The 101,711-nt window shown below is 42.3% G+C and overlaps 2 protein-coding genes across 7 annotated transcripts; both read left to right on the forward strand.

The window, feature by feature from the left end:
• The first annotated feature begins 1,244 nt into the window (after nucleotides 1-1,244).
• Nucleotides 1,245-72,351, forward strand: SLC16A10 (solute carrier family 16 member 10). The gene is made up of 6 exons (XM_084827305.1): nucleotides 1,245-1,981; nucleotides 38,875-39,019; nucleotides 40,906-41,338; nucleotides 52,954-53,097; nucleotides 68,964-69,192; nucleotides 70,646-72,351. The coding sequence occupies exons 1-6, from the start codon at nucleotides 1,537-1,539 to the stop codon at nucleotides 70,873-70,875; spliced, it is 1,626 nt and encodes a 541-aa protein (XP_084683431.1). The 5' UTR covers nucleotides 1,245-1,536; the 3' UTR covers nucleotides 70,876-72,351.
• Nucleotides 72,352-85,470: 13,119 nt separating this feature from the next.
• Nucleotides 85,471-99,158, forward strand: SLC60A2 (solute carrier family 60 member 2). 6 transcript variants are annotated; one of them, XM_084827310.1, is made up of 5 exons: nucleotides 85,893-85,985; nucleotides 86,954-87,242; nucleotides 89,755-89,923; nucleotides 92,231-92,347; nucleotides 97,596-99,158. In XM_084827310.1, the coding sequence occupies exons 2-5, from the start codon at nucleotides 87,207-87,209 to the stop codon at nucleotides 98,762-98,764; spliced, it is 1,491 nt and encodes a 496-aa protein (XP_084683436.1). In that variant the 5' UTR covers nucleotides 85,893-85,985; nucleotides 86,954-87,206; the 3' UTR covers nucleotides 98,765-99,158. The 6 variants fall into 6 exon arrangements, with proteins under 6 accessions (XP_084683437.1, XP_084683434.1, XP_084683436.1 ...); XM_084827309.1 differs by lacking the exon at nucleotides 85,893-85,985 and adding an exon at nucleotides 86,293-86,419; XM_084827311.1 differs by lacking the exon at nucleotides 86,954-87,242 and having other exon boundaries at nucleotides 85,471-85,985.
• Nucleotides 99,159-101,711: the final 2,553 nt, after the last annotated feature.

Raw genomic sequence — 101,711 nt, forward strand, 5'->3', positions numbered from 1 at the left:
TGGGGTTTTCTAGGGCCTGCTGACAAAACAGCAAATGGTGCTGTTTGTTACTTAAGCAATGGCCCTCACCTGTGTATATTGGAAATAGATGTGGCGCTACTGATGCTGATTATAAGCTTTTGTAGACTTATTATGGGAACTTGTCTAGGGAAGCTTATACTATAGTAACAGCACAACCCTGTACATGTCTATTCAGAAGTAAGTCTCAGTGAAGTCAATGGGGCTTACTCCCAAGTAAGTGGGTACAGGATCAAATCTGTGACTAGAGCACTGCCAGGCACTTGTATGTTTGCTGTAATGCACAAACACAGCTCCCTTGTGGACTTTGTTACTTCAAGGTTGCTTGGAGGGCGAAATCTATTCCTATCTTTATCCGGTTTCCCTCAAACGATGGGCTGTTTGGTCTTGGTAAGTTCGCAGTGCCCGAACAGAGATAGTTTACCTGTGTATGGAGTGAACTCTGGAAAACGGTCTGCCCTTTTGCCCCGTACCTTGGCAAATCCTTTTTCTTTCCCTCCAGCCCTGCCAGTAAATGATGTCACGGACTTTGGGGAGGTAACTGACATCACAGGCAGACACGCACACCCCCTGCCCAGTCTATTCTGTTGGCAGCATTTTGGGCCCTAGCGTTGTGTGCGTGTGTGTGGGATATCAGAGAGGAGGAGAAGCCCATGCACTCTGTGCAACTGAGTCTCGTATATTTATATGAGAGTCAGTTGTGCGCGCACACACATCTATCTGAGCCTCAGTTGCGCGCGCGCGCACAACTGAAGCTCTGTGCAACGGAGTGTTATATATATATATATATATATATATATATGAATGACTCAGTTGCATAGAGCGCATGGGGAACACGGCCTTCTCCTCCTCCCTGAAGGGAGGAGGGAAGTCGCTCTATTTGCTGCTGCTGCCGCCCCCTCTTCCAACCGCCTGCCTTGGGTGGTCGTTAACTTTTGACTTATGGGCGCGCGCGCGCGCATACACGAGAACATGCTCCCCCCTCCCTCCTCCTCTCCAGAAAGCCGTTGCTCTCCCGGGTTCAGTTTCCTCATCCACAGGCACGGCGTGCCCCATCCCCATTCCCCCCCTCCTCTGGGGCAGGGGGCGGGGCTTCACCGTCCCCTCAACCAATGGGAGCCTCAGGAATGGGGGGACACAAAGAGGGTGGGGCAGAGAGCCTGTCGTTCTGATGGCCACGCCCCCCGGGGGGTGATCCTTTAAATGGCCCTGGAGGCGCCTTGGACGGATTTACTCGCCTCAGAGGCCGGTAAACGCGCGTGTGTGGCAGTGCAGGGGCAGGGTGGAGGCTGTTTTAAACAAATGTAAATATCCTTCTATAAATATCTATAACGAGGTTACGTGGTCACAAGATCGCGAGGGGAACCGTTTCCCCCGGAGAAACGAGACACATTACCGCCACCCCCTCTTCTGCTCTGCCGGGGATGGTGGCGGTGCGAAGGAGGCAGTGAGTCCAGGCGAGGTCGCTTCTCCTCAGGCCGCCTCGGTCGTCTTCTTGGCGTCGCTGCCGCCGCGGGCATGTCTCCCGTCAGCGAGGAGCTGGGAGCGGGGGACGTCTCCGCCGCCTCGTCCGCTGCCGCCCCGGCGCCCCTCCTCGGAGGAAGCGAGGCGGTGGGCGAAGCGAAGCGGGAGGACGGGGAATGGTGCCCGCGCGAGGCGTCCCTTGCCCCGGCAGGAGGAGCCGGCGGAGCTCCCGTCGTGACGGCGGTCGTGACGGCGGGGAGCCCTCTTGAGGAGAAGGGCGAACTGCTGCAGCCGCCGCCGCCGCCGCCGCCGCCGCCGCGCCAGCAGGAAGACGCGGCGTTCGAGCCCCCTGAGGGCGGCTGGGGGTGGCTGGTCATGCTGGCCTCCATGTGGTGCAACGGGGCCGTCTTCGGCATCCAGAACTCGTGCGGGCTCCTCTTCAACTCCATGCTCAAGGAATTCGGAGACCCCAAGGACAAGCAGCTAATGTTCAGAACAGGTGGGTGAGAGAGGGAGAGAAGAAAAAAGGTGGAAGGCACGGGAAGGACTAGTACCTCCCTAACTGCCCCTAAAGCAGGGGTTCTGTTTTGACACCGAGAGAGAGGGAGAGAGAGAGATGCAAGAGGGATCGTGAGACTTGCTATCAAGCCTTGGAAGGGGTGGGGATGGGCTAAAGCGGATGACCAGGATGGCCATTGGGAATAATGGGAGCTCTTGGAAGGTCCAGTTGGCGCTCTCAGCTTCCGTGATTTCCTGTGGAACTTCGAGAGCTCCCCTTCTTCCCTAAAGGCGTCCTTGTCTTTCGTCTGCAGCAGAGATTGAATTGAGCAACTTTCCCCGGCCCGATACCATTAGGCGTTGTCCTCCAAAACATCTGGAGGGCGCCAGGTTAGGAAAGTGTATAATTAATTAATTATTTTTTTGAAGTGGAAGTTCTGCATGCCCTACCACCCATGTGCCCCGAAGCCGTGCCTTTGTGACTTTTACTGTACAATCAACGGGCACAGACGTGATCTGTGGTTTGATGGTGAATTTGATGGCATCCTCTGTAAAAATCCAGAGGATCCATAGTTTTGTGTCACAGCAGAGCTGTTAGGTACAGGAACCATGCTTTTTTTCAGTGTAGTCCTCTACACTGTATGTGCATTGGAGCCTTGTTTTTGCACCATGACAGTGCTGTGAAGCCCTGGATCTGTGGTTCTATGGTGCAATCTGTTGGCACAGATGCGATTTGGTGGTAGCTTTGTGGTAGCAACCCATATAAAACCCAGAAAATCCATGCTTGAGAATCATGTTTTTGTGTGATAACTGCACCTTGAAGCCTTGAATCTGTGACTTTTATGGTGCAGTACACTGATGTGAGCTGTGTTTTGACAGTTTTGAGAATCCTGTATAAAAATCTAGACAGTCCATGCTTTGGATCCGTGTTTTTGCACTACGGTAGCACCATAAAGCAGCAGTTTTGTGAATCACAGATCCGTGCCTGGGATTCATGTGCAATGGCAGCAAGCATGAATCCCGAGATCCATAGTTACAGTGCAGTCTATAGGTACAAATGTGAACTGTGATTTTATAGTGGCTTTGTTGGCATCACATATAAAATCCAAAGGATCCATGCCTCAGATTCCTGTTTTTACACCATGGTGGTGCTGTAAAGTATGGGCCCCATGATTTTGACTGTGTTTAGTCCATAGAGCAGGTGCCTCCTAAGCAGCGTTCCTGTTTTTGCACCCAGAGAAAAAGAGATTTAATGAGGGAATGACGTAGACTTATAAAACCTTGAAAGGCATACAGAGAGTGGGTAGACTACAGTAGTCTCAAAAAGTGGGAGTGCTACATGTTCTAGCAGTCCTGATACATCACTTCCACCAGATCTTCCTTTGGCTCCACCCACTCAAAGTTCCTATTATGGGTTCAACCAATGGAAGTCCTTTTTATCTGCCTAGACAGATAAATGGTGCTTCCGTGCACAGAGACTGTATGGGGTTGTTCACACAATACAACAACCCACTGGTTATGGTGAAGCTGCGGTGCATGCGGCCACCATTTTGAATATGCATCCCCTACTCAGGGGTTGTCACATTGTGCAGACCTGGTGAGCATATGTTTTGTGACAGTTAAACAACCCTTACATAACTCATGGTCTGTTGTAGGGTTATGTGACGGTTGTTTAACCCACGCTTGCTGGGTTTGCACAACACAACAACCCCTGAGTGGGCATTGGATATGCAACCTGGTGCCTGCAGCTCATTGTGGGTAAATAACCTACAGTGAGCCATGGTGTGTTGTCCTAACCCAGTCCCTGAAACTAGAGGCTGGGGCTCAGCAACAGAGGAAATCTGTTATCCTCATGCCCTGTCATGGTGTTGTAAGAGGTATCTGGCCTTCCTACTGTTAACCTTACTAATTTGAACAAGGATATTTCCCCCCCTGAAAAAGTTTTTCATACTGATGCACATTTCATGTTGCACTGGATGTAGATGGGAATGAGAATGTGTGTCTCACTGAGAATAATGCAGTGTTAACAGATGTCTGAATTCGGATGTAAGTTTAGCGTAGTTTCCGTTCCTTCCCTTTTCTGACTAGTTTGTGCTAATATTTGTAAATGCAGCCAGCATTTTCTTCCTGAAAGAAAATCCAACAAATTTGGACTTAAAATATAATGGTGAGCACCAGTGGGACAACAATATCTATGTTGAATATGAAATCTGGTATTTAAAATTTATGTAGCACTCTTAAGTTCCTGAGGCTGCAATTCTATGCATGCTTGTTTTGGAATAAGCCCCAGTTAACTCAGTGGGATTTATTTCTAAGAAAGATTCATAGTACTTATTAATAAAGTTATCAAATGTATTAGAAGGACAAGACTTGCTGAAGGTGAAGCAGTATGGCTTCTGCAAAGATAAATCCTGCTTCACTAACCTTTTAGAGTTCTTGGAGGGGACAATGTGTACTTAGATTTTCAAAGGGCTTTTGACAAAGTCCCTCCTGAGCAAACTTAGTAATCATGGAATAAGAGGAGGAGTCCTCTTATGGATTGGTAAGTGGTTAAAAAAACAGGAAACCAAGAGTAGGAATAAATGGACATTTTTGCAATTTTGTTTATTTTATGTATTTATTTAAAACATTTGTATCCCACCCTATATCATTAAGATCTCAGGGAAGCGTACGGATAAAATAAATTTAAGCAGTATAAAACAATAAATAATTTAAACAGCTAAAAACATATTAAATCATTAAACAAGTTAATACCAATTAAAATCTAAAACGATAAAATAGTTAAAACAGTGTGCTACTTTAGGGCATGCATTTTGGCCCTCAAAGGCTTTGGTAAAAAGCCATGTTTTCCTTGGCGCCGAAATGAGACCAATGTCTGCACTAATCAGGCCTCCAAAGGGAGGGCATTCCACAACTGGGGTGTCACAGCAGAGAAGGCTCTCTCCCACGTCCCACCATAGTGTATGTCTCGCACTGGTGGAACCAGAGGAGGACCCCTCCAACAGATCTCAGTCCTCAGGCAAGCATATATACAGGGAGGCACTCCCTGAAATATCGAGGTCCCAAGCCGCAATGGAGAGAGGCAGACAGTGGGGTCCCCCAACTATCTATATTGGGACCAGTGCTTTTTAACTTGTTTATAAATGGCCTTGGATTGTGGTTGAGCTAAGTTTGTGGATGTCATCAACTAATTTAGGGTGGTTAAAAAAAGGGACCGCAAAGAGCTCCAAAAAGATCTCTACAAACTGGGGACATTGGCATTATTATGGCAAATGCAGTTTAAGATGATGTGGAGAAAGTGGATAGGGAGACATTTTTCTCCCTCTCTCATAATACCAGGACCCAGAATCATCAAATGAAACTAAATGGTGAAAGATTCAGAACACACAAAAGGAAGAACTGCACAGAGCACATAGTCAAACAGTGGAATGGCTTTAAAGGGGATTAGATAATTTAATGGAGGATAAGGCTATCAATGGCTACTAGTGAAGTGGGCTATATGCCACCTCCAGTATTAGAGGCAGTATGCCTCATGAGTATCAGTACCGGGAATATGAGTAGGATGGTGCTATTGTGCTCATGTCCTGCTTGTAGACTTCTCATAGGCATCTGGGAAGCCCATTGGCCACTGTGGGAACAAAATGCTGGAATAGATAGGCTTTTGGTATGATCTATTAGGGCTCTTATGTTCTTATGATGGGCTAAAAGTATTATTCACTCACCCTTGCCACAATTCTGTAAGGTAGCTTTCTGCTAATTCCTGTTTCACAGATGTGGGAACTTGTGTTCAAGAGTAGCCATTGAATTTATAGCTGAAATCCTTCTCAGTAGTCCAGCTTCATATAATATGTACACAACGTTGTGTGGATTATGAAACTATATTAAAGCAGCATTTCATATGAAAATGTCAGTGACAAATTAGATGAATACCACTTTTTGTGGGTTTAAGCTGTAATTTAAAAAAAGCTGATCAAGAACACACTATGGATCAGTATTGAAGAGAAGTCATGGCTGATAAGTTTCTGTGTATACTTCCATTCTTGTATACTGAACACCAATTTCAAAACTTGAATTTTTTGGATAGGATTTATTGTGATATGCTAGCTATTGTAAAACAGTAGCACAGATTTTTAGTATCATTTAATTTAAATAAATGTGAATTATTTAACATGTACACACAATGTACACACAAACGTACACACAAATACTTACTCATCCAAAATTAACTAATGTACGAAGTTGTCATTATTTGGGAACAGCTGTTTTGAATTAACATTGTAATCTTGAAGAAATCCTGGTGTTGTTAACATCACAGTCTGACATATGCAGCCTTTCAAATTTGACCCTTTTGTAAAAAACAGTGTGTTTCTTTTGGATAGTAACTGAAAAAGAATAGTTGGTTATAACAAGTCTTGTTTAAATGAATAGTAGCATTGGGAGGTGGTTCTCTGTTGTATCAAAACAAATTTTAGCAACTGTAGAAACTGTCCAGCTGCTGACAAAGGCTTTCAGGAAACGCAGAAGGGAAATGAATCAGATAGATTTTGTGGTTATTTTGCTTGAAAAATGTTGTTAATCCCATTCCTGTTTGGATTATTCAGTTCAACTTTAACATGTTTAAGGATAATAGTGATGTAGGTGTAAATGGTTATATCTACATTTTAAGGATAGCTAATGGTCAGTGTTTATAAGAATGTGTATGTTTGATCCTGATAGAAACAACTCAAACTGTGTTGTCCATCAGTCAATCTTATTTTTTCGGCTGCACTCCTATACCCCCTTGGGAATAAGCCCGATTGAACTTATTGACAGGATTACACTGTCAATTAATTGCCACATAATACCTTTTTGAAGTTTGCGCCTCAGTTTTAGGCTGTAAAAAAATGGCTCCTCCCCCCAGCTGAATGGTTGGCAATAGTCTTTACTTTGATACTTGAGTACGTTGTGCCTAGAGAGAAGTGAAGGAACACATTTATTTCTGGTACTACTTTTATTTGACTACTCTAAAAATCTGCTTTGAGAGAAACACCTACTTCCAACTGGAAAGAAAATGGGTACATGTATCATTTAATCCAATTAGTATGTCTTCCTATTATAATTAATTATGATGACTGCGAGCGTCTGGTTGAAACTGAGCATGAACTTCACAAAAGGTGAAGGCAACCTAATCCCCATTATTTTTGCTCACTGAAGAGGATAAGTGAATTAATAAGCAGTAATCTTTGGATAATTGCTCTGACTTGTGCTGGAGGCGTACTTCATTCTTATAAAAGTTCTGAAGGTGTACAGAACTGTCAAAACTTGCTGAGTATTCTGAAAAGTCTAATAATTAGAGTACTATGAGCCTCACATGCTTGTTCTTTTATAATATAGCTATTGAGAAAATGTAAGAGCAAAAATGCTAGATGTGGTGGTTGTCTATGCATTCATGGGAACTTCCAACTACAGTCCCTGTGTCCCTCAAAGGCTGGAGTTCTCCAGAGTGGCCCCAATGAGGCCTGATTCAAGGAAGTAGAAATAGGCCAATTTCTGTGTGTGGACAGGCCTCTCCAGATCTCAACCCATGTATTATTAAAAGTTCGTAGTGCCAAAATTTTTAAAGTTTGAGTTTTAAAAAACCTCTATTAGATGTGGTAAACCTGACATAGTTGCTTCAACCTAACATAGAATGCTAATAGGAAACAAGAGGACAAGAATTTGTTATTTGATTATAGCCCTGATTTGAAAATATTGACAATTATTTTTCAAAAGCAATTGTACAAGTTTATCTGACATTCTGTGATGGTGTGTAACTTGTGTTAAATTGCTGATAAAATAATTAGAAATTTATTAAACCAAATTTTAACGTTGGGCTAGCAAAGCACCTGTCAATATGATAACAGGACCAGTTTCAGTCTAGTTGTGGCCAGCACACACTGCACTGTTGGACTGATACTGCCACAGCATTAGTGGAGTGACTGTAAAATGTGTGAAGGAAGAACAATACAGAGCTGAGTCTCTTAGTAGAAAATCTGGACTTGCCAGTGGCTTGACAGTCATCAGGTTTGGATGAGTGGGCACCAAATCGAATATCCAACCTCTGTTTGACGGGTTGTCATGTTGTGTGAACCTGGTGGGTGTGGGTTATTTGATGGATAAACGACCTTCATATAACCCATGCTAGGCAGGTTCGCATGATACGACAGCCCCCGAGTGCGGGTTGTGTATTCAAAATGGTAGCCAGACCCGCTGCAGCCTCACCATGGGTTAAATAACTCACTGTGGGCTGTCGTGCAAACAGCCCCAGTGTGTGCATTTTCCTCCTCCATTGTTGCTCAGTTGCTTTCATAGCAGGAGAGAAATGGGGTGGACTTGGGTCAGAGTTGCCAAAGAGCATTCACACTGAGCTTCTATTCTATTCCTTCCTTTTCCGTGGCAATTAAGCACTGAATGCTTGATTTGAACATCCTTTGCATCCCTTGTTTATTCTTTTCTTCTCTGTTTTGCCTTGTGTTTCCCTATGAAACTTTCTCCCAGAAAGATAGTGCAATTGAGTATCTCTGCTGTTGGGAACTGCACATAGTTTTTGTATTTCCAGAGTGCCTGCAGTAACTATGTTCAATGAGTAACTCTGTGAGTCTGTTGCAGCAAACAGTTTTACAATATCTTAAAGCCTGTTTTACATCATGAGAAACGCCGGGTTGGATGAATCACAGGTCGGAATTAAGATTGCCGGGAGGATTATCAACAACCTCAGAAACGCAGATGATACCACCCTAATGGCAGAAAGCGAAGAGGATCTAAAGAGCCTCTTGGTGAGGGTGAAAGAGGAGAGTGCAAAAGCTGGTTTGAAACTCAACATTAAAAAAAACTAAGATCATGGCATCTGGCCCCATCACTTCCTGGCATATAGAAGGGGAAGAAATGGAAGCCGTGACAAATTTTATTTTCTTGGGCTCCAAGATCACTGCAGACGGTGACTGTAGCCATGAAATTAAAAGACGCTTGCTCCTTGAGAGAAAAGCTATGGCAAACCTAGACAGCATAGTAAGAAGCAGAGACATCACCTTGCTGACAAAGGTCTGACTAATCAAAGCTATGGTTTTCCCAGTAGTAACGTATGGCTGTGAGAGCTGGACTATAAGGAAGGCTGAGTGCCGAAGAATTGATGCTTTCGAACTGTGGTGCTGGAGAAGACTCTTACGAGTCCCCTGGACTGCAAGGAGGTCAAATCAGTCAATCCTACAGGAAATCAACCCTGAGTGCTCATTGGAAGGACAGATACTGAAGCTGAAGCTCAAATATTTTGGCCACCTAATGCGAAGAGAAAACTCTCTGGAAAACACCCTGATGCTGGGAAAGGCTGAAGGCAAAAGGAGAAGGGGATGGCAGAGGATGAGATGGCTATATAGCATCACTGATGCAATGAATATGGACTTGAGCACACTCCAGGAGAGAGCACAGGACAGGAAGGCCTGGCGTGCTATGGTCCATGGGGTCATGAAGAGTCGGACACGACTGAACAACAACAACAACAACAACAAAGCCTGTTTATTGTAGCACCAGCTTTTGTGAACTTCATGGATCTCAAGTGGAATCAAGAAGAGCTTATGTTAAAATAAATCTGTTTATATTACAATAACTCTGTTAGTCTTTCAGTTGCCATAAGACTTCTTGTTACCACAATTACACGTTATAGAGAAAAATAAAAGACATAGGCCCTGCCCTCAAGTTTACAGTCTGAGGTCCAAACTGCATGTTATATTAAATACGTAGTTTGGTGTTGTGCAATTTATTTATTCAACTTTAAATAGCTGCCATGATGAGGGGGAATCAAGATTGGGACCATGGCAAAGAGGAAGGCTTTTTTTAAACCTTTATTAGAAAACCCCCCCCCCAACTTGCTATGTGGCAAGGGAAGGAAATTGCTACTGCAGTTAAAAAACCAACAAACCTCCCCCTTGACTGTAGTCCCTGACCTGATTACCCACTTCTCCTGGTGCTAGCTATTTAAAGTTAAAAACACACACACACGTGCAAAGAGCAAGCCATGTATTTAATGTATTAAAGGTGTCCCCAACCAGTCGTGTCCGACTCTAGGGTGCGGTGCTCATCCCCGTTTCTAAGCTGAAGAGCCAGCGCTGTCCAAAGACGCTTCTGCGGTCGTGTGGCCGGCATGACTGAACACCGAGGTGCACGGAACGCTGTTACCTTTCCCGCCGAGGCGGTACCTATTTATCTACTTGCAATTTCTTGCTTTCAAACTGCTAGGTTGGCAGGAGCTGGGACTGAAGACGGGAGCTCACTCCGTCACGCGGCACTCGGGTCTCGAACTGCTGACCTGCCGACCTTCCAGTCTGCAGTTCAATTGGCTCTAAAAGACGAGACACTCTAGGTACACAAGGGAGTGGAGTGAAAAGGCCAAGGGAGAAGATCAGTTTGAGAATCCAAAATACAGTGGTGAAACTGAAGTCATTTATAGTGCAATCCAAGGTAAGTGTGTATAGGATTTCAGTTTTAAACATAAAACAGAGTTAGTTCTGGGAAGAAGAGGGCAAGGTGAGCTCCCTGTGTTGATCCTCTGGCTAATGGCTAGGTTACAGAAAAAGCAGGATGGAGTACTGCTCAGGGAACAAAGAATAACCAGTGGGTGAAGTGGAATTTTATACTTCTAATATATAATATTGTTATATATAGCTGGGTACGAGCTTTAGAGCTAGAAATCTTGATTTTAAAAATAAATCAGGCCCTCTGAGAAATGCATATTGATTTTAGTCTGTAAAAAACATTACTCTTACACTTTGACTTGCTGTTTCTACTGCAGTTACTATAAAGTGTGATAAGCTGTATCTGTGACCTTTGATTAAACCTTATTATATGATTATTCATGTTGCAAAGACCACAAAATCTCTCTTCATTAGTTTTGATAGATAGTGGCGACAGGGAAAAGCAAGTTCTCAGCAAGAGCGTTTTTCATAGTTTTGTTGGCTTATAGGCTAAATTTTAACCGGAAAACTTTATTGGATTTTAATTCTTTTTGTTAGTGTTAATACCATTTTTTGTAGGTTAAATAACTTAAAATTCCATTTGTGCATTTAAGTAAGAGATTAATTTGAGCCACTTCAGACATTACGTTTCCTAACAACTATATTAACTATGTTGGATAAAACATAATGTGAGAATTTCTGAAGTATCTCCCATTGCACATGCGAGGACGCTGGTAGCATTGTATGTTTACTGTATTTTATGCATCATGGATTTTTGATGTATACGTTTTTAAAAGTATTGTCTGAAGTGGTAGTTGGAGAATAACTAAATGAGTGTGTGTGTGTGTGTGTGTGTCTGTGTGTGTGTATTATACTGAAATGAAGGGGGTGCATCCTTAAAGCTCCATTTATTCTTTTCTTACAGTTGTAAGAAGCACAAATAATATTCTTGTTAACTATATAAAGTGTAATAAGTAAATACATTAAATTTAATCTTAAATAGCTAAGAATTAACAATTTTGAGTCTTTTAAACAGTTCCAGTTGAACCCTATTGTTGGTATCCACTTGAGTGGATTTCAGGTCTTTTAGAAATACAGTTCTTGTATTTGTAAAAGTTCTTGTATTTGTAAAAGACACACTAAATTTGAAGTTGTGTCTCCTCCCTTGTTTAGTTTCTGATCTTTCACTGTAGTTCTGAATCATATCATTTGATGAAGATCTGCTCAAGGGAAGTTGTACAATTCATGCCCAAAGCATTTGAGATTTCTCATTACATGTTTAGCACTTATTCGTATGGATATTGTTTCATAATAGAAAAGCCTGACACTGCTGAGTGAAGACTGGCAAAATTTCATCTATATGCATTCAAAAATAAAGTTTCCTGAGTTGAAACTATCAGGGATGGGGAACTACTATGTAGTACAATACTATGTATTGTATTAACGCCTCATTTGTACTGGTTTTCAACTCGGATAACATATTTTCCCCATTTATTTGTGATCCAGGGGTGAAAAGCCCCTTTAGTTTTACTATGGCATAAATAATAACATATTTAGGGTTTTACAGCTGGCACATTCTTACAGCTATTGTAAGAATTGCTTCATAGGGTCGGTATCTTGTCTCCTGTATTGGACAATATCATATGCTTTTAGGGGGAAAGGTCTGCAAAGGAATTTAGGCATACACCTTGAATAATGTTGCATCCTTTGACTAGTGTGACTAACTGTCATTGATAGATATATCTATTAATATGTCAGATTTTCTTTTTGAATCCTGTTATGCTATTGAGTATTGACAGTTGTGGTGGCATATTCCCTCCTTTCCCCAAAATACTCCAGCTCGACTCAGCCCTGTTCAGGTGTTAAGCCATGCCCCCACTCACACATTAGGGTACAGGGCCATGCACAGGGCCCCCATCCCTTACAACTCAGCGTGTGTAGCCCACACCTCCTGAGTTCCAGCCTTGCCATGTTGAGTGGTAAGGTCTGAAAAGGAGTACTTGCATTCACTTGAATACAATAAGAACCTTTTATGGGATCAGGGACCCTGATAAAATTCTACTCATGGAGCATTCAAGTGAATGTGAATAGATCTCCTTTTCAGATTTTGCCTCATCAAAACTCAGGGGGCAGGGCTGGTGTGCACTGGGATGTAGGGAGTGGGGCCAGCATGTGTGGTTGCATACCTTGCTCATGTGTCAGTGTGCCCTGTTTGGGCTTAACATCTGAGCAGGACTTCTGCAGTCGATATTCTGGACTGTTTCCCAGAGGGAATACCTTGGGCTGATTGCAACTCTGCATGTTGCTCATGATGTACAGGCTTAGCATCAAGCTACTCAGCAGGGAGTAGCCTGCTTTGGTTAGCTGACATAACACCCAGTTTGATATTAGGGACAACTTAACAATTTTAAAAAGTTGAAGATATTGACTGGGTTCAGACAACATGATAACCCACACTCAAGGATTGAGTATGGGTTGAGTGTGGGTTTTCATTGAACTGTGGGTTGTTGAAACGTGGGTCATTGCATTGTCTGAACCCAGCTGCACTAACAAACTCAAAGGGTTTTTGGGTTTGTGAACAGTGGTTTGTTCGTGGTTAACAAACCATGGTTTGTTATTGTGGTTGAGTTCAGACATCATGATAACCCACATAACAACCCATGGTTCAGCAACAACCCACACTCAACACTTGAGTGTGGGTTATCATGTTGTCTGAACCCAGCCAATATGTGTTCTTTGATAAATATGCCAGTGTTGTTGGATATGAGCCCTATCATCACACTCCATGCTTATTGGAGCTTCTGGACCTGTGTAGGCATCTGGGGTTCAACTACAGTCTTGGGGACCATAGAAAGTAAACTATGACAGGAGGTTCAGGGACTGTAGGGGCATTGCAACCTAATGGGAAGAGTGTCTGTGTAATATTATTTATTTATTTATGACATTTGTTACTTTTTATTATAAAATAACACCAAAGCAGGGTACAAGCAATAACATTAACAGAAGAAAAGATAATTAAATAGGGAAGAACAGTCAGAATCTTGCTTGCTGAAAATTGCCCTTGGCTGCCCCCTGCAAAATATTGGAGAGAAGAGAGGACAAGTGAACTCTGAAGTTCAGACACAACTGGAATAATAGGGGAGAGGAGGAACAGATAGCTGGTCAGGAGCAAGGCCTAGGGTGGTGAGAGCCAGAAGAGGATGTCACCATGCACCTCTCCATTGAGGACACTTCCTGCTTGACCCTGGGGCCAGCCAAGTAACTGTGGGGTGGTGCAAAAGTGAGGGAGGGCAGGAATGGACTGACAGGATTTCCTGTGTATTTATGACTTCCAGTAAAACTTACCTGAACTCACCAAGTCTCTCTCTGTTTGTGGGCTCCTCTCTCAGGAGCAACAGACTCTGCACTGTATCCTCCTTATAAGTTAAAAAGTTATTCACTGGGCATATAAGGAACCATGTCTAAGACTAGGACAGTATGGGAAAATCTATCAGAAAATAACTGATTGAGATAATGAGGATATCTAACAATGGTTACAATGCTGAGTGTGAGGGCAGTAGAGGTCTTAGTAAAAATACAGAAAAGAAAATTGGCGATTGTGATTACCTCAAAGCATGTTTGGAAGATGAATTAGCTCAACTTCAAAACCTTCCTGCACTTATCTCAATAAGTTAGTACCTCTGTATTAATTCTGTATCTAAGGCAGCATGTATACATTTTGTGAAAAGAACTACTGGATGTAGTATTGTATACATTTGGTGACAGAAACACTGAATGCAATATTGTTTCTCTAAGGACAGCAGCAGTGGGCTGGTTCACATGGCCCACCCTAAAAATAAGTGATGGTGGATTGGTTGTTCTCTTGCTTTACTCCGTACAGATGATCAGGTGCTCCACAGCTTGCTATAGCTTTTTTCCCCCTTTGTCTCCCACCCACTCCCGGCATGTATCCATGAGCCTTTGTGGCACAACCTCTGCAACCTTCTCCACTACTCTGCTAATGAGTGCAAATGCGCTCATTAGAGGAGCAGGGTTTATTTTGTAGATTTTTTTTTTTCACCTTTGGGGATATTTGCACAAATTTAATTTAAAAAAAAACTTTGGGGGAAATTTGTTCAAGTTTGCTAAAACCAGTGTTGCAGTTACCGCGCTTTAGCGAATTTGTGCAAATATCCCTAAGAAAATTAAAAACATTAAAAAACAAAATTAAATGTGCAAATCTACCAAAAGTGGAAAAAAGATAACGTTGAATTTGTGCAAATCTCCCCAAAGGTGGAAAAAAATGTGTCACTGTCTAGGGAAGTGACAAAGTATAGGAGTAAATTGACTAGCGTCATTTCAAGATGTAATAGAAAGGAGATGTCATTAGAGAGATTGCAAGGAGCAAATGGGGTTGGGTTTTTTTGCTGCTGTAATCAAGCTGCTCTGTACCTCTTTCCGACAAGCAACACACAAGCTATCTTGCTGTGTTTGCACATCACAACAAGCCACTGAAAAAAATACAACAACAAACCATGGGTTTTCAGGGAGGCTTGTTTGTGGAAAACAACCTACGATGGATCAGCTGCACTGGGTTCAGAAATCATGCTAAGCCACCATGCAGCCACCCATGGTGACAACCCACCATGGCTTAGCATGAAGTGTGAACCAGGTCTTACTTACCTTCTTGTTGCTTCCTTAGCTCTTCCCATAACCATGACTACATATACACATAAATCCCTCCTTTTTGCAAAGATCATGGATGCAAAAGGATTTGCTGCTACTGATTTTTCAAAAGGAGGGATAAGTTATCTGGATTTAACAGCCTTCTTACATTACTGGTAAATTAGTAATATCCATAAGTCTTTGGACACAGCTGTTGGGGCAAGATTAAATTTAAAGAGTGTTTGCTGCTTTGGCCCTGCAATGTTTTTACTCAAATCGGAGGGTGCAATCCTATGGGGATAGTCAGCTGCCTCTGAACTTGGAGGCAACTGACTATCCAATGCGGGGCAGGCGGAGCTCGAAGGGGATCTTCTCCGCACTCCTGCCACCCTGCATTTGTAGCTAGATGGCGGAGTTCGGCTGTCTAGCCAGAGTGGCTCAAGAGTGTGCGGGGGGCAGGGAGGCCAGATGGTGCGCAGGAAGCGTTGTACCGGTGCTTCTGCGGTCCGTACTCCTCCCTGCCCCCAGGAACGCCCCCTTTTTGGACACTCCACGCTGCTGTTGCGAGTGCAGAGCCAGGGATGAACTGCGCTGCCTATGAGGTGGCGGGGAAGGGGGCGGGGAGACAGTTTTCTGGGAACCGACCTTGAAGCGTTGGCTCTGAAGTCGGCTCCCAGGAAATGAAAAATCCTAGCAACCTGTCTAAATCCTGTCTAGCAACCATAGCATTGCACCCTAAGTTAGATAACAGGAGAGTAAAATGTCACATGTAATAAATGCTTCTGTTACAGAACAGATACAAATTAAGTTTGCCCTCAGATTTGTGTGACATTAATACTTTTGAAAGGGTTACCGTGGTAAAGCAAGTTTTGTTGCTATTTGCTATCTTGTTTTGCCAAGGGACCTTTGACCTGACACGCCTCTGAAGCAAGCCATTAATGTCAACCACTCTGAAGTCTATCAAACTGTTCAAGGAAAAAGATAGCACTTTAATAGGCTTAACAATATCATTGTCAGTACTAGGCAAAATGAATAGTAAACTCACTGCTTGAGTTTTTAGATGCTTTGGATAGATACTATAACAGATAATGGTTACATTGGAGTTATATTAGGTTACAATGGGCATGCTGCATTCCAGTTTTTAAATAATTGTTGGGATAATATTAGAACATAAAAATGTTTGTGTTTTAATAACATAAGTGGGAGGGTGATTTAGAACACATGTTCATAGTTAGGGATGCTATGGTAATCTGCCAGATTTGTTTTTCAGCATGGACAGATATCCCAGACAGCTCCCCCACACCACCTTATGTTTGATTCATTCCAGTTTAACTTCTTTTGGTGAAGGGAAGTATTGATAGCTGGATGCACAAACAGTTGCAATGCGCTCTATGTGGGGCTGTCTTTTAAGACTGTTCAGAAGCTGCAACTGGTGCAGAACACAACAGCCTGGGCAGTAGGACCCTTATCATGCCAGTCTTGAAGGATCTACACTGGTTTCCAGTTTGCTTCCAAGACCCATTGAAGGTGCTGATGTTTGCATAAGGGAGCTCCGTAGCCTGTCTCCTTCCACAAATGAGCATTTCTGTTCATTTTGGGGCTTACCCTAGGAAGTGCTAAATCTTCCTTGTGTAAGCAGTGGGTCCCACTTGTGCAATGGAATTGGTGCGACCCATCCATGCAGAGGAGAATCAGCAGGGTGGAAAGGAATCGGCAGGCGCACAAGCACCCCATTGGATTCTGCCCACTGTGATGCATTAGGTATTGATGGACACCATCTTCATATTGGCCCCTGGCACTGGCAATTCTGAATATAGTGTAAAAATTCAAGTTTTAAAAATAAGATTAAATTGTTAAAGGTGTCTGGAGAAAAAAGCTCATAAGCCTGGAGTGTAAATATAACTTTAACTATGCTATTTGATTTACGTGTTCCTAAAAGCAAATTTAAAAGGGCATACATTTGGCATTTGCCTAAGTCCCTAAGACATTCCTTTTGGTGTGAAACAAAATGAACTGTTCTGTTCTACCAGAATTTACCTGTCCTTACAAAACAGTAATCAGCTTTGTGAATGGATATCACTGGCCCGGTTTGCACGTAAAGTGAAACCACTGTGGGTGAATTTCCTCATGGGGCTTATTGTTGTGGCTGCCATTTTGAATATTAACTTGTTAATTGAGCCATGGGAGGGGCACACCATAGCTTGTCATTACATGCAAATCTGGTGAGGGTGGGTAGTTGGGGTGGTTAACAAGCCACTTGCAGCCCTAAATCACCCCTTGGGTTCTGGGTAGGTTGTTAACCACCCCAACAACCCGCTCTTGCCAGGTTCTCATGCAATAACAAGTTATGGCATGTCTCCCTCCCCCCCCCCCCACGCGGTTCGAATATTCAAAATGGTAGCTACCACTACAACAAGAAATCCCACAGGGAAATTCACCCACGGTGGCTAATCGTTATGTGTGAACTACAGGGCTGCCTTAACGAGTGATTTAGTGTGAAGTTAGAGCAGTTTGAGTTCCCTTGTGACAGATGGTATTGTTGCCAATCCACTGCCAAAAAGCCACTTCCCTCTTGAAAAGCCACATTTTCTGAAACTCTTTTTACTCTGACTTTTTTTTACTGAAAGCGACTCCCTGGTGGCTTCACCGCAGTGTGCCATGTCCCCCCGCATTAAATCCTGGGCATGCCTCTGTGACCTGGTGTCATGCCCCAACTGGAGGAGTGTTCCTCTGAGGAGGAGCTGGAGGTCCCAGAAGCCCAGGATACCCCAGAGCAGGGGTTGTCACCAGCCTCACAGGAGCCTGAACCCTTGGGGAAAATGGCTGCTGGGCCATCCATGTCAGGAGAGAGGGACTGCCTCTGAGGCAGAGACTGAGCCACCCCCTGATCCCTGGGAGTGTCACCGCCTCAAGAGGCAGGCTAGCAGGGCTCCTGTGCAAAGGAGTGCTTGCCTGCAGAAGAGGTCTCCTCAGGAGAAAGGGACTCAAGAGTAGGCTCTGGGAAGGGAGCTCTGATTGCTACAGCTGAGCCCTGGGTGGGGTCTGGCTGTCTTGGATCTTAAAGGCCTACACCAGAAACCCAGCCAGCATTGGAACAATTTGGTCCTTCCAGCCTCTACCGTGTGCCTTGCCTCCTGAATTGTGCCCTGTGTCTGATACTATGTTTCCTGACCTTTTAGACTGCTCAATGACCCTGCTTCTGGACTGCATAACATACCTGACTGCTTTACTGTGTTTGACCTCTTGCTTGTTATCTTGACTACTGCTGCTGCTGCTGCTGCCTGCTCCTTGTTGCCTGCCTGACTGCTGGTATTCTGACCTCTGCCTGGATTTTGACCACTCCCATCTTAGCTTAAAACTCCTTGGACTGAAACCTGCGTGCTTGACGATTTGCTTGTCAACTTGACTACTCTATTGCTTTGCTCCCTGTACTCACTTGCAAACAGCCAAGACTTGTTCTAGAGCAGGGCACCTGGCAGTGACTTGTTGAAGGGGCTGGGATGCCCCATTTCCCATTTTTCCCATTGAGAAAATCCCCAGGAGTGCAGCAGCGACCCCTTACATTACCTCAGTAGTGGGGACACTCATTCACCTTAGCTTGCCTGTTTTTAAGCTTTAACAGATCCCTCCTTCTGTGCCTGTTTACTCAGAAGTAAAAAATCTCGCTCCCCTGCTGTGGAAGGGTTAAGGGCTAAAGCTGTTTCACTTCTCCCTTGCTCTCTTAAATTGCTGTTGTGATGCTGTGCTTCTTTGATGTTCTGTACATTGTTATGTAAAGTCCCTTCTCCACTTTATGGCAGTAAGGATCTTTCTCTGGGGAGGGGGGTGTTAAGGTTTACAGGAGCTTCTCATTGCGAGCAGGGAGAAGGAGAAAGGGAGGGTTAGAAAGGGGAGGGGGGTTGGAAGCAATAGGCAAAAGTGCACACATGGGGAAAAATGGGGTGGGAGCAATAATTCTGCAACAGATTGCTGGGATGTGGCAAAATTGGGGAGGGGAGCTTTCAGATGCTGCACTGGAGAACTGGGGATTTTGGTTTCTTCAGGGAAATCTGCACACATGGGGAAAATTTGTTGGTCTCCATTCATAATAATGTAGTAGCAGCAGCAGGGAGCCTGGACAGGGGTGGGAAACAAGCCTCTCTCATTGGTTGAGCAGCCCCTGCCAGTTTGATGACGTTCAGTTCTACTCCCCCAACCCCACCTGGAAGTATGTTCCTTTCAAGCGATGAAAACCATGTTTTAAAGGTACGCTACACTCGGCTTATCTTGCTTTGTGTGTCCCTGATGGATCAAAGACGATTCTATGAAAATGCGGGAAATACTCCAAAGTGCTTCTCATTCCATTGTCATGAAGATCCCACCCAGGAGACTGTCTTCTGTTACATCTACTAGGCTCTATTCTTATAGCTGTTCATCAATATTTCATTGACAATTACAAAGTAGAAAAACAATTAAATGCCTAGTCTTACAAACAGCAGCCACATAAGATTAAAAAAATAGCTATGAAGAAATAAAACAGAATTCTTATAGTACCTTGACAAGAACATAGAACAAGCTCTGTATACTATTCTGTATATAACGAGCTGAGGTTAGCGAGGGATGCTAAAAGCAACAAAAAGGCTTTCTTCAGCTACATGCATAGTGAAAGGCAGAGGAAAGAAATGGTTGTTCAGCTGTTAAATAAGGATGGCAAAATGATAACAGATGGCAAAGAAAAGGCAGAGGTGCTCAATTCCTACTTTAGCTCAGTCTTCTCCCAAAAGAGGGTCTATGACCACCCAGCAAAGGAGAAGTACATCCTGAAGGCGCAAGATTGCAGCTTGAGATTGATAGGAATATGGTCAAGGAACACCTAATTACTTTGAATTAGTTCAAATCTCCAGGGCCAGATGAACTGCATCCTAGAGTAATAAAGGAACTGGCAGAAGAACTCTCAGAACCGCTGCCTATTCTCTTTGAGAAATCATGGAGGACGGGGGAAGTGCCAGATGACTGGAGGAGGGCTAATGTTGTCCCTATCTTCAAAAAGGGTAACAAGGAGGAACCTGGGAACTACAGACCAGTCAGTATGACATCAATCCCTGGGAAAATTCTGGAGCAGATTATAAAGCAATCCATCTGTAAGCACCTTGAAAACAATGCAGTGATTACTCAAAGCCAACATGGATTTGTCAAGAACAAATCCTGCCAGATGAACCTGATCTCATTTTTTGATCAAGTCACCTCCCTTGTGGACCGTGGGAATGCTGTAGACATAATATACCTCTACTTCAGCAAAGCTTTCGACAAAGTGCCCCATGATATCCTGATGAGCAAACTAGCTCAAAGTGGGCTAGATGAAACAATGATCCGGTGGATCCACAGTGGGATACAGAATCGGACTCAAAGAGTGCTTATCAATGGGACCTTCTCAAACTGGGGAGAGGTAATGAGCGGGGTACTGCAGGGCTTAGTCTTGGGCCCAGTGCTCTTCAACTTTTGTATTAATGACTTGGAGGAGGAGGTGCAGGGAATGCTGATCAGATTTGCAGATGACACAAAATTGGGCGGGATAGCTAATACCCTGGAAGACAGAAACAAAATTCAAAGTGATCTGGATAGACTGGAGCGCTGGGCAGAAAACAACAGAATGACATTTAATAGGGATAAATGCCAAGTTCTGCACCTAGGAAAAAGAAACCAAATGCACAGTTACAAGATGGGGGATACGTGGCTCAACAACACTACAAGCGAGAAGGATCTTGAAATCGTCGATCACAAGCTGAATATGAGCCAACAATATGATGTGGCTGCAAAAAAGGCAAATGCTCTTTTGGGCAGCATTAATAGAAGCATGGCTTCAAAATCCTGGGAAGTACTAGTTCCCCTCTACTCAGCACTGGTTAGGCCTCATCTGGAGTACTGTGTCCAGTTCTGGGCACCGCACTTCAAGAAGGATGCAGACAAACTGGAGAGGTTTCAGAGGAGGGCAACAAAGATGATCAGGGCACTGGAAACAAAGCCCTATGAAGAGAGACTGAAAGAATTGGGCATGTTTAGCCTTGAGAAGAGAAGACTGAGGGGAGATATGATAGTGCTCTTCAAGTACTTGAAAGGTTGTCACAGAGAGAAAGGCCAGGATCTCTTCTCGATCATCCCAGAGTGCAGGACACGGAATAATGGGCTTAAGTTACAGGAAGCCAGATTCCAGCTGAACATCAGGAGAAACGTCCTGTTAGAGCAATACGACAATGGAACCAATTCCCTAGGGAGGTGGTGGCCTGTCCCACACTGGAGGCATCCAGGACGAGGCTGAGCAGCCATCTGTCAGGGATGCTCTGACTTGTTCCTGCATTGAGCAGGGGGTTGGATTTGATGGCCTTGTAGGCCCCTTCCAACCCTACTATTCTATGATTCTACGATTCTATGATATACTGTACCAATGGAATCCTCCATTATAGGCCAGTTTTATATAAAAATACTAATGAAACTTACTAAAGAGTAGGTAGACTTAGAATTAACAAAACCTAGTGCTGCTACAATGTTTTAGAAACTAAGTAATGGATCTGTTAAAATTCATACTTGTCCAACATCAATTGCTTATTAAACTGAATGTGTTTTCTAGGGCAATGGGTGATACAAATGTATGTAACGGGAAAAGTAGCATATTGACATAGTTTAACAGTGTGTGTGTGTGTGCATGTGTTTCATACAGGAAGTCTGAAACATTTTCAGAGTTAAAAATTGAATGATACTGCCTAAAGAGCTAGAGTATGTGGGGCAACAGATAAGCTATTTGCCACCTGTTCAGTTACTCCCAAGAGGTCACAATCATAGGGGAGGAAGTCAAAGGACGGTGTTGACCCTGAGGTTGTTTGCCTTTCCTTGTGACTTGCTTGAATTGAGAATGGTTTGCTCTATGAGGAACTCTCTGTGATGCTCTTTTTGTCTGATTTGTACAGTATATCAGTACAAGAATTGTGTAGTCTGGATGGTATATTTAAAAGTAAATGGGTGCACTATTCTGCCATGTAGCAGAGGACTGAAGTAGGGTTTTTCTGTGTGTTTTTTGGCAAACTGTTTCTTATAAGGACTACCTTAAGTGTGCTGCCTGTACCAGCTTAGCTTTATGCTGACATCACTTTCTTGGTTCCAAACTTGTATGGACTGATCAGCTCATGCACTATTCTGCATTTTAGTTTTTTCAAAACATCACAAGCTCTTTCTCTACAGAAGGCAGCTGGTGTAGCATATAAAGCACATCCCAATAATTATGTAGCCAGATTGAACAGAATACTAATTTTACTGAGTTGGTTTACACTGTATGTCTTCAAACTCATTCAGTCAAATAATAAAATGCCCACAATTAGTAACTGGATGCATGATTAGCTTCCCTCTCTATCTGACTGAGATCCTTGATTCTCCTTGCTATCTCATGCTGCCTTACTCTTCCTATGCTAAAGACAGCTTCCTGCATCCAATGCTCCATACTGCACTTGGTTGAGAAAAGGAGGGAATAAGGTAGGCTGGATAAATATATTTATAACTCAATCCTAAACATGTTTACTAAGAAAAAATATTTATTTATTTATTTATTACATTTCTGTACTGACCAATAGCCAAAGCTTCCTGGGGTGTTCACAAAAATTAACACCGTAAAATATAACATGATAAAACATAATGTAAACCTTAAAAGATTAAAATGTAACAAACCAGAGTCAAAACCACCAGCAGGGAAAGATCTAAAAACAATAATATATTTAAAAAGAACTAAAAAAACCCTGAAGAACTAAAAAAACAAATGTGCCTGAAGAACTAAAAAACAAAATGTGGTTAGGACGGTAGCCTTTGTCTGCAGTTCCTGCAGTATTCCTTCCATTCTTTCTACCTATTTCCAGAGCTGTGACCCGGTGATGTGTATGGCTGTCTGCCACGTCACTGACAGTTAATGGACGGGGCTCTATGCTGAGGTGATCCATACTCCTTCTAGATAGCAATGCAGATGGCCCAATTTTAGGGCTGTTACTTAATTCAAATCTTCATTAATTGATCTTAAGAAATCTAGTCAATTAACTAAATCTCTTGATTTTAAATTTGCATATGGATAAAAACAGTTCTGAAACAAGACGCATACTTGTTTTTAGTCAAACACAGATGAAATGGAGCAAGCATTGGCCCAGTTCGCGTGATCACTGCAGCTTAAACCAGACACAATGGCTTGTTTAAACTGCAGCATGTGCCAACGCACGCTGGGCACCATTTGCCTAATTACCTGCCTGGGCATGGCTTGTCATGTCATCTGAACCTGGGTGGCATGGCTTGTTTAAGAGGGAAACAATCCTCAAATAACACATGGCCTGTTGAGTTATTTGAGGGTTACTTCCCCCTCAAACAAGCCATGCAGCCTGGGTTCAGATGACACAATAAGCCATGCCCTGGCAGGTAATTAGGCAAATGGCCACCAACATGCACAGTGGCTTAAACAGTGTGGCTTGTTTAAGCTGCGGTGATTGTGTGAACTGGTCATTATCTTAAGAATCATGTCCTTCTCTGTGGTGATGATCCCACCCATCTATAAGTGTATTAAAAACCTGCTGCCTGACTAATCAGGGGCACAGTTTTAGTCAATTTTAATTTACCAACTAGAAATGCAGTACTGATGTGTACTTCATGGTCTTGTTCTTTGTGTCTTGGCTAATGTGAGGGAAGATGCATAGCAGGACTCTGTATAATGACTAAAAATAGTGCTAATAAATTAAAGCAATAAGAATACAAGTCACGCTGCTATTTACTCAATTCTGATGGCTGTTTTCTCTTTAAAGTACTAAAAATCTCCTAGTTCTTTATTACCAATTTAAATGTGAAAATACGTTCAGCTGGCATTTTACAAATAACCCATGTTCAGTTTTAGAGATCTGTCATAAAAAGTAACCTAGAAAGAATGGATTGAACCAGTATTGTTAGTGTCAGTTCTTCTGCAGACAAATACACCATTGTGCTTAACCACAATGGAGTAAATAGAGATGACTGTAGGGGAAATGAAATCCCTGACAATACACCAGACTTCTGTTTGTCTTTCCTGCAATCCTTAATTAATTAGCCATCTTACAATAGCTTTATATCAGATTTCTAAACACCATGTATGGGCCTCTATTAAATTACACTCTCTTCCCACCAGCAGTCATTCAGCTACCTTTCCTTGATTCAGGTTGGCATCTGTGGTTACCCTAAAAAACTGGATTTTGCAGTTATATGTCTCATTTGCAAGTCTTGCTAAGAATCTGCAATTTGGCCACAAGTTGTCCCCAAATGCCAAACTGTATGTTGCTTTGAATACATTGTAGAAGAGCAACTCCATAATACACCAGGAAAGCACAGTGTTTGAGCCTCTTTCAAAAATGGGTGTAGGGGTTACACAGGTATTTGTGCCTCTAATGGAGAACTCTGTCAAATAAGCATGCCAGATTTCACTCTTAGCTCCCTAGCTCAAAAAAGAGGCTTCTACATCTTTCCTGCCCGAAAACAGATGTGAGGGCTGAACAGGGGTTCATGCAAAACTTTGCCCTGATCTTGCACACTCACTTTCTTTGTGATGTCTCAAGTGTTCAAAGAAGAGATTGCATTACATTATTTTGTTGTTATCTCCTAAAAACAGCTATGGAAGGGTAGCTGTTTTTATACAACCAACATGTCACATGCTAATTGTGGGGAAGTTTGCCTACTTCTTAAATGGCTGTTGAAGTGCAACAATATGGATGACTCTGGCTGGTCTTGAAGCATCCCATGGCTGTTGTTGATGTATCCCCCTTTCAGTGGTTATGTGGCTGTGAAGATATTAGTTTCTTTCTATCCCTCAATGCAATGCTGCAGTGTATTATCACTGCTTCCTGTTTTTTTGTATGGGAAAGTAGATGGTTGATCTTTTCTAATTTTCTGACTTTTTAAGCCTGCAAAGCCTTTCAAGGTGAACAGTGAACATGTTAGGTTTTTCCATTTAAATCTTTTTTTTTAATAGCCATGAATACACAAGAACAAAAAGTACGACAGTGTTCACTTTTAAGGTGTAAAGTCAAGATTAATCATATATACATACAACCACCTCATCATATACGACACATAGTGCCATAATGTCAGAGCTCTAACTATAGTTTCTCACTAACAGCAGCAAACAACACCCACAAGCACATTCAAAATTAACTGAATTCTATTTAAAAAACTTACAGTTGAAAATATTTAAATATTTTATAATACAATATATCCATGGAATAGAAATCTGAACTTAAGATCTGAAAACGATGAAAAAAAAAGCAAGTAAGACAAGCTGATCCTGATAAGAATATTCTAGCCATGAAACTATTGCTCAGGGGAGAATTTTCACTGCTCAGTGTCACTTGCCACAGTTTACTAATACAGATAACCAACTTAGTAAATGGTAAATATGTAGAAGTCTTTACCACACATTAGAATGTGTGGCAGAAAATAAATCATACCAGGTTACACATCACAAAGTAAAAACATGGTAGAAAACCTTATTATGTGGTCATCTGATCATCTGTATTCCTACGAATTCAAGCATTTTAAGTTGGAATATAGAGTTCAACCCAGATTGGTATGAAATTTATGTTCTGGTATTTCCGTGTTGTTCAATAGAGTTATCACATTCCAAACAAGCTGACAAACTAACAAATTGAATACTGAAAGGTAGTTCTGCCAGTAACTGATTGTCAATATATAGATCTTTTATCATTCAGAGTGAATACATTGGCAGTATGAGCTAATTTTTTAAACTATTTAAATCCTATAAGATGCTGTTTATATTATGTCTCAACAAAAGTATTCCATCTTCAAACTTGTCTACCTGGTCAGGAGTTAACTCTGAGGGTTAGTTTAGGTATACCTGTTCATCACTGCAGAAATTTGCAGTCCAGAGATTGGTGTATTTTTAAATGCCCCAGTGATGTTGGAGACTTGGCAGCTATGCTTTTCCTGCCCAGATTCTTTGGTCCACCTCTCTGCAATGTTCTGTGCAGTACATCTAATCTGAATGTTAAGGCAGATGGGAGAGAGGACCGGACAGAAGGATTCAGGAGTGGGAAGAGCAAAAAAAGGCAACAATACCTATGGCTCTGGAGTCCTTTGCTTAATGTGAGGATTAAACAGTACACTTGCAAGCTGTAAGTCATATCTCTCCAATGGCTTTTTAGGGGCAGCTTTTTAGGGGGTGGGAGGGCTTGAGTGGATAAGGATGACTGGCAAAAAACAGGTGCCTTGATGTTAGCAAAAGTGTGTACCACTAAGCCAAAGCCACCATTGGATGCAACCCAGTGTGTTAAGTTTTTGACTTTATAGTGAGTCACTATAGAAAATAAGTATAAACTCTAGTTCCTGTTTTAGGTAACAAAGGATCTAATGTTTCTTTAAATAACTTTGTAGAATGTTTTTTAAAAAGGGAAGGCTAAAAGTAATTTTTTTACTCAACATGTACAAAGAGTCAAAACTAAAGAAGACATGCTCAATAAGCTCTTTAAAGGATAAGAGCTACCACATAAGAAAAACAAATAATTGAGAGCAAGTGGCAAAAATGGTTACAGTCTATGAAATGACTGTGGAAAGTGAATCAAAGCTGACAACTATGGCCTGTAAGACTAACATGAGTGTACTCTACAAAAAGAGAATTATGCTGGCTCTTGTTGGAAGAATTTACTCCTGAATTGATATGGCAGAAATTAAGCATATTCTTTTCTGACTTCAAGTGAACTTTGAAAGAAGGCCAAGTTTTGAAGGAATGCAATCAAAATGGTTGCAGTACTTCCAAACTGGCCGGTTCATTACTTCACATAGTAAGACAATATGGTAGATATGTGAGGAAATATTGAACACTCATTATAATGCAAAGTACTTATCTAAATTTGTAAGTGAAACGTTGGATTCAAAACCTGCTGCCAAGCCAATACCAATGGCATACTATGAAATCTAACTTGGTGTACTGAAGTATTTACTATCTCCTCTTCCCCATGCAGCACAGCATACTGAACTGTGCTGGGAACTCAGAGTTTGCAGTCAAGTTTGGGCCTACTTTACAAAGGGGAACATTGAACTGGGCATTTTATTTATATATTTATAAACCACTTATCTGGTACTTAAAGTAGTGAATACACCAAACTATTTTGAAATTAAATTAAGTGGTATAAAACAATGTAACACACCAGCCAAAGGAACAAACCAAACTTAACCAAAAGCTGGCTGAAAAAAAGTTTTAGTGCTTTTAAAATCTCAGCAAGTATGTTAATTTTCATATTACTTCAGGTAGAAGTTTCTAAAGCTTTGGAAGCACTGCTGTAAAGGCCCTAGTTTTAGTTGCATCATACTTATTTTCCTTAAGGACAGAGCAATGCCAGTTGGCCAGATTACAAGTGGTGCTTGTGCTCATGTAGGGTAGTTTAGGTATGTCATTCCCAGGTTGTGAAGAGCTTTATAGATTGAGGCTACAATCCTTTGCCCACTTACTTGGGAGTAAGCCCCATTGAACTCAGTGGAACCTTTGAGTAGAAATGTATTGGATTGTGTTGTAAAACCAGCATCTTCAATTAAAACCATTAGCAAACTGGTAACCAATTTAATTGTAGCAGAACAGGCTGAATATGGGCCTCATGGCTTCCCACTTCTGATGGAAGGCATGCAGCTGCAATTGGCATCCTTGAAGCTTCCAAGTAGTCTTCAAGGATGACTCCACACAGAGTGCAATCTCATAGCCAAGCCTGGACATTACAGAAAGGTGAATCAGTGTAGCAAGTTCAGAATGGGAGAGAGCTTCTGTACCAAGTGCAGATCAAAAAGACACTTCTTGCCCCAGCTCCCATCAATGTGACAAGAAATAGGCCTGGATCCAGGAGTACCTCCAACTCTTCACCTGCTCATGGTAACAACACCCTATCTTCAAAGGCAAGCTACTCCTCTTCTGAGTAGAAATGTCTTCCACTAACACAACCTTTGGCTTTGACTGGATTTAGCTTCAGACTGCTCCTTCTCATCTACCTGACCACTGCTTTCAAGCACTGGTTCAGGTTAGACAGCTCTTCTGAGGAAATACAGAGTTGGGTGTCATTAGCATACTGATGACAATGAACTCCAAAGCTATGGATCTTGCTTGGCAGCTTCACACAGATGTCAGCATCCTGTGGCACCCCACATAACAAATCGCAGGGTGCTGACAGTGTCCCTAGTTGTCACCCTCTGTCCTACTGGACAAAAAATAACAGAACCATTGGGACATAATCCCTGAGCTACTGGGCAAATGTTGTAAGGAAACATTATGATCTACTATACCAAAAGCTGCTGAGAGATCCCTATATGATCAACCACCAAAGGCACCAAAGCAGTCTCTGACCTGCTGAAAAGGGTAAAGGAACAATGCATCATCCATTCAGGAATGCCTGGAGTTGCTATATGTTATCGTGTGCTCAATCACCTTGAGAAAGGGAGGTTGAAAACAGGTCTAAAATTGGCCAGATTGTCTTTATCTAACTCTGATTTCATTAAGAGTGGATGAACTACTTCCACCTTCAACACCTGGGAAACCCTACCCCCTTTCAAGGGGATATTGACAATTATAGTCAAAACCCCACAAAACTTGTGGGCAAGGAACCTAATTGCTTCAAAGCCACAAGTACCACATCCATATCTCCAAGGAGGAGGAGTCAAAGCATTTGCAGCAAGCAGATGTTTCCAGTGCTGCCATTATATGGACTACATCAACTGTGGTGCTCAAACTAGATCAAATGTGAGTGACTTCTGCCAGTTGAGAATCAAGCAAAAAACCGCACTGTGACCTAGAGAGGACCCAGCTTCTAAAGATTCCTGCCTAACAAAAACCCTGTACCACTTGGAAAATCTCAAGCAGGACAAGATTGAACTAACACAACAGTAGCGGAGAAAAGATATTTCTTTGCTGCTATCATTGCCATCTCATGGGCTTGCAAATAGGCTCTATGCAGTGTGATCTGTCAGATTCAGCATGCCTGTGTCTGAACACTGGTTCTTCTTGGATGGTGTTTTAGATTACCTTCTGGGTTGCCATCCCAAAATGTTTACAGTAAGAAAGTTATGGCATTTAAATACCCTGGTAACTTACTCTTATAAATTGGCTTTAATTTTAGTGGTTCAAGCTATGATTTGTATCATTACAATTAAAGTCAAATCTTGTGTAGTTCTCTGTGGGACTCTGTTCATTCCATGCTGGAACAGGGTTAAGCTTTAGCAAAGCAATACAGATGATGGCAGTGGCTGCTGCTGCTGCACAGCTGTTGTAGTATAGCTCACACAATGACAGCCCAAGGGAAACAGTAGTGCCTCTGCACTAGTCCTGGATTCTTAGGGTTCATCCTTCTGAACCACTGTACTAGTACACTGTTCAAAATGTTAGCCCATTTGGTGCTGTGCATTTCATCTCCTTTTTATATAATTCTATGTCTCTTTAGTACCATGTCCCTTTTCAGCTGCTTACCCCCTTCCTCATCCTATTTTCTTATAATACATATTGTCCACTGGGAACTGGTCCTATATTTCTGTTTCTGCTTTCTGTTTTCCATCAATACCAACAGCTACTGGCAGCTTTAATAATATGGGTATGAATAATCTGAAATTCAGGCCCCAAAGGATTCAGAAAATGATTGCTCAGGGCACCCTCTGGTGGACATGATTGGGAAAAATATGCAGCGCTTGCTGCAATAGTTTTTCAAGATACTTCCATCATGAGTCCTAGAAATGGTTTTTGGATGGAAATTAACCAATTTATGATTTTTCATTCAGACAGGCAATTTCCCATTCTCCCAGCTAGGAGCACTAGAATAATCCCATGGAAAGGAAGGGATATTTTCCCTCCAGTGATATAAATGTCTGCCTTACCCAGGTAGTCGGCTCTGCAAACTACACATACTGTATCTATCAGACACATCAGCCACTGAGGGACCAGTGAGGGCTGAAGTGCCCATGAGTCTCTGGACTGCAGGAATCTGGAGTTCTCAAAGAACATTTACAATCTTTATAGTTAAAGCTGTGATTGGGAGTGTCTTATTAACCCAGGAATACTCTGATGGTCTGGCATCCAAGTTAGTGGACTTCTTATATAGCTGTTATAGCACTAAAGCAGATCTTTAATATTGCATCATTCTCTCTCTGACTTTACTACCTAATTTTAAGTCAAGAAAAAAATATTCGGTTGGATTCTAACTTCTGCAAATGGAAGGCCACTTTCTGTCTGCTTAAGACTTGATCCAGCAGAGGAGTATTCACTAAATCAGGGGTGAGCAACCTGCAGCCCCCAAAATGTTGTTGGACTCCAATTCCCATCAGCTCCAGCCAGCATGGCCAAAGGTCAGGGATGATGGGAGCTGGAATCCAACAACATCTGAAGGCCCACAGCCCACCCTTACTCTAAGGGTGCAATCCTATGCATGTTTAGGCAGAAAAAAGTCCTACATCTCCTAGCATTCTCTATCCAGCTATGCTAGCTAAGGCATGCTGGGAGTTGTAGGCCCTTTTTTTCTGTCAAACAGGCATAGACATGTGCTATAAATTGTATAGATGACATAAATACTACTACATATAGGGTAGTATCCAGTATTAGTGCTACTGAGAGTAGACCCATTGAAATGAATTAGACTTAAATTAGTCACAGCTATTAATTTCAATGGGTCAATTCTGCATAGGACTATAATTGGTTACTATCTATAGCATTCCATTTCTTTTATTTGCCATGTAGAACAAAATGTACACATTGTAAAGCTTGTTGTTGTTGTTGTTCAATTGTTAAGTTGTGTCCGACTCTTCGTGACCCCATGGACCATAGCACGCCAGGCCTTCCTGTCCTTCTCTCTCTCCCGGAGCGTGCTCAAGTTCATATTCATTGCATCGGTGATGCTATCTAGCCATCTCATCCTCTGCCGTCCCCTTCTCCTTTTGCCTTCAATCTTTCCCAGCATCAGGGTTTTTTCCAGTGACTTTTCTCTTCGCATTAGGTGGCCAAAATATTTGAGCTTCAGCTTCAGTATTTGTCCTTCCACTGAGCACTCAGGGTTGATTTCCTGTAGGATGGACTGATTTGACCTCCTTGCAGTCCAGGGGACTCGTAAGAGTCTTCTCCAGCACCACAGTTCGAAAGCATCAATTCTTCGGCACTCAGCCTTCCTTATAGTCCAGCTCTCACAGCCATACATTACTACTGGGAAAACCATAGCTTTGATTAGACGGACCTTTGTCGGCAAGGTGATGTCTCTGCTTCTTACTATGCTGTCTAGGTTTGCCATAGCTTTTCTCCCATGGAGCAAGCGTCTTTTAATTTCATGGCTACAGTCACCGTCTGCGGTGACCTTGGAGCCCAAGAAAGTAAAATCTGTCACTGCTTCCATTTCTTCCCCTTCTATATGCCAGGAAGTGATGGGGCCAGATGCCATGATCTTAGTTTTTTTTAATGTTGAGTTTCAAACCAGCTTTTGCACTCTCCTCTTTCACCCTCACCAAGAGGCTCTTTAGATCCTCTTCGCTTTCTGCCATTAGGGTGGTATCGTTTGCATATCTGAGGTGGTTGATAATTTTCCCGGCAATCTTAATTCCGTCCTGTGATTCATCCAACCCGGTCTTTCTCATGATGTGCTCTGCATATAAGTTAAATAAGCAGGGTGACAATATGCAGCCTTGTCGTACTCCTTTCCCAATTTTGAACCACTCGGTTGTTCCGTGTCTGGTTCTTACTGTTGCTTCTTGACCCTCGTACAGGTTTCTCAGGAGACAGGTAAGGTGGTCTGGTACTCCCATCTCTTTAAGAATTGGCCACAGTTTGTTGTGATCCACACAATCAAAGGCTTTAGCATAGTCAATGAAGCAGAAATAGACGTTTTTCTGGAATTCTCTTGCTTTCTCCATGATCCAGCAAATGTTGGCGATTTGATCTCTAGTTCCTCTGCCTCTTTGAAACCCCGCTTGTACTTCCGGTATTTCTCGGTTCACATACTGCTGAAGCCTAGCTTGTAGGATTTTGAGCATCACCTTGCTGGCATGTGAAATGAGCACAATTGTACGGTAGTTTGAACACTCTTTGGCATTGCCCTTCTTTGGAATTGGAATGTAAACTGACCTTTTCCAGTCTTGTGGCCACTGTTGAGTGTTCCAAATTTGTTGGCATATTGAGTGCAGCACTTTAACAGCATCATCTTTTAGGATTTTAAATAGCTCAGCTGGAATACTGTCTTCTCCGCTAGCTTTGTTGTTAGTAATGCTTCCTAAGGCCCACTTGACTTCACTCTCGAGGATGCCTGGCTCAAGTTCAGTGACTGCACTATCATGGCTATCAGGGACATTCAGATCCTTCCTGTATAGTTCTTCTGTGTATTCTTGCCACCTCTTCTTAATCTCATCTGCTTCTGTTAGGTCCCTGCCTTCTTTGTCCTTTATCATGCCCATCTTTGCACAAAATGTTCCCTTGATATCTCCGATTTTCTTGAAAAGATCTCTAGTCTTTCCCATTCTATTGTTTTCCTCGATTTCCTTGCATTGTTCATTTAAGAAGGCCTTCTTGTCTCTCCTTGCTATTCTCTGGAACTCTGCATTCAGTTGGATGTATCTTCCCCTTTCTCCCTTGCTTTTCGCTTCCCTTCTTTCCTCAGCTACTTGTAAAGCCTCATCAGACAGCCACTTTGCTTTCTTGCATTTCTTTTTCTTTGGGATGGATTGAGTTGCTGCCTCCTGAACAACGTTACGGACCGCCGTCCATAGTTCCTCAGGCACTCTGTCTATCAAGTCTAATCCCTTAAATCTATTCATCACCTCCCCCGTATATTCATAAGGGATATGATTTAGGTCATACCTGATGTCAAGGGCTCCTTGGCGGCCTCTTTCAGTCTAATCCAGCAGCCAAGTCCAGACACAGACAAAGGGATTCTTTTCAAAGCTTTATTCCTCGTTTACAACTTAACAACCCTACTGTTAGCAACTAGCTATGAGCAGCAGAGTACCTATGCGCTAAGTTGGAACATTTGTCCCCATTTGAAGGAGAATCACTGGCAGACCCTGAACTTATGGGCTAGGGAGAGTCCCTCCCCTTTTCCCTTGGATCCTCTGGGCGCAACCGTTGTTTGCGCGCCAACTGGGCACTACGCCTCCTTTCCGTGCCCTCCATTTGGCGCCGCTCCCTGTGTCGGCGTCGCACGTCCAGCTAGTCTTCTTCCTGCGCGCTCTCACTTCCGGGACTGCTATCTATGCCAGGAATGCCGGTGGGAGGAATCTCTGCCAGCTGTTGGTTCTGGGAAGGATGAGCATGCTCCTCTCCCAGGAGCGACTGCTCTTCCTCAGAATCAGAACTACTCTAGGATTCTATGGGCTCAGTGTTCACCCTGACATCTGAATGGTTTAGTGGTTTTCCCTATGTTCTTCAATTTAGGCCGAAATTTTGCAACAAGAAGCTCATGATCTGAACCACAGTCAGCTCCAGGTCTTGTTTTTACTGACTGTATAGAGCTTCTCCATCTTTGGCTGCAAAGGACATAATCAATCTGATTTCGATATTGACCATCTGGTGATGTCCATGTGTAGAGTCGCCTCTTGTGCTGTTGGAAAAGAGTGTTTGCTATGATCAGCGTGTTCTCTTGGCAAAACTCTATTAGCCTTTGTCCTGCTTCATTGTGTACACCAAGGCCGTGCTTGCTTGTTATCCCGGTTATTTCTTGACTTCCTACTTTGGCATTCCAATCCCCTATGATGAAAAGGACATCTTTTTTTGGTGTTAGTTCTAGAAGGTGTTGTAGGTCTTCATAGAACCGATCAACCTCAGCTTCTTCGGCCTCAGTGGTTGGGGCATAGACTTGAATTACTGTGATGTTGAATGGTTTGCCTTGGATTCGTACTGAGATCATTCTATCATTTCTGAGATTGTACCCCAGTACTGCTTTTCCCACCCTTTTGTTGCCTATGAGTGCTACTCCATTTCTTCTAAGGGATTCTTGCCCACAGTAGTAGATATAATGGTCACCTGAATTAAATTCGCCCATGCTGGTCCATTTTAGTCCATTTTAGGGCAATACTGGAGTTTAGATGTTTGCTGTATGTAAACTCATTCTTATCCATTATTGAGCAAAGGCTGCCCATGTATTTCTATTTCTTTGACTTGAGATTCCCGCTTTCTCTCTCTTGGATCTGGTTTGCACATAACAACCCAGGGTATGAGTTGAGTAAGGCTTGTTGTTGAACAATGGGTTGTTGTTACGTGCAAACCCTACACTATGGATTAACTATGGGTTGTTAACCACAAGCAACCCAGAGTTCACAACCCAAAAAACAAACCATGAGTTCTCTTCTTGTTTGCCTGCTTGAGAAAAGGCACAGATACCAGCAGATGTGGGGACTTCACAGCCATTCAGCTTAATACACCCCAGCAACCAGCAACTAGCAGCAGGTGGGAGGGCAGCAGGTGGGAGAACAGATGAGCAAGTGTAGACATTCACCTGCCCCTTGTTAGCTATTGCACTGAGGGCAATACTGTTACTTTAACATGTTTATACTGTTACTTTAACATGTGCCTGGGGAATTCATTGGATAATCTAGGGGGGAAGGGGGTGCCCCTATTAGTGCGGCCTTGGGTAGGGGGAGATATGGCATTGGGGGATTAACAGGCCAGTTGAGAAGAAGAGGGGCTAGATAATGTATGCCTATTCCCTCTTCTGGTTCTTTCCCTGACTATTAATCGGGGTTCCTGACTCCCTTACCAGTTTTGCCCTTGGGTCTGGTGGTGCTGCTGCTGCTGAATCTCCCTCATCCTAGGGATGGCGGAGATTTCTGCCGCGGATTCAAATGAGAATCCAAAGAATTCTCATTCTTTGGATTCCAAAGAATCCAGCCTCCGGAATCTGTGGCGGAACGGCACCACTCACCTCTGCCTCCCGAGGATCCCCCGCAGACCGGCACTCCTGCTCCAGATCCTCAGCAATACGGCAATGGCAGCCACCGTTACCGTTTCACTTGGAGAAAGACAGCCACAAATGGTGTAATAGCATCCATTCAGGGCTTTACGGCCATAAGTGGCATCCACTACGCCATTTGCAGCTGTCTTTCTCCAAGCGAAACAGTAATGGCGGCCGCCATTGCTGTATCGACTGCAGTACGGAGCTGGAGTGCGGCTCCATGGAATCTAGTGGACGTGGAGCCTCTCCGGAGGATTCCGGGGGGAGGAATGGATTGCCTTCCCCCCGCGGAACCCCCACGGAACGAAAGGTAGGGGTTCCGTACATCCCTACCTTATCCATGATTTAACCGTGGATGAGAGGGCCGACCTGGTATGTATTACTGAGACCTGGGTGGGGGAACTGAGATGGGTTAGTCTCTCCCAGCTGTGCTCCCCTGGGTACTCAGTGCTTTACCATCACTGACTTGAACATCAGGAAAGCGGGTTGCTGTGGTCTACAGAGATTCTGTCTCCCTTTATAAGCTGGCTTCCTGTTCATTTGAGTTCTGATCTTGGGTGCTTGTGTCTTGTGTTGGGTACCTGAGACAGATTAGGGATTCTGCTTGCATACCCTGCTATCAATCAGTCTCCTTGCTGGAGCTGATGGAGGTGGTCTCAGATTTGGTGTTGAGGACCCCTAGAATGATGGTTCTGGTGGGATTCTGAACATCTATGCTAAGGCTGCTGGATCTGGGGCAGCTCAGGACTTCATGACTTCCATGACAACCAGGGGGCTATTTCAACATGGCATCAGCCCAAGACATATAAGAGGACACACACTTTGGTTCTCTTGATTGGGCAGGAGGATGGTGATCTGAAAGTCAGAGAATTAACATCTATCCCATTGTCATGGTTGGATCACTTCCTAATGAGGTTTAGACCCTCAGCAGCCTTTCCCCTTTGCAAGCGTGGGGGGCCTACTAAAATGGTCCGCCCACAGAGGCTAATGGATTCCAATGGATTCCAGAGGGCTCTGGGGGATTTTCCCATTGATATGGCTGATGCACCTGGTAAAGCCTAGGTCACTGTGCAGAATGCAGAGATGACTTGGGCAGCTGACATGATAGTGCTCAAGTGCCCTCTCCCTCTGAGCAGAGCCTGGCCAGCTTCTTGGTATACACCTGAGCTGACGGCAATGAAACATTAGTAGAGGTGCCCAGAGCAGTCCAGTTTTATTGGATGAGTTTCAGTTGTTGAGGCCTGAGGATGCAGACCAGGTTCTTAGCCAAGGCTGGTTGGCCACCTGTGTGCTTGACCCTTGCCCTTCCTGGCTTATTACATCTAATAGGGAGGGGATATCAGGCTGGGTCCAGGAGGTTGTAAACTCCTCCTTGAGAGAGGGAGTGGTGCCAGCCTTCTGAAAAAACCTAACCTGAACCTGGATGATGTTACCAGCTATAGGCCAGTAGCCATCATCCCTTTCCTGGGCAAGGTGCTTGAGCCGGTCATTGCCTATCAGCTCCAGGCACGCTTGAATGAAACTGATTATCTCAACCCATTTCAATTGGGCTTCAGGACTGGTTTTGGAACAGAAACAGCCTTGGTCACCCTGTGGAATGACCTTTGCCAAGAAAGGGAGAGGGAGAGTGTAACCCTGTTGATTCTCTTGGACCTCTCAGTGGCTTTCAGTACCATCAACCATGATATCCTTCTGGATAGAATGTCTGGGTTGGGAGTTGGAGATGTTGCACTGCAGTGGTTCCAGCCCTACTTAGATGGCTGATTCTAGGAGGTAGTGCTGGGCTATTATTGCTCTTTGCCTTGCCAGCTATGCTATGGGGTTCAACAAGGCTCTATTCTATCCCCCATGCTGTTCAACATCTACATGAAACCACTGGGAGACATTATTTGGAGGTGTGGGCTGAGGTGTCATCAATGTGCAGATGACACCCAATTCTGTCTCTCCTTTTCATCAAATCCAAGTGAGGCAGTGGCTGTTCTGAATCAATGCCTAGGCATGGTAATGGACTGGATGACGGTCAATAAACTGAGACTCAATCTAGACAAGATAGAGGTACTGTTAGTAGATGGTTTGTCTTCCCAGCTACATGATGTTTGACCTGTTCTGGAGGGGGTTGCACTCCCCCTAAAGGATCAGGTTCATAGTTTGGGGGTGCTCTTGGATCCAGCATTGTCACTAGAGGCACAGGTGTACTCAGTGGCACAGAGCACCTTTTATCATCTAAGGTTAATATACCAACTGTGTCTTTATCTGGACTGAGATAGCCTAGCCACAGTTATCCATGCTCTGATAACCTCTCATCTGGATTACTGCAATGTGTTATACATGGGGCTGCCCTTGAAAACAGTCAAGAAACTTCAGCTGGTCCAAAATAGTTCAGGGAGATTATTAACAAGGTCTGGCCAATGTGATCATGTTATACCAGTACTTTTCCATCTGTGCTGAATGCCAGTCCTTGTCTGGGCCCGATTCAAAGTGCTGGAATTAACATTCAAAGCCCTAAATGGCTTGGGGCCAAGTTACCTGAAGGATCGTCTTCTCCCATATATGCCTGTCCAGACCCTAAGATTGTCCTCAGCAGACCTTCTCCGGGAGCCCCTTCCAAAGGAATTGAGGTGGGTGGCTACCAGAAGAGGGCCTTTGTGCTGTGGCACCCTGTTTGTGGAATGAGCTTCCCGGAGAGGCTCACTTGGTATCTACATGGTGCTCTTTCCGGAACCAGGTGAAGGCCTTTTTGTTTTCCTGGGTATTTTAGTCTTGCAGTTTCTGTTTTAAATGTGTTGCTGTATTTTATATCTTTGCACAGCTGCTAGGTGGTGTTCTTTTGTTTTTTGTTTTATTTTATACTGTAGTTTTAAACTTTTAAACTTTTATGTTGTATCTTATGTTGTATTTTATGGTTTTAATTGTTGTGAACCTCCCAGAGAGCTTTGGCTATTGGGCAGTATAGAAAAGTAGTAAATAAATTAACACTAACAAATCCCAAGTTCACAACCCAACAACAAACCATGGGTTCTCTTCTTAGGGTGTTTGTGGTTAACAAGCCATAGTTAAACCATAGTGCAGGGTTCTCATGTAATGACAACCCATGATTCAATGATATCTCATACTCTGGGTTGTTGTTATATGTGAACCAGGGCTTACCGTAGCATTTTACTTTTGCCTTCCTTTGATCTAGTAGCTATTTTTGTTCGCTTGCTTACCACATCTGGATTTTCTTGGAAAATTGATAATAGTTTTCTTGTTGTGCCCACAATCACTTCCTTTGCCTTTACAATTATGCCAGATATGTTGGTTTAATTTTATAACATTTGAATTTTAAAGAAGCTACCCTGAAGGGCTTTGATTAATATATATATGAAAATTGGAATTATAAATAAAAAATACTACTTTCAGTATTTTTTTACATCTTCAGCTTTTGTATAATATTTTGGGCTTGATTGTGGGTTTTATGTCTCTAGGTCAGATTCACAGATTTTAAAGTAGCACTGGTCTTTGAAATACATGACTGCATGATTTCCATACAATTTCCATGTAGTCATATAACTCCTGTGTTTCATATAATTCAGCAGAATTTAATAAGTCTTCCCATTTAGTTTGCACAACAAAGAAAATAGAATTCTGTGACAGTCTTATGCAGTGTTTAATTTGAACCTGATTTGAGGTTTTTCAAACTGATGGTACAACACATAGCTGGTTAGCAGTTTAAATACCTTGACAGATTTTTCTGTGTTCCCTTAAAACTACAGTAACAATTCCACGATATGTTCTTCTGTCATGAAACAAAATATGTCATATTAAACAAGTTTACTCTTTAAATGCTTAAACTTTTCTATACTTACTTTTTTCTACAGCATTGGTGAATTCCCTGTCCATGGGAATGATCTTCTTCTGTTCTCCCATAGTCAGTGTATTTACCAACATGTTTGGCTGCCGAATAGTAGCTGTTGTTGGAGCAGCAGTGGCTTTTGTTGGACTCCTTTCAAGCTCATTTGTAAGGTAAGAATACCATTTTTCACTGAACTCATTGAATGCAGGTGGCCTTTGGCAGTGTATCACTATCTAGGCCATTTTGGCTGACAAACCTGATGATGTCTTCTGGGACCCTGATCATGTATTCTCAAAGTATTGAGGGTGCTGTGAATTATTACATGGCTTCAAGTGTAACAAGTAATTTGCAATCCTTATCTTCTTACATTTTGTTACATTTCTTTCCTGACATGGGCAGATCGTTATGGAATTAATTGCTTCTCTGAATCATGATACATTTGAAAGACAGCCTTCAAGTATTAAGTTGTGGTCTGTTTTCAATATGTATAGGAAAATATGTATAATATTTTCAAGTCAGCATTTAAATGTATAAATTATACTTTAAATACCCTTTAAATAAATCTGTCTCCTATAACTGTCTAAATGGAGCAGAAATAATTAACATAGATGATGATTTTGATAATGCTTAATATTTATACAGCACCTCAAGGGTGTTAAAAGCACTTCACGGACATAATCTCAGTAGTCCTTGCAAGAAACGCGTAAGGCAGGCTGGGGAATCCCTGGCCTGTGAGTCACATGCAGACCTCCAGGCCTCTCACTATGGATCTCTGAGTTCTTCCCCAAGCCATGTCCCATTTCCCAGGCCATGCACCCTCGCTGGTCCCACTCCGGATTATTGATAGTATTTACTTCATCCAAAAATCCAGTATAGTTGGCCTGGAATGTGTTTTTAAGCTTTCAGTAGAATTAATTCTCATGGATATGTCTCTCCTGGCAATTTAATTATTTTTGCATGTGTAGCAGCTATTATTTATTATTACTTTTAGACAACACTGATTTGTCCTGATTTGATAGTTCTCCATTCTTACTACCTCCCTAATTAGTTATACACCTATCTTAGTTAATTAAAGATAAAATGATTTGTTTTCTGTTGATATTCTAGAAACACTGTCAGATCTGTAGAGTGTATAGCAGTAAATTAGTCCTGAGAGCAATCAGAGTTCCTAGGCTCCAGAGTATTGTGCAACTAGTTCTGTGCACCTAAGGGAGCTTCAGGGTTGTGGTTGTTTTGGAACAGCAGTCCCCCTTCTCATGCCACACAGCAAACACCCTTTGAAACTGAGGGGGATGTTCAAAGCAGTTTGTGGAATGGCTTGAGAACTGTGGGTGGTGGAGGTGTCAAAAACTCCTACTCTGCATGCCCATCCATGTCCTTGGATGCACCTAAAGTAACTATTTGGATCCCAGTCACATCTGAATTTTTTGGCTTAGATAATGTTTTCCACTTCCAGGTAATTAGTTAAGCAAATAGAGAGCTTGGAAGTACAACAGCTGCAAATGAAATGTTTCATAAATTTCTCTGATAACCTGTAACAAGGGTAGTTTGCTCTTTAAAGATAAGATATAATATGGTAGCTCTTCCGGAAAAAAAACTCAGCTGTTGTGGAATCAATATATTATTAGGAGGGAACTCTTTAAATTTTTGTTGTAATTATAATTATGATTGATACTAGTAGACATTAAATATACGTTTACACCTTTAAAACTCAAATTATTTAGAGGAGTATTAAGGCCCGTTTATGCAAATTCCTACAAGTGAATCTGGTAACTTGTATTTAACACACTGTCAGATGGCAGAACACAGTGGGGATTACAACAATCTTCAGTCCTGTACTACACCATGCAGGTTTGCTGAGAGAATACATGAGTCCAGTAAGAACCTGCTAGATTTGATTTACTAGTCTTACTGATTTCAAGTTTCAGCAGCATCATTAGTTGTAAACTGCTTTAGGGACTTTTGTTAGGGCCAAAAGGTAGTATAAAAATATTTTATAAATACAAATACAATACGCAAAACATTGTGGTTAACAACTATTTTCTGTTTGTTGTAGCTCACTTGGACCTCTCTACTTCACTTATGGAATCTTATTTGGTTGTGGTTGCTCATTTGCCTATCAGCCATCCCTGGTCATTTTGGGACATTATTTCAAGAAACGCCTGGGACTGGTGAATGGCATTGTCACTGCTGGCAGTAGCTTGTTTACTGTAACACTTCCTTTTCTTTTAAATGTTCTGATTGACTCAGTTGGCCTATACAACACTTTCCGGGTCCTATGCATACTTCTCTTTGTTCTCTTCCTGGCTGGCTTTACTTATGTGCCTCTCCTTCCTAGTACCAAAGGAAGGTGGGAAACGGGCATGTTCAGATTACCTCCTGCAAAAAAGGTTTTTAACTTTTCCATTTTCAAAATTATGAGTTATCGAATCTGGGCTTTTGGGATCCCAGTTGCCTTATTTGGATACTTCATACCTTATGTTCACCTAGTAAGTATACATATTTCTCCCTGTTTTTATATTTTATTGTTCATATGGCTGAATATGATGCATATATTTTCAAAGCAGTAAATCATTCTTCTTTATATTCTAATTCAGATTTAGGCAACGTGGTGCCTGTGAACACCAGTGTGCCCTCGGATACTTTTCTTGGTGCTCTATCCCTCCCACTTTTTAAATTAACACATTTTCTTACTGGCAGTTAGCATTGTTGTGAAATAGGATTCTGTTGGTGCTGAAAACTGTGGGTTCAAAGGACTTGTGTGGTGTTTTGGGACTCAAAATCCACCTCAGCCTTGTACTCAAGTCTTTTGGGCAGGTTACTTGTCCTTTGCCACACCTCCCATGGCAGCCATTTTGTGGTGGTGCCCACAAAATTTAAGTATCTTAAACTGCCCAGTGTGCCCATAGCCCAAAAAGGTTGTCTGCCCCTGTTCTAATTGAAGAAGACCCAAGGCAGAAATAAAAGTTATATGAGCCATTTCTTTAGCTAAACACATTTAAAATACTATGCATGTTCCTTATTTTACACATTTCTTAGCATCTTGCAGTAATTAAGAATAAATGTATGTTATCAAAGGCTATATTGGGCAAGGGATAAGGGAAAGAGGACTGCAGGTGACTCTGTATGTTTGCATTTAGACAATTATATCTCATCTTAATAATCTGAGATATGAATGAGACTTTTGCCTCCACATCAGCGATTAACCCAGGAAGTTTCTATTTCATCCTTGGCACAGAGGTTATAAGACAAAGAAATCACATAGGAGGGAGGCTGATAAGCCTTAAAATCAAGATATAAAACCTTGGTCGTTACTTAAAATATTAATGCACATTTTAAACGGTTTACAGTCATGAAATACAACTCTTTAAAAAGTCTTCTATTCCCTCCCTTGTTTCTGGTGAGTATTTGGAGACCGTATCCTATTGTTGTTCAGTGTTAGTAAAAGGTGAAAGATTTATGTGATCTGAAGAAAAGAGTATTGTTGCTCAATATGAAGATTTCCAATACTGTGGTGCTTTACCCTTAGAGAAATATGTGAAGCCCATGGGGTGAGACAGATAAAAAGAAACATTACATCTGTATCTGGTCTTGTGCAGCACAACAGAACTGGCATATAGATACAGCTGCAACTCCATGTGTTACCTGAATTGTACACCTGCTTGTGTACTTCCCTTTTATCTCTCTCTTGTACCTCATCCCTCTCCCCCCCCCCCCAGTTTCTTCTTCTTTGGTACTCAGCCTTTCTCTCTGTCTTCTCTTATTATGTCTGGCTGCTTGTTCTAGTATCCTACTCCCATTTTCCATCTTTTTACCCCCTTTCCTCTCTTGGGTGGGCTAGGGTGGGGAAGAGGAGGTTGTGTATGTTGGGCCACCTCTATTGTTTTGGATTATATTTTGTTCAAATCAATAAAAATCTTAGCAAGTAAAAAACAGATGCAACCAGCAGTGACAAAGATGGAGAGCAGGAAACCTGACTCATTATTCAATAGATAGGGCACATAGTGGTGTGTTGTCTTGTGGACACCATCTTATAGGTAGAAGGGTGTTTGCATGCACAGGTGTGCCCACAGACCTAGCAAGAAAATATTCAGAAGGCTTGCTTTAGTTTTGCTGCAATGTATCATTTGATATTTTGAATATGTACTTACTTTGCAGCTAATACAACTTACAATGCTTTTGCTTACTACTTGAAGATTTTGTTTCTGGATTTGAGTTGGTACTTTTATAACACTATCTGATGTTTTGTAAACTTGATTGATAACTCTAGTGTGACACTACTGATACTGCTTCTTCAGGTAATCCTCGTGCTTATTTGTGAGGTATAGAAATCCTCCATGGTAGGGAAAACCTGGTGCTGAATACCTGCAATTGCAATTGTGTGAACAGAATAGGGTTTCCTTGTGACCTTAGGAAGGGAGCATCTTGGTTTCAGCATATGTCTTTGCCTCTGCATGTCTAGAACATTTCCTGCTCAGTCCTATTTTGTTCACCTATTCTGGTACTGGTCAAGGGTTTGTTTGTTTGTTTGTTTGTTTATTTATTTATTTAATGTCTTAATCGCCCATCTGGCTGGTCACCCGGCCACTCTGGGCAATGTACATCAATACAAACAATTTTGAAACAATAACATTTTACATTAAAAATCATATTTCTAAAAATACCCTAACCTACCCCAAATGCCTGCCTGAACAACCACGTTTTTAATGCACGGTGGAAGCTCATTAAAGAGGGGGCATGGCGGACTTCCCTAGGGAGGGAGTTCCACAGAGCGGGGGCCACCACAGAGAAGGCCCTCTCCCTCGGCCTCACCAGCCTAGCTGTCCTGGCTGATGGAACAGAGAGAAGGCTATCCGAGGCTGATCTTGTTAAGTGGCCTGTCTGGTGCTGCTGGAGGCGCTCCTTGAGATAGGCTGTGCTGGAACTAGGGATGTCAGAGAATTCCGCCACGGATCTCGGTGAGGCCGAATGCCCCCGAACTCCATGGCGGAACGGCCTGCCACCCCCCTGCGGATCCCCCCCTGGGACAAGACTTACCTGGGGCGGATGTTCCGGACAGCGGCGGCTCCAGCGGCGGCTTCGGTGGCGGCGGTGGCGGCTGGTCTTCTGACTGGCTGCCGCTGCCGCCACCATTTGCAGTCTGTTCCCCCCCATTCGTGATAGGCTACGTAAAGACTTACGTAGCCTATCACGTCTGGGTTAAAAAAAAAAAAAAAGAGTATGCAAATGGCGGCGGCTACGGCTGCTGCCATTTGCGTTCCTTATTTTTGGCCGTCTAGTCTACATAAATATTTACGTAGACTAAGACGGCAAAAATAAGGGCGAACGCAAATAGCGTAGTGGACGCTATTTGTGTTCCCCCTTATTTTCGCCGTCTTAGTCTACGTAAATATTTACGTAGAGTAAGACGGTGAAAATAAAGGGGAACGCAAATAGCGTCCGCTACGCTATTTGCGTTCCCCTTTCTTGTCTTCGTCTTAGTCTACGTAAATATTTACGTAGACTAAGACGGCCAAAAATTAGGAATGCAAATGGCAGAGGCCGTAGCCGCCGCCATTTGCGTACGCGTTTTTTTTTTTAACCCAGACGTGATAGGCTACGTAAGTCTTTACGTAGCCTATCACGAATGGGGGGGGGAACAGACTGCAAACGGTGGCGGCTATGTATAGTCTTTACGTAGCCTATCATGGCTGAATTCAAGTACGCAAACGGCGGCGGCTATGGCCGCCGCCATTTGTGTCCCTGCTAGCCAGCGGCCAGATGTCCGGCTGCTGGCGGAGCTGGCCAGCGGCTCTGCGGAACCCCCGTGAAGCGGAGCTGGCTGGCCAGGATTCCGGGGGGAGGGACGGAGCGCCTCCCCCCTCCAGCGGAAACCGGCAGAGCCAGGTAAGCGGGGTTTCGTACACCCCTAGCTGGAACCATATAGGGTTTTAATGGTCAAAACCAACACCTTGAATTTGGCCCGGAAAACAACAGGAAAATCTCTGTACATAACTGCGCTTTTAAAGGTTGAAATGGTACTCAGGACTGGCCTCATCATGAGATGGATTGAGGGCCCTACCGGAAGCAGTGAATTTGGGGGATAAGTGGTTCAGATTGTGCTGCCTTGGGGCCAATGCCAGAAATGTGGTGGTAGCAGGGGAAGTACTTCCAGGATAGCACCAGGCATGTGCATTGTGTGCAGGCCCCCTGTGATTGTGCTATGAAAGCACCATGTTGGGCAAGATTGTGCTGCCTAAGAGCAATAGCTTGAGGAAGCCTGCATGCATGTCTGACATCAATCTGGAGCTGACAATCAACCTAATACAGAGCAATGGTGGGTGGCCATCTCAGTTTGGCTGTGAAAAGACTATGACTAGCCCTGGCTGGAAAAGCACATTAGCATTATCTAGTCCAATTTATGGAGGAAAACTATACCTAAAGCAGCCTTCTCCAATGTGATGCTGCCAAATTGTTTCAGACTACAAGTCCCATCTCCCCTGACTGTTGGCCATGGTGGCAGGGGCTGATGAGAGTTGGACTCCAAACCATCTGGAGGACATCCCATTGGAGATGCTTAGAGCATCTTTGATTAGGGGCTTATGTAGCCTCTTCTTAACTCTAGTAACTGCAGCGTCAGTGACTTCTCAATAGATAACAGTTGATTGTTTTCCCCCCTAATTTTCAGACTGAATTTCTGCTGTTCAACTTTAGGCTACCATGCAAAGTTGTTAAAAAAAAAAAAAAAAAAGTGTTACCTGCCTTGGAGTAAAGTCCCAGAAGGCATCATTCAAGGATTTCACCTGGGATGTCGTGCAAGTGGCATCAGCTGTCCTGGGACGTATGCTTCAAATGGGATGGATCCTAACAATCCAAGCAGAGTTCTGTTTGTGGAATGGGGCTTGCCTGCCTCCTTCCTGGAGACAGTACCCTGTGTTTCCTTCAAAAGCCAATCCTGAGAATTGGAGGGCTTTGGGAACAGCATGGGATGTGCTGTGGGGAGCTGCATCTGGCAGGGAGAATTGGAGAACATTGCAGACCACCCTACCCTCCCAACTGCCAGATCTGGATCTGACCCTTTGGATCTGGCCTCATTCTCATCTATATCTTTCACTATTTCTTTCTTTATAACTTTGACAATAATTTCAGTAAATCAAATTCTGATAGAAAAAATGCACTGGAATATAATTATTTCCCTTGAAAAGTAGAACACTGTGTGTCAATCTTACCCTGTTCTTTAAAACAAGCATCTAGGGCACAGTCCAGTCATGACTTGCATAAGATCCATTCATTTCAATGTGACTGAGGCACATTTAACCAAACTGTGTAACCCTAGATATAATTAACTCATATCTATGAATTCAGTGCTAATTTACTTTTACTGAGTTTTTCAAGCAATTATCTTTTTGCATAGTTGTCTTGATAGAAACTAGCTGGTTTAAAACAATTCTTATTTTCTGTATTGCTAAAGTAATACTGTAAGTAAAGTATTACTATTTTCAGGATTCTTAAAGATTTTCATAAGCATGAGTGTTAAACATAATAATGTTTCACACCATCTTTCTCTTGCCCTCTTTGTCTTCCCCTTCTCTCCACCTTTCTCTCTCTCTCTCTCTCTCTTTGTTTCTCCTTCATCCATGCCACCTTCCACACATTTTTTCTATCTGAAGTTAATATGGTACCTGTATTACAGTGCCACCTTGGTTTTTAGATGGATGTTTTCTAAGGCACCAGATCTTCAGTGGCTCCTGTGTGCTTTACTTGCTTTTCTAATCTTTACATTTATCTTCCTTCAGATCTCAACTTCTGCTGCAATTTGACTGCCCAGGTTAGTGACATTTCCCCCCTTTTTACGGTTCTGTGACTTCTCTGCATTTCTTTTCTCTTCTTTGCGCTTGTCAGTATTGACCTGGCAGTGCTTATGTTTGATTAGTCTAGCCCCTTTACATCCATTTGAAAGTGATACATTATACATGTTCTGTGAAAAATGCCAGGAAACTGTTTCCACAATACATTGCTCTCTTTAACCTTGCTTTAACCAGGCAGAACTGGTGACCATTCATCATACTTGTCGGTGACCACGTCTCAGTACTTTGTTTCTTAGGAGATTCTTTGCTCAGAATTTGTATAAAACATTAGATGATGAAACGTTAGAAGGGCAAAAGGAGGGGGAGGCATGAAAGTTAATTCAAAGTAGGTAGTGCATCTGTAAAGTAAGCAGTTCTGGCTAATGGTGGCTGGCATTGTATATCAAGGACCTTTCTTCATGATTCCCCATTTGACTTCTTTGTTACGTTCAAAGCATTTAGCATAGGTTAACTTACACTCTATCACAAAGCTGAATAGGGATTTAATACTTACAGCATGATCTTGTGCATATCTACTCAGAAGTAAATCCCATTGAACTCACTGGCATTTACTCCCAGGTAAGTGTGTGTGTAATTCTGCAGCCTGAATTTCCCATGTCCACATGAAATTTGTCATCCATTGTATTACTTTCCACATTTATAATCTAGCTATTCATTCTCTGTTTAGAGGAGTAGGAATTTGCTTCTGTGAACCTTAATATGAATACACACAAAGCATGATGTCTGTAACCTTGAAGACAGTACAGTGAGTACCACAAATGCAATAGGGTTTCTAAAGCCCCTCTCCCTTTCCACACAAACTCAGAAGCAGACTCCCTTTCCACACAGACTCACAAGCAGCCACCTACAAAACTACTTCTGAAACTGGGAGAGCATTGGGAATTGAAGCTGAGTCTCACGCAGCATGAGGTATTATGTTTTGGGAGGAAAAAGCAAGGTACCCAGTGGGTATATAAAACCTTATTTGCCAAAACATTGCATTTATAACCCTAGTAGTTTGATTTGTGGATTATTAGCATGTAATCAGGTTATACTCTTGAAATCTTCAGAAATGTATATGCCATGACTAGAGACAGAGTCAGTATCACGGGTTGGTATGGTTGAACAGCTGCTGAGGCTTCAGAAGGGCCCATCTTGACCCTGTTGATCCTTGCAAGTGAAGTTCCTCAACAGGTGGCAGCACTTTTGCCTGGGAGCCGAGTTGGTGTGCTCACCTCCCACCCACAGTGACTACCTGCCATGTTAAATTACCCCAATACAATGCCTGACCTGATGTCAACATTAGGTCAGGCACTGCATTTGGGGTAATTTTACTGGCAGGCAGCCAGCACATGTGGGAGTTGAATGCTGGTTTGGGTCCCATGCAAAAGCGCTGCAGCCACCTGCTGGGAAAATACATCAACATCCAATGAGGGAGTGACTGCAGGGTTGGTGGAAGAAGCAGCAATGGCAGGTGAACAGACAGAAGGAGGCCCACTAGTCTGGGGAGTGAGATACTAGTCTTTCAATGGGGGCCCATCATCAGCACCATGCCTCAGGTGTCTCCTGAACTCTGGTACCTGAGTAGGAGTAGAAAGACTATATTCTTGTTGAATATATTTCAGTAGTCTGCATTCAGCATTCAGAAGCAGTTAGGTTAATACAGAACAAAAGTAGGCAATTTATTTGCTTTGTGTTTGATATTTCTGTTTATGTGTGTATGTATTATTACATTTCTCTACCATCCAATAGCTGAAGCTCTCTGGGCAGTTCACTATACATTACTTCTTATTTTCTCATTAAGCAACATCATATGTGTTCCCATTAAAGTGCTTCCATGTTCCCACAGGAATTAGACATACTCTTATGGAATCATATTTTGTGGTAACTTACCTGTCATAAAGAAGTATTTCAATTAAAGCTCTGGTCTCATGCATTTACCACTTCTGAGTACCAGTGGTGGTAGTTTTTTCACAATGACTGGGCATGTATACTTCCAGAAGAGTAAATAAATGGAGATATAACTGTTGCAAATCACCACAAGTAATGATTGGAAGTGCGAAACTGGCTGTAGAAATATTCTCCCTTTGAGGAGATAACAGCAGATGTAATGTAAAACCACTTAAATTGTGCTAGTAATGTGGTTACATTATGAAATGCTCCCCCTGCATGGTAACCGTTAAAACTATTCTATGTGAGTTAACAACACTGGTGGTGTAGTGGAGAGGGAACGCAGGGGAATGTAGCTCTGGGACTCTATTCAGAGCAGGAGCTACGATGTCTCATCTGCCCTGCCCGTATGCCAAGGTAATTGGCAGGCTTTCCTTGCTCTGGCCAGTGAATGAGGTCATAATGGGACTGTCACATTTTACTGCTGTTTGTGATAGATTTGCACAGAGGGAATCAGGAAATGAGGTAAATAGTCAAGCAGAGGGTGGATATTCCTTTCCTTTACTTTGATGGAGTACATACTTAATGCTAGCATTTTAAATGGTAGTGCTTCTTTGCAAGGTTGTTTGCATTTCTAATTAAAATCTAATGGTTGTATATCAGGTGGCTGAAGATCTTTTGTTAAAGCTTAATGTGTTTTACAAGTTGAACCTATGCAGTCAAAGTAAGCGCTCTGCATAAGATTGCTGTCATGCCCCATAACCTTAATTGATGGTTTGTTTGTCTTTGGATGTCTTTGTTTTATGATGGAGTTTTTAATCAGTGTTAGCTCCTTTGCAAATAAATAATAGGAAAACAGGATATGTATATTCTGGGGGTGTGACTATGGATTCTCCTTGGTGACATGGCTATGGGGACAGTCATGATGAGCTCCTGCATTTCAAAATTTACCACTACACCACTGTTTATAACTACTGTAAAAAACCCACACCGTACATAGAATGGGCTAGTTTGCATTGATCAAACAGCCCACCATGGGTTGTTTAAACCATAATGAGCTGTGGCATGTGCCAGCAGGTGTTTTGCATATTCAACCCCCCAGCTGGGGGTTGTCATGTTGTCCAAACCTGGACACCATGGATTAAGCAACCCTTGCATAACCCATAATCTGTTGTAGGGTTACACAGGGATGTATGGATGTTGTTAAATCTGTTCTGTCTGCATTTTGTGGATTATCAAGCACCTTTCATTCCGTTTTCCACTCACTGATGGAGTCGGAGTTTCTCAAGTTCTTGAACTTGTGCAAATATGCACTTCTGCAAATGTGCACTTCTGCAAATGCACAAATCCCCCTAATATGTTCATTATCAAGCTTTAACCTATGGGGGGATGCACATTTTTAGTCTGTGTCTCCCCCCCCCCCCATATTTTGCTATGGCTATATTTGTGTAATATTCCAGCAAGTAAAAAACTGATCCGTAAGTCTGCGGAATCCATGCGGCTCTGGAACAGCTGGTTTGCTACAAAATTGTAGATTGGATTTCTATGAAACTCATTTGAATCTGTTGCGGATTTCTCCAACATCTCTAGGGTTATGCAAGGGTTGTTTAACCCATGGTGTCCAGGTTTGGATGACACGATAACCCTCACTCAAGGGTTGAATATGCAAAATGCTGAACAGCACACACCGCGGCTCACCATGGCTTAAACAACCCACAGTGCGCTGTTTGATCGTGTGAACCAGGTCAATTCAATAGTTTCCAAAGTATGATAGTTGATAGGCTATGACCAAGCTTCTTCTACCTGACCCCTGTTTAGTTCCCTTTTTATGTATAGTTTGGAATGGGTCTGAATAATAGTAATAATACTGACCTTATTTCCTTCCAGTGTCTGTGTGGCCTCTTTGGAACAAGATGAATGTTATTGGGCAAGCTTAGGTCTTTTTCCTGGGCCACTTGCTTCCTTTTGGAATTTAAGATCTTATCCTAGGATCAGGTTGGTCCAGAGTGGGTGTTACTAACATAGTTACTTGTTGTTGTTGGCTTGAGAGTTCTAGATTGCTATTTATGTATTTATTTTATTACATCTTTCCTCCAAGGAACTTGGGGTGGAGTTTATGATTTTCTCCCCCGCCCCTGCATTTTACCCTTCAACAACCCCTGTGAAGTAGGTTATGTTGAGAGAGAATGAGAGTGAGTGGGTCAAGGCCACCCAGTGAGCTTCATGTCTGAATAGAGATCCTGACACAGGATTGTAACCTAGGCTAGTGTCTTAGTAGAGCATTCCTGGGTACGCTTACTTGGAAGAAAGTTTTACTGAAATAAATCAGGCATACTTTCAACACAGGTGCGTGTTATCAGCATGCTAAAGGGTGAGGAGAAAACAGCACATAAGATTACCAGAGCACTCCTTGCTTCTCAGCACAGTGGCTTTCAGATTTCACTCAGTTTACTAACAGGGGCTATTCCTAAGCATCACCTATATATCCTATGGTTTGCAGCAGACTGTTTATTTATGGAAGAACAATCGAGATGGAAAGCTCTAGTTTGCTTTTTCAAATAAGCTTTAAAAATGCATGCTTTTATTGAATGGGTTTAGATTAATTACAAGTGAATAAACTGGCTTTCTATTTCATGTAGAAAAATATGGAACCCACTCTATAAACAAATACTTATTTTTTTGTAGTAAAGGGCCAGTTCTTACCTTTCTCCATATTATGACTTCTACTTTATCATCCCATTACATAAAGTGTTTGCTCTTTACTTCATAAAACTAGTATAATCAAAGGGTTTGAGTGTTTACCTTCAGATTTTTTTTAGCTGTCTGAGGAAATTCTTTTTAACTTTTAAAACTAATTTATATCAGTGCAGCTCCTTGATGAAACTATTAATAGTTTCAGTTAAATTGGTTTGTGCGGTGTTGATTGGGATTCTGGTTGTTATGTTTGTTTTAAATATGATGTCACTCACCTGAGCTGTCCAGCATGATATGAGCTAATTGTCATACATACTGTATTATCTTTTTCAACCTCTAATCTTGCTCCCTTCAATTTCAATATACATATCTTAATTTCTTTCTTAAAACATTTCTCTTGGTGTAAAATAATAGTTCTGTTTTCTTAATGTCTTCTTGCTCTTTATTTTTATTTTTTGATTAAAATGTAACATATTTTAATTTTAATTTTTTAAAGATATTTTTATTTGATATAGCATTATTGTTGCTGTGAATGAGCAAGAGAGATTTGGATCTTCCTTACCACATGAATAGAAGGATGCTGGAGAGAGAACTTTGCATCCAGCCTCCAGTATGCACCCTTGCCCATTATACTACCAAAAAGATAATGAACACTGTCAACTATGGCAATATTTAACATCTATTAACTAGCAGAAGAGGAGTAGGTGGGATCTGCATTGAATCCACTCACACCTTCCCAGCTTACAAATGATGTTTTCAGAGTTGATCATCAGTTGGTTGTGGGTTGATAGAGGGCATTCCACAAATGTGGCAGACACAGTACAGAGAGCTGAAGTACAGCTCTATACTTCAGCTTTAACTATATAGGTTTTAAGGTTTAATTAAATGGTTTCGGGGTGGGTTTTTTAACTCTTTCAAGAGAAAAACTTTCTTCAAGAAGAACGCACTGACCTTTCAGTGATATCTTTCCCTAATTTACAGACTGACCAACATTCTCCTTGTTCATTCAATTCTATTTACAATAATATAATTGATGTTGAATTCAATAGGGCTTATTTTCATTTGTAACTGATGTTTGTCTTCCTCAACTGAGTAGACAGTAATACATTTTTCTAAGCCATTGCTAAGATCAGGCAATGAAAACAGAGCATAGGATCCTTAAGATCTATTTTTAAGAACTACACTGAGCATGAGGATATATCTATCTTGACTTTGTTCCATGATTTATAAGAAAGAGCACTCTTCAATCATATCTTGGCTTAATAAACTGATATATAAACAAGCCTTTTACCCATGCACACAGTCCCTTCCTTCCTTTGCATAAGCTGCACTTAAGCCAGGAAATCTCTAATTAACCACAGTTTCCCATTTTGTCCAAATTGGGAAATGTTTACCATCTTTGGAACAAGTCAGGATCGTAAACCACAGTTTGAAGTTTGTTTAGGATCCTGGCTAATTCTACATTGCATTCAGGCATGCCACAAAGGGGAACAGAGGGGCTTCATATCTGTGGAAAAGGCTCATTATATCTTGGCTTAATAAGCCAAGATATGATGATCCAAACTGGGCCTGTGAAAGCAGGACAATATAAAAACATGGCTGACAGGAGTGTGAAGAAAGCTCCCTTTGTGTGATTACATGCAAGGTAGGATTTCTTGTGAAAGTCAACTAATCTCTTTCCTGTTTCTGAACAGCTGAATCATGTGAAACAACGCATTGGTGAAAATGTTCCAGATGTGACTCTTCTGCTTTGCCTTGGCATTACTTCAGGAGTTGGCCGGTTGCTTTTTGGCAGAATTGCAGATTATATTCCTGGTGCAAAAAAGGTTTATCTACAGGTACAGCTATTGCACAACAACATTGATAAGATTATAATATATTACCAGAGACCAAAGGCCACTATTATAGGCCATTGGTGGACTCTCTCTCTACATTGCTATCTTTCATATTATGATACAGAATGGTTGGGGCATTGCTAGGTACTTGAAAGATTTAGGATATGGGTTTATGACATTGCAAATTTAGAATTATTGGAATTTATTTATATTTCATTGTTAGCAAAAATAACAGAAAATACTTTTCTGTCATCACTGTGCAATTACAGCCTCCTCTACTCCCCCCACACTTGATAGTGATGGAATATATCCTACACAAATTAAAGCCTCAGAATTCCCTTTTTAGGGATTAAGCACTGACCACACCCGTTGCAAGAAAACTACAACCAGTTCATATACATTTTGTTCTCTTCCACACAACAATCCCTCCTCATTTTCCTTCCTCTAGCAGCTATACATAAAAACAGAATTTTGTTTTTATTTGTTGCAAAAACCTCCTTTTTATATGCAAGCTCTCCTTTCCTTTTCCCCATAACTTAATTTGGCCAGACTTAGCCAGGATTCAGCAAAGGGGACCAGGGCTAAATTATGGGGAAAGTATATCTGAGAATGTACCAAGTGCCTTTCCCTCAACAATGAAGCTAGAGTCCATGCAAAAAAGAAAAATGCAAATTGCAAAACCTGGATAGGATTGGGCTGAACAGGCCAAGTCAGGGGAGTGGTGTAGAATGGAATGGGGTGGGCAGTTTATTGAAACTGCAGTACCATGCTCTCAACTCAGGACTTCTATGGAGGATCAGGCTGTAGACCTCCCCCTAAAGGGAACTTGGGCTGCAATCCCATGGACACTTTTGTGGGAGTAGTCTCCATTGAACACACTGAACACTTCTGAGCTAACATACATAGGATTGTATAACTCCTGTTTTTATTAAAGTTTGTCATTCCATTGTTGGATAATGGCAACTTGCAAACAAAATAGCCCCACTTTCCTTCCTCTGCAACCTTGTGAACCCACTTTCTCCAAAAAGTTGGGTGGTGAGGAGGAGGAGGAGAAGTAAAATATACTCTTGTCTGTTTGTATAAAGTCAAATACAGTTCAGAACTTCGCTTTCTCACTAATCTTCCCTCTTGAGAACTCCCAAAGACTTGTTCTGGATGGAATACAGAAGAGAAAGAAAGACCAGGATATGGGAGGGAAGTAGAGGAAAAGAAGAATGATGATTGGAAATGAAGGGGAGGAAGAATTTCCCAAGCCAGTTGGCTCCTTTCATACAGGAAGCATTTCAGACGAACTGGGTGTGTGTGGAGGCTAATTAAATCCTTTGCTGTCATGAAGCTAGTGAGATTCTGCAGAAGCCAAAAGTTCCAGTTTGGAGCAGTAAAATCAGACATTGTGTGAAATACCAGTATTTCACAGGGAGCTCTTCCTGCCTTCCCCTTCCCTCTTCAAACTCTCACTCCAAGCCAGCTCCTGGGAGTGGCCTTGTAAGAAGCAGAGAGTCTATAATAAAAAGATCTAATTTGCATGTAACACTAGCCCTATTCAGGTATTCTGTACCCGAATAGGGCAAACACACAAGAAAAACAGTGTTCTGGCTTGCATGGACAGCCCCCATGGATACAGGACAGAGGCACTCCACTTCAGACAATCACCCTCCAGAAGTAGAGGATGACAGATCTTGATGAAGGAGAGAGGTGGGACTAGCATGGTCCCTCTCGTCCTGTGTTTGCCCTGTTATGGTACAGAATGCCTGAATAGGACTATTAAAGCTCTTACATGGAATGTTCAGAGAGGAAAAACAACAACATATACATTAGAACAAGGATGTAGAACAAGCAGATACATTAGAAACTTTTCAGCCTCAAGGGCCATATGTGATTCTGGATCAGGGGCTCCGTGCACACAAACATGCATATACACATGCATGCACACATCTCAGCAATCCTGATACAAATCGCTCTTTCCTTGCTTCTAGCAGTGGTGGGAAAAGAGCAATCTGTATGAGGAACTTTGGGTGAAGGAAAAATTTGGGAGGGTGGACTGGGGGGGCGGGGGTCAGGGCATCCATGGGGAACCACAGTTAAGGCCTTGGGGAGGGCGCATGTGGTTGTGCACCACTGCATTACGATAATACTTTTTCCAGTTTCTTTGTTTCCCCAATAAGAAGTCTTAAAGTCATATGAAAATGATAGGGGTTTTTTGTGGTGGTTTCCAAACTCCAGCACATATATACCTCTTTACTCGCCATTCAACCTGTTATGCTTGTATATTGGGCTTTCACTTTAGATGCTATTGGCATGTATAATGGGATGAAGAGTAGAAAGGGAGGGAGGGAGGGGGAAAGAGAGAAACAATAAGCAGACTGTGGAAGGAAAGGTGGCAGTGTCTCCTATAGTTTAAAATGCTGCTGCCTTCATGCTATACCCTCTGCAGTATCCCACTATAGATGCCCAAATGACTGTGACCCAGCAGTGGTTGTACTAGGGGTTGTACATGCACAACATGTCTTGAATTACACATCACTGTGTTCTGCTGTAGTGATAGCAGGAGGGAGAGGGTGTGTCATCTGTCTGAGACTTTGAGTGATTACAAGTGGTATTACTATTTCCAAGGGAAGCTTTTTTTCTTTTTTCTTTTTTACCATATCTGGAAGTTAGTGGCCCTTGGGACTGGTTCAAACATTCACAAGTTTGATGTGTATGCTAGAGGAGAAGTGTGACTCCCCCATTTCCCCCCACCTCCCATACTGTTCACATAAGACAATGTGTGACTTGCTTCTTACAGGGCCAGTCAACTCAGAAGACAACTAGATTATGGCAGCAGAAGAAAGAAAACCTTTCATTTTATTTCCTTTCCTACAAAGCATGAAAAATGCTTAGAGCTTTTGGATGTTTGAGCAGCAAGACAAGAATATGTGGGATGCCTTCTGTTAATTAGGCTCTCTCCAGTCCTTTAAGTTTTAAAGCACAGAAATCCCTGGAATACCCTTCCCCACAAATCTTAGATGTAGTTGGCTTGGGAACTCTTGGGAACTCTTTTCATAAGATTGGTGTGTGCAGTGGATGTGCGTTTTATCGTTGTTGTTGTTGTTTATTTGGTCAGTCGCTTCCGACTCTTCGTAACTTCATGGACCAGCCTACGCCAGAGCTTCCTGTCGGCCGTCGCCACCCCCAGCTCCCCCAAGGTCGAGCCCGTCACCTCCAGAATATCATTCATCCACCTTGCCCTTGGTCAGCCACTCTTCCTTTTGCCTTCCACTTGCCCTAGCATCAGCATCCTCTCCAGGGTATCCTGTCTTCTCATTATGTGGCCAAAGTACTTCAGTTTTGCCTTTAATATCATTCCCTCAAGTGAACAGTCTGGCTTTATTTCCTGGAGTATGGACTGGTTTGATCTTCTTGCAGTCCAAGGCACTCTCAGAATTTTCTTCCAGCACCACAATTCAAAAGCATCTATCTTCCTTCGCTCAGCCTTCCTTATGGTCCAGCTCTCGCAGCCATAGGTTACTACGGGGAATACCATTGCTCTAACTATGCGGACCTTTGTTGTCAATGTGATGTCTCTGCTCTTAACTATTTGATCAAGATTTGTCATTGCTGTCCTCCCAAGAAGTAAACGTCTTCTGATTTCCTGGCTGCAGTCAGCGTCTGCAGTAATCTTTGCACCTAGAAAGACAAAGTCTGTCACTGCCTCCACGTTTTCTCCCTCTGTTTCCCAGTTATCAATCAAGCTGGTTGCCATAATCTTGGGTTTTCTGAGGTTTAACTGCAACCCAGCTTTTGCACTTTCTTCTTTCACCTTCATCATGAGGTTCCTCAGCTCCTCCTCACTTTCAGCCATCGAAGTGGTATCATCTGCATATCGGAGATTGTTAATGTTTCTTCCAGCGATTTTAACTCCAGCCTTGGCTTCATCAAGCCCAGCACATCGCATGATGTGTTCTGTGTACAGGTTGCATAGGTAGGGTGAAAGTATACAACCCTGCCGTACTCCTTTCCCAATCTTAAACCAGTCCATTGTTCCATGGACTGTTCTTACCGTTGCTACTTGGTCGTTATGCAGATTCCTCAGGAGGCAGACAAGATGACTTGGTATCCCCATACCACCAAGAACTTGCCACAATTTGTTATGATCCACACAGTCAAAGACTTTAGAATAGACAATAAAACAGAAATAGATGTTTTTCTGAAACTCCCTGGCTTTCTCCATTATCCAGTGGATATTGGCAATTTGGTCTCTAGTTCCTCTGCCTTTTCTAAACCCAGCTTGTACATCTGGCAATTCTCGTTCCATGAATTGCTGGAGTCTACCTTGCAAGATCTTGAGCATTACCTTACTGGCATGTGAAATAAGTGCCACTGTTGGATAGTTTGAACATTCTTTGGGGCTTCCCTTTTTTGGTATGGGGATATAGGTTGATTTTTTCCAATCTGTTGGCCATTCTTGTGTTTTCCAAATTTGCTGGCATATGGCATGCATCACCTTGCCAGCATCATCTTGCAAGATTTTAAACAGTTCAGCTGGGATACCGTCATCTCCTGCTGCCATGTTATTAGCAATGCTTCTTAAGGCCCATTCAACCTCACTCTTCAGGATGTCTGGCTCTAGCTCACTAACCACACCGTCAAATCTATCCGCAATATTATTATCCTTCCTATACAGATCTTCCACATATTCTTGCCACCTTTTCTTGATCTCTTCTGCTTCTGTTAGGTCCTTGCCATCTTTTTTTTTTATCATACCCATTTTTGCCTGGAATTTACCTCCGATGTTTCTAATTTTCTGGAAGAGGTCTCTTGTCCTTCCTATTCTATTATCTTCTTCCGCTTCCGCGCATTGCTTGTTTAAAAATAATTCCTTATCTCTTCTGGCTAACCGCTGGAATTTTGCATTTAATTGGGCATATCTCCCCCTATCACTGTTGCCTTTTGCTTTCCTTCTTTCTTGGGCTGCTTCCAGTGTCTCAGCAGACAGCCATCTTGCTTTCTTGGTTTTCTTTTTATTAGCAAAGTTCTAATTCTAGTCCCACGTTGATGCCATATTCTGCTCAAATTGGAATCAGTGGCAAATCTGGTGGAATTTCTGGTGATTTACAGGAACCTTGTTGGTTCTGGAAGATATCCTTCTTCACAGATGATGGTCAGAATGATGCTCGACATGTCACTAGCTGGCACCAGCATCTAAAGGCCCTCTGTGTCACTTTCATTGTTGACCAGTAATCAGTGGCACAGAGGGCCTAGTCCAACTTGAACAGAAGCTTATTTAAGCCTTGGAGACACTTTTGCATGCATAATTCACTCATAATTGCATTGTCTCCTAGGTACTGCCACATTAACTATGAAGCAGTGCTCCCGTGAATCACATTGAATCCATTTGGGTGTTTGAATTCTGCAAATATCTAATGCCAAAATCCTTGAAATTCCATACTATGTTTTGTCAGTCATCAGATAGCCCCAATCCCACACTAGCAGTACGGTGTCTCATCAAGGCATTGCAAGTGTAGAGGGAAAGCTTTGTTGCAGGCAGGTTAGCCTTTTTGTTTAAGAGTCTTACTCACCTCCAGTCAGTAAAAGGAGATGATATAACTTTCAAGAAGTAAATTTAAAATAGGGGAAGTTCAAGAAAAGTAAGGAGAAGAGTATCTCCTGTGTGCCCATGTACCTTTTTTGTTTAAGGGTTCAGTTATCACTCCTTTGTTTCTTTGGTATGGCAGCTGCCTGCTCACCCTCTGAGGAAATACATTTTTAAAGAGTTAATTAAAATGTCGCAAAATAATGACATGTGGGAACCTGACACCCATCAGCAGTGATGCTGTAGACACTAGCCAGTAAATATCCATAACTCTAATGTAGCCACAGCCGAGACTGCACAAATTCCTTCAAAATGTACTCTAGTGAAGGAAATTGCACTTTTCTAAAGAACAAAATATGTGCAACAGAAGCACTTCCTTATGGAAAGATGTTTAGATTCATTGAAATTACTTTATATCTATCATATTTACAAATAGCTGACTGGAAAGATCATTCAGAAATAAAGTACACTCCACAAACATGAATATAGTCCTCTAGGATTAAACTATGGGCATTGAATACTAGTTCATGGGTTGAAAGTGATGGAGGCAGACTCTGAAAATGCAGAGTTTTGGACACCACATATTCAGTTCCCTCCTATCCTGATCCATTTTATGTTGGACACAAAGCCCAAGCTAGAGTAGATTTTTCAGTCTATTGAGAGCTCTGTCATCCCACTTTTCCAAGTTGACTGAGATGGGAAATGCCCAGGAAGACTCCCAGTGGGCTGCTAGTAGAGCCTCCTTAAGGTCTTAAGTGCTGTCACTCCATGTTTTGAGTAGCATTCAGGCAGGAACAATGGGAAATGTATTTCCCATGTTTTCCTGGATACCTCAGTAATCATGTAAGACAGTGACCAGGGAGCCATGGAACATACATTTCCCATGTTCTCTGGAATCCCTGAATACTGCTGAAAACACATGTGGCAGTGTTTAGACTTTAATTAAGGACCTGCTAGCATCTTCACCATTTTGTCTTCCGGTAAGTTAGAGAAAAGGAAGGGGGTTGGAGGTTGCAGATTGCAGGGAGGCCTTTATGCCCATCCTGTTCCCATTGACATAATCAGGAGTGCAATAGGTTCTAGAGACCACACTGAATTCAAAGTGACCAGCTAAAAGAATAGATTAATTTTGAGTGGTCAATGAATGCCTGCCACACTAACCAGTTTTTAAGGGATCTACCCCTAATCAGATATGGGATGGTGATGTCTGCCCATCACTAGTATTTGGAGATCCTTCCCACATTGTCTTTTGTATCCTTACACTCTTGCCTTTTTGCCTTTCTGCAGCTGTTGTTTCTTTCCTTAGTGTTCTGTCACCTTTATAGGGTTGCATATGCAAACTTGCATCCTTTAGGAGAATGGTTATAATTTGCTAGAATCATAAGCCACTTGACACAAGTGGCTAAACATGCGATTTAGACCCATGCCGTCCAGGACCAGCTATGATCCAATAGAATGATGGGCATGCTGAGGCCTGCCTTTGTGGAAAACCTTATCAGACAGGAAGTCTGTTGAATCCAAGGGAGACCAACAGGATGAAACAATAGTTTCTCTTGAAGTTTGGCTCCTACAGAGAACTTTAATCAAAATGCAGAGAAGGATATCTTTATGTTCAAGACTCAGCAGGGCCACTTGCAGGAGATGGCATCGAAGTAAATCCTTTTGTTCTGTCTATTGCAGTCTGAGTAAATATTTCCTCATCTGTGTGATTAGGAAAGGACACATATGGTTGATTCACAGGAGTTTGCAGATAGCAGGAAGAGAAGCTAACTGGATTCCCCTTTGAAGTTTCAATGTTCGGAAACAACAAGTCTGAGCAGAGGGAGATTAGATCAACAGTGATTGACCCCTTGCCTAATAGAAATATTGAAACTCAATATCCTAAACTTAGCACTGCATAGGATTTTGAATATAGTCTTTTAAGCACATATTTGTGACAGGGTAATTTCATTCCTGTTAAAAGCACATTCAATACATCAATAAAGTGCTTTAAAAATCATGCATGAGTATACAGTACTTTTGCCTGACAAATACCAAACTTGCAAGAGACATTATGTTATAGTGGACAGAATGCTGGATTTGGGCTGACTAGTATGAGTTCAGCAAAGAATACTTCCATGCTTTTGAAGTCCCCAATAGAGTGAATTTGGCTAGGGAAAGTGTGCAGGGCTATTGTGCTCAGTCTTACTTTTTTTTCTTAAATAAAGGGAAATATTTGCTTCAGTGCTGGAAAAGGGAAGTATGTAGCCCGTAAAAATGATTATTCCCCTCTCCCCAAAGTTTATAAAGTGACAGGACACTGCTATAGGCAGAAGGTATTGCCTTGCTGCTGATTTGCAAATTTGGGGGGGGGGATTTTTAAGGATTACATTAGTGGGCTGTATCCAGTTGTGTCTTTTTGCTCATGGAAGGCTTTTTGCTTCAGTGGAGGCTTCTGTGAATGGAAGAAGGGGGCAATTTTTTCAAATTCCCCTTTCACCTGCAGCAAAATTTTGCTGAATAAGGAGTAACCGAAGATCTGTTGAATGTCCAATACAGACGCCAAAATGGCAGTCTACTGATTAAACAAAATAGGACATACCAATTCCCTGTTCCATTCCTGCTGTAAACCACTTGTATCATATTTATTCGTTGATAATAAATATTTATAAACATGAATCATAGGTTGATATATCCGATCAGCTTCAACAAGTATATTCAGTAACGAAGGAGGCTCCGAAGCAGTAAAAGCAGCAAGACTCAATCTAGATACCAACAAATGTTTCAATTGCAAGTACTGCCATTCTGCTGTAGCAGGCAAGTCAGATTGATCTCCCAAAGTTGAAAATAACAAGAACTCATACTCACCCCTCACTAATTGATCCAGGGTAAATATCATTTTATCTGTCCAGGTCCACCATAAAAACATTTTCTTTCCAATTCTTAAATCTGGATTTTCCCATAAAGTCAATTTAACATGGGAAAATGGGTCAAACTGTAATTGACGTGACACTTCTCTAGCTGCCAAAATTGTGGGAGAAGCTCTGTCTGCTTTAATATGCCGAGAACCTAATGCCATCCATTTAAAGAGAGGCTCCAGACATGAAGATTCCAATACTGACCAAGGTGGAAAATCTAATCTAAGTGGAAAAGACCAAAATTTAGTACAAGTCAGCAAATAGGCCTGATGGTACATAGCTAGATCCAGAAAACTGAACCTGCCGTCATTAACTGGAAGTTGCATCCTTTTCAAACATATTCTTGGTGGAAAGGACCCCCCCCCCCCCATTTACAAAACAAAGCATTAAGTTTCTGGAAATATTTGCCGGATAGAAGTATGGGGATCACACATATAACATAAATAATTTGAGGTAAGGTATTCATAAGTGTATTCACCTTACCCCATAAACTCAACTTTAAAAATGTCCATCTATCTATATCTCATGAAATATCATTAATCAACTTGTTTAAATTTAACCTAATAATTTGAGAGATATCTCTAGGGGTAATTATTCCAAAATAAGTAATAAACTCTGGGCACCCTGGAAATTGCCAATTGGCTAATACACTAAAGTATACCCTATCTCCAGTTGGCATTATTTCCAACTTTGACCAATTAACTGAATAGCTGGACAATTCACCAAAGGTATTGATCAATTTCATCAAAGCTGGAACCGACGATTGGAGTCTCAAGATAAACATCAAAAGGTCATCAGCATAAAGGCTAATTTTAAATTCTAAATCAAAATGGACAAATCCATGAATACTACTATTTTATAGCACGTGCTGGGGGTTCCAGCATAAATTGAATATCAATAGGGAGAGTGGACAACCTTGTCAGGTGCCCCGCCCAATTAAAAAAAAAGCTGAAAATAAACCGTTAGTCCTTACTCTCGCTCTTGGAGCTGAGCATAAGCTTTTAGCCCATTTCAAAAATTCTACAGGAAAACAAAAATTAATGTAATAAAAATAAATTTTCAATGAATTTTGTCAAAGGCCTTTTCTGCATCCAAGGAAATGATGGCTGCCTGGTCAGTTCTTTCAGAGTTTAAAGCAACTAGATCAACAACTAATCTAAGGATATCAGCCCCCTGTCTATTTTTAATAAATCCCACCTGGTCTGGTCTAACCAGTGCAGCCATGATTTGTTGCAGTCTATTGGCCAAAACTGATGTTAATATTTTGATATCTACATTAATTAATGATATAGGTCGATAGTTAGCACAATGGGCATGATATTTGCCTGGCTTAGGAATCACAGTAATACAAGCATCATTTAACGATGAAGAAAGGGAGCCTGCCTCAAAAATATGGTTATAGAGGCAATACAACTTTGGGGCTAAAAAAACAGAAAATGTTTTATACCATTCAGCTGGGAATCCATCTGGTCTGGGTACTTTCCCAGTGCTCATTTTCATTATTGCATTCATAATTTCCTTTAAACGCAAGGGAGCTAAAAGGAGCTGTTGTTGTGAAGAATCTAAACATGGAAGATTACTCTGGGGAAAAACAGCGCCCATATTTTGCTCTGGTATCTTATTACCAGAACTATACAGATCAGAATAAAACAATTTTTAAAGTTTTAGAATTTACGTCTGTGGGAGAAGTATATACTTTGCCATTCTCATCTTTAATGGCTGAAATAACCTTTTGATGTTGGTGCTGTTGAAGACAATGTGCAAGGATCTTACTCGGACACTCACCATTTTCCCAATATTTCTGTCATAGACAGGTCAGAGCACATTTTGCCTGTTGTGAAAGAATATTATTGCGCTTATGCTTAGTATTCTGTAGCTCTTGATAAAGTTGTGCTCTAGGGGAAGTGGCAAACTGAGTTATAAGAGATTTCAGCTTCTTGTGTAAAAGCATCTGTTGAGTTTTTTAAAGCTTCTTTTGATAAGAAGCATAAGAGATAATTCAGCCCCTTATAAAAGCTTTACTAGCCTCCCATTCAATGGCGCACAAACCCACTGCACCCTCATTAATATTAAAGTACTCTGTTAGTTCAGCTGACATCTGAGTTTTAAACTGATCATCATTAAAAAGAGAAGCATTAAAATGCCAAAGACCGGGGGCCCTAGGACTATCAGAAAATTGCAGTTCCAAGCATATTGGGGCATGGTCTGACACTACCAGTGTGACAATCTTAACAATCTCTGATTTGAGATACTAAAGATGTAGAAATCAAAAAGTAGTCTACTCTAAAATAATTACGTTGAACAGGCGAAATAAAAGTATACTCTCTATCAGCAGGATATAAAATTCTCCAAACATCAATTAAACCATATTCGATCATATAAGCCTGGAGTGCAAGCCTCACAGCAGATTGGGTCTTAGGAGAAGATGTACTCCTATCTAACAAAGGATCTAAGACCTCATTAAAATCCCCACCCACAATCAAATAATCATAGGTGATAACTACCAGTTTAGTAAAACAATCATGAAACATAGCTGGAGAATCAATATTTGGCCCATATACATTAATCATAGCAATTACTTTACCCATATACTTTCCTACCAGAATCAAAAAATGCCCCTCAGTATCAAGAATCACCAGTTGAACTGAAATAGAAAATTGCTTATGAATTAAAATTGCACCCCCTTTACACTGTGTTATCTGTGACATAAGCCTCACCAACCCAGTCCTTTCGCAGCATCTGTCAATCTGTAGCCATCAAGTGGGTTTCTTGTAAAAAAAGCCATGTCAACATTAAGCTATTTTAACTGAGTAAAAACTTTTCTGTTTATTTACATTTCACAGCCCTTTGACATTCCACAAAATCACAAACGTTGAAAAAGCAAAAGCAAATTATTTGCTGCTCTGCCCAAACACTTCTTTCCAAATTTACAAACAATAACTAAATTTATATACCAAAAGTGATATAACAAATACATCCTTAGTTTACTTTTAGGACTAACCATTTCTGACATCAAAATAGTTTGTATTACATAGAAATTGAGAGAGATTTTTAATTCAAGAATATGAACAATAGTTGAAAATAAAAAAACCAAAATAAAAAACCTCAAATAAATTGTGTCCACGTCTTTTATCTAATTCCAAAAAAGTGCCAACCCCTGTCATCAAACAAGCAAACAAAAAAACTTAACAAAAACAAAACACTTTTTTTTTACCTTCTGTTTGGACCAACATGCAACCACAGTGCTCAGCTAGGCCCCTTGCACATATTAAATACATACACAAAGCAAAATTACAAACATGCAAATTTAACCAACGATAAATAATAAAATGGGTATTTTAAGTAATATTTATCTGGGTTCATATCCGTGTGTGTATGTGTACATACAAGCAGACATACATAGAATCATAGAATAGTAGGGTTGGAAGGGGCCTACAAGGCCATCGAGACCAACCCCCTGCTCAATGCAGGAATCCAAGTCAGAGCGTCCCTGACAGATGGCTGTCCAGCCTGGTCTTGAATGCCTCCAGTGTGGGAGAGCCCACAACCTCCCTAGGGAATTGGTTCCATTGTCGTATCGCTCTAACAGTCAGGAAGTTTTTCCTGATGTTCAGCCGGAATCTGGCTTCCTCTAACTTGAGCCCATTATTCCGTGTCCTGCATTCTGGGATGATCAAGAAGAGATCCTGGCCTTCTTCTCTGTGACAACCTTTCAAGTACTTGAAGAGTGCTATCATATCTCCCCTCAGTCTTCTCAAGGCTAAACATGCCCAGTTCTTTCAGTCTCTCTTCATAGGGTTTTGTTTCCAGTCCTCTGGTCATCTTTGTTGCCCTCCTCTGAACCCTCTCCAGTTTGTCTGCATCCTTCTTAAAAGTGTAGTGCTCAGACCTGGACACAGTCCTCCAGATGAGGCCTAACCAGTGCTGAGTAGAGGGGAACTAGTACTTCCCGGGATTTGGAAGCTATGCTTCTATGAATGCAGCCCAAAAGAGCATTTGCCTTTTTTGCAGCCACATCACATTGTTGGCTCATATTCAGCTTGTGATCGACAACAGTTCCAAGATCTTTCTCGCTTGTAGTGTTGTTGAGCCACGTATCCTCCATCTTGTAACTGTGCATTTGGTTTCTTTTTCCTAGGTGCAGAATTTGGCATTTATCCCTATTAAATGTAATTCTGTTGTTTTCCGCCCAGTGCACCAGTCTATCCAGATCACTTTGAATTTTGTTTCTGTCTTCCAGGGTATTAGCTATCCCGCCCAATTTTGTGTCATCTGCAAATTTGATCATTCCCTGCACCTCCTCCTCCAAGTCATTCATAAAAATGTTGAAGAGCACTGGGCCCAGGACTGAGCCCTGCAGTACCCCACTCGTTACCTCTCCCCAGTTTGAGAAGGTCCCATTGATAAGCACTCTTTGAGTCCGATTCTGTAGCCAACTGTGGATCCACCTGATAGTTGTTTCATCTAGCTACTTTGAGCTACTTTGCTCATCAGGATATCATGAGGCACTTTGTGGAAAGCTTTGCTGAAGTCGAGGTATATGATGTCTACAGCATTCCCACGGTCCACAAGGGAGGTTACTTGATCAAAAAATGAGATCAGATTCGTCTGGCAGGACTTGTTTTTGACAAGTCCATGTTGGCTTCGAGTAATCACGGCATTGTTTTCAAGGTGCTTCCAGATGGATTGCTTTATCATCTACTCCAGAATTTTCCCAGGGATTGATGTCAGACTGACTGGTCTGTAGTTCCCAGGTTCCTCCTTTTTACCCTTTTTGAAGATAGGGACAACATTAGCCCTCCTCCAGTCATCTGGCACTTCCCCCGTCCTCCATGATTTCTCAAAGAGAATAGACAGCGGTTCTGAAAGTTCTTCTGCCAGTTTCTTTATTACTCTAGGATGCAGTGTGTGTGTGTGTGTACCTACATAACCTTATTAATGTGATAGCATACGTGTGTGTGTACCTACATAACCTTATTAATGTGATAATTACATATAACCTGTATTTAATCAAAATGTGTAAATAGACACACTCAAGAACAGAAATTTTATATGGATGGTTATTAATTACTGATAAGTATGATGGCTGGGCAAAGGTCCCCACCACTGGGTGCAGCCCTACAGGAAGATTCTGCCTTGATTAGATTTAGTCTGTCCTGAGTAAGGTCTGGGAAAAGGAATCCACTCTATTGAGACTACTGTCTGTTCTGAGCAATGTCATCTTCCCCCCTCTTTTGTGTGTTCTGTCATAAGGTTGGTTCAGAGTATTTTTCCCTTTTGTGTCCTTTGTTAAAACATTATAAAACCCCAGTGTTCTGACACCCAGTGTTCCTGGCCCTCCCAAAGCCTTTGCACTATGTGCTCCTGGTTTGTGGTTTGTTGGGTCCTGGCCTCCCAAAGATTTGGCGCCAACCATTTCTGATGTGTGATAAGCCCAGTGCCTGGTTGTGTCCATTGGCTCTCACTCCTTTGCTGAAATCACTCAAGTTACTGAACTCAGGGTTCTGCCACAGAAATTCGTCAATCCTTCCCCCACAGACCACTCAGTTCTGGCTGCCTAGGTCCCTGCATACAGAATTTCTCAAAGCTCCTTCCCATACCAGGAGTATCCCTGCACCTTAGCTCCATCCTCAGGATGATCCGTGGTGTATCTTTCTTAGGAATTTGTGATTCAGCAAAACTTGAGCTCACTGAAGTTCTCCAAATTCCATCTCAAAGCTCGTTCCAATTCGAGTCCATATCAGATTGCAAGCTTTTTTTTTACTGTCGAATGACAATTCATGTGTAATTTTGTACTTATTTTTCCAAATGTACACATCAATTGTGCGCATCTCTGATATGTATACATCCTTCTTCCGTTGATTAAAGCACGTTTGTGTGCATTTTTTCAAAAGTACACATTTTTTCATGCATATTTTTGAAATGTACGTATGCCGTTGGATACTTTTTGTGTGTGTATGGTATGCAAATCACATTGGAAGCTTGGAAGTGTACGGACATCAACCGCAGATTGCATTCAAGTCTGTATTCAGTGTGGAAGGTGCAAAATGGGCAAATCCTGATAAAAAACAAACAAATGAATTCTTCATACATCCCTAATCTTTCAGGCCCTATCCAATCTTCTAGAGGTTCCTTTCCCTACAAATCGTAGCCTCTACCCCATTATCTTCCTTTTCTATTAAGTGATTGTGAGTGTGCATGTGGACATTTGGATTATCTTGTAACCAGCTTTTTGGTTGGATGCCTGGCCGCTTTAGTGCAGCCTTGCACTGGTTGACCTGTTGGAAGAATTGTGGCCTGGTTCTCTTTTCAGTGGTCCCCCTTGTCTCCCCTTCATGCCCTAGGACATTTGGGCAAGACACACAATGTAATCTGAAGTCTTGGTGGGTCCAATTGCTCACAACAACTAGCTGGAAGAGGAAATGAGACACGGTTGATGCGAAAGGCACTGGACACTGCTGCGAGTGCTCTGAAGCTAGCTGCCTCAAATGCTAGATTCGCCCTGTGCTATTGTGCAAGGAGTAGCCACTGCACACCACCTGTAGCTAGAAACCAACCACTGTAAGCCCCTTCTTCTTTCCCTGTTCCCACCATCCTCCTCTCCTGTGCCTCTTTCCTCCTCCCTTCTCTTTCCCAGAAAGCCTTAAATCCCAGATTTGCGTAGCCTCAACTTCTTCAGCTCCCCCAGAACTGTAGTCCAGCCCATTTGGCTCCAGACCCACAATGCATGACCATGCCCTAGCCTTCCATGAACAGCAGCTCTCAGTTTAGACACTGAGTGGGCCTTTGGGATAATTTCTTAACCTTTCGAACCCAGTGCATGGATATCTGTGGTGTTTATTTTAGTTTCTGTCTTATCAGCTTAGTATGCTTAGGATCGTTTGTGGTATATGAACTGATTAATTCCATCAGGGAGTTCATATAATGCCTAGTATCAACCAGCTAATATTTCTAAAGTAATTATTGCATGCACTTTTTATTCTTGTGTGTTCAGTAAAATAACCCCTAGGTTTGGAATAGGTGTGTGTGTGTGTGTGTGTGTGTGTCATTGGGACAAATCTGCCAAGATGTGTTACAATCAACATTAAAAGATCCCTTAGACATGTAATCTCTGAATGTACGTGACCTTACATGTGTGTCCATAGAGGACCCTCTTTACCACTGTTCCAAAGGCTCTTTCAACTCTTTGGAGCAGGCTGGGGAAAAGGCTGCTGGGGGAAGGGGCAGTAAGCAAAAATCACCATCTCTGTTCACGGAAGACTCTGCTTGATTGAAGAGCCTTCTGTGAGTGAAGGGACTCAATTGGATACAATCCTGAGCATTTATTTTGCCCCCAAACCGTATGTTCTATATCTCTATGATGTGATTTGTCGCTTACACCTTTTTTTCCCAATGTGTAGGTGATTTCATTTTTCTTCATTGGCCTGATGTCGATGATGATTCCATTATGCCATTCCTTTGGAGGTCTCATTGCTGTCTGCCTCTTCATGGGTCTTTTTGATGGCTGCTTCATTAGCATTATGGCACCTATTGCCTTTGAGCTAGTTGGTGCACAGCATGTTTCTCAGGCAATTGGATTCCTCTTGGGCTTCATGTCTATACCAATGACAGCTGGTCCACCAATTGCAGGTAGGTAGAAATTATTATTATTTCTTAACTGTGTAGAAAGCATATAAAGTAGTATTTATTTATTTATTTATTTAGACTATAAATAGATCTGATCTTAAGATCTCTAAGCTGTTTACATAAACAATACAGAAAATACAATGTAAAATCTATGTAAAAATAATGTATAATAATAAACACATTTAAAACATTAAAAAAAGTAAAGCAGAGCAGTGCAATTTGGAGATAATTAGTGGTCATTACCTCCAAAGTATAAAATGGGTTTATTCCTGACTTTATGGCATTGCTTAACTTACTTCAGGCTAATTCATTGATTGCTCCCTCCTTTTTCTTTATGGCCTCTTCCATTTCAAAATTTCAAGGGTGGGTATGGTGGATTAAAAGGCATATAAAATCCTATAAAATAGGATTCAATTATACATTACAACCCCTTAAAATTATTAAAGCACCTCTATTCCTTAAGTCTGATCCTCACTGGCAAGGTCAGATAAAATGGTCTTGCAATGCTTGCAGAGATTTTGTGATGGATGTAAGAGAGCAAGTGGTCTCCACCATTAGGGCACCAGTCACTTATGGTTATATAGGTCAACAGCAGCACTTTGAATCAGTAATATGCTTTCAGCAATGGCCTACACTAACATCCAATAAAATTAGGTGCTTACTGTGCATTCCAATGTGCAGTTCCTGGACACACAAGGGGCTGAAGAGCATACCACATTGAGCCTTGAACCTAGCACAATCCTCAATCCACCTGTTTTACCACTCTCAGGGGGCTTTGCAGTCTAGCAAGGAGAATGGATTAAGAATTGCAGAATTAATGTGAGTAGTATAATTTTGCTGGGTAAGTCTCTTGCATCTAAGCATAAACCTTAGAACCGACTCTCTCTTGCCATCCCACTCCCAAACGTGGGATGTTATTCACATCTCAGAGATTTCAGATCAGTAAGTTGGATCCTCTCTGAACCGAAGGGCTCCTTCCATTCACAGAAGTAACTAGGATCTAGTGGGGGGGTTCCTGCTGGAGGAAAGGGGTGGGGAAATAATTTTCTCCACTTCCCCTTTTCTGCAGCACCACCTCCCACACAGTTCCAGATTGTCCCCCAATTCTTTGGGACAGTGTTGGAGGTGGCACAGGGGGCTCCACAGGCAAAGGTGCATTGGAGAAAATTGCCGACTTGCCCCCTTCCTCTAGTGCCAGCAGAACTCCGCTGAACACAAGTCTGGATCCAATCCAATATTACTCCCCTGCCCCTAATGATACTTCGCTTATCTATAACATCTTGAAGTTGGGAGCTGCTATATTAAATTGTATGGTTTGTATTCTACTGTAATTCACATTGGGTGATCGTTATGGTCTTAAGTAATATCGTAATATCTCCATCTGTCACTAAGCATACCAAAAATCCAACTTAAGTTGTCATGTCTTAATGGTGATCTTTTTTCTTCTTTTGCTCAGGAAAGCTACGTGATCACCTAGGTACTTATGATGTAGCATTCTACCTAGCAGGCATTCCCCCTATTATTGGAGGAATTGTATTGTGTTTCATCCCATGGGTGCATGAAAGGAAGAAATCCAGAGAACGAGCTAATCCTGTGGATGGGGAAACTACTGATAAAATCCTGGCAATCAAAAGCACCTCGGACTCATTTGAGAAACCCAGCAAAGAATCAGAGTCTGTTATTTAATGCTGATTTTTTTCCTACCAGATTGAATTTATTTTTATAAAAACTAGGTTAGCTTTCTGTTTATGAATTGAATGTACCATGTGATTGTACTTCAAAAGCAAAGCCACAATGAGAACCATAACAGTAGTGGTGAAGGTTAAAACAAAATTGCTAACAGCTAAGAAGGCCTTTCACTTGTTAATGGATACAATTTCAAAACATATTTCTAAACATTACATGCAGTTTTGTAGCATCAGAATATATGCTAGTGATGTGTATGTAAGAAGAACTTTAAAAACAAGCACACATATGACTTCATTTCTGGAACGCAAGAACTGTGGCCCTTTTATTAACTGACTCTTTCAGAATTTCTTCAGTACTTTTATAATCCATCCAGTGGAATTATTCATCTGGAATTTCTAATGGCATTTGAATCTTTTAAAGCTGTTATTGTTAATCTTTTAAAAGTTATGTGGGGCTTGTCTGTGTGTGTTCACAGCTTTTTAAATCGTAGGGTGCAATCCTATGGCCACTAGTCAGCGGCTAGACTGCCATAGGATTGGTTGGTTCCCGGGAACCAACCTCCACCCCCTCCCACGCTGCCTCGTAGGCATCACGGATTGGTCCCACACTCTGCGCTCGGAAGAGCAACACGGAGTGGGGGAAATGGGGCATTCCTGGGGGCGGGGTGGGCAGGTTTGAAGTGCTGATACGACACTTCTGATGTGTTGTCCGGCCTCCCCACCCTGTGCTCTGAGGTCCCACGGCTAGACAGCCGAAATTGGCTGTCTAGTCGTGAAAGTAGGGTGGTGGGAGCATGGAGGAGATGTGCTCCTCAGCACTCCTCCCACTATGCAGTGGATAGGTGGTCGCCCCCAGGTTCAGAGGCGACCGTCAATCCCCATAGGATTGTTCCCTCCAAGTCACATCCTATGCAGAGTTAGCCATGGCTAAGTCCATTGATTTCAGTTGGCTTAAGAATGCCTAATGCTGCATAGGATTGCAGCCATAGCCTTTTCAGCAATAGTTTCCTGGAGAATTAAACTTCATAATACGATATTGACATCTTTTATATTTTTGTAAATCTTCAATTGCTTAATTCTGCAATAGGCCCCTTGCATTGCTTCATATCTCTCAATATTTTGAAGCTGGATGCCATTGTGGTAACTTTATGACTGCCTTATGTTAAATAATTAAATTAAACTGGTGAGTTAATGCAGTTATTCCTGTGAACATGGAGAAGTATATGCTAAAACAACACTGTTCTTATATCATCTTTAGTGCCTAGAAATTATAGTCCAAGCAGTTCTTTGTTAATGGGTTGTTAGTAATATTAACAACCATATGTATATAGTTACAGAGATGTGAATGCTTTCAGTTAGATTTGTGTATTTTCCGCATTATTTGGCCCAAAGTACAGTAATGTTACTAGTGATTTGTTTTGTTGCATCAGTTTTATTTTCAGAGGCCATACTTCAGAATAATTTTAGTGCTATCTTGTTTTAGTCCTGCCATGCATCTACCTGGACCTTCTCTTTTAGTAGTATATTTATAGGAAGCAAGACACCATGTAAAGGCAAGGCTCTGCTTTTCTCCTTGGTGGATAACAAGGAGTAGGGAATGGATTCATGGCCCCATCTACATGAGCCTTTTACTCTGGGGCGGCTGCGAATTGAGGTCCTTTGGGACATATGACACAGTCACCACTTTGCAGCCATCTGTGGTTTTCTCCTGGAAAATGTGGATTTCCAAGGAGGCATTTTGCTGCAATGTTTTTGGTTTGCTGTGGGTTTTCCCACGGTTGCAAGCTGTCCCAATCAGCCCCAAACTGATTTTGCATTTTGTGGTGGGCATGTTGTAGGTGTGTGTAAGCGCTTGCGTCATTCTGTGACACCCTTTTACTTCCCCTGTCCCTTCACAGCTGCGCAGTTACAGAGGCACAGAGAGGCGTTTTCATTTATTTAATCACACTTTCGCACTTTTTTGCAGCTTCATATCTTCGCAATGGTTGCTTTTGGACTCAGTGCCCAAGGGCTGGGGGGGCGGTCTTGGGGGAGGACCATCTTAGCTCTCGCCACCATTTTGGAGCGATGGGTAGGCACATACCTCTCACGCCTTGGGTGAGTGCGAACCATCACAAGGGTCTCAGGCTGGGGAACTGCTGAACAGTTGGCGTGGAAATGAAGGAGCACAGATCACCCACATTTTACTTAATGAGGGATGGACAGACACACCAGAACCCCTAAAATACAAAACAGCCACTGAAGTGTCGCAGCCTCACACTCACAGGCCTGAACAGCTGCGCATTAAAATATAATGGCAAAAAGGGGCTTGGCGGAGTCTGTTGGGGAAGCCTGCAATAAATTGCAAATGTATCGCAGCAGATGCTGTGCAGTTGCAACAGAGTGAAGGGTGAAAGTGGCGCCATGTAGATGGGGCCCAGGACAGATGCTGATACCATCATGGCAACACACACCTTTTACTCATGTCTCCATGTTTTGAACTACATGGTGTACCTTGTTAAAATTCCAGATCTCTCCCATAGTAGTGCCTTTCCACTCCTTGTTGTGGTCTTCTATGGTCTACCCTTTCTTCTGCTATATACACCCCAGTGTCTGTATGGTCCCGGGAAGAGTTCAGCCTTCAGCTGAATGGTCTAAAACCATGCTGCCCAAATAACTTCCTTCACTTTCTATCTCTTTATCAGGGTTGGATCGGAGCCCATAGAGCCCCAAAGCAGTTCTGAGGAAGAGAAAGAAACTGTGGGAGAGGAACCCGCGCGCTGTTAGAGGTGCCGCTGGAGGGAGAGTCCCTCCCTGCTCACATTCATGAGAGTGGTAGCGACAATTGGAGCTTTGGGACGCTTGGCACCAGCGTCCAGAGGTTTCCCGCCTCTGCCCTTCAAACGGAGATCAACTGATTTCACTAAGGCTAAAAACCTCTGGTAGGCAGCTCTCTAAAGTTTCCCTCATTAGGCTCATGCAATTAGCATCTATAAGTGTCATTAGGTTGAATGGAAATAAAGCCCTATCGTCTGTGTGTTGATTCTGGCTACTTGAGGATTTCAGAAGGCAGCAAGGGTGCTCCTGACAGCTTGATCTCCATTTAGAGGGCAGAGGCAGGAAACCTCTGGATTTAAGGGCTAGCAGGCGAAAGTCCACCCCTTTCCCATGGGGCATCGGGGCGCAGCTGTTAACATCGTGCCAAGCGGGCCGAGCGCCTCCTCTCGGCACCCTTCTCCCACTTGTCCCTTCGCCAGCGCCTAGCGTCTCAAAGCTCCAGTTGTCCCTCCCCCTGCCTGCCAGGGTCGCTACCACTCTCATAAATGTGAGCAGGGAGGGACTCTCCCTCCAGCGGTATCTCTGAACAGCACGTGGGTTCCTCTCCCACTGTTTCTATCTCTTCCTCAGAATCAGAACTGCTTTGGGGCTGCATGGGCTCCAATCCAACCCTGACACTCTTGAGCACTGAAAATCCCATACACCTTGCTCGCTGTGGGACTTTGAAAGATCTGTAGAAAAGTAACAATAGAAAACGCATTTGTCACAGCTTCTTCAAAGATAACAGGTTGTGATAGTCTCTGCATCGCTCCCACCATAAGAATAGATGTACAAGGTCCCCAGGAGGACCTGAGAGGCTTGCAAAAGCTGTGTGCACACAGGGTGTGTGTTTCTCTTGAAACGCTGCTTTCAGACCATTTGACCACAGCTTGAAAAACTTCGTAGGACTAACAAGTTGCTGCTGCTTCACATATATTGAGGATATGGGGCAGGAACATGTCTGATAGAGAATTTCACTTCCAAAAGCAGTAAAGAGAGAGAAATGGGGTGAGGAGTAATCCTCAGGAACTGTAGCATAGAAGAGGTCAGAATGCTGTGTACAGTAACTTAAGGTTCTTCCACAGTAGATGTTTAGTGTGGATTTGCTATGCTTTGTTCACGCTTTATGGGGCATCTTCATGAAGTCATCAAATCATTGTCCTCCTATGCTTTCCCTGTAGCTCTTCCATTTTTCCCCTTAGACTGCAGGAAATGTTTTCAGTCTCCCCCTCAAGGGGAGGGGTTTTAACATCTGTGTTGTCATACTGGGCAGATGAACCTATTGCAACTTGGCACACCTTCACTATTACATTCTGGGCAGCAATTTTATCACTTTTAATTTTTAAATCAATCCTCTAATTAGTGCCAAAATATTTTTCTGCTTTAGTTTTTACAAGTTTTGAGAGCAATTGGGCAATAGCGCTTTAAAAAGCAATTTAGTGCAAATTAAATAATTGATTAAAAAAAGATAGATAAAAACAAAATTGCATGCTCAGCTGAATTGGCCTTTCCCTGCCATGTGGCTATCTCATACTAATGTGAATGGAACTTAGCAGCAGGATTTACACACCAAAAAGGTGCAATACCACTGCTACTGCAGTCAACGGCAGGTCTGCTTGCAGTTTACAGCAGAAGAGCAGTGGTTGTGTAGCGCTAGGCGCTACCCATCAGGAAGCTCTCTTAGGGCACAATCCTATGCCTTTTTAGACTAGAAAAAGTTCTGTAACTGCCATCATGCTTAGAGCCAGCTATGCTGGCTGGGGCATGTTGCGAGGTGTAGGACTTTTTTCTGTTTAAACATGCATAGGATTGCACCCATAGAGATGTAGAGGTGGGCATGGCTCATGCTGTAGCTGCTGTATTTTATTCATATCCTAGAGGCCCATTGTTCCTCACCTCATGAACAGAAATAGAAGAAGGGTTACAATAATGCCTGGAAATCACCTGATATCCCACATTCCACAGCTTTCTTGGTTTGAGAGAAGAAATGTTTGTGAGAATTCCAGGAGAAAAAGGAAGCATGCTGGGTGTAGTGAAGCACAGGGCTGAATGTAGACTGTGTCCAGAGACCTTTCCCCACCTCCTTCCAATATTAGGCTGTGTCCCCTGAGAAGACTATGCACAGTGTGAACAAAAGAGAGAAGATTTGAATACTTGCCTGTGTGGAGGAACAGCATTCAAGAATACACGGTTGCAGCGGGACAAATCAGCTTTAATGCACACCAAACTTCTTTCCAGTAGGTCTATATGTGCACCAGTTATATACAGGGTTACAATTTTTCTATTTCCCAGCATATAAATTATTTAAGGGTGCAATCCTATGCATGTGTAGACAGAAAAAAGGCCTACAACTCCCAGCATTGCCCAGCCAGCATGTAGGATAGTTTTCTGTCTAAATATGCATAAGACTGTGCCCTAAAGAGACTACTGCAAAACCTAATTGACCTGGTTAGAAACAGGTCAGTTTGACAATTTATTTGACAATAAAATGCTATTTGTTTAATTTCTATACCACCCAATTGCTGAAGCTCTCTGGGTGGTTTCCAACAATGCATAAGACAATAAAATACAGCATAAAAGTACAGCATAAAAATTTAAATAAACACAATTTAAAACAATTTAGGGCGCAATCCTATTCAGATAGACTGCTGCCTCCGAACTCGGAGGTGACCACCTATCCAGTGCAGGGCAGGAGAAGCATGGAGGTGATTGTTTCCTCCGCACTTCTCCTGCCCTGCATTTGCGGCTGTACAGCTGATTTCAGCTGTCTAGCCACAGGAAGGCGGAGCGGGGGAAGAGGCTGCTGGACAATACATAGGATGCATTTCCGCCTTCCCCGCCCTGGAACGCTCCATTTTGGCCGCTCTGCAGCCCTCTGGAGCGCGGAGCATGGGGCCAGGCAGCGCAGAAGGGGGGGGGGGACATCAGTTCTCCAGGAACTGACCTCTGAGCCTTTGCTCCAAGGTCAGTTCCCGGAAAACCGCATATCCTATGGCTGTCTAGCCACTGACTAGCAGTCATAGGATTGCTCCCTTAGACAGCTTAAAAACAGTTTCAATACAATACTACACCTGTTTAGATGACTGGCATAAATGCCTCATCATAAGCCTTGGAGTAGAGGACAGTCTTAACCTGGTGCCGAAAAGATAACCGTGTTGGCGCCAGGTGGGCCTCAGTGTTCTTATGAACATGCAATGTCCTTATGAGTATTTAAGAATGTGACACATCTATATGTACATTGCGATGCAAATGTTAACATAATCGAGACAATTTTTTGAATGTATAATTCCTTGTCAACAAGTACCCATTTGTGGATAAGTCACTGCCACATGCATCATACATATAAAAATCTTCATACCCGGTTAACCTTTTTATCCCTGAAGGTGTTTTTTTTAAATAAAGAAACCAAAAATCACTGATGTAGAAGACTGCCAATTTCAGTATATCTTTATCTCATTCTGTGCCTTGATTGTATTTATCTAGTCACTGTCTTTACAGTGCATCTTACCCAAATAATCAGCAGTATTTACTGCAGACATAAGTTTGAGGCCCTGGCCAGAATTAAGATGATGATAATTTGCTAGCTAACACAAATCGACAAAATCAGACTCTTGGAGCCAAGCAACATGTTACATTAAATGTGTATTCGCATTAGTATGTGTGGTGTATATTTTGCAAAATGGTAAAACACCTAGAGAAGTTTATTTTATGAGGTGTTCAATTCAAGAAGTAAAATAAATATTTTTAAAATAGCCACAGGAACCCCCCCCCACAATTAGACTGTTGCATCAATGAACAATTTTTAACCTCCCCCCCCCTCCCCTTGTGCTGCAGTCATGATGAAAATGCCCCTACCCCAAGGTTTGCCCTGGGAAGGAAGGAACTATGTCAATAGCAGCTTCTTTTATGTGACAAATAGCAGCTTTGAGTGCAGGGATGGGGGTTAAACTCCCACTACCTTTGCTGCAGTCCTGATCCAGATTGGAGATGAGTGTGGCTATTTTTAAAAAAATCAAATCAGCCATTACACACATGTGAATATGCAGTGGACGTAATGTATAGTTTGTTTCAAAGTCTGATCCTGTTGATTTGCCTTGGCTAGTGTTAAAGTGAGCTCAGAAGGCAGGACTTGAACCTGACACTCATGTCACAGAAGCACACCTTTAAAAGTGATGCTGGGCATTGTAAGAAAAACTTGCCCATGTGGTGTTTTATGTGCATGACCTTGTTTTTAACCCCAGTTTTTGCCTGCTACATATGCAGTGTTAACATGCCAACATGGCAGCTGTGTGGACTATATATCCCTGGTGTGCTAACACTGCATGTGCAGGTTAGGCAGCATGGATGTAATGAATTCCATATACGCAACTTCTTACATGCCCAGCATCATGTTTGAAATTGGGCCTGAGGGGAGTGAATACAAAGAATGAGACCTGCAAAAAAGGGGATACTGTAATGATGAGTTATAGCAATGCCTTGTGCTGGCTGGCTGGCAGCCTCTGCCCCATTCATAGGACCATAGAATAGTAGGGATGGAAGGGGCCTATAAGACCATCGAGTCCAACCCCCTGCAGGAATTTAAGTCAAAGCATCCCTGACAGATGGCTGTCCAGCTTCATCTTGAATGCCTCCAGTGAGGGAGAGCCCGCTACCTCCCTAGGTAATTGGTTCTGTTGTCGTATTGCTCTAACAGTCAGGAAGTTTTTCCTGATGTTCAGCCAGAATCTGGCTTTCTCTAATTTGAGCCCATTATTCCATGTCCTGCACTCTGGGATGATCAAGAAGAGATCCTGGCCTTCCTCTCTGTGACAACCTTTCAGGTAGTTGAAGAGTGCGATCATATCCCCCCTCAAGTCTTCTCAAGGCTAAACATGCCCAGTTCTTTCAGTTTCTCCTCACAGGGCTTTGTTTCCAGCCCCCTGATCATCTTCGTTCTTTGTAGAAGCCCAAAGCCTTCCTGACCTGTGTTGGGATGCTTCTTTGTTGAAGAGGGTGAGAATTCTAGGAGCATTGATATAACCAATGCATATTCACATACAATGAGAGCCAGTGTGGTGTAGTGGCTAGAGTGTTCGACCGGGAGCTGGGAAATCCGGGTTCTAGTCCCCACTCGGCCCTGGAAGCTCACTGTGGGCCAGTCACAGCCTCTCAGCCCAACCTACCTCACAGGGTTGTTGTTGTGAGGATAAAATGGAGAGGAGGAGGAGGAGGACAAAGTAAGCCACCTTGGGTTCCTTGCAAGAGGAAAAAAAGAGGGATATAAATGCAATAAATAAATTTGCTGGCCGAAGTCCTACTTGCATTCCACCCTATTGACAAGGGGGGGGCACCAATAGTACTTAACACAATGAATATTTCAGTGAAATTTTTTCTCTTGACTAAAATATTTTGTCAATAGAATAAAGTCAATTTATTATCCCTGTTGTGCATGTACAACAGAGGTACCTTTTGATGTAACTCTTAATACCCTTTTAAAGACCTAGTTTTAGTGAAAGGTAGACTTATATGAGAACTGCTCTACTAATAATTGTATAAATATATTCTAACAATATTTTTCTACTTCTTAATATTTAAACATGCTGCACATTAAAAAAACAAACCCCAAAACTCACTGAAGTTGAACATGTAAGCTTCCCCATGTTAATTGTGCACAAGAATGTTGAAATGTAGCCAGAATAAGGGAATTGATATAGTTGCAGTAGCTTTATTTTAGTATTAGTTGAGAGGCACATAAAATGATACTATTTTTACGTTAGTTAAATTGACAATGTTCTCTTCAATACTTAGGGGAAATTGCACAACCCCTCTTCTTAAACTGCCAATGAGACCTTCCGATTGATTTCTTCAGTTATCGTTATTAAAGCACATATATTATTGACATTTCTGATTCTGCAAAAAGTTGAGTGATTAACATACGTGTATTTAAAATGACCAATATATGAATTAATGTTATCAGGTTTTTAAATTATCATGATGTTGCTGCTTAAAAATTAGTACATATTCAGTACTGTCAGATAAATATTGCTTTCATAATATACTTTTTAGAAAGTATAGAAAATTTAATAAGGTAACTGCACTATACTTTTATATACAACTGAGTTGTTTTTCATCTGCTTACTACAGGAGGTTACAGCATTTCAAACTTAATGGTGTCTTTAGATTACAGAAATTGTTCTACACTCAAAACATGGGGTCTTTTCCCCTACTACATTAGAGTGCTCCAAGTATTTGAATCTCAGAATTCTTTTCTTCTTTCCTTGATTATGTGTTTGGATTACTGACTATTTTCCATCAAGTGTTCTAATCTGTCTGGGAGTCTGTTGGCCAATTTGTACTGAGTATGGCTGTGCTATTGCCTCTGTTGCGCGTCTAGCTGAAAATGCAGGGTGGCTGGACCCTCCATGCTCCAGCTGCCCTGCATAGGACAGTTGCCAGCCTCCAAGTTCAGAGGCTGGCAAGTTTGGAGGCTGGTGACTCTCTTCATAAGATTGTGCCCTAAATTAAGATGTGCCAGCTTGCTCGTAAAACTTGTAAGTCAGGTTTACTCATAGGAAACATGCCTTGAGGCTTAGTTTCTTTGAAGGTGCCTGTCCAGACATTTTTGGGATGGTTGCTTCTTGCTTCACGAGGTACTGACTTTCCAAGGACTTCTTCAGGTGCCATCTCTTATCGGAGGTTAGCTATCATTACAGCTATTTTTGTTTTTGACGATGCTGCTCTGAATAATACAGAAATGGAACAGTGAAGATGGCCACCAATAGGGATGTGTTGCTGAACCAGCTGCTACTAGTATGTTCTGAGAAAATGGCTTCTATGGGTACACTGCTGGATGGGTGTAGTAATAACAGCAGCAGCAAACACACATACTTAAAACATTGTAGAAATAAAAGGAAAAATTCAACACACTCCTTTAGTCTCATTATCCCCAATTTGGTTCATTATATTCAGTTGAGAGTTACACAGAGCTAGGGACAAGTAGAAATAGGAGTCATGGTTATGCTTTCCCTACTTCTGTTATAATGCGCAAAGAATGGCCTACCCTAGAATCTGTGAATGCTAAGTGATCCCTGGAGCTCTCATATCATGTTGAGGGAGCTGTACCTGGCCCAACAGAAGTGTAATTGTGTAATATTTGAACTGGCTCTTTTATGCCCTTTATTTTCACTTCAGTTTCTTTGGCCTTAACTGAAAGTTTGTAATGCCCAAGTTTAATTAAAACCCATTAAACTTAATGCATGCGTCTGAATGGTTTAACTATAGCTCTTAACTCCCAATAACCCCCTTTCAGTGTTTTAATATGCTTAGTATAAAGTGTTACCTGCATAAAATGTTTTACCTAGGCAGGTATGTTTTATAGTGCAATCCTATACATGTCTAGTCAGAAGTAGAGCCCACTGAGTTCAGTGGGATTTACTTAGCAATAAGTGAGTATAAGATTAGAGGCTGAAGCTGCAATCCTTCACTTACCTGGAAATAAGCCCCATTAAACTCAATGGAACCTATTTCTGAGTAGACATGCATAGGACTGCACTGTTAGTGTATTTTGTAGAGCTTCTTACAAACTGCCTCAGATTTTATCTCTGAAGAAATTTCAGAAGAGCAGCTCTTCTTTTAACGCTTTTGGTAGTGTCTGATTTGTGTGGTTTATTTTTGTATTGAAAATATCCAGCAATGTGACCTAATAAGCCATTTTTATTTCTGTATGGTATGTAGATCTTTAAATACTCATTTGCACTCCAGATCTGAACCAGCTGAACACTCTGTTCCCAGATGTCCCCCCTCCACTTATAAAAGGCTTGAAAAGAGAAACTAAATATAGATTTTTATTCATCTCTACATGTAGCTTTATAATACCGTTTAGATTTCAGAATGGCAAAGATGACCAGAAGAGGTTAAGAATTAAGACTGATTCCTTCTCTCTGAATAAAAATCAAGGGGGAGGGAGATACTTGTTTAATTTGGTTTTAATTTCTATATTTCCAGTCTTTCATAGGAGATCTTAAAATTATTGTGGCTGAGTAATAATATTAAACTTAAGATTGATTCATAAGTTACTTCTGCAGAATGGCAGCGACAACACAAAAGAAGGTACATGCTGTCGGTTGGTTTGGTGTAGCTTGCCCCTGCCCATGACTATACTAATTTTAACTGTGCCAGTGCAATCCTGACTCCCTTTACACAGATGACCTCCCATGCTGAATGATGCTGATGCTGTTCTGATTTTTAGCAGCCATGATGCCACAAAGGAAACATAAAAATAAAGACCTGGAGTTTGTCTAGAACAGGGATGGTAAATATGGGGCCTCTAGATTTTGTTGGGCTACAAACATTGGCTATGCTGGCTGGGGCTGATGGGAGTTGTAGTCCAACATCTGAAGGGCCACATGTTCCCCGTCCTGGGTCTAGAACATGTGAAGATGGCAAATGTATGACTGAGAAGGATTCGAACTCATGTGAGTGAGCATGTCTGCTATTACGTCTTACAGTGATTAACAGTTTGCATAAATTGCCTTAACTTTTAAAATCTGAAGTATTACATTAGAAACTTATGAGATAATTAGTTGTATCCAATTGGTGTCACCCCGCTGAAGGAATGCTCTTTGAACCAGTCAGTGCAAGCTTCCGTTGGCAGAATGGGAAGTGAGGTGATTTTTGGTGATTCCCCCTGCATTATAATAATCTGAGCTTCAAATCTATACACAACAATATAGAATAAAGTAAAGCAACTTGGTAGCATTTTTAAAGCAGTATTTGTTATTGCAAGTCTAAACAATCCATACTTATAACTGCTTTACTTTTTAAAGACTATATATATGTAATGCCGGTGTCTGACTTTATACTGGATCCTACTGATTATCAAATGAATATATAACCAATTAGTACTTTCAGAGACATGTGATTTTAGTTTTAAATGATAAATGGACACAATCCATCAATGAATTAGGTGTGTTTAAGCATGTGGACTCCATGTTGAGTTGTGACAATAATTGATTGCAACAATTATTTCTGCTGTTTTTGAGTAATTATATGGCCTGATAAGGGGTGTGAGGAGAAACCCAAATAGCAAAAAAGGAGATTACTACTTGAGCCAAAGTAATACATTATGGATAAGTTATCGATAATTTACATAATGCTTTATTCTTGATATGAACGTGTACACACCTGCCAAATATATGTTGCCATGTATAAAAAAATGTAATTTTAAAAATCTGCTCTCTGCAAAAGTTTGCTCATGGATACCTGTAAGTGTATATTGTGTGATATGAAAACGTATGCAGAGTCCTATAAACAGTTTACAGTTATGCTTGGTCCATCTTAATAATGCAGTACAATGGTGGCTGAGAATAAAGACCAGTCAGAAATACTAGTGATACAACGCTAAATCAAAATGTCCTTTGTGTAATTAAATGGATGCGAGGGAACACTTGTTACTTGCACTTGTTAATGAAATGAAATATAACCAGTCTTTACCAAGGAAGGGAGATCAGTAAGTACGTCATTTAACATTTCACCTTATCAGTGGAATGTAATCTATTGCAAATGGTGACTTGCAGTAATAAGTCCTTATGTGAACAACATCCACTCCTCACACATTCCTCTTCCCGTATCTTCTAGCTGCAATGGAAACTGCTACTAATAAAACTTTCCAGTCATTATTTACCTCTCTAAACCTAAGGTCTCTCAGCCAAATTGTAAAATTGCAGGATGTGTTTTAACTACTCAGTGAAAACAACGTTGACCTGTGGACAATGCCCTCTAGTTTCGAGCTGTGCAAGTAAAATGCCACAATAGGCAACTTTATATTCTCTTTACATATCTCCACTAAACATATTTAATGCTTAAACTACAAATATACAGCAAGAGTTCAAGCCCTAGCAGGGCTTTGCCTTTGCCCGTTTTTAGGCTGACGTCCTATGTACAGTTGGAAGTAAGTTCTATTGAACGCAAATAAATTTGCCTTCGAGTAAACGCATTTGAGTGGGCTATCGATGCCCAGCCAGGCAACTGTTCTTTCCCCTGAGCGTAGAGCGCACAAACAAAAAAGGCAAATGCCGGAGAGAGGGTTTAACTCAAGGGGCGAGTTGCCTTTCGTGAGCCTATATTCGTCAACACGTGCAGGTTTCACACTTCGATCTGCCTTCGAGCCGCCTTAAATTTCACGGGAAGGAAAACTCCCCCCATAACTCCGCGTTGGGCATTCTCTATTTCGCGGCGCTTGAAAGACCACGTGCACACGAGCTCAGCCAATAGGTGTACTCCTGGACGAAGGGAGAAAGGCGGGACGAAGGGAGTCGCCGCTTGCGCGGCCGCTGCCCGTAACGCGTGGCACTCAGCGGCACCCTCCCGCGCCCGTAGCGGCTGGATTCGCACGCGGCTCGGCTTCCACGTTGACGTTAGGGGCCATTTTTGGGAAACTGTTTGCAGAGCGGTAGCCGTGGTGGACTGTTGCAGAAAAAATAACAAGGCTCACGTGGCACCGTAAGAAGTAACACATTGATTCTGGCATAATAAATAGAGCTTGTGTCAGCATAAATTTGTTAGCCTTTAAGGTGCCAAAAGACATGGCACTTTGTGTGTGTCTTCCAAGGGGAAGTGAGAGTTGCCTGTAGAAAACAGTGGAGAAATCCTGGATTTTAAGGTTCCTCGGGATCGCCCGCCCTCCAACCCCGCAAGATAGTACCAGTTCACCTGAAAATGTAATTTTTGAAAACGTAAACTTGCGAGGCACGGAGGCAAGGCACTGGATTTGGGTTGTACAGTGGGAGTAAGGGAGCAAGTTAAGCAGACTGATACTATTGCAACCTGAGGTGTGCTTTAAATGAGATTTCGGGGTGGGAAAGCAAGTCTGTCTAAAAGGAAATATTATCAGTGGACTGTATCAGTGGCTGTCTGATACACGCTCCCCCCCATCCCCCATATGGAGATCGTGAACTATATTGCCACGGCATTTTTTGGAAAATGTTAAAAAACTAAAAACAAAACACACATTTTTCATACGAAATGAGGCTCGAGTTATTAAGAGCATAAAATCAGTGTCTTTGCAGGTGCTTTTTAAGTGGACGCGTTGTTGCCCAGTCACAACCACCCTGGATTCGTGAATCGCACCATTTATTTATTTATTTATTTATTTATTATTATTATTATTAAATTTATTAATCGCCCATCTGGCTGGTGACCCAGCCACTCTGGGCGATGTACAACATACCATAAAACAATTTAAAACAAAATTCTACCATATTTTTTTTTTTTTAATTCCCCTAACCCACCCCAAATGCCTGCCTTTGTTCGCACCATTGTTTCCTGCGGGCCGATGCAGCTCCCACTTCCGCCCCAGTGAAGAAAAACACAAGAGAAAAGTCAGCAGAATTTTCTGTTTCCCGGCAACTGGATTATTACGCTACTTTTTTTCGCGCTGTCTCTGTGCCCTCTCTTGCTATCCCTCCGCTGACCTGAGCAGCTGGCGAGCCGAGGTTCATAAGAGAATAAGCAAAACAGCTGTTTCTGGCCTGGACGAAGCCGCCTCTATAACGCGGGTCTACTTCTGAGAAATGGCTGGCGAGCGAAGAAAGATTCGCAGGATGCTAGCCAATAGGAGCGTTAGGGGGACCAAACATTAAAGGAAGGGGGGGGTGAGCGTTCCACCGCTACAGCAGCCGAGCCGCGGTTTGTTTATTCCCAGGGCTTTCTGGGAGTTGCAGTCCTGCCAGAGGCCTCTCTGTAGCGGCAAAGATGCCGTTGGCTCGTGGGTGACGAAGTCACGTGGTGTCAGCAACGGCGCGGCGGCGGCGCCTTGGGTAGACATGGCGGGGGCTGCGGAGAGGAAGAAGCAGGTTCGCTTCGCCCGCCTGGAAGAGGACGAAGACGGCGGGGCAGGAGAGGGCGACGACGGGGAAGAGGCGGCGGCGGCGGCGGCGGGAGAAGCGCCCTCGAAGGAACCTCTCCGGGGCTCTGAGCGGCTTGTCCTGCAGCCGGTGGCGCCGGCGGCCGACGGCAGCGGCCGAAGGAGCCGGGCAGGAGGCGGCGGCGGCGCGGGGAAGCCGCAGGCGGCGGGCGCTCCGCGGCGGGCGCTGAAGTGGTGCACTTCGGTTGCGCTGTGCGCCGCTTTCCTGGGCCTGGTAAGGAAGCGAGAGAAGCGGGCAGCAAGCGCGGGTGTCGACGTGGGCGCCTCTCCCTGTCGGCGAACGTTTCCAGCTGCCTCCGCCCCTCCCTCTGCGGCGCAGTCTAAAGGCCCCGCAACCTCCTGGCGAGAGAGCCGTCCGGGGACCAAGCAAACTCCGGTCCTTGACACGGGGAGCGGCGGATAGTCAGCAGGTGCGTTAAACACAGACGCGCACGGCTGCTGACGGGAGAGACCTGCGGGGCGTCTGTTGTCTCCCTTAAAGAAATAGAAACCTCGTCCTAACGTAAAGTTGGCAGTCCTGCTTAGAAGCATAGCATACTAGGGTTGGAAGGGGCCTATAAGACCATCGAGTCCAACCCCCCCCCCCCCCCGCTCAGTGCAGGAGTCCAAGTCAACGCATCCCTGACAGGTGGCTGTCCAGCCTCGTCTTGAATGCCTCCAGTGAGGGAGCCCTCACCTGCCTAGGTAACTGGTTCCATTGTCGTATTGCTCTAACAGTCAGGAAGTTTTTGCTGATGTTCAGCCGGAATCTGGCTTCCTGTCACTTGAGCCCATTATTCCGTGTCCTGCACTCTGGGATGATCGAGAAGAGATCCTGACCTTCCTCTCTGTGACAACGTTTCAGGTAGTTGAAGAGTGCTATCATATCTCCTCTCAGTCTTCTCAAGGCTAAACATGCCCAGTTCTTTCAGTCTCCCCTCATAGGGCTTTGTTTCCAGTCCCCTGATCATCTTTGTTGCCCCCCTCTGAACCTTTTCCAGTTTGTCTGCATCCTTAAAGTGTGGTGCCCAGAACTGGACACAGTACTCACAGTACTCACACAGTACAGAGGCCTAATCTGTGCTGAGTAGAGGGGAACTAGTACTTCATGTGATTCGGAAGCTATACTTCTATTAATGCAGCCCCAAATAGCATTTGCCTTTTTTGCAGCCACATCACATTGTTGGCTCAAATTCAGCTTGTGATCTACAACAATTCCAAGATACTTCTCACTTGTAGTGTTGTTGAGCCACGTATCCTCCATCTTGTAACTGTGCATTTGGTTTCTTTTTCCTAGGTGCAGAACTTGGCATTTATCCCTATTAAATGTCATTCTGTTGTTTTCTGCCCAGCGCTCCAGTCTATCAAGATCACTTTGAATTTTGTTTCTGTCTTCCAGGGTATTCGCTATCCCGTCCAATTTTGTGTCATCTACAAATTTGATCAGCATTCCCTGCACCTCCTCCTCCAAGTCATTAATAAAAATGTTGAAGAGCACTGGGCCCAGAACTGAGCCCTGCAGTACCCCGCTCATTACCTCCCCGCAGTTTGAGAAGATCCCATTGAGAAGCACTCTTTGAGTCCGATTCTGTAGCCGACTGTGGATCCACCTGATCTAGCCCACTTTGAGCTAGTTTGCTCATCAGGATGTCATGGGGCACTTTGTCGAAAGCTTTGCTGAAGTTGAGGTATATGATGTCCACAGCATTCCCACAGTCCACAAGGGAGGTTACCTGATCAAAACATGAGATCAGATTCATCTGGCAGGATTTGTTCTTGACAAATCCATGTTGGCGTCAAGTAATCACTGTATTGTTTTCAGCGTGCTTCCAGATGAATTGCTTTATAATCTGCTCCAGAATTTTCCCAGGGATTGATGACTAGTGTAGTTCCCAGGTTCCTCCTTGTTACCCTTTTTGAAGATAGGGACAACGTTAGCCTTGCTCCAGTCATCTGGCACTTCACCCGTCCTCCATGATTTCTCAAAGAGAATAGACAGTTCCTTGACTATATGACTATCAATCTCAAGCTGCAGTCCTGCCCCTTCAACCTGTACTTTGCCTTTGCCAGGAGGGTCATAGGCCCTCTTTTGGGAGAAGACTGAGCCAAAGTAGGAATTGCCTTTTGTTTGTTATCATTTTGCCATCCTTATTTAATGAACCACCATTTCTTTCCTCTGTCTTTTGCTATGCACGTATCTGAAGAAAGTCTTTTGTTGCTTTTAGCATCCTTGGCTAACCTCAGCTCATTCTCAGCTTTAGCCTTCCTGATACAATCCCTGCAATTCTGTGCTAACTGCCTGTACTCTTCCTTTGTAGCTTGACCTTCCTTGAACTTCCTATATGTGTCCTTTTTTGTTTTCAAGTCATTTCTAAGCTTTTCTGTGAAGCCACATTGGCTTCTCCTGTTGTCTTCCACCTTTTTTTCTTGTTGGAATTGTTTGTATTTGTGCCTTGAGAATTTCCTTTTTAAAAAACTCCCACCCATCTTGGACTCCTTTTGTCATTAGAGTTGCTTGCCGTGAGACCTTATTTGTTACTGTTCTGAGTTTATTAAAATTGGCTTTCCTAAAATCCAGGGTACGCATTTGGCTACACTCGGCTTTTGCTTCCTTTAGAACCAAGAACTCAAGTATAACATGGTCACTTTCCCCCAGAGTCTCCATAGCTGCTACTTTATCCACTAAGTGATGTCTGTTGGTTAGGATCAAGTCAAGGATACTCAATCCTGTAGTTCCTTCCTCCACTTTCTGTAGGACGAAGTCATCAGCACTTAGTGTAAGGGCTGTTTCAAAAGGGTACTGCCCCTCCTTCCCCCATTTATTTATTATTTATTATATGCCTTGCCTTTTGCCAGGATGGCCTTTAGGTAAACAAATTTCAGATAAAAGCTGGATCTGTATTCTGTGGACAGAAGGGCACTGCTTTCAAAGTTCTTGGCACAGCCTGTTTTAGGCATGAGAGAATCACACCCCACTGTAAAGGTGTTCACTTAGCCAGTCTCTGTAGCCCCCTGCCCCCCCTGCTTTATAAGCCATGAAGGGCAATGATCAAAAACACACATGCTCGGTGTCACCTCTCCAAAGATCCTGTCCACATCCTTGGGCTGTACAATTTGAACAGTATCCATTATAACTGGACAAGCAGAGGCCAGAGTTGCATTGACTGGCCTGTACCAACTTTGCAGGAATTTGCAAAGTGTGGTGCAAATTAGTCACAACAGATTTTCAAGTGGAGTAGTTTTTCTTCTCATGGACCAGAATGTAACAGGCCTTTAACTTCCTGGTAAAACTCCATTGGATTATTTTGTGTAGGTGCAGTGGTGGCAGAGAATGATTTCATCATTGCCACGGACTAGGCCCTCAGATGGGTTTTATCCCAATTTCAGTCAGACTCATTTGAGTTTTCTGCCATGGTCACTCTGGTCATTGCATTCCCCGGGGCGCCTTTGAGTTTGGGATTCTTAACTGCAACCATCTCCCAACTAGCTTGCCAAAGGACCGCTCTAATGAGTCTGTGCCTGAGTGGAGATTTAAATAAGGTACGCTGGACCTAATAAAGAGCTCCTGTATCTTAAGAATGTGAGAAGAGTCTTCTGGATCAAAGATAAATTAAGGCAAATGGGAGAGTGCAGGTTCTGAAATATTTTTGTACTAGTGAGAACGATTTTACTGATTTATTTATTTTGGTTGAACTGTGGCTACCTTATAGTTTAACATGGATTCAACTATCTTTCCTAATTGGCTTTTGTTTTATCTAATCTTACATTCTCCCACTGATTTCAGAGGGGCTTACTTCTAAATAATTATGTGTAGGATAGTATAAAGTTGAACCTCTTTCAGCTCGTGGGCTGAATTCCATTTTGGAGAAGAACTTGGGGGGCTGCATTCCAATGGTGGGTGGGGCCAAAACCAGCATATTTTAGCTTAAAGCTCTTACTATTACTAACTAAGCCTTAGGAAAAGCATTTCTACCTTTTAGATTGGGAAAAAAAACTGCATAAAAGCCAAGAAACCACCAATCGGTGGTCAGGGGAAAGATGGTGAGGCCATGCTGGGAATCCAGGAGGGCTGGATTTAGTCACTGGGGCCTAAGGTTCTGCACCCCTGGTCTACAGTGTAGGTCAACTACTGAGGTATTTGTAATTTTCTTCTGCAGAGTTTTATTAATATTTAATTTTCCATTACGTTTTGCTTTCCAGGGCATGGCCATTGCTATCCTAGGGCCTACATTTCAAGACCTGGCTGCAAATGTGAGCAAAAACGTTAGTCAAATTTCTTACATCTTTGTGGGCCGTTCAGTGGGGTACTTCGGTGGTTCTCTGATTGGTGGAATACTTTTTGACTGCATGAATGCCCAACTTCTCTTGGGTAAGTACATTGAAATGAACATTCATTTTGTACATCATTGCCCCGACCTAGGTAGCGTCTGCATACATATCCATACTTGGATGGGTAACCACAATCACAAATATGGTATAGGAGCCAGGGCTTCATGCATGGAAACGTACCTGTGAGCTGACCAGGAGGGGAAATGGGGCAGGAATGGATTCAGTCCCTCTCCCACCACCTTCCTGCCAAACAGCAGATTGGTGTTATTCAAACTTCATGAAAAAGTGTGTCCCTTATAGAGATCAGTCCGTTTTCACTCTATGTCAGTTTCACATGTGTGGAGATATAAGTCTGTTCCATCCCATTTTTTAAAAACAACAACCCATAATTCACATTTAAATTATATGCAGTTTTCTCTAAAATACACAGTTTTGTATGCATTTCCCCACAAATACCCATTTTTGTACATGTTTTTGAGCTGAAAACTGCATTGCAAAATTACGAGAAGTGCACAGTTTGAAATCTAACTATGTTCTGATCCATGTACTGGTTCGGGAAATGCAAATTAGATTGGTTCACTTAATGATGTGGACTAAATAAAATTATCCAGAATCCCTAGTCTTTTAAAGTTTGAGGGCTGCTTTTATACTGGCATCACTTTCACCATCCTATTCTGCATTACTTGGAGAAGTGTCAAGACTGAACTCCGACAGCATTATTCCAGACCCTAACAGAATACATCACTTGGGTAGCAATCCTGTGGCCCCTAGACATTGTCTGAGGGGCCATAGGATAGTGGGGATTCCTCCCCCTCTGAAGTCAGAGACAGCACTCTGACTTCAGAAGGGTGAGTTGGCAATCCGACCCCCCTTCCTTGCCCCCTTGTAGCCGGCCCAGAAAGAACTGCACCAGTTGGTCTCCAAGGTCGGAAAATCAACCACAACGGGAGGAAACAGGGGCTTTCCAATGGGTTGGGAGTGGGAGAGACTGGAGAGACCAGGATACAAGCTATCCTGAGCCTCTTCCAGCCTCATTCCCTCCCCATTCTGAAACGTTGTTGCTATACAGGCAAAAAAAGGAATGATCAGAGGATGGGAAGGCAAAGATCGCCTCCACCGCTCCTCCTGGATTGGATACGTGGAAGCCTCTGCGTTTGGGTCTCTGTTTTGCAAGGGCGCAACCCATAGGATTGTGCCCTTAAACTGTGACCCAAATAGTAAGGGACAAAAGTAGCTGGAATGCTTTGATACTTTTCCTGCAACAGTTGCTTCAACTAAAGAGGCAAGTCCTTGTTCAATGTTAAAAGTGGTTGCCTCTTCAACAGTGGGAAGCCAAGAAAGTTCAACTTCATGGGTTGTTTTCATTACTTGCATGCCAATTACTTTTTTAGATGGTTGCTTCAAATTGCAATCTTTTTGTGCCCGTACTCAGGTTTTCCTAATCCTTAAGTCCTTATAAAAAAAGTAGCGTTTCAAACATTCCTTATAGATCAGGGATGCTGAACCTCTTCCAGCCCGATTTCCATTTCAGAGAAGCTCTCGGGGGGCACATTCCAGTGGCTGGTGGAACTGACGGCAAAAGGGGCAGGGCTAGAACACCAAAAACGCCAGCCTATTTTAGCTTAAAGCTCTTACTGCCAGTAACTAAACCTTAGGAAAGGCATTTTGACCATTTAGAATGGGGGAAAAACTGCACAGAATCCAGGAATCCACCACACAATTGGTGGTTGGGGGAAAGGAGGTGGAGCCAGGGGAAGTGGACATGCCCATCTTTGCAACCCCAGGAGGGCCGGATTTGGTTCTGCACCCCCATTTTAGATGTTTTGGGTACAATCCTGTGCATGTTTAAACAGAGAAAAGTCCTACAACTCCCAGCATTTCCCAGCCAGCATGGCTGTAGGATTTTTCTCTGTCTAAAAATGCATAGGATTGCATCCTTAGTTGATCGAGTACATTTAAAAATACTTTAATGAGTTTATTGCTGCTAGGACTCTTATATTACATTTGTATTTTAAACCAGCTTTGTTTACAAATATATATTGGCCAGCATCTGAAATTCTGTGTGTGGTTTTCTGCTCATGCTTTTCAACTCCCCCCTTCCAGCGGTAACCCCCTGGAAAGCACTGAAGTGGCCTCCTTCTCCCAACTTGCATGGAAGTACTTTCCACGCATTGAGGTATTTTTGATGTCAAAATGTAATAGTAATGAAAACTACAGGCTTTTTTATGACTCAGTAATGCCTACAAATGCAAATCTAACTTAAAATTTTCATGGAATTCCAAAAAGTCCAATATAAACATGGAACTGAAGTTACCATGTGAAATGTGTTTTTATTTCTACCTTGTAGGATTATCTATGCTGGGTACAGCTATGGGTCTGTATGCCATCCCATGGTGTAAGAAAGCGCTCCTGTTAACATCAATGATGTCTGTCATTGGTTTTGCAATGGGAGTCCTAGATACAGGTAAACAAAAAACTCAACTGTTTTCTTGCTGCAGGATGTCCATCATGTTGGATATGATTAAATTAGGAGTGTGTTGCATCCCTTAATTATAAATTAGTGTGTTACTAACATCTTGATGCTAAGTGCTTTCCACCATGTGCACAGAGCATTTGAACCTGCATGCTGTCCTACTTGTTTCAAGTGATGGCCAAATTACAGATGGCACTTGTATGTGTAGCTTTTCTCTAATATTTTTTGTGGGGGTTTTGGTGGGGTGGGGGGAGGGTTACATGACTGAGTATTGTGTGTAGTTTGGCCCTATGGCTTCTGTTTCATGTGCATGAAGGAACACACATCCAGACCTGCACCCATTGAAAGGAAGAGGGTATTTCTGTGTGTGTGTGTGTGTTTGTGTGTGTACCCACACCCAGTTACAACGAAATGGATCAGGGTCATTCTATGGGCTGAGAGTGGAAACCAGCCAAAGCTTAGCTCTTTTAAATGCTATTGATCTTGGTGAGTGGACTGGGAAGTCATTAGCTGTTCAGAACTAGATAATAAATCCAATTTTCAGCTGTCAAAGACCAAACCATATTGAAATTAGTAGAGCTGGAATGTTATGGCCAGACAACAAAGAAATTATTCTAGGTTTTAATCTACGATGACCTAGTTACTGCTGTGTCATAAAAACCCTCATCAGAGTTGAGTTGCCTCGTCTGAGTGGTTTGAGAGGTGAATAACTTTGATGACAGAGTTCTGGATAGAGATGAGAGGGATGAAGTATCACAAAGGAAGTCTGTAGACAAGAAAGTTATAGCAGTTGAGGTGAGGGGATGGAGAGAAAGGGTTCTGCAGTGCTTTACAGGGAGAAATGACATTATTTGGGCTGCGTTAGGAATAAGAGAGACAGAGTTGAAGATGGTCAAACTGTGGTGACTGTTAAATGGATAACAGATCATATAGAAGGAGAGGAAGACTTGTGAGAAAATATGAGAAGTTCCTTCATGGACATAATGCCTGGGTTCACGCAACATGACAATGCATACTCAAGGTTGAGTAGAAGTTGAGTGTGGGTTGTCGAACCGTGGGTTGTTGTGTTGTGTGAACCCAACTGAGCTAACAAACCAAGGTTAACCATGAAGAGAACCCATGGTTTGTCATTGTTGTTGGGTTGTGTGAACCTAGCCAATGAATTCAGGATGGTGATGAGACATCAAAGTGGAAATATCAGGTAGACAGTTGGAGATAGAGTTGGGTGGGGTGTTCCTAGGCAAAAGAGGTTGTGTTGGTTGTCATCAGTATATATTGATCAGGTTAACCCAAGGAAGTTGTTGAGGCAGAATGGCAAGAAACCAAGAACTGATCTTTGAGAGATTCTTAACAGAAGAGGGGAAGGATAGAGAGCTGCTCCCAGTAGAAATGTTGAATGAGTGATTAGACTGGAAGGACGAGATCCAACTGAGGACAGAAGCAGAAACCTACAGATGAAGAGGGTCGAGCAGGAAAAGAGTGATAGCAGTAGTGAAGATGGCAGAGAGGTCAGAGTGGCTGAGGACAGAGCAGACACTTTTGTATTAGGCAATGCGAATATAGTATTTTTGTGAGTATTGTTTCAGTGGAGGGCAGAGGGCAGAATCCAGATTGTAGAGGATTAAGGGAGGAATTGGAGGTGTGAGGAGATGGAGTGGAGACACTGGAAGTAAGCAGCATGCTTCAAGGGTTTGGAAGCAATACTTAGAAGAAAAATAATAAGGTAGAGGGGCAGGATGGCTTAAGAAAGGAGGAAATGGTGGCATATTTGAATATGTTTGGGAAGGAGCCAGATGAGAGGGATAGTTTGATGTGGTTGAGAGGAGGATCGTGGAGGCATGCAGAGCGGGTAGATGAGGACAACAGGGTAGAGTGAATTGCAGGGGAAGGAGGATAGGGTTGGAGGGGCTTGAAGAGGAGGGAAAAGGTGGAGGTGAAGTAGTAAGAGAGGACTGAGTTATAGTTTTGATGTTATTGGTGAAGCTGAAGGCAAGGGCCTAGGTAGAGAGTGAGGTGTAAAAAGTGGCAGGGCAGGCTTTTATAAGGTATCAAAAATAGGAAAGAAGTGTTGAGGATTCTTAGAGTTAGTGTGGATCAGGAGGCTGTAGGACCATTGTTTAGACAGGAAGAATATAGAGACAAAGAGGATGAATTTAGCCCTCCCGTACCATTTGTTTTGACTATCAATCTGCTATTGGGGTCCACTGGACCCCTTTAAAGACCTAGCTGGAAATAAAAAGATTTTTTTTAGTTTCAAAATGACTCCAGTTTAATGTTAAAAACCACATTTTTATTAGTATTGCTTTCCAAAATGCCTATACAAAAACTTTTGGGTTATAATGGACTCCGCAGTGTTAAGTCAATTGTTTTAACAAAAAAGTACATACAAAAACAGTGAGTATGTATTTGCTTTGCAAGGGGCAAACAAACCTGTGACATATAACTGGGAAAAAGATACAATCTAGCTGTTGGGCAATCCTCATTGAACTATCAGGAAACCCTGGAGGAGAAAACAGAAGAGAAACAAAACAGAAGTCTAATACTGGGCTCATAATAAATAATGGAAGCATTCAGATGTACCCCAATAGCCTAGTAGGGTGTCGAAAAGTTTGCAATATGACAGTGTTACTTGGGGCAGAATTAACCACCTAGGGTAAAATTTACTCTTGCATTTAAATGGACGTCTGCAGTGCTTTGTAATGGGTTTTTTGTGCACACAAAAAAAGTTACAGCATTTGTTTTTACCAAAAAGAATCTACTGAAGTAGTATAACCACACAAAAAGCAGACTTTATCATACGGGCAAAATGTGAAGTTATATTCTGTACTCTACTTTGAAAGATTGCTGGGGATAGATGAACCCCAATTAGCTTGGGCGTTTGATAGTTTCACTTTACCATTCATTTCAATAGGAGTCAATGCCTAAATAATGTAGGAAGTTATTTTTTTTTTTTAAATTGCAAGTTGGGGGGAAGCCGGAACACCACTACTAACCTTACTGTTGAGAAGTTCATGAAGTGAAAGAATACGAAGTGCTTCAGATTTGTTTAAAAGTTTTTACAAATATTGTCGACAGCTGCTGGGGTCCACATCCTCCTTTGGAGAGAAAGCCACTGCTTATTGGTAGAACACCCGTGGTTTGTATACAGAAGGTCCTCGACTTGTTCCCTGGCATCTCCACGCAAAGGATTAGCAGGTGTTGGGAAAGATACCCACCTGAGATTCTGGGATGCTCAGTCAAAGCCAGTCAAAGCTCTGGGTTAGAAAAATGGTCAGATTCCCCGATTAGATGGACCAATGTTCTGACTCAGTTTAAGGCATCTTATTTATTATTCAAAACATGTATTATTCCTTATTTCTTTATACATTCATTCAAAGCGTCTTATAAGTTTTAAAACATTTTCTTATGGGAGGCTGGTTAAACAAGGAGCAAGGGATTAACCAGGGCAGAGACATTGTCATTTATGTTTGCTGCCTTGCTGCTTCATTAAATTGCTAGGAGCAACCCTCACTGGTGTACAAAGCATGGGAACTGAGTTGCAACTGTAACCAGACTTTCCAAGGTGAATTCTGAATTGCCCAATCCAGAGCGCTGGTGGGAAAAACTTGCCATCCTTGAGGCACTACCAGTACTGATAAGCAAAAGAATGGCATTGAAGGATAGTAACCTCCCCCCAGTATTTCTGCACAGCACCCTTGGCGTTCTAGAATCTCACACTAATTTGTACATGGAATTCAATGTGCACTAATGGTGAAGGACCAATTCAGTGTAACTCCCTATGTTTGCCTTCCCCAGCTTGATGCCGTCCAGATGTCCAGCTCCCATCAGCCCTAGCCGGCATGGCCAATGGTCAGGAATGTTGGGAGATGTAGTCCAAAACATCTGGAGAGCACCAGGTTGGGGAAATCTGCCTTATTCAGTCTTGCATACCACATCAGTGGTAAAGATCTGTCCTAACCTAGATCCTGTCTTGTTCTCTTTGGTTGTGAAAAAGCCCTCCCCCGGATCCATGGTTTTAGAAGAAGGAATCTTGAATCCTTGTTAGTTATTCTTTTCTCAGCCCCCCACCTATTACCCTCTCGTCCCTGTTTCCTTCCATAGCATCTGTACATGTTATATTCCTATTGGGTTGGTCACGGCTGCTAAGGAGAGTACAGCCTCATGTTTCCCTTCCGAACTTTCCAAGAAAAAGCTTTAGGGCATACAAAGTAAACAGACCTGTAAGGGCCTTGTTAGACCCTGATCTTCATTGCAAGATCACAGAAACACAGCTGGAACTGAGACCTACAGCTTTCCAAACCTCCTCCTTAGATCCCTTTTCCTCTGAAACACGTAAAATATCTTTGCTTCAGTCTTCCTTTGTTCCTTTCACTGCTGTAGTGATGGCCACCAGTTTGGATGGCTTTAAAGGGAGTGGACAAATTCATGAAGGATAAGGCTATCAGTGGCTACTAGTCTTGATGGCTATAGGCTACCTCTAGTATGAGAGGCAGTATGCCTGTGTACACCAATTGCTGGGGAATATGGGTGGGAGGGTGCTGTTGCATTCATGTCCTGCTTGTGGGTTTCCTGTGGGCAGTGTGCTGTGTGAATGCTGGACTAGATGGACCCTTGGTCTGATCCAGGAGGGCTCCTTTTATGTTCTTATTTTCTGACTATGCTCTGTCAACTCTCACATTGCCCCACCCCATGTCATTTACATTCCAAATATGCCTCGTTGTATCTAGGCCTCTAACAATGCCTGCCAAATCCTTAGCACCATCCCTGTTTCCTTATTTGGCAGCTGTAGCTCACGCACCTTTGTTGCTCCTTTCTCTTTCTACTTCCCGGCTCTTGAATGGTTGCTGGTCTGAGCTTAACTGTGAAATCTAACCCCCTTTCTGTATTAAAGCCATATATTTATTATTCCGTAATAAAGCCTGTGTTCTTTGGATCAAACCTTGGTCTGTATTTAATTGCTAATATCCTTAAAGCACAACCTCCCCATGGTGCACCTCAACTGTAGCTCCAAGATCTCTTTTTACACGTGTCTGTAGCAACAAAGGAGAAGAAGTGGGAACAGAAAATAGTTGGTGGTATTGCCTTTCCTTTGTGCCATCCCCATCAGCTTTTTTTTTTTTTTTTTTGGCTTATTGGCATCTTCATCAGCTAGAATCAAGTTGATCTCAGGTGACATGTAGCTTTAAGAAACCATTCTTTATGTGAAAATGTGACCCCAAATATTTTCTTTACCCTACAGGTGGCAACGTTCTTGCTTTGGACACATGGGGGACAGAGGCTGGTCCACATATGCAGGCCTTGCATTTCAGCTTTGCCCTTGGTGCTTTTGTGGCACCTATTCTGGCCAAGGTGGCACTGGGTGGCTCTTCTGCCGTGACTTCTCTTCCTGCTGTTACATCACTGCTGAAGCTGCATCTAAGCTTGAATTTTATGTGGTCTTACGTTGTGATAGGCACTTATCTCTTGCTTGTGGCATTGCTTTTCTTTATTTTATATTTGAGGAGCGGTCCTGTTCGAGACAGAGCAAAGCTTTCTGTGCAGAAATACCAGACTGCGAAATACCACCATGCCCTCATAATTCTCCTCTCGATGTTTTTTTTCTGGTACGTAGGAGCAGAGGTAACTTACGGTTCTTACATTTTTACTTATGCAAAAACCTATGTTGGTATGAAGGAGAATGAAGCAGCAGGGTTGAATTCTCTCTTTTGGGGAACATTTGCAGCTTGCAGGGGACTAGCAATCTGTTTTGCTACATGCTGTTATCCTGGATCTATGATCCTGCTGAGTATCATAGGCTCTACTGTATCGTCACTGTTCCTGGCACTCTTCAATACACACTCAATATCTCTGTGGCTTGGCTCTGCACTCTATGGAGCATCAATGGCTACTATCTTCCCCAGTGGCATTTCCTGGATTGAGCAGTATACTGCTATCCAAGGGAAATCTGCAGCATTGTTTGTAATGGGTGCAGCTCTGGGGGAAATGTGTATTCCTGCAGTGGTTGGCCTCCTTCAAGGATACTTTCCCACTCACCCTGTACTCCTGTATGCTGCATTGGGAGCAGCCGTCATGACAGCAGTGCTGTTCCCTGTGATGTATAAATTAGCTACATCACCCTGCAATGCTAAACTGAAGCATGTTCGAGGTAGTGAACTCCAGGAAGCCTTATTGTCCAGCTCTCATCTTGAGGATGATGAGGATGGCAGAGAATGGAATGAAGCAGACTTCGAAGTAATTGAGATGAATGACACTCTGCACAACTGTGTCATAGAAACACCTAAAATCATCCAAGGGGAATCTACAGCTGCCACGTCCAGCCTTCCTCCTTCAGGAAACATATCATTTAATACTTTTCCTGTGCTTGCTATCAGATCCCCAAGACGAAAGAATTCAAGTAAAAATGACTAAGGTCTTGTTTAAGAACAAGAGGTTTAATAGGTTTACTCTAAAATGATAATGGCGGGAAGCTTGCTAAATCCCAGTTAAGGTTGTTTTACAGAAAAGTGTGTGGGAGCAAGTATCAAACAAGAATAATGTAGCAGAGCCCATTTTTGTGAGCATGATGGTAAAAACAAGGCAAGGCAGAATGTTTCCTGAAACTTCATTGTAATGGTTCTTCAGGGAGGTGGGATGCATTTACTCTGAGTAGCTTAAAACTTGTGTTGTGGAAGGGATTCATATGCTGCAATCATTATAGACTTCTTAATCCTTGGCCAAGGGAGGTTATATTTGATTTAAACCATGCTGTAATGTTTAATAAGCACAGTCTGTGGGTTGGGGATTAAAATAAGTTTGAAGAACAGTATGGGTGGTCCTCATTCTTTTCTAGTTGTCACCCCTGTTCCTGACCTTGAGTCCCAACATTTCCTTAATGTAGCTATCTAGATTTACACACACACTCACCTTAAAAATGCTGTATTGCAGCTTTTCCAAACAGCATCTTATTATCTGTGTAAGGCAAAAGAATCATCGCCGATGAAAATGTTTAATTTTCATCACATTATTTGCAAACAAGATGTTGCTTATAATCAATCTGCTTCAAGTGTGTTGGAAAGATTACTTTCTTAACCAAGATATTCCTTAATGCTTATTTGACTGGTACATTTTCTGGAAACAAGATGAACCCAGATATATTAAAGTGTGGTATAGCCTATTCCTGCTCACTTAGTTTAAGGTCATATCATTTTGTTAAAAAGCAATTTATGAAGTAGAAGGGGCAGACTGTAATTTAAATAGCTGTGGGACAATTTCATGCCTGTGTTCAGGAAATCTTAGTGGCATCCTCTTCATGAACTTAGCCTCAGTAATGCCACATGGTGGAGCTGCTCTTGCTAGAGTGTGCAGAATGTGATTTTTTGTTTGTTTATTGTAACCACAAGCATGCACCAGGAGAGGAATGTGCATGCTACATGACAACACTCAAAAGTGTAATGGAAGTTATTGCAGTATGCTAATATTTGATAGCAAATACTGAAATCTAAGGCTCTCCACAAATTTAATTTTAATATTTTGGATAATGCGGGGTTTTCCAGATGAACAGTTTTTATATAGAGGCGACTACATAATGACACACGTATAATTAATGAAGAATTATGCAGTTTAAAATTTTGTTTGGAAACACTTTGTGTAATAGAAACCCTTACCAAGCAGGGATTTGGTTGGTACGGATGTAACGGCTAACTGTGGTAGACTAAACAAGTTGGGGTTTAGGGCTGTCTTTTACTAGGCCTGGCAAAGAAAGGAAGGAGGGAAATAAGGGCATAGGGGGAGTATATGATCCTATGGCATGTTCTTGGAATCTCTTAAACCAGAGAGATTCACTGCGGACTGTCACGTATAGAAAGGTGAATGCAAGCCTCACGAGTTTATTTGGCCAGTTCATCAAGCAAGCTGAATTAATCTTTTTCTCTCCCACCCCTCCAGTTTTCAGGTATGGGATTGCAAGTTATAATAGAATGTATTGACTTTCTACACAGATATATTCTGCTGTTATCACAGTGGCGCTATTTGTTAAGTGACCTTAGATTTAAATGGAAAGATACTGTGGTACTTGATTTGTTCATTGTGAAATATTAGAGGAATTGTAGACTGGAATATTGAAACTGGAAGACTAGCATTATCTACACCTGTGAATAAGCCTGTGTAAAATGAAAATTATTTCCGAAACTACCTCACATGGATATTCTATGATGGAGCCTTTTTAATATTAAAAGCTGATGAAACAAGGATGCAAGGCTTTTTTTAAAAAATAAAGCATTGAATTGAAGCAAGCTATTTGGCTACATTTGTACACTGCTATAATTCAGAATTATAAATCTGGTAAATGTAAAAGATAGACTTAGTGATGTCTACATGAATGGAACAGTAGTGCGTCTGAGGTGTGAATTTCTTTAGTTTTAGTATTGCCTGCAGTGGTATATCCAATTTTGGGTGCATCCAAGGTAGAACTACTTTAGGCATGCGGAAAGTCTTAGATATGCCCAGTGGAAAGTTTATCTCCTTTGTCTGACAGCCCTCAATATAGAACACAAACCCTTTGTTTTAAAAGAGGTTTACCATGTGTTGCAGAATCACAAATCCAAACTTTCTTTGGGCACATGAAAACAGCCATTCTGTCCTTCAGATCTGGACCAAAGTATTTTGGTTGGTAGCATTTTAATTGACCAGATCAGCTGCTGACTGTTAGGGGTAAAATCAAATCAAGACTATGGTAAAACATGTCGCTGCCAACTAAGCAATAAGATCAACTAAGATTTTTGTAACTGTGTGGTTGGTGATGTATGTACGTCATTTTAAGAATTCTTAACCCTGCTCAGTAAATATAAACAGTGCGACAATGATAAACTCAGTATTTATGTGAGGAATCATGTCCTTCCTGACAGTGCATACGAATATATTGTATTTGTAATTGACAGTATAAAACTGCATTATGAATTAGATCAGCCCTGCACTGACTTGCACCTTTTGACAACTTTTGTTATTTGCCTTAAATGTTACAGCTTTTATTTGGGTATGAGTGATTTGTTTTTTTTCTTAAGCATGCCCATTGGTAGGGTAATTTTGTAATGAAAATGCAGGTAGTTTTATTGTTTGTGTTTACAGGGGAATTGGGAAGTGTGACATTTTCTTGAATAAAATAATTCTGCACCATAGTCTTGACCACCATTTTTTTTAGCAGATGATGTAATCAAAACTAAATATGGGGTATTATTTCCCTTATAAAATGTCTAGTTTTGAACGGTATTGAAAAAAAGTGGAAACTGGAAACAACCAAACTGATACACTTGTTTAGTAAGATAAAGGTTATGTACTCTAGGTAATTTAACAGCAGTGATTTTGTTTTAACCTTTTCTCC

The sequence above is a fragment of the Heloderma suspectum genome, chromosome 1 (assembly GCF_057233095.1).
Source record: "Heloderma suspectum isolate Gila_16-S chromosome 1, 16-S_ref, whole genome shotgun sequence".
Taxonomy (NCBI): domain Eukaryota; kingdom Metazoa; phylum Chordata; class Lepidosauria; order Squamata; family Helodermatidae; genus Heloderma; species Heloderma suspectum.

Excerpts from the sequence above, each read along its gene's own strand:
- SLC16A10 (XM_084827305.1), top strand. The coding sequence starts at position 1,537 with ATGTCTCCCGTCAGCGAGGAGCTGGGAGCGGGGGACGTCTCCGCCGCC. Across the intron at positions 1,982-38,874 it reads GCAGCTAATGTTCAGAACAG|CATTGGTGAATTCCCTGTCC; the intron begins GTGGGTGAGAGA and ends TTTTTTCTACAG. Across the intron at positions 41,339-52,953 it reads TCATACCTTATGTTCACCTA|CTGAATCATGTGAAACAACG; the intron begins GTAAGTATACAT and ends GTTTCTGAACAG.
- SLC60A2 (XM_084827308.1), top strand. The coding sequence starts at position 85,475 with ATGGCGGGGGCTGCGGAGAGGAAGAAGCAGGTTCGCTTCGCCCGCCTG. Across the intron at positions 85,790-89,754 it reads GCGCCGCTTTCCTGGGCCTG|GGCATGGCCATTGCTATCCT; the intron begins GTAAGGAAGCGA and ends TTTGCTTTCCAG. Across the intron at positions 92,348-97,595 it reads AATGGGAGTCCTAGATACAG|GTGGCAACGTTCTTGCTTTG; the intron begins GTAAACAAAAAA and ends TTTACCCTACAG.